The sequence below is a fragment of the Medicago sativa genome, chromosome 8 (assembly GCF_051527215.1).
Source record: "Medicago sativa cultivar Bolivia chromosome 8, Bolivia_mono, whole genome shotgun sequence".
Classification (NCBI taxonomy): domain Eukaryota; kingdom Viridiplantae; phylum Streptophyta; class Magnoliopsida; order Fabales; family Fabaceae; genus Medicago; species Medicago sativa.
The window spans coordinates 79,460,737-79,583,239 of NC_140756.1; the positions used below are offsets into that span (position 1 = coordinate 79,460,737).

Consider the following 122,503-nt stretch of genomic DNA (forward strand, 5'->3'; position numbering starts at 1 on the left):
TTTAAATTTAATATGATAGTTTTCCATTAAATTTTTGGCCCCTGCATAAAATTTCCGCTAGCTGAACCTAAGATATGTGCGTGTTCTTTAAAAAAAAAATTAGATACTATATTGTTAATCCCTTTAAATATACAAACTTTAATTTTTAATACATCTAATATTTATTTTCTTCAAAATTTGTCCTTAAATTTTTTGTTAGCCATTTTAAGTTCACCTAACATAAAATCATCCAAAAGTTTACGAATTACGCTATGGATAAGATAATTAATTTCAAAACCATTTTATTCAATTTCTTTAAAGAAAATAAAAACAAACGGTCATTCGAAAAGAAAAGACTCGAATAGAAGAGAGAATTCTAGTAGCTTCTTCTTCTCTTCACCCCAGAATCATCCGGACTCATCTTCTCCATTAACAAATACTCCTTCTTCTTCCTCACCGCTTCAATCACCGAAGAATCGAATCATTCAATCAACAATCTTATCTTACAACGCAAAACAAAACTCAAACCACAAATATTCCCAATTCGACATTCTCTTTTAACAACATTCTCATTCCATCAACAAATCATCGTTCACAATGAATCCAGAGAAATTTACTCACAAAACAAACGAAGCACTTGCTGGTGCACACGAGCTAGCAATGACTTCAGGTCATGCACAAATCACTCCCTTACACCTTGCATCAATTCTAGTTTCTGATCCTAACGGTATTTTCTTCCAAGCAATTTCAAACGTTGCTGGTGAAGAATCAGCACGTGCTGTTGAACGTGTTTTGAAACAAGCATTAAAGAAACTTCCATCTCAATCACCTCCACCAGATGAAGTGCCTGGTAGCACCGCGCTTATCAAAGCGATTCGTAGAGCACAAGCTGCACAGAAATCACGTGGTGATACTCATTTAGCTGTTGATCAGTTAATCTTGGGAATTCTTGAGGATTCTCAGATTGGTGATTTGTTTAAAGAAGCCGGTGTTGCTGTTTCTAGGGTTAAAACTGAGGTTGAAAAGCTGAGGGGTAAAGATGGGAAAAAGGTTGAAAGTGCTTCTGGTGATACGAATTTTCAAGCATTGAAGACTTATGGAAGAGACTTGGTTGAACAAGCAGGGAAGCTTGATCCTGTTATTGGACGCGACGAAGAGATTCGAAGAGTTGTGAGGATTTTGTCAAGAAGGACTAAGAACAATCCTGTTCTTATTGGTGAGCCTGGTGTTGGAAAAACCGCGGTTGTTGAAGGGTTGGCTCAGAGGATTGTTAGAGGTGATGTACCTAGCAATCTTGCTGATGTTAGGTTAATTGCTTTGGATATGGGAGCACTGGTTGCTGGTGCGAAGTATAGGGGTGAATTTGAGGAGAGGTTGAAGGCTGTTTTGAAAGAAGTTGAAGAAGCTGAAGGGAAGGTTATTCTTTTCATTGATGAGATTCATCTTGTTCTTGGGGCTGGTAGAACAGAAGGATCGATGGATGCTGCTAATCTTTTTAAACCAATGCTTGCTCGTGGACAGCTTCGATGTATTGGTGCTACAACGCTTGAGGAGTATAGGAAGTATGTTGAAAAAGATGCAGCATTTGAAAGAAGGTTTCAACAGGTTTATGTGGCTGAACCTAGTGTTCCGGATACAATTAGCATTCTTCGTGGATTAAAAGAGAGATATGAGGGTCATCATGGTGTTCGAATTCAAGATCGTGCGATTGTAGTTGCAGCTCAATTGTCTAGTCGGTACATAACCGGTATGTTCTTTATATTCTCTCTTCATGTTTGTGTGTTTTTGTTATTGATTTTTTATGCATTGAATGTGATGATTTCACTTGTGTTTATGCTAACATGGTATGTGTTTTGGATGTGTTAAGGGCGTCATCTACCTGACAAGGCGATTGATTTAGTTGATGAGGCATGTGCTAATGTGCGAGTTCAACTTGATAGTCAGCCTGAGGAAATTGACAATCTTGAAAGGAAGAGAATGCAACTAGAAGTTGAACTTCATGCTCTAGAGAAAGAGAAGGACAAAGCTAGCAAAGCCCGTCTTGTAGATGTTAGTATGGATGTTAACTTTTTCTTTTAATCAATGATCTCTGAATTCAAATATGCCATGATAGCATTAATTTTGATGATATATTTGACAATGAAGATATATTTATTCATTGACTGATAAATACTTATTTAGTCAAATTTTATTCATTCAAGTAGATTTAAGCAGATGTACATTAGTTTAGTTTAATTTCGTTTGTTCTAAATTAACTTCATTTTTGTAATACTAAGTACATAACTATATTGTGGTGGTGCTGCAAGTGTGGGATAATGGTTTAAATTGTGTATGTGGGATAATGGTTTAAATTGTGTATCAGTTTTCATTTTATATTGTGTATTTGTAGTACTTCAATGATTCTGATAGTTGATGTTATTCGCAGGTACGGAAAGAACTCGATGACTTGAGAGACAAGCTTCAACCTCTGAAGATGAAGTATAGTAAAGAGAAAGAGAGGATTGATGAGATTCGAAGGCTGAAGCAGAAACGTGAAGAGCTCCTCTTTGCACTACAGGAGGCAGAGAGGCGGTATGATCTAGCCAGAGCTGCGGACCTGCGATATGGTGCAATTGAAGAGGTGGAAACTGCAATTAAAAATCTTGAAGGTAGCACTGATGGGAACACTGATGACAACTTAATGTTGACTGAAACAGTTGGACCGGACCAAATAGCCGAGGTTGTTAGCCGATGGACTGGTATACCGGTGACTAGGCTTGGCCAAAATGAGAAAGAAAGGTTGGTTGGACTTGGTGACAGACTGCACACTAGAGTTGTGGGACAAGACCAGGCGGTTAATGCTGTTGCTGAGGCTGTATTGAGATCAAGAGCTGGTTTAGGAAGACCTCAACAACCAACTGGTTCCTTCTTATTCCTTGGTCCAACTGGTGTTGGTAAAACTGAGCTTGCAAAGGCTCTTGCAGAGCAGCTATTTGATGATGAAAATCAGTTGGTGAGAATTGACATGTCGGAGTACATGGAACAACACTCTGTATCAAGATTGATTGGTGCACCACCAGGGTAAGTTATTAGATTCGTACCTGAATATTATTTAGACTAATAGCCTAAACTAGTAGCTAGAGTTAAATATGAATTAATAAACATTCTAGTATGTGGTCTATGAGAACAAGTATCTCATTTTGCATTGAATTTTCAGGTATGTTGGACATGAAGAAGGGGGTCAATTAACAGAAGCTGTAAGGAGAAGGCCATACAGTGTTGTACTTTTTGATGAAGTTGAGAAAGCACACACATCTGTATTCAACACTCTTCTCCAAGTCTTGGATGATGGGAGGTTGACTGACGGACAAGGCAGAACTGTGGACTTTAGGAACACTGTGATCATCATGACCTCTAACCTTGGTGCTGAGCATCTCTTGAGTGGACTTTCAGGAAAATGTACCATGCAAGCTGCTCGCGATCGAGTGATGCAGGAAGTAAGAAGGCATTTCAGGCCAGAATTGTTGAACCGACTGGACGAAGTTGTTGTATTTGATCCTCTATCACATGAGCAATTGAGAAAGGTTGCAAGGTTGCAAATGAAGGATGTGGCTAGCCGTCTTGCTGAGAGAGGAATTGCATTGGCAGTAACAGATGCTGCTCTAGATTATATTCTTGCTGAGAGCTATGATCCAGTAAGTGTTATTATATTATAATATCATCTTAATCTTTAGGATATAGAATATTTCAGACAAAATGGTAGTGGCTAATAATACTAACTGGTTTTTGTTATTGTTGTTTCTTGTGTAGGTGTATGGTGCTAGACCAATTAGAAGGTGGCTAGAGAGGAAGGTTGTGACAGAGCTGTCTAGGATGCTCATAAGAGAAGAAATTGATGAAAATACAACGGTTTACATTGATGCTGGTCCTAAGGGAAGTGATTTAGCATACCGTGTAGAAAAGAATGGAGGGATTGTTAATGCTGAAACTGGGGTGAAGTCTGATATTCTGATTCAGATTCCAAATGGACCGAAAAGTGATGCTGTTCAGGCTGTCAAGAAAATGAGAATTGAGGAAGTTGATGATGATGAAATGGAAGAGTGAATTTCAGTGTACCTGTAATGGTGTTTTTGTGTGGATGTAGTTACCCATGTTTAAGTTTGTGCTCTTCTTGAACTACATAGTCAATTTGGATTGGTGTGTCTGAAGGATGAAACTCAAATCCTTGTAAGTTGTAAATCCGCTCTTTTTTTCATCAATAAATAATTCTGTTTGTAAGTTCAATCGGAACAATATTGTTATTTAGTATGTATGTGGTTTTCTTTCTTCATTAATTAGCTCTCTTTTTTTTTCCCAATATGTTTTTTGTCGTAAATGAATTTTGAAAGTAGGACGACTTGGTTGTTGAAGAAAGTTTCATTGTCCTCTGATGCCATGTTTTGTTCATAAGCCAACAATTGTGCAAGGGATTTGTGGGAAATGGGATGATCATAATTTGGCTCTAGCCTTGACTAAGCTTTAGTAAAGTTGATGAAACATGTAGTTTGGTTCTCGTGTTGCACAGAACAAAGTAATTCACCTATTTTTTTAATGCAAAGTAAATTCACCCTCTAGGTTATTCATGCTTCCTATTCAATTAAATTTTAAAATTCGATTAAGAATAAATAAAAACTTATTTATCGGTGAAAACAAAAGGCTTCATTCATGATCTTTTTTCCTTTGAGAGGGGGTTTCATTCATGACCTTTGACTCACAATTTGTATATCCATAACCCTGTTTCCAATTTTTCCCTTTTAAAACAGATTTAATTTTCACCCTTATTTTTTAACATTTTCCTAATTAACCATGGGTTCACCCTTACATCCTTACATGTTATTATGTAATTTCCAGAGACCTTCAACTTACATTTACGTTCCAAAAGACCTTCAAAATTATGGATTGATTTTTCAATAAAAAAGAAAAGAAAAAAAGAAAGGAAACGCACCATTCCTTCCCATTTTCTACAAACGTAACATGCTGCTGCTTCCTTTCAAGTTTCAACTACTTGAATCTTATACGATTCTGACCTTTTTTTGTTGAATTGCATATGATTCATGTTAACCACAATCCATGAGAATGAAAACGTTCTGGTTTGTTTGATTTCTAGAAAAATTATAAGCTTCCCATGCATACTACAAACCCAAAATCATCCCAAATTGATTCTGATGTGTACTACTGCCAGAACACCAAAATCATTTCTAGATTCATTTTCAACCCGTGCCAAAATCATGCTAATGGTTTCCAGGATCATGGTATAATCTTCTAAAGAAACTACTAGTTTTTCGACAACATGTCTGAATTTAGAACCACGACAGAAAACTCGTAACTTTCCAAAATCGTTTTAGAAAAAGCATCATGTTAATAAATCTGAATCGACAATAGATCGGTTTACTCATGATTTCATCAGAGAAAGCACACTGGAACATAAATGTAGAGGTTAAAATTTTCTCTGTTTGTTTCGTAAAAGTTTCAAATAAATCTGTGTTGGCTAGGCCAGTAAAACATGAGTCCGAAGTTTTTTCTTTCTTTTTCTTGAGTCCGAAGTTATTTTGTGTAACACACATACTAGACGTATCTAGAAAGTCTAGCATGTGAGTTTATTTAGTACTGGATACATTAAAAATTTACAACTACAAAACTTTGAATGAATATCTTATACAACAATGTGCGTTCGTACAATAATAAAGTAACTCAACTTTATAAAATATGATGAATGCGTCCTTGCACATCCATATCATCCTGCAGCGGGTACGAACGAACACTTGTTGATATATCCATTCGGCTACTAGCTTGCCATCCAACCTGTTTATCTGAAACAAATAAGGATTGGGATGAGACATAATGTCTCAGTGAGTTCCCCTAAATCCTAGGCTATAGGTAACCTCGGGGAAAACCTACGGTCACCACGTGTCTAAAAATACAACCTGGCGGTTGATTATACGTGTGTGGTCATGTTTCCCAGACGGTAGTGCCTGCTAGACTCGTCATAGGCTTATCTCACTTGTTACAGGCTTCACTTCCTATACGTGTCATGGAGGTTAAGGGGAATCTAAGACCGCTTTGCCAAGATTACGCTCTACGCATCGAGGCCTAAACATAACATAATCATGACACAATTCTAAACCGGACGATCAGGGGAAACTAAGATCGTCATCGGCATAACTTTCTCTATTACTCTATGCATACTTACGTTGTGTCTAACAACATACCTTATCTTTCTATCATACTAGTTCTTGACGATCTACGCCAAGGCTCTACTAATTCTTGACGATCTACGTCAAGGCTCTATGACATAACATAAACATGTCTAATAATTATGCATAGTCAGATTCATTGATAAAGTTAGCGTGTAACAAACAAATACTATCTGAGTTCATATTACGGAGAGCCCCGGGGTGGAGTAAACCCGAGCACAATCCCTATCTAACCCATGGAAACCTATCTAAGGTATAGCCAACGACACTCCTGCAGTGACGTGCGGGTTCCTTACGGCTAACCCCGTTTCACCTAATGGAAACCCCTTGAGCCAACCTAGTGTGGACACAAGAGACACGACCACTACATCTTGCTTACTAAGTGACATGCGGGTCCCTTACGGCTTAACCGTTCCCATCATGGGAACCTCTTGTATCCAACCTAGTGTGGATGACAAGAGACATGACACGTACTTCTATATTAAGTCTTGGTCTTATGCATACATGAATGTTATATCTATACATGCTATCTCTTTTACCTCGGATTCCTATACGATCCATCTAGAGGTAAACTATATGCTTGCTTATCTTGCTATGTGAAGAGATATCTAATCAATTCACGTCTTGCCATAGTTGTATGGCATTCAAGGTTCTATACGAAGAGAATACTCTATATCACTTCTTCACTAACTATTCTAGTTCTTGACAAGCTATGTCAAGGCTCTACTTTTATTCCCTTCCTTAGATCTTTGCTACCCGAGTAATTCGGCTAAACTCTTTTGAATCACTCTTGCCATTCATGTTAAGATTGCCATGATTTTCATTTCAAGAATCGTTTGATGTTACGTGCATTGCCTAGATGTTGTTTTGGGGTTATAAAGTTGTAAAACGTTGAAAGAAAAGCTTCGGAATGCACCACAGACCCCGAACTGGGCCAACAGGCCAAAGCAAGTTGGCCAAGTCCAGAGAGCTGTGCTAATAGCTCAGCTGGGGCGTGGCTCATCCTGAAGAATTTCGCTATTAGCGTAGATTTCGCTAATAGCGTGGTTCTTCGGGTCTGAGGTACAAAATTTCCAGTTTTGACCCAAAACTTGTCCAGTTTGATCCTGCAATGCACCATAATCATCCAGCAATATATATTGACTTTAAATAACATATTTCATGGCAAACTAACATGGAATCAACAAGAATTGCTCAAAAGAACATTAGGGTTCTAAATCCCTCATAAACATAAATCAATCCTTTCTAACATGAATTTACACAACCAAAGGTAGGTAAACTATCTATGGAACTCACCTAATCATGTTTTCTTGCTTTCCTTCAAGATCCAAGCTCAAACCCTAGCTTTTGCTTCAATCTTGATCCTTAGCTTTCATCCAAAAACCATGCTTTAATCTTTCCTCCACTAGTTCCTTGCTTGCTAAGCCACCCAAAACCATGCTCGATCACACTAGGAAGAAGTTTGGATGATTTAGAGTGGAGAGAGAGGGCGTGGGTTAGAGAGAAGGAGGAGAGAATTCTCTTCTCAAAACCTAGAGAGAGAAAGAAGAAGAAATTATGAGGTTTCCACCCCAAAATCACTTATATACTCCCTTGTGCGAGATTACTTAAATGCCCTTCATCTTGGTCGCGCTTAACCTGACACTGATACATAAACCCCTGCTTGACTGATATTTCATAAAAACATCTTCCGTCGTACTTGACGTTATGTAACACTTAATCTCTGATATCTAGCTCATACCTGATTTATGACATTTATAGACATTTCCATTACCCTTACTTTCCATGAACATTTGTCCTCTGACGCGTCTGATGGGTAATAGTCCGTTACTGATAAGCGGGATATTACATTTTGTTTCTTCTTAACTCAGTTCATGTGAAAGAAAAATTTATTTTATATTCTTATATTTGCACCTTCATCCCTATAACCAAAAACACTAGTTTTGCCCCTTTCATAAGTGAACTTTCTAGACGAGGATTCTATTATCTGCGTTGTGGTTGTAGGGGTTTTGGCAACATGTTAGGGGCAACAATTTCATTGTAGCAATAATAAATGGCCTCCTGAAGATAATATCAGTAAAATGGCTTAAAAAAATAAAAATGAAAACGTTGAGAAAAACAGGAGGTTCTCCACAAAAAAAAAAAAATCGAATATAAACATAAAAATAGTGAGAAGAAAGCAGTAGATTTTCAAAAAATACAAACAAATACAAGATCGGAAGAAGGAAATGGGAATGGAGAAACTCAAGATGAAAATAATCTAGACAAAAAAAATACAGAAGAATGAATCCAAAAAATAAAGTGGATCAAGAAGGTGAGGCAGAGGAGGACGTAGGAAGACCTAGGATAATGAAGGAATTGAGGGGTCATATTGGTTGTGTTTATTATTATCACTGCCAATGTGAATGAGTCACATAAGAGTATCCACAATGGGATAGTCTTAAACATTTAAGACCTGATACTTAATAGGTACCCCCATTGTGGGAAAAAAAGTGAGGGTCTTAAAAGATGCAAGGTCTAAATTAAGACCTCATCCTTAAATGAGTCAACATCACCTTTTTATTAAAATAATAATTAAAAAGTGTATTAAAATAGATAGTGTATTAAATAAATAATATTGGTAGGACCCAATTAGACTTTTTATTAGAGGATCTCCATTGGAGTGGTTGAGTACCTATTAAGTACTATTATTAAAAAATTATTAAAAAATGATGTGTTAATGTGAGACTCATTTAAGACCTCAAAGATGAGAGTCTCCATTGTGGATGCTCTAAGCATCTCAAATAGCAAATTACAACGAATTTGACAGGTTTTTTCTTTGAAGTTTTGGACCAGAGTGACTAGCAAAGTTAACATTTAAAGTGTCTTAAAAAAATTAATTAATCTAGTGCCATAAGTGACGATGCATGACACTTTTAGGGTGTGTTTGGTTCGGAAGAGAAGTTGGAAAGAGAGAAATAGGTAAGAGAGAGTTTGTGAAGAGAGAAAAGAATGAGAAATAGAGAAGATTTGATGTATTGTTTGGTATAAGAGAAAGAAGAAAGAAATAGAAGAGAAAGAAATGTTATTATTTTTAAAAAGACAAAAATATCCTTGATAAGACAACATTATAATTTATGATTAATTAAAAAACCAATGGCATAATAGACTTTTTTCTCTTCTTCCCTCTTTCTTCTCACTTTTGAAGAGAAACAAAAAAGGTATGGGGCCCACCATTTATTCTTCTCTCTTCTCAATTTCTCTTCTTGCCAAACAAGAGAAATCTCCAACTTCTCTTCTCTTTCTCTCTTCTCTATCTCTCTCTCCTCTATTTCTCTCATACCAAACAAAGGCTTAAAGATCGAAATGTGAGTTTACTCTTTAATATTTTAATGTATTAACAATTGTTTAAGTTTTAAATATTTTAAACGCTGTCAAATAGGTCATTTCGTCAATCAATAAACTAAAAAAAAAATTGTAAAAAAAAAAAACTAAAAGTGTTTCTCACATATGATAGTTATGTTACATCGCTTCTCTAGCAAGCAACTCATGCTGACATGTAGACTTTCTTAAATATCTTTTTTTAAAGGATTTCTTAAATATCTTTGGTTCCTTATATTTTAGGTTTTATTTTGGTTTTTTTTTTTTTTTTGAAGTAAGGTTTTATTTTGGCTTTGTATGGATGAAAATTCTTATTTTGGTCCCAGACGTTTTAAATATTAAGCCAATTTTAATCTGTTTCACAAATTTTATAATTTATGGCCGCCTTCAAATTCAAGAGAAGCGGATGAAAGCAACTCCGAATTTAAAAGCAACTAAGCAAATGCTAATTCATTTCTTGTTCAAAAAATAAAAATAAAAAATTTCGTGTATTTTTGTTTCAATTTTGGAATGACCAAAATGGTGTTAGGGTAGAATTGACTTTTATATGTTTAGATGTTTTAAAGTAGAGTAAATTACACTCCCCTCTCCTCAAAGATGCTTGAATTACACTCCCCTCCCCTTTTATGTTAAAATATACACTCCCCTCCCTTGAAAAGTAAAATTTATACTCCCCTCCCCTATAAAATGCTTGAATTACAACCTCATCCTTTAATAATTAAATATGGACTACGCTTTAATCCATTTTAACATACATAAATATTTTTATAATATATATTAATTTTGACTCACCATTTAAAAAGTATAAATTCGTTTCTTTATAATCTAAATGTCAATGACAAATAAATTTAAATATTCTGTTATTAATTTTATAATTTAGAGTATAAAATTCACTTTTAAATAACCATACTTAATCGACTTTAGTAATTTTTCACATATTTTAATTTTATTTTGGATTGATTCATATTTTATAATAGGGTTTAAAACTATATGTTAATGAAATTGTGAATAAAAAATAGAGAAATATATGTATTCAAAATTTGATTCTATTAAAATGAACCCGCATTATTATTTTTCTTTGAAGTGTGTTAGATTATTTTTTTGATAGATTATTAGAAATAAAAAAAAATTATTGAGGGACTAAAGCGTAGATTTTAACATAAGAGGGGAGGGGAATGTAATTCAAGCCTCTCTCAAGGGAGGGGAGTGAAATATTTTCTAATATGTTTTGAATAAGAGGGGAGGGGAGTGTATATTTTCACATAAGAAGGGAGAGGAGTGTATTTCAAGCATCTTTGAGGGGAGGGGAGTGTAATTTACTCTTTAAAGTATAAATGATTTTGCAGGGCAATTTTTGAGAATTTGGTAGCCTTGACGAACCTGGATCCTAAATAATGAGTATAAAAAAATTTAAATTTTTAAATTGTGAAAATAATTTGCTTAAAGTGTATAAGGGGTGTGAGATTGTTTGTTTTGAATTTTGATGGAAGAGTTTGGAATGATGAAAGGCTAGTGATTTGAACTCCTTTTATAACATAGCAATAAATTAAAAATGAGTCAACAAAGAACTAAGCTCATTACTTACAACCGCACCTCCAATTAGAACTTAAATAATTTTTTTAGGCCTAATCAACCCCTATTTATTTTCCGTTGAGGCTCAAATTTCATACATATTTTTTGGGGTTTAGGACGGTCGCTCTGCCTCATATACGGCTCCTGTGATTTTGCTAGTATAATTGATTTTATTTGAAACTAAATTTTGTAGTTTTTGACTTCTATAATTAATTTTACCCTTAAATTTATTTTCAACTATTTTATCTAAATATAAACCATTTTACATTCAACTCACCTTTAGACGTAATTAATTATACAAATCGATTAATTCAAAATTAATTAGCACCAACGCAAAACTAACACACTTCATTTTTTTTTTGAAGGAAAAATACACACTTCATCTCATGGGCCAAACTTTATTGATTCGATTTTAGTTTATGGGATTTCCTAGTTATCCCATTAAAGTATATTTTGTTTTAAGGAAATTTTAACGGATGTCTAAGGGCACTTTTTAAGAGCCTAAAATAGTAAGTTAATAATCTTGAAACTTAAAAATCTGCGTATTCAATTCACAATAAATTGAAATTTTCAACTTTTTTAGTGAATAATTTCTTAATTATAAACCCTTAAAGGAATAATTTTAGAATACTCTTTAACAAGATCCTTTGTTTTATTTTGCCTTTTGACCGATACATTAAGCGTGTGTTTGGTTATGCGGTGACGAGAATTGATTTTGATTAAAGTGATTTTTATAGAATTGATTTTAAAGTGAGTTGAAGGTAAAGTGATTTATGTTTGGTTACCTGCATAATAAAAGTGATTTGTATGAAAAGTGTTGTTTGGATTTTTTGTGTTAAAATTGCTTTTGGATGTGTAAATGACCAAAATGGGTTTTCTTGTATGTATTTAAACTAGATTTCATTTATTTTTTTCTACAAATTTCATTTCCATTTTTAGTTATTTAATTTTATGTACCATACTAAATTTAATACAATTGTGTAAAAATTATTAAAAAAAAAATTGGTAACAAAAAATTCATATAACTATTTTATTTTTTGAAGGAATATATAATGATTTTATAAAACAATATAATTGTGCAAACCTTATTAAAAAAACATTTAGTAACTAAAATTCATAAAAATTATCATTTTTTTCTTCAAAACAATAGAATAATGGGCTCTATGAGGATCGTACAGGCCTGTATAGAGAAAGCAAACAAGAAAACAGACTTTCTACAAAACAGTGTCGTCTTCTTCAACCTTCCGATTTCTGCAACAACAAAAAAATCACAGTAACAAACAACAAAAAGAATCACGGAGACTTCAATCAATGGAAATATAGAGCAATGAATTTCTCATAAAGGTGAAGGGGTTTTTCAAATATAAAAAGGTATGTGAAAGAAAGTGATCAGATCCAAGGGCAAAAGAGACAAATTAATGTTCTAAATTTCTGCGGTAGGGAGACTCGCTTTCCAAAAGCTAGGAAGAGCAGCTTCATGAAAAATCAATTTTAAAGATGAAAAGCACGATGGCGGTGGAGTTTTGGTGGAGAGCCAAACAAGTCAAAATCACTTTTGATGATGTTGAACGTGCGTTGGAGGACTCTCGCCGGGTAACCAAACATGGACTAAATAGTGAAGTAGACAATTTGATTGAAACATGAAAAGTAAATTTTTTTTTAAGGGAAATGAAAAGTAGATATAGGTCGTGTTCACACGTGAGAGTGATTTGTCACTCGTTTAATTTTTGTTTTGTTTTGTTTTTTAACAAAGAGTGTCACTCTTGTTTATTTTGTTCCGCTTCTTCTTATTTGTTAATACATAAAATCGATTGTTTTTATTACTCCAAACTAAAACATGGCTTTACACATAAGTAAATATCAGTTGTCTATAATTAATCTCGATTTAACGTAATGTACCTTAATTTTCTTACATTATATATTTGATTCATATTTTATCATTAATGTGATGTGAGACTAACTTTTTGTTGATACAAACGAAGGCCACCAAAAGCTCATGTGCGAATAAATTTGAATTCATCCTAGGAATAGGAGTTTATTTAAGAGGGGTTGTTAGGGTGAACCGGTAGGTGATGGTATGAATTGTGAGCTCATAGAGAAATGGTAGGTATGAATTGTGGAGTACAACAACCTAATAAAAACCAGTGGGGCTTGCAATACTCGCATGTAGCCGTGGCCTCACAGAATTCTTTCATTCTAGGATGAGTACTACGTGACGTGCAGTGGTGCCACAACAAATAAAGAACAAATTAAGGAGTACGAAATCACTATGGTTCTTTCTTTTTTCAGGTATATAAGCTAACATGTGCCAGTGTCACAAATAACAAATATTTAGATAAATTTTTTTTTTTTTTTAACATTTTGAAAAAAAAACTGATACAATTTTCAATATATAATTTTTATTTTTGAATTTTTTAAGCGTTGTCATGTTATAAACTTGTAATCCATCTGTTGCCGACGCAACAATTTTGGGTTTGGTCAACTTTAATATGGATCGTGGATGGAGGCGGCATAGATGCCATTGTAGTATAAATTAGGTATAAAATACTTTTAAAATAATAATCAATATGTAAATATACACACTCTTGTAAAAAAAAATATATAAATATACGTATCAATCAAATATAAGTAAAAGAGAGATTAAGCTTTCCGGTCATTAAGGTTGTCGTAATCAAGAATGATTGATAAGCTGGAAAAAAATAAATGGAACATGAGATGAAAAATATCTTTTAGAGGAGTATGTGTGTATTACTGAGTGCGTATGAATTTTTACGTGTTAATCAAGAGCTTCATGTATAAACTTAATGAAGGGATACATTATAAATAGGCAAAGAGTGGTCAGATAGAGTAGTGGTTGCTAATATTAAGCAAGCAAGGCATGTGATGTACTGGTACAAACCTGAAGTAATAGGACATGGTCAAAATAAACATTAAGGAGAGTCGAGTATGAATATCCTCTCAATAACGATGAGTCATGGGGAAAATTTGGTGGCATATTCACTAGGACGTGATCGAAATAAACATTAATTAAGGACGGGTATCTTGCTAATATCTTTTTAAATTGTTTGCTGGCGCGCGCGCGCACACACAAATATATATATATATATATATATATATATATATATATATATATATATATATATATATATATATATATGGGGGGCTGCTAACTTGCACCCACCTAAAAACACTAAGGTGCAAGTTAGCAAGCTACACCCACTTGTTATTTACCAAAAACCCCATTTGCCATTATTCAAACCAATTATAAATAGAAGGATAATTTAGTAAGTTTCAAAAACATCACCTAACCATTTTTAGCTATAAACCATTGTCCCAGGTATAACAAGTTCTATCGACCGTTGTTGTCGTCGAATTAAGGTTACTTTTTCTTGTCTTTTACTTCTCTTGATAAAGCCACTGAAAGCCTATTTTTTAAATGCTAACAAAGCCACTAGGAATACTGTATACAGACAAAGCTAATAGGCAATGTATCTTTTTTGTTACTAGGCAATGTATCTTTACAGGCTAATGTATCTTTTTTGTGTCTTTGGAGTACCTTTGAGTATGTATGTAGGCTTCACAAATCAAAAGCGTGACACAACCAAAAAAAATGATACACCATTACCAAAAAAATCAATTTTGTTACTACTCCCTCCCTCCGTCCCGGAATATCGGACCCATTTTCTAAAAAAAAGTGTACCAAAATAACTGAGCCATTTCAATTTTCAATACAACTTTCATCATTCCCAATACAATATAACTCTAATTAATACTACTTTCATCATTCCCAATACAATATATTCCACTTTCCCCTTTATTTATACATTTTTCTTAATCAGTGTGAAAAACCAAACTGGCTCAGATAAAACGAGACGGAGGGAGTAGTAATTAATGCTGTGAAGGTTTACCCTCAAAAAAAAAAATCCTGAGATGCTTGACAAAATAAAATAAAAAATCCTGTGATGTATTATGCTTGTTACTCTTTTTATTCCCAACATGCATTGAAATTAATTGGAAGAAATCAAACCCTCACGGAAATTCCGCCGGAAAACTAGGAAAAGCAATTATGTCCTTAAGGCTGTGTTTGGTTAGATATAGAAAGTGTAAGGAAAGAAGCAAAAAGGAAAGATAGTAAAAGGAAAGAGAGAGTAGAAAGAGAGATGATTGTTTTAGTTGTTTGGAATGAGAGAAAGTGAAAGGAAAGAAAGGGTAAAACTTTCTCTTCCCTTGCATGGTTCAATAGAAAGTTGAAAGGAAAGAAAAGTATATATTTATGAAATGACAAAAATATCCTCAAGTAAAAATTTAATTGTTATAAAGAATAAAATTAGAAAAGAAAATAGAGTAAGCTGGAACTTTGAACATAGAAGAATACTTATTAAAAAATAGTAAATTTATTAATGATTCATTTAACAAAAAAATATCCACTTAAGCATTATTTTATCTTAATGTTTAGTTTTTATTAAAGTTACGTAAGCTTATTATTACCTCAAAAAAAGTTACCTGAAATTTTTGAAGTTCTAATGTAACATTAGTTACTTTTATATTGAAATCTACTCATATAATGATCCTCTCTCAAAGAGAACCAAATGCTGATGCAAAAAAAAAAAAAAAAAAAACTGCAAATGATGGATGGATTAATATTGAAGCAACTTCATTCTACTATAAATAGAGTTTGAGTGGCTGTCCAATGACATTACACTTCCTAGTGCAAATTCAACATAAGTTCAAAACCAAAGTTCTTTGACTAAACTACCACAAAGCTGCATATTTGTAGACAATGAACTTCTCTACATTTGTGTTGATAACACCAATCCTCAATATCCTTTAGTACTTTGTCATGGATCTACAATCATAGCCACTACCCAAGATTCAAAGCCCCTGCATGACACAATACATATGTATGAGCAAGTTATTTGTAATAATCTTCAGCACCAACTACTAAAAAGAACAAAAATAATAATGATCAATGTGAATGTATTTTTTTTTTGAAATGGCGAATTTATTAATACACTGCACCTGAACAAGACGAAACTGGTAGAGGATTGGACTGATACCAATTGAAAAATACATTAAGAGGTCAAAAACAAGTCTGGCATAACACAGCCAAACCGAAAGGCACACCACATAAAACACTTGTAGTTGTTGTTATCACCTAATACAATAAAAACTCCAAAAACAAAGCCTATAGACAGAAAAAAAAAAAACACATAGCAGCCAGGTCCTAAAAGAACCCAAAACGCAGGAAACAAAACACCTGCTGCAGACAAGCTGCAAACAGCACCTAGCAGCTGTAGCCGCAACAACACCAAACCATCCCACATAGCTACTGTCAACTCCCCATTTTCAAGACTTTTTATCTCATAACACACTCCCTCTGATTCCAGCACTATTCGTAATAAAGACACGAAGGCATCGGGAGGAAGAGCTAACAGACATAGTAGCCACAAAAGCCAAAAAGTCAGCCCTCCTAATACACCACATAACAAACTATTAAGACAAAAACCTCCACTTCCTCCACGCAAGCAGCTACACTAGTAACAGAAGCATAAAATGCCTCTTCACACACAATTAAGACCATATGAAAGATCAATTATTAGCAATTCAAATAGTAAGTTTATGAAATAAGTATTAGTTGCCAATTTTTTTTAGATCAATACTAGTTGTCAATTGATCATACATTCCACCATAATAGTAGCTCAATTAGCAAGCAAATGACTTTCTTCAATTAGCAGAGATAGCATACCATATTTATCATAGAGATGTACCCTTTGGAGTGCATACAACATTGAACCAAAGTGTGTAGAAACACATTGATATAATCACTGCAATTACAGAGCATATGATTGCATATATGAGGATAGTGTAATACCATAATTAGATAAATAAATAAATAAAAACAACTTAGGCTATTTATACATACCTTCAGCACCTCTGAGACACCAACATCTACCAATTTATCAGCATATAACATCATTAGTGCAGAACCAAAATGGGTAGCAGACTTCCAAGCATACTCAAAAGAAGCATAGTAGCAGGGCCACTAGTTACCATACATATTTAGCCATATATAACTAATAATTACTTTTTAGCTACTAGTCATATATTCTGATTTCCCAAAAAATTAGTGGTGATAGAGCATCGTAAACTACTAGGCCAGATGATGCCATAAATATATACAACACCAAAAAAAGAGAGCACATCCACAACCAATGCTCAATCACATTCCTTTAAAGCAACAGTCATGCACACATACATCCCAAAAAAGTCATTCATGATAGATAGATAAATATATATAATAGTACCCAAAAAAAAGATCAGTACCACTGCTCTTAATCAATCAAACCAGCATCATTCATCATTTTATAGAGAGCTTCGGCTCTCATATGAAGAGGTACCCCAAAAATCTTACGTTTTTTGTGCTCATTATCACACAAATGATCATAAAACTTCATGCGATATTGATCAAACACTCTCAATTCATCTAAAAGTTCCCAGACATCAGATTCAGAATAATGACGAGGTCGAGTTTGTTGCATGACAGTAAGTTGTTTTTCAGCAATTTCAACTTGTTTCTCAATGACCGCAACTTGTCTTTCAGCAATTTCAACCTGACGCTCTGCAACTTGATGTATCTCTTTAGAAACTGCATTGCCCTCTTTCAAAGCTTCAGCTATGGTCATGATACCTTCATTCATGTGCTCATATTGATCTTCAACTATCTCAGCCATAGTTCTCTTTCGTTTCTTACCCTTTGAAGTATGTGTGCCAGCTGATGAATTTGTAGTACCATTTTGTGGACTAACATTCTCAAAGTTGGGGTTTGAAAATTGATGCTCATCAAACATACAAACATTTGACCCGTAGATTTCATCATCATCATAATCATTATTAAGGTCAATATTCTCCTTTTCCAATTGTTTTCGCCGTTCTTTGGCTGTCTTCGTTTGTTTTCCTGCTGCCCTATCAATTGCAAATAACTCTTCCAGGATGTCATAATTCTTAATTGGATGTTTTTTCCATTTTGCTGCATGTGGTTTTACCTACACAAAAATAATTGCACACATTAATTCATTTTAGTATTTAAATCAACATAAACAAATATTCAAGGAAAAGGTAAAAGTGATAATTACTCTAATCAAATCAGCCCAGACTTCATCCTCTGCCTGAAATTTCCGAGTGTTTGAGTTCCATGAAAATCCACTTAAGCCATGAAACATATCATGAGCTTCACCAAAATGTGCTTTCAAAGTTTTCAGTCTATTCTTTATATGATTCTTCGTGATATTCGGATCAATCACAGATTTTAAGACTTCAACCACATTATTGTATCCTTCTGCTGTCCAACCACCATCAAGCCTATTACCCTTATGATCCTCTTCACGCAAAGCATTCAACAACACTTGATCCATTTCATCATTCCATTGCAGAATATCTCTACCGGGGTTATCAGACTGTGATGCGGTATCTTTTCCCTTAGACATTGCAGTAGCCTACATACAAATTTTAAAAATAGTGACACAATATATATATATATTTATATATATATATATTTGAAATTGATGTATGCACTGTCATCTAAAAGTTAGCATATGATAAATTAATTCACAACAATAATAACGTGAACAAACTATTAGAAATTACTAGCACACAACACTTAACTGTACATATGTTTACTGAAACATAATGGTGTTAACATGATTGTACAAAATGTAGAACCAAATATAACATAAGCTACACATACGCACTACAAATGCAGTCATACTATACAAAATCACGATATACTAGGAATGCGTTGTATTAATGATGTTATCATATTTCATAGACATTCCACATTCCGATAGCAACATTGTCTCTTATTAAAGTTCCTTGTCTATAGTCCTCATCACGTTGATGTGGGTGAGGTCTTTCGTTCTCATGTTGTGGTAGCTCACGATCTACTTCGGCAATTAAGGCTTCGTCAACATCAACACCCATTAGGAAGTTATGCAGTATACAACAAGCAAGTACAATGTCAGACATCACTTCAAACGAGTAAAACGGTTCTGCGCCACCAGATAAAATTGGAAATCTTTTCTTTAATACCCCAAAACATCTCTCTATAACATTTCTAAGTGAAGAATGACGGTGGTTGAACAACTCTTTCATATTTTGTGGGCCACGAGTAGAGTATTCCTTCAAGTGATAACGAACACCTCTATATGGTGTAATCACTCCCTTTTTTAGCATAAATCCCGCATCCCCAAGATAATATTTTCCTACAAAGGTTGTAATATACATTATAACTCTACTTGTTTACGAAGCTAACTAAAAATTGAAAGTTTTATTAGTCAAGGAAAAATAATATACTACTAACCTTCGGGAATTCTTAGTGAATCTTCCCTGCTTAAAGCATCTTTCAAAATTCTAGAGTCAGATGCCGTGCCTTCCCACCCCGTTAAAACATATGTAAATTTCATGTCGAAATTACATGCAGCCAAAACATTTTGTGTAGTATAGTCTTTTCTTCCACGAAATCGAGGGGCATCTGCTCTTGGGACTTTAACTCGAATATGTGTCCCATCTATAGCTCCAATACAATCCTTTTAATTATATAAGTTATTGTATTAGTGATTATTTAAATTAATCATAAATTTTAATACATTGAAAATGATATAATGGGATCAGTACCTTAAAAAAAGGATAGTATCTGCTATTGTGTAGTATTTGCGAAGGTACATCCCTACCAGAAGGTTGGACAAGAAATTCATCTTCTAATGAGATGATGGCTCGTAAAACATTGTGAAAGTGACGGCTGACAGTTTCACCGGAACGGTGGAAAAAGAATGACACAGTACGATTTTTCACATTATGACCAATGATGTGTAGAAATTTAGCAACTTGCTCTTCAACTGTAGATCGTATTGTATCCTTCACAATACCAGTTCCTCTCAATTTATGACACAACAACATAAATGCCTCAGGTCCCATTCGTATGATGTCTCGACATTTTTCAGTTTGTGCTAATTGTCTCATTAAATCAATACGCCTACGCTCCCTCTCATGACTTGCATCAGTAATAGGATTACGAGTCCAACGTGACATTATGTTAAGCATGTGTAATGCATGGACAATATAACACAATAGGACTACAGAATAAAGACGCTGCTGCCTTTCTAATCGATGTCGAAAATGACTTAAATTTAGCATGCCAAGATTAGTCGAAGGTTTTATTTTAGAATGTACTTCTTTTATACCATTAGATTCATCACCAGACTTGTCTTCCTCAATAATAGAAAAATCCATGTCACAGAGTGGAATGTTAACCTTCAATCAATGTAGCTTTGTTCAGACCCATATCAGAATATAAAATCACTTGATGAAACAAATAATTTGACATTAGAAACTCCCTATAAATAATTGCCTCACAAATCAAAAGATTTGGTGAGCTTAGAATTTAATTTGTAATATTTTGTAACAAACAATCATAAGTAGTGCAATTAATATTCCCAATAAAGAGGGAAAAAAAAAAGAATAAGGACACTGTTAATAGAATACTATAATTTCAAGTATGTTAATGGATAAATATTCCAAAAAATACTAAACGCTAACCCGTTTATGCTAATACAAAACAAAAATCCTCATTAAAAAACAAACAAACCATAATAATAACATAAATATGGAAACAAATCTTAAGAGATAGTCCAAGATAGTCTAAGATAAGAACTAATCCTATGAGATAGTTTACGGTTCTTTAAGATATAACAAGATATTTTAATATCTTATAACGCATTAATTATCTTAAACTAAAGCTCACTAAGCTCTCAGCAGGATCCCTTTGAAAGAGAAAAGTAACCAAATAATATAGTTTGATGCTGAAGATTGTCAGGGCCAGGTACATTTGGAACAACAATTAAGACCAAATTGAAACTACAAAAAAAGCCAAGGCCAGACAAGAAATGTGAAAAAGAAAAGTGCCAAGCTGCAATTGAAACAAAACCAGTGAAAAAACTGACAAAAAACTGCAACAGAGAATGGTGCCAAACAGCTACCAAGATAAAACCGCAGCCAAGCCACAACTAAGATAAAACCGGTGTCAAACCCCAAATGAGACGATACCAGTATCAAACATCAACTGAATAATTTGTGTTATACTTTGATATTAAAATTAGAAATAAATTTTATCAAAACATTTGAGGTAAATGGGTGATAAGGACAGTAAATGGAAGAAATACAGATAACTCAGTGAAATATGTGAGCTCTTCACAAGCAGAATTGGCTCCAATAATTTGAATGTACTCACATAAAAAGTCAAACAAATAGATACCTAAATCATATTTCTTTTGAAACCCAAAACAAACAAATTATTTTTTCTCACTTCATCCAAAAAGCATTTCAAAGTATAATAAAATGAGGGGAGAAAACATAGAAGAAATAAGATTTCATCAAAACAAAATCAATTTCATGCATAGAAGATAATGAAAACAAACACACATAATTCAAAATCAGCTTTTTCAATGAATAAAGGAATACCCAAATGGAAGGGGAAAACACAAATGAAAGAGTTAGAAGAGTACCTTACAGAGCAAAGAGTTTACTGATTGATAGCAAAAGAAAATGGATCCGATTTGGTTTCAAGTAGATGGCAGAGAAACGAAAACAGTGAACCCTTGTATTGTCTCATGAGAGAAGGAGAAGCTGAAGTGCGGGTCTTTGTATTAAGGGCACTTTTGTGTTAAGGGCACTTTTGTCTTTTCAACGAAAATTTGGGTCTTTCTTTCCCGCTTCCGTTCAGTTGAGCGCGGAAAGTTTTTTTGGGTGGGCCCCATCCAAATCTTTCTTTCCTTAACCTTTCTATAGTTGTTCCAAACCATGGAAACTCAATCCTTCCATCATCTTTCCCTCCCTTCACTATCTTTCCTTCTTCTCTCCCTGGAACCAAACACACCCTCACCTTCTGTTTGGCACCATTCTCTGTTGCAGTTTTTTGTCAGTTTTTTCACTGGTTTTGTTTCAATTGCAGCTTGGCACTTTTCTTTTTCACATTTCTTGTCTGGCCTTGGCTTTTTTTGTAGTTTCAATTTGGTCTTAATTGTTGTTCCAAATGTACCTGGCCCTGACAATCTTCAGCATCAAACTATATTATTTGGTTACTTTTCTCTTTCAAAGGGATCCTGCTGAGAGTTTAGTGAGCTTTAGTTTAAGATAATGCGTTATAAGATATTAAAATATCTTGTTATATCTTAGAGAACCGTAAACTATCTCATAGGATTAGTTCTTATCTTAGACTATCTTGGACTATCTCTTAAGATTTGTTTCCATATTTATGTTATTATTATGGTTTGTTTGTTTTTTAATGAGGATTTTTGTTTTGTATTAGCATAAACAGGTTAGCGTTTAGTATTTTTTGGAATATTTATCCATTAACATACTTGAAATTATAGTATTCTATTAACAGTGTCCTTATTCTTTTTTTTTTCCCTCTTTATTGGGAATATTAATTGCACTACTTATGATTGTTTGTTACAAAATATTACAAATTAAATTCTAAGCTCACCAAATCTTTTGATTTGTGAGGCAATTATTTATAGGGAGTTTCTAATGTCAAATTATTTGTTTCATCAAGTGATTTTATATTCTGATATGGGTCTGAACAAAGCTACATTGATTGAAGGTTAACATTCCACTCTGTGACATGGATTTTTCTATTATTGAGGAAGACAAGTCTGGTGATGAATCTAATGGTATAAAAGAAGTACATTTTAAAATAAAACCTTCGACTAATCTTGGCATGCTAAATTTAAGTCATTTTCGACATCGATTAGAAAGGCAACAACGTCTTTATTCTGTAGTCCTATTGTGTTATATTGTCCATGCATTACACATGCTTAACATAATGTCACGTTGGACTCGTAATCCTATTACTGATGCAAGTCATGAGAGGGAGCGTAGGCGTATTGATTTAATGAGACAATTAGCACAAACTGAAAAATGTCGAGACATCATACGAATGGGACCTGAGGCATTTATGTTGTTGTGTCATAAATTGAGAGGAACTGGTATTGTGAAGGATACAATACGATCTACAGTTGAAGAGCAAGTTGCTAAATTTCTACACATCATTGGTCATAATGTGAAAAATCGTACTGTGTCATTCTTTTTCCACCGTTCCGGTGAAACTGTCAGCCGTCACTTTCACAATGTTTTACGAGCCATCATCTCATTAGAAGATGAATTTCTTGTCCAACCTTCTGGTAGGGATGTACCTTCGCAAATACTACACAATAGCAGATACTATCCTTTTTTTAAGGTACTGATCCCATTATATCATTTTCAATGTATTAAAATTTATGATTAATTTAAATAATCACTAATACAATAACTTATATAATTAAAAGGATTGTATTGGAGCTATAGATGGGACACATATTCGAGTTAAAGTCCCAAGAGCAGATGCCCCTCGATTTCGTGGAAGAAAAGACTATACTACACAAAATGTTTTGGCTGCATGTAATTTCGACATGAAATTTACATATGTTTTAACGGGGTGGGAAGGCACGGCATCTGACTCTAGAATTTTGAAAGATGCTTTAAGCAGGGAAGATTCACTAAGAATTCCCGAAGGTTAGTAGTATATTATTTTTCCTTGACTAATAAAACTTTCAATTTTTAGTTAGCTTCGTAAACAAGTAGAGTTATAATGTATATTACAACCTTTGTAGGAAAATATTATCTTGGGGATGCGGGATTTATGCTAAAAAAGGGAGTGATTACACCATATAGAGGTGTTCGTTATCACTTGAAGGAATACTCTACTCGTGGCCCACAAAATATGAAAGAGTTGTTCAACCACCGTCATTCTTCACTTAGAAATGTTATAGAGAGATGTTTTGGGGTATTAAAGAAAAGATTTCCAATTTTATCTGGTGGCGCAGAACCGTTTTACTCGTTTGAAGTGATGTCTGACATTGTACTTGCTTGTTGTATACTGCATAACTTCCTAATGGGTGTTGATGTTGACGAAGCCTTAATTGCCGAAGTAGATCGTGAGCTACCACAACATGAGAACGAAAGACCTCACCCACATCAACGTGATGAGGACTATAGACAAGGAACTTTAATAAGAGACAATGTTGCTATCGGAATGTGGAATGTCTATGAAATATGATAACATCATTAATACAACGCATTCCTAGTATATCGTGATTTTGTATAGTATGACTGCATTTGTAGTGCGTATGTGTAGCTTATGTTATATTTGGTTCTACATTTTGTACAATCATGTTAACACCATTATGTTTCAGTAAACATATGTACAGTTAAGTGTTGTGTGCTAGTAATTTCTAATAGTTTGTTCACGTTATTATTGTTGTGAATTAATTTATCATATGCTAACTTTTAGATGACAGTGCATACATCAATTTCAAATATATATATATATAAATATATATATATATTGTGTCACTATTTTTAAAATTTGTATGTAGGCTACTGCAATGTCTAAGGGAAAAGATACCGCATCACAGTCTGATAACCCCGGTAGAGATATTCTGCAATGGAATGATGAAATGGATCAAGTGTTGTTGAATGCTTTGCGTGAAGAGGATCATAAGGGTAATAGGCTTGATGGTGGTTGGACAGCAGAAGGATACAATAATGTGGTTGAAGTCTTAAAATCTGTGATTGATCCGAATATCACGAAGAATCATATAAAGAATAGACTGAAAACTTTGAAAGCACATTTTGGTGAAGCTCATGATATGTTTCATGGCTTAAGTGGATTTTCATGGAACTCAAACACTCGGAAATTTCAGGCAGAGGATGAAGTCTGGGCTGATTTGATTAGAGTAATTATCACTTTTACCTTTTCCTTGAATATTTGTTTATGTTGATTTAAATACTAAAATGAATTAATGTGTGCAATTATTTTTGTGTAGGTAAAACCACATGCAGCAAAATGGAAAAAACATCCAATTAAGAATTATGACATCCTGGAAGAGTTATTTGCAATTGATAGGGCAGCAGGAAAACAAACGAAGACAACCAAAGAACGGCGAAAACAATTGGAAAAGGAGAATATTGACCTTAATAATGATTATGATGATGATGAAATCTACGGGTCAAATGTTTGTATGTTTGATGAGCATCAATTTTCAAACCCCAACTTTGAGAATGTTAGTCCACAAAATGGTACTACAAATTCATCAGCTGGCACACATACTTCAAAGGGTAAGAAACGAAAGAGAACTATGGCTGAGTTAGTTGAAGATCAATATGAGCACATGAATGAAGGTATCATGACCATAGCTGAAGCTTTGAAAGAGGGCAATGCAGTTTCTAAAGAGATACATCAAGTTGCAGAGCGTCAGGTTGAAATTGCTGAAAGACAAGTTGCGGTCATTGAGAAACAAGTTGAAATTGCTGAAAAACAACTTACTGTCATGCAACAAACTCGACCTCGTCATTATTCTGAATCTGATGTCTGGGAACTTTTAGATGAATTGAGAGTGTTTGATCAATATCGCATGAAGTTTTATGATCATTTGTGTGATAATGAGCACAAAAAACGTAAGATTTTTGGGGTACCTCTTCATATGAGAGCCGAAGCTCTCTATAAAATGATGAATGATGCTGGTTTGATTGATTAAGAGCAGTGGTACTGATCTTTTTTTTGGGTACTATTATATATATTTATCTATCTATCATGAATGACTTTTTTGGGATGTATGTGTGCATGACTGTTGCTTTAAAGGAATGTGATTGAGCATTGGTTGTGGATGTGCTCTCTTTTTTTGGTGTTGTATATATTTATGGCATCATCTGGCCTAGTAGTTTACGATGCTCTATCACCACTAATTTTTTGGGAAATCAGAATATATGACTAGTAGCTAAAAAGTAATTATTAGTTATATATGGCTAAATATGTATGGTAACTAGTGGCCCTGCTACTATGCTTCTTTTGAGTATGCTTGGAAGTCTGCTACCCATTTTGGTTCTGCACTAATGATGTTATATGCTGATAAATTGGTAGATGTTGGTGTCTCAGAGGTGCTGAAGGTATGTATAAATAGCCTAAGTTGTTTTTATTTATTTATTTATCTAATTATGGTATTACACTATCCTCATATATGCAATCATATGCTCTGTAATTGCAGTGATTATATCAATGTGTTTCTACACACTTTGGTTCAATGTTGTATGCACTCCAAAGGGTACATCTCTATGATAAATATGGTATGCTATCTCTGCTAATTGAAGAAAGTCATTTGCTTGCTAATTGAGCTACTATTATGGTGGAATGTATGATCAATTGACAACTAGTATTGATCTAAAAAAAATTGGCAACTAATACTTATTTCATAAACTTACTATTTGAATTGCTAATAATTGATCTTTCATATGGTCTTAATTGTGTGTGAAGAGGCATTTTATGCTTCTGTTACTAGTGTAGCTGCTTGCGTGGAGGAAGTGGAGGTTTTTGTCTTAATAGTTTGTTATGTGGTGTATTAGGAGGGCTGACTTTTTGGCTTTTGTGGCTACTATGTCTGTTAGCTCTTCCTCCCGATGCCTTCGTGTCTTTATTACGAATAGTGCTGGAATCAGAGGGAGTGTGTTATGAGATAAAAAGTCTTGAAAATGGGGAGTTGACAGTAGCTATGTGGGATGGTTTGGTGTTGTTGCGGCTACAGCTGCTAGGTGCTGTTTGCAGCAGGTGTTTTGTTTCCTGCGTTTTGGGTTCTTTTAGGACCTGGCTGCTATGTGTTTTTTTTTTCTGTCTATAGGCTTTGTTTTTGGAGTTTTTATTGTATTAGGTGATAACAACAACTACAAGTGTTTTATGTGGTGTGCCTTTCGGTTTGGCTGTGTTATGCCAGACTTGTTTTTGACCTCTTAATGTATTTTTCAATTGGTATCAGTCCAATCCTCTACCAGTTTCGTCTTGTTCAGGTGCAGTGTATTAATAAATTCGCCATTTCAAAAAAAAAATACATTCACATTGATCATTATTATTTTTGTTCTTTTTAGTAGTTGGTGCTGAAGATTATTACAAATAACTTGCTCATACATATGTATTGTGTCATGCAGGGGCTTTGAATCTTGGGTAGTGGCTATGATTGTAGATCCATGACAAAGTACTAAAGGATATTGAGGATTGGTGTTATCAACACAAATGTAGAGAAGTTCATTGTCTACAAATATGCAGCTTTGTGGTAGTTTAGTCAAAGAACTTTGGTTTTGAACTTATGTTGAATTTGCACTAGGAAGTGTAATGTCATTGGACAGCCACTCAAACTCTATTTATAGTAGAATGAAGTTGCTTCAATATTAATCCATCCATCATTTGCAGTTTTTTTTTTTTTTTTTTTGCATCAGCATTTGGTTCTCTTTGAGAGAGGATCATTATATGAGTAGATTTCAATATAAAAGTAACTAATGTTACATTAGAACTTCAAAAATTTCAGGTAACTTTTTTTGAGGTAATAATAAGCTTACGTAACTTTAATAAAAACTAAACATTAAGATAAAATAATGCTTAAGTGGATATTTATTTGTTAAATGAATCATTAATAAATTTACTATTTTTTAATAAGTATTCTTCTATGTTCAAAGTTCCAGCTTACTCTATTTTCTTTTCTAATTTTATTCTTTATAACAATTAAATTTTTACTTGAGGATATTTTTGTCATTTCATAAATATATACTTTTCTTTCCTTTCAACTTTCTATTGAACCATGCAAGGGAAGAGAAAGTTTTACCCTTTCTTTCCTTTCACTTTCTCTCATTCCAAACAACTAAAACAATCATCTCTCTTTCTACTCTCTCTCTTTCCCTTTACTATCTTTCCTTTTTGCTTCTTTCCTTACACTTTCTATGTCTAACCAAACACAGAAGCTAATTACAAAACTGTCCTTTTATTTAAAATAAGTATTAATAGAAACTAAAGGGTGTTTTGGTAAAATACAAGTGGGTGTAGCTTGCTAACTTGCACCTTAGTGTTTTTAGGTGGGTGCAAGTTAGCAGCCCCCTATATATTAGGTTAAATATGTTTTTTTTTTCCATTTAAATATATCAATTTTTCATTTTAGTTCGTTTAAAAAAATTTCTTCAACTTTTAGTCCTCAAAAAAATTTCATCTTCGCTTTTGGTCCATACTTTTAAGTAAACACGTATGTAGAATTTATATTTTGAAGAAAAGTTTATAATATTATAAGAATCTTTCTAAAAAAAATTAGAATTTCGTAACAAAATATGAATTAAATATGTTTTTTTATATTTTTGGCGGCTAAAAATTTATATTTAATTCATGCTTTGTTAAAAAAATTCTAATTTTTTTGGGAGGAATTTTTATAATATTCTACACATTTCTGCTCAATTTCATTAAAAAATACAAAGGCTACACATGAGTTGACTTAAAAATAGAGACCATAAGCGGTGATTGAAAATTTTATAAGGACTAAAAATCGTAGGGAAATTTTAGAGGGGCTAAAATTGAGTAGTACTAATATTATTAAAACATTTTAACGTAAAAAATCATTTTGACTAACATAGTAGTACACAATAAAGGACTATTTTTGAATTTCATACATTAAAGGACTATTATAACAACTCGTTACACATTCGACGATCAAAATAACTATTACCTTTTATTGTGTTTTTTTTAAGGATTACCCTTTTATTGTGTTGTTACTTATTAATAAGTCATAGTTTATGTTGTTTTTAGCATTCAAATTCAATAAAGTTTCGCTAATTTTGATCCCAGTTTAAAGCTGTTTTACAACAAAAACTTTGGTTTTATTTTTAGGACAAGTAACGAAGAAATGAGAGCATTTAGTTGAGGTAGGAGCAAAGAAATTGAAGAAAAGCAAGAAAAATGAATAGCTGAAAGAAGAAAAAAAAAACACACGGTCCGTGTTGTTCCATGTGTAGTATTTTGATCATAACTTAAATTGTAGATGTCTAAATGGCGTCAAACCAAAGGCAAATGGAAGATAACCTATATCTACAACTTTCATGAAGACACTTAAGCTCGATTCAGAACAGAAAGGGGTGGAAAAATTGGTGGGAAAAATGCATAGTCTAGCTTTGAAAACGCAAGGACCATGCGTTTTTCCCTGGAAGCAGACCGTGCGTTTTCCTACCAAGGCGTGCGTTCTTAACACTTGGAAGCTGAAAAGTTTACGGTCTGCTGTGTAGACCATGCGTTTTTGTTGTCAGCTATAACTGTTACAAAACTATTTGGTCTTCCAATTTTAAAGCTTGTAAATCCGAGTTTAATGCCTTGTCTTGAGGTTCTATGCTATAAATAGGCCCTCTATCAGACTTGTAATCATCATGGAATGCTTTTAAACTCCATATAGCAAAATCAAAGTTCCTAAGTTCATTTGCTTTAGTTTTTATGCATTTTTACTTTTCTATTCTTTACAATTCTAGCAATTTACATTTAGTCATTTACAATTATGCAATTTATTTTCATGCCTTTTTACTTCAATCTTTTGTCTACTATGATCACAAGTGAGTAGACCTTTTAGTCTTGGGATTGTTGGAATAGTATAATGACTTAATCCTATTCAAAACAAGTCTAGATATCTATTTTGTTTAAACTATATTTCTAATCTAATCTCATTGTTTTTAAACTCAATATCAAGTATTAAACGAAGGTCTGATTGGTGAAGCTTAATAGTTGTTATTTCATCATCTCAAAATATCAAACGAATGACCGTAATGTGAAGTTTGATATTGGAACAAATGAGATTAGACAAGACAATACAAAACTTGATGGGAACACCCAAGATGAATAGTTTTGTGAAGCCTTGATACAATAAGATTCACACTTAAAGGCTCTCAATAAAACAATTAACCATGGGATATAAACTTGGTTGTTATTGAGATACATTCATGTATTCTGAAAAGAAACATGAAATACCTAAGAGAATTTTGTGTTTAGAAAAAAAATTAATTCAAAGGTAGAGAAATAGATTTGAAATGTTTATGATTATACATTAAGATGAAACCAACAATCTCATTACGCCTTTTTATCTGAATTTTAACAAAACAATTATAAAACCAACCAACTTAATCTTTTTGGCTAATCAAAACTAAAAACAAGATTGATAATTACATATAATTCTTTGTGGATCGATAATCTTTTAGTACTCAATAGAGCGGTATGTTTGCGGAGTGGTATCAAGTTTTTGGCTTATTTTGTAATTGTTAAGAAATATGACCGACTATCTATTGACCACGTAAATTCGTTTGATCCGTGCAATTTTTGCAACTGAATTTCTTACATCTACTAGTACACATGTTTACCACCTGACTGACTGATTCATCAACTTAACACAGCGCAATCATCCAATCTTTCATTTGACTCTTAACGGCCAGTCGGCCACGTTTTAAGTTTCAACAACCCCTAAAAATGTAAAATTATTACAATACAATATTATTCCTCAGGAATTTTCTGGTCTGTACTTTCCATTTGACTCCACCATGCCACTTTTCATTTTGGCACTATATGAAATAATTATATGAAAATATGAAATGACACCATGGCGAATTAAAAAATATCTGGTGTAATGTTTTTACACTACCAGTATTTAGTTTTGTTTTGTTTTTTTTCAAAGGATCAATACATAGCTCCCTCAAAAAAAAAAAAAACATAGTTCTTAAATTCGGTAAAAAAAAAAAAAATATAGTTTATATTCGATGTTAGTGTAAGTAAAAGAAATATTAATATTATTATCTGATAAGTGCATTATGAAAATGCAAACAACAGAATACGTTAAACCCCTCAATAATTTGAATATTAAAAATAAAATCCTTTTGTCAAAACATAAACTAAAATGATCCTTTTCCTCAAAAAATTAAACTAAAATGATCCTATTCTGTCTGATTGATTGCTTTCATATTCCCTTCTTTTCTTACTGAGGTTATTCACCCTTCTAATGAAGTATAGCATAGGTAATAAAATTGGGTGAAAGAGAGACCTATGTGCTTTTTAATTAAAATTAAGTAAGATTTGGACTCAAGTGTAATATTTTCCACTTTTTTTAATGATATATTTTTCCAATTCTTTATATATTTAATTATCATTGTAAAAATAAATACTACATCACACTTAAAAAAACAGACACTAAACACATCCTCTATCACTGCCTATATATATAACAATGAGGTTGCGCTATATGACACACCACCAATTCATTCATAAAATATAGAACCAGCACATTAGGGTTCATGGCATAGCATATCAATATCGTATCATATCATCGTCTTGAGATTTTGAATCTAAGTGCCATTGCTTCACTAAAATAAATTTGCACTTGCATTTCACAGTTTACACACACAACACAAACAGAGAAACAGCAGACATGTCTCCATTGATTATTGTCTTTGCTACAATTGCAGCAGCGATTCTCATTTACCGTCTCTTAAACCTAATAACCAAACCTTCCTTACCTCTTCCACCTGGGCCAACCCCATGGCCCATCGTCGGAAACCTACCTCACATGGGCCCAGTACCACACCATGCCCTAGCAGCTTTGGCCCTTAAACACGGTCCTCTCATGCATCTTCGTCTGGGCTACGTCAACGTGATTGTCGCTGCTTCCGCCTCCGTTGCTGAACAATTCTTAAAGGTTCATGATACCAATTTCTCTAGCCGGCCAACTAACTCCGGCGCCAAATACTTAGCATATAATTATCAAGATCTTGTGTTTGCTCCTTATGGACCACGGTGGCGTTTGTTAAGGAAAATATCGTACGTTCACATGTTCTCTTCTAAGGCTTTGGATGAATTTAGACACATACGCCAGGTAAGGATCATTTTTCGTTTCCTTTCGTTTTCATGTAGTTATGTTCATATTTTGTCTTTAAATCAACAATGTATTTTCATGCCATGGTACCCTACCACTTTACCCCTGCCTACTATTTTTTGACAGGTCCTCCTACTCTCCTTAAACAGCAAAAATAGCGGACAATTTATTATTCTCCCCTCCACTTTTGTACGTGAAGGGCTAGAATGGGGTCCATTTTTTACAAATGTTTTACAAAATTAAGTAGAAGTTGGTTTACTATAAATTATTTTAAAAAAATAGTATCAAATTGTTTTATAGGAAAGTTACCCAAAACAATTTTTAGATTTTTCTCCCTTCAAATTCTTGTTTGTTAATAAAACTTTAACAAATAGATGAAATATTCTAACAATGATTATATTATTTAAAAAAGTCATTTTTCTCGAAAAAACTTCAACAACCGGGATCTTAGATTGTAAAAATACATTTTTTTATACGTAGGAAATATCAATTGTATTTGTAAAAAAATTGGTAACGTATATTCATGAGTAGAATTTATAAGCTATTGCAAACTGTGTAGTCAATATAGAGATAATAAAATAAGGGTGCCGCTAACTAGTGTTTCTGAGGCACTGGTTAAGAAAACAAAAAAAAAAACAATAATTTTGTATTGAAAACAATATTTTCTACACTTTTCAATACTTACTACATTTGTTTTCTTATTTAGTGTCCCGGCGACACTAGTTAACATTTTCCTTAAAATAATTCGGTTTATGAAGTCTTCCATTTGAAAGGTAGCTCAACATCATGTGTAAAAATGAAATTGCTTATTACCAATTCTAGGATTATTGTCACAGTGAGTTTAAAAAGGACATAAAGAGAGGAAAGCCCGACCAAACATATATATAGAGGCCTAAATTAAAAATTAAAGGGGTTTTAAATATAATTAGCTTTTACTCCCTTCGTCCCTAATTATAGGACAATTTGCAAAAAATTGTTTATCCGTATATAAATATAAGTCTATAAATTTCTAAATGCGTTTATTATATTTTTCTCAAATATTTGTCTTTTTTCGAAGAACTATCAACTTGTCTTAAAATATAAAAAAAAATATTGAATGCATTTATATACAAATGGTAATTTAGTAGTTAAAACACACAATTAAAACAAATTTTTACTTCAACAACTTTACTTAATACTTATGATGACTTTTGTTACGTGTTCTTGTAAAAAGAAACTAATGGAGTAATATAATCTTAAAAAACACAGAAATATTTAGTGCATTTGCATTTGATCAATTAGTAGCAAAATTAATGAGTAAACTTCATACCATTTTTTTTAGAGAAATTGAGCTATCTTTTAGCTTATGTGTGAACTTGTGCGTGTGTGTTTTTTATGTGAACTAGTGTATTTTAAGTGATGTTTAATGCAACTCTTTTTTTTAAGGATGTTTAATACAATTCTTTTTTTTGAGAAAATGTTTAATACAATTCTTAAGTTTTGAATTCGACATTTCAAAAATACGGTATAATTAATTCCCATTTTACAACTGTTTATGATAAGTAATGAATCATGTTGTCAAGGTTACAAAGTTGTACTCTTAAGTTAACAACTCTTGAACAAATTCAATTTGGAAAATCCAGTAAAAACAGTTGTTTGAAAATTATGTGTAGAATATGATTGACTATTTTGAAAGTTGAGTAATACTTCAGGGTGTTTCCAACATGGACCTCTGAAAACAACAGTATGAAGGCGTGTCTTTGCCATTTATAGTAAAAATGAATATTTCCCTAAAAAAAAAAGTAAAAATGAATATTATAACAACAAAAAATGGAAAACTGAAATAATAATATTTTTTAAAACTTACCAAAAGTAATATGATCCCCCATTGGAACAAGTGCATCTTCCGGCGGAATACTTACTTCATTCAGTCTTTAACATGAGTAGAATTTAACAATATTAATAACTACCGTTAGAATTTTAGTTGGAACAAGTGCAGCTTTGGACCGAATTTTAAATTATCGACCCTTTTCTCATAGAATTAGATGTGTTTAATTGAGGCGTCATTTCCTCACACTCACCCTAAATTTTCCGTTACAAAATACACCCTCCGATCACCATTATAAGCAAAAAAATTACATTTTAGATTCATTCATTAAATGATGTATGTGATTCATAATAAAGATCACATACATCATTTAATGAATGAATCTAAAATGTAGTTTTTTGCTTATAATAGTGACCGGAGGGTGTATAAAATAAAATTGTTTTTTTTTTGTTTGGTTTAGGTGATAAATAAAATTGTTAAGCGATAAAATATAGACTTTTTGGAGTACAAATTTGTGCTTGATAAATAATTATATTAGTTTTTATTTTATTTTATTTTAAGAAAAGCTATATGTAAATGAATTAATGTATAGTCGTTTGCAAACTTAAACATTTTATATATTTGTAAAGCAATTTAGATTAAAAAAAAACAATTTGAATTAACAAAAATGCACATATAATGCAGGAAGAGGTAGCAAGATTGATCCGCAATTTGGCAAGTTCAGGGTCCAAAGCAGTAAACTTAGGACAAATGTTGAATGTATGCACGACAAACGCATTGGCTAGGGTAATGATAGGACGGCGAGTATTTAATGAGGGGAATGGTGGGTGTGAATGTGATCCTAGGGCTGATGAGTTTAAGTCTATGGTGGTTGAACTTATGGTATTGGCTGGTGTTTTCAATATTGGTGATTTTATTCCTGCTTTGGAGTGGTTGGATCTTCAAGGTGTGCAAGGTAAGATGAAAAAATTACACAAAAGGTTTGATGCATTTTTAACAAGCATTATTGAGGACCATAGGATTTCTAAGAGTGAGAAGCACAATGATTTGTTGAGTACGTTGTTGTCACTCAAAGAAAAACTTCCTGAGGATGAAGACAAACTCAATGATACTGAGATCAAAGCATTACTCTTGGTACGTGTACATTCTACTGTCCAATTAAATCTTGTTTGTTTGTTTTTTTCTTTTCTTTTTTTGATAAAAAGAATACTTTTAATTTGTTAAAAAAAAATTCATCTATTTATTCAAGCTTAAAAGGACTGACGATAAACAATTTGTAATAATTCTGGAAATTTACGTAGTAATTGCGGAAAAGTCGTAATAATATCGATCATCTTAAAAGAATATCATTATTTAATTATAATAAAAAGAAAATAATGTTTTTTTAAGGAAAAATGAAAATAATGTTTTTTTTAAAGAAGATAAATGAAAATAATGTTTTTTTTTTGAATAAATAAATGAAAATAATGTTGTTCCCCGAAAAAATGAAAATAATGTTTACTTTACATGATTTTTTTTAACAAGATTATATTTTCTTTTGAAAGAAACAAAATTATATGTTCATACATGGTTTGAAATCTCTTTATTTAATGCGAAAAAATGAAACCAAACTCTTAATATTTATCCACTAATGACCATATAACATATAAAAATCCATATTAAATAATTTTTATTTTATTGTTTAACAAAGGTCGTCTGTTACTTTTTATGTGACAATCTATATATAAAAAAAAAATGTGAATTTATTAATCTTCGATATAAAACTTTATAAAGTCAAATTATTTTCAATATAAATTAAAACATTAATGAACTTGTAATATTCATGAGAGTTCAACTTTTGTGTACTTGTAGAACTTGTTCACAGCAGGAACAGATACAACAGCAAGCACAACAGAGTGGGCAATTTCTGAACTAATAAAAAATCCAAAACTTATGGCTTGTATCCAAAATGAGTTGGACACTGTTGTGGGACGAGACAGATTGGTAACTGAACAAGACTTGACCAACCTTCCTTACTTAGAGGCTGTTGTGAAGGAAACATTTCGTCTCCATCCATCAACCCCTCTATCCCTCCCACGGGTTGCAACACAAAGTTGTGAGATCTCTAACTACCATATCCCTAAAGGTGCTACTCTATTGGTTAATGTTTGGGCCATATCACGTGACCCTAAAGAATGGTCTAACCCATTAGAGTTCAAACCAGAAAGGTTTCTTCCTGGTGGTGAGAAGTTTGATGTTGATGTTAGGGGAAATGACTTTGAGGTGATACCTTTTGGTGCTGGACGTAGAATATGTGCTGGTATGAGTCTTGGTCTTAGGATGGTTCAACTTCTCACAGCAACGTTGGCTCATGCATATGATTGGGAGTTGGAGAATGGTCAAAGTCCTGAAAAGCTCAATATGGATGAAGCATATGGACTCACCTTACAAAGAGCAGTGCCTATTTTGGCCCACCCTCGTCCAAGGCTTTCACCACATTTGTACTTGTAATCATCATCCTTTGGAGTTTTGGCTTAATGCCCATTGCCTTCATCAACACCCTCATTCTATTATTGTGGATACTCTCAACTTCTAATAAAGCAAGAAAAAATTGAGTTTCTCTGGTTATTTAAATAAGGGTTTACTTAGTTATTTGCATTATATTCAAGTTTGTTTGTAAACTATTAATGGGCCATAGAGGACATTTTGCCTTTGGACTTGGTTGCTTGTATTTTATGTTTACAAAAAAGAAGAATGAACTAAGAAATTATATCGTAATTGATTAATGATGAGACCACCATTAATATTGTTGCTGTTCTCTCTTTCTTTCCATTAAAACTTTTGAAGTTTTCTTTCAGAATATGATTACGATGATTGGTTTGTTCTTCAGTTTTGTTTTGGGAGAGAAAAGTTTGCAAATAAAATCCAGTGAACACTCTGATTCGTGGGAGATTAATGTTACATTTAAAGACTTCACGTATTGGAACCACGATTATGTGTCCTATGGGAGATAGAGAGATAATTTGGTGTTCAACAATTTTGTAATGAGATATTCTTGCATGAACTCTCACCCAAGACATCATTCTTACACCTAACCAATAAAAGAATGACACATGTTATTAACTTTAAAAAAAGTGCGATTTTAATTAAGAAAATGGAAACATGAATGGTGGTGGGTGGTTTTTGTCGGTTAAAGAAAGTGGAAAAAGGAGAGAGAAATATTAAAAATAATGAAAAAAAATTCTGATATTAATTTTTTTTATTATTTTAATGAGGTGTTAGATTTTAATTGGTTGGGTGTAAGAATGATGTGTTGGGTAAGAGTTCACATAAAAAATTTTCTATTGTAATTTTTTTAGGTTGCTTATGATTGTGCGATACATTTATGAGCAGTGGGTTTGAGAATAGGATTTTGGGGTTGCAAAGGATAAAGACTGTTGTAAATGTTTTTTGGTCTTTTCGTTTTGTAGTTTGAGGAATAAGAGTATTTTTGTCCATCCATATCAATATCAAATGAGTCATCATCATTAAAACCCAATAAGTTTTGACAAGAGAAAAAATGGATTGAGGGACCAAACTAATAAATATTTGCAAGGTCTAATAGAAAGAATTGTTAATTATAGGGACCAAAATTCAAGTTAGTTATATTTCAAGAGACTATTTGCATATTTAAATCTTGATTAATTCTTCTCCATGTTTGAGCACAATTCATATTTTAGAAATTGATGTGTTGAAAAACAAAAATCAGTTTCTAAAAGTTGAAAAACACCAGAAATCCAGAAGAAAAAAAGAACTTAAATCAAACACACAAAATTTGAGCAAATACGTACTAATCTCTAATCTAGTAGTTGAAAATGTCTCAATCCGATGGATTCAACCAAGTTTTGTTGAAAAATGACACAATAAGGAGAGATTGAAATTTGAGGTTTTTTTTGTTGTTGTTTGAGTTTGTAGGTTAAAAGAGAAAAATGGGAAAAATGAGGGAAATTGATCCATCCCTATTGCTATATTGGCATATTCAAATTCCAGAAACTAACGCATGTTTTTTGGTTCGGTTTATATAGTCCAAACTGGAATAAACTAAAAAATTCGAAGGACGCGTGAAAAAAGTATGGCAAAGAATTTCACATTATTATTTGTTACCCCTTGCATATTTTCCCACAACAATATGATTGCACCAAGGGACAACCCTAAACCCTTACTTTTTTTACTTTAGTTTTGAATGTGCTTATGGAACATATCCAAGAGTTAGCACCGAGATGTATGCTTTTTGCAGAATGTAGTCCTGCTTGGAGATTCGAGGGAGGAATTGATTGGGAGACTAGAGACTTGGAGACAAGCCTTAGAGGCGTATGACTTCTGCCTGAGTAGAAGCAAGATAGAGTATATGGAAAGTAACTTTAGCAAAAGGAAAAATGGTTCTACCTTTAAGGTGAAAGCTAGAGATCATATCATACCCCAAGTTACACGGTTTAAATATATATCTTGAGTCCATAGTACAAAATGACAAATGAGTAAAAGCAAATGTAAATCATTGTATTCAAGTTTGATGGTTGAAATGGAGAAGAACATCAGGTGTTTTATGTGATAAGAAAATACCACTTAAGTTGAAAGAAAAATTCTGTCAAACAACAATCAGACCGACAATATTGAATGATACATATTGTTGGGCGGTTAAGAGTTAACACAAGAATCAAGTAAGCGTAGCGGAGATGAGGATGTTGCGGTGGATGAGTGATAAGACTAGACAAAATTGGATTAGAAAGGACCCCATCAGAGAGGGAGTTGGTGTAGCACCTACAATAGAAAAGATTATAAAAATAGACTTAGGTGATTTGAGCATGTACAGAGAATACTCGTAGATGATGTACTACGTAGAGCAAATTAGATGGAGAAAAGTCTGATCAAAAGAGGTAGAGGAAGACCAAAAAAACTATAAGAGAAATTATTATGAAAGATTTAGAAGTTAACGAGTTTAATCACAATATGATTTATGGTAGAATACTATGACATAATTTGATCATTGTAACCGACCGATCTTCGTGAATGATATAAAGTTTGGTTGTTGTTGTATTTGCTGCCTTGTATCAATTAAATTCTAGAGAAAAAAAAGACCAAATAAACATTTTCTAAGAAAAACTCAAACAAACATGCTTATAGTTCCTTTAAATAAAGGTATCCCCTTACAACAATTTCGTCTAAGGGCCTGTTTGGTTTGGCTTTTCAGAAGCAATTCTAGCCAAAAAACAATTATAAGCAGTTCTAGCCAAAAAACAACATGTTTGGTTTGGCTTTTCAGAATTGCTTTTCAGAAGCAATTCTAGCCAAAAAGCAATTATAAGCAATTCTCCATGAAGCTACAAATCCTAGCTTCTAGCTTTTCTAGAATCAATTATAAACAGTAAATTGTATATTTTATTATTACAACCTATTATTTTCCTTTATTGCCCTTTATCAATTCTCCTTCTTTATCAATTCTCCTTTATTGCCCTTTATCAATTCTCCTTCTTTATCAATTCTCCTTTAACTATGTCTATTTTAGTAATTATACATTCAAAAGCAATTTTGATCAAAATCATCCAAACAACATTCAGTTTGTTTAATCAATTCTACATAATTGTATCCAAACATAAATCAATTCTCTCAGAATCAATTCTGTCAGAATCAATTCTATCAGAATCAATTCTCTCAGAATCAATTATATTCAAAGCTGAACCAAACACACAGGTAGTATCGGGATAGTGGTGACCTTTACCAATTTTCTCTATTCAAAAGTATTAGAGGTTGAATGTTGACATCTTCACTAAAAAATCCAAACCGCTTCCCTCCGAAACAACTCTTGGTTGATAAATTATTCACTTTCAATAAATTGGGGGTGTGAGAAGTTTAAACATCGATTTTTGTATATATTATACATTTTTTTTTTGACAAATATATATATTATACATATAAGTAATATAAGTAATGTTCATACCAATTAAGTTTTTTGAAAACTCTTGTTCAAAAAAAGTTTTTTGAAAACTATTCACTTTCAAATTTACTATATAGGATCTTTTACTTGTTTTTTTATACAGAACCGTATAAGTTTTGAATGTGAAATTGTCAACTTAATATTTTGTGTAAATATATTGTTGCAGACTTGTTTACATTTGTAGTCTCTAATATTTTTTGACGATCAGTTCCTCAATATTTTTAAAGAAATTCCCTCCAACTTTAGCTATGTACAATAATTGAATTATTTAACTTTTATCTCCTATCAAATTTTATACACATTCAATAATATTTATCTCATCATTTGATTAAGAGAAATTATATTTGTAGAACCACTTTATTATAATTTTTTGATAACTTTCTCTCTCATACCCAAATTATATTTTTATTCTCTCTCTTCATATTTCTCTCCCCGTTGTTTGAGAAGAGAGAAAATAAAAATTATCATCAAAGTTGTCATAAGTAGTTGTACATATATCACTACTCTTTAATCAATATGACAAATTATATGTTAAACACATTAAACTATGTGAGAATGTATAAAAATTAAACCGATGTCCCTTATGGGGCTACATATACATTTTGATATGTCAACAAAGTTTGAATATGCAACTCTCTACTTCTCAACATCACATAGGTTAGTTTTGTCGCTAGATTTAAAATAAATATATATTTAATTTATAATTAAATTGTATTGAATAATAATAGGCTAAACTGCACTTTTCATCTCTAAGTTTCAAAATGTTGCGATTTTGGTCCCTATTAAAAAAATGAAAATTTTACCCCTTAATTTACAAAACGTTGCAAAGTTACTGAGAAGACGCCACATGTCCTAAAATAGGGGGCCAAAATTGAATCTTTTTGTAAAGATAAAAGATCAAAATAGCTTATTCCCCTAAAGATAGAGGGTTAAAATAACATATTTCCATAAAGTTAGAGGATCAAAAGAACATTTTCTTAAAGATAAAGACAAAATTTTCATTTTTAAATAGAGGATCAAAATCGCAATATTTTAAAATTTAAGGAGCGAAAAGTGCAATTTAGTCACAATAATATAAGAAACCTTGATAAAATTAGAAATGGAATGAAAATTATTTTGTAAACATATACACATTGGACAACAAATTATTAATGGAAACTTTGATCAAGAGACAAAAGTTGGGTGTGTTGGTCGTGATTGTGATTCCATTAAAGCACTATTTCGTCTTGATGACGGAACTTCCATCATGATGTATGTATCCACGATCTTGTAAAATATCTAACTCCACTTTCCCATTATAATCAAACAATGTTATTATTATTACTACCCATTTTCTTCTGAATTCGATCGAAGCTGAAGCGAAGGGATCTATCATCTATGTCAAGAAATGCGGAAGGTCCTGAAGCTCAAATCGATGTTGAGGATCTGAATTTGAACTGCAATGTCCACGACACGTTCCTTGTTATTACATCGGTTTTGTTTGTTTTGTATCTCGCTCTCAAAGCCAAGAAGAATATCAATAGCCTCTGTAATGGTGGTTCTTATATTATTGCTTCCTATTATGCCCTTCTTTGGATTGTTACCCTTTTAAACCTTGCCTGGTCTTTTCTTCAGGTACATCACTATTACCTTCATCTTTTTATATAATACTCTCTCTGTTTCAAAAATGAGTGTGGTTTTAGCCAAAAACATTTGTTTCAAAATGAGTGTCGCTTTCAGTTTCCAATGCAATAATAACTTTTTTTTTTCAATTGTACCCTCCAATTGATAGTCAGCACACTATTTCCAAAGTATTACTTTTAAAACTAACCAATAGTTAATAAGGATAATTTGGTAAAATAACCATTCTCTTTCTTTTAATCATTGCATTTCTTAATATGTGTGCAAACACCTAAAACGACACTCATTTTGAAACAAAGGGAGTATTATTTTTAGACAAAATATTTGATTTTGGAAAAATAATGGAGCAAATTTCATAGGGAAGTTTTAATTGCTTGGGAGATAAGGTAGATGCAATGTATTCAAACAAAAAATATGATGTAGACATACTTACAAGTATGGCTTTAGTTTAAAGCTGTTATGTTGAACTGTTAATCTATGAGGGGAAAATTGAAATGTTGAAGGTTGGGGTCTTGATGTTATTGAAAATTAGGTGGGGCTAGGATGTTTATTTCTATCCCTAGATTTCTTAATTAAACGCAGTTAGTTAGTTAGTTGGACCGTGGAATCGAGCAATTTTTAAGCTCGGTAAATCGGATTTTTCTCCTTGAGTGAGTAGTTATTAAAGTGGGAAAATGAAGTGTTGATATTTTAACCACCCATAATTAGTTATGCACATGTATTTAATATCAACTATTGATTTGTTTATTAACCGTCGATATTACTCACTTTACAACCTAAAGGGGATTGTTCACTTTAGAAGAGTTCTGTTCTCGAAAGTTAGATATAAAATGAAACTAGAAATGTCAGTCGTCTGATCTTGAAACTCTAGAAGAGTCTTGTTCTACAACTTGATCTACCGACTGCTGTGACTGTATGTCGTGGCAAGTGCGAGGTGAGTTAGAAGTCCAACATTGGATGGAAAAGTGACAGAACCCACAAACCCAATGCTTTAAGGTTTTGGGATGAGATTTGAGATGTGGTGTGTCCAAATTCACTTGTGTGGTTGCTCTAGATTCGAACGAGCTCTCCTCACGACCCAACAGCTGGAAATCCATTTCCTTGTACCCGAAGATTGATGTAGAGTATTGACCATTCTTGGAAAATGCTTCATCACAAATTTTGATAATCGTTCATTCATTTATTTATTTATTTTTTCATTCAGTTGACAGTATGATTTGGACATTTGCTTCTTTTTGTTTTTTAGACCCTTCAACTTAGGCTTATTTTTTGCTTGAGCAGGCTTGGCAGTGCTCTCCTGGAAAGGAGTTTGCATGGAATGCGTTGTCATTGTTTACGACATCAGGTATGCTGTATCTAGAGATAAGCTTGATGGCTTTCTTACTAAATGTTAACTACATGAATGCCATGGAAGCTCAAGCTCTAGCACATACTTCCATTTTATCAGGAAGTATTGTCTTGGTGGATACCCTTCTTAAGGTGAGAGTGGCTTTCATTCATACACACACAATATGTGCATGTTCTGTGAATATTTAGTTGTTTTGTAAAACATGTGGATTTTTATGATTGATACCAGTTTAAGTGTTTAATGTCTAGATTTGTTTATTATTTTGTCCGTTTCGTATAATTTCCTTGTATGTTGCACTTGATTTTCTCTCCATCAACCACCACCACTTCCAACTTCCAAGTCTTATCTCACTATATGAGGTCGGTGGTTTTAAGCTACATCACTACATCAGAGTTGTGAATATAGCAATTGAGAAAACCGTGACCTTTGTAGTGGCATTTTGCGGAGAAGGAAATATGTCAGTTGACTAATCATGATCAGTTCATTTCAGCATGTGGATTATTATGATTGCAAACCATATTTGGATCAATAACAAAGAGTGCTATGAACACAATTTTAAGGAAGTTTTGCCACATCAAACACAATGTTAAACAAAGTATGCCTTTAAGATGACAAACCCTGATAAGTTCATGGGAACTACTATCTTTCCTTAGTCGATGTTCATAATCTAAATTATAAATGTCATGTTGAATTATTGCAACATCATTTTCCTAAACTTGCTTGAAAGTGTCTCTAAACTTTTTGGATTCTACCAATTCCATGGAAAATTCCATTTTTCATTTTCTGTAACCCAAAGCCATTAAGAAGGTCTAAAATTTTTGTTTTGGTTTTTTTGATCAACAAATTGCCATGTTTCCCCATTTTAACTGTATTCATGCTGCCATGCATCTCTCAACTTCTCAGAATTTAAAACCCTTAGGCTAGATGTCTTTATTGAGTATTCCCCAAATAAGTTTCTCTACTGGACGCATGCGTGATCTTCATTTTTGCACTATCATTATTGACTTCTAATTTTTTATGGTGCTCATCATTCAATTCCCAAATTAAATGTTGTCCTGGCATAGCTGCTGTTTAGATATATTCATATGCTGCCAAGTTCAATAAATAAAAGGATTTAGATCTGTCTTATCTGATGTGGCATGTCTAGCTTATGTTATCTGATGAAAAGCTTGAATGCAATACATTCATATTTGCAAATTGTGATGCATTCCTGTCTCTTTAGTCACATGCAACTAGTGTTAACTGCAATTAAAATGGTCTTTCTCTGATTTTTTTTATTATTGTTTTATCTTTATCTTCTTACTTTTCACGTCTCTTCGATATGAATTTTTTCCTTTTTCTTTCATTATCAAAAGAATAAGAATAAAAATAATGATGGTTACATCTTGTAACTATTTTCAATCGTGGTTATTTGAGCTTTGATACAAATAAATCATACATTTATGTTGGAAATTTAAATCAAGTAATAGCTAGAAGATTGAAGAAGTTTGAATTGCTGCTATACTTCATCATTAAGCAAGTTTATTATTGGACCAAAGAAAAGTAGAAGACACTGTTTGAATTACCTTGCACCACTGTTTTTTTGCTTTAAGAGATAAAAATGCATTGGCTTAATAGTTAAGAATTAGTATACTTAATAGCTAAGTTTGTAAGCCCATAAAAGGCTTTGCCTGTGACCTCTCATTTATAAATTGAGTGAATCAAATATAGTGTTGAAAAATATCTCTTCCTCTGTTCTTTATATGCTACAGCTTGTGTTTAGATTTGTGTTGTTATTATGTCCTACTGATATCAATTTATCTCCTTTTGAGGTCTGGTTGTTCTTTACCCATTGATTACTTCTTAAACTGCTTATGTCATGTGTGGTTTCTTGACTCATCTTCTGCTAATTAAGGGCTTTCAAATCAGGCAATATATGTTTTTGGATTTGGGGTCCCATTGTTCAATTGCAATGTTGGAAGCACTCATACAATCAAGTGGGGTTTGTGGACAGTACATAAGTTATTGCTTGCTGCAGCATACGGCTTCATTTTATTTGAACATTTTTCTAAATGGAGAGAAAAGCTGCCTCGTGAGTATACTTCAACACTGTTATTTTTTTTTAGTAAAAACCGAAAGAATAGTTCACTTTTTATTCCATCACACCGCTGCGTTATTTGACACTTGTTATATTCTAAAGGGATTCCCATTTTAATTTAGAAATTTCTCTCACCCTTGCAGCGAGGCCAACTTTCTACAACTATGTCGTCGTAATGTTTATATTCAGTGCAATTACTATGTTTGCTTGTGGGCTGGCGGGAATTGGTGCTGGCCTCGGCAATTGGTAATCCTTTATCTTTGCAATTAGAATAGGCACTCAGTTATTATCTCTATAGCTTTTGCAATAAATAACGGATATTCTTGTCATCTGTAGGCTGTATGATTTTACTGTACTATGTTATCACTCTTTATATCTTCCATTTCTTTATGTAACTTTTCTGGCAGATTTTTTCCAAGTAAGCAATCGTCGCTGTTTACTGTTTGATTTTGATTTTCTATAATATGTTCATTAACAAACATCATGTTGTGAATTTGCACTACGCACTTGCTGCAGGAGGAAGACTTTCTTTTGGACAACGCATATTATTCTGAAATGAAAGATGCTGGATTCTTTGATGCTGAGTGGGAATAATTCCCATACTATTTTTATATGGAATGGACGGACACCTTTAGCTCTGTGCACTGTAAATATGTATACTTCATTATTCATTATTCCTAACCAAGTCAAATGAAAGTATAATCCAATGATCCATCAACATCTTAATGAAATGTTGCGTCTGTATAACACTGACCCTACTGTGAAATACTGCTAATGAAACAATGCTTTTAAAATCCACCTCATTATAAATCAATAAACAAGCTGGTTCTTAAATCAGCTCCCAAAACTATCATTCATTGAGATTTAAAAGCATCTATAGTGCCTTAAGTTGGCATCAATTTACAATTCTGAACTACATACAACTACTATGTTTGAGGTTGTTGAAAATCTGCTCCATTATTATCATATTCAAGACAGGCATGATATGATCACAAATATTGAAGGCTTATAATGGCCACTGCTTTTTGTACTAGTATGCACTGCACCTCCCAATGGATTACTTGCAACTTGCAAGAAAAGTGTTAAGCAATAACTATACTATTTCTATACTTTGTGATTGAGCGAAATTAATGACTCCTAGTAGATTAGTGGACCTAATAGTGGGACCCAGATTTAAATAGTGGAATACATGTGAATTTCACTCAATTATATCTGTCCTTCACTAAGACCATCTGCAATGGCCTGTTGAATGGCCCATTCAACCTATTGAAACCATTGGAGGGAGGGTGTTGAAGATGAGCTGGAGGAAAGAGTAGATGAATGAGTTCAACATGTTTAAATCTGACCCGCCTTGCCACGCGTCGCGATTTAATTGCTGAAAAACGAGCGCGTGCAATACACGCGCCGACAGGGCGCGTGAGGCGTCAGTGGACGCGGAGAGAGAAAAAGCTGTGGGGAAAGGAGGGACACGTGGTGCAACAGGATTGGCTGTTTCGATTTTTATCTTCTTAATTCTTTGGACTCAATTATTTCGTTGCAAATAATTTTTTTATTTTTTATTTTTTTTTACTAAAATTCATGATTTTTTTTTCTCTACAAATAGAGACTTGGATCATTTGATTTGGATACAGAAACAAAAACCAAGTTTTTCACTCTCTTAATCTCATTATTAGTCTTTCTTTTAAAGTTTTAGTCTTTGATTAGTGAAATGGATCCCAATAACAATCAATTCAACACCCAAAATTCTTCTGATTACCCATTTAGCTACCAAAATCCCAACAATTATCAACACCCAAATCAATTTCTCAACCAACATCCTCAAAACCCAAATCAATTTCCCAACCAATATCCTCAAAACCCAATTTCCTCAATAGTTTTCATCACAAATAAATCGTGGTGGAATGACAAGAGACAATGAAGTCACTCCAGATTGTCGCGTGCTTAGTTTGTTGTATTGCATTTTAAGTTAAGAAAAAAATTATTTAAATAAATATTGTTTTTAAAAAAAATTTAATTGTATTATTTTAATTTAATTTAAATCGATAATTATAATTATATGTAATTATAAAAACAAAAATTAAATAAGAATAAGAAATAAAAAGTGGTGGGGTAGGGTGTTGAATGTTTACCATTGGAGTGGTAAAAATTGAATGGGTGTTGAATTAAGAGAGAGAAAATGATGTGGAGTGTTGGGAATTGAAAAAGTGGGTGTTGAAGGTTATTGAATAAATTTTCCCATTGTACATGGTCTAACAAAACCTGGCTCAGATCTCTGCTAGTTGATGTGGCTCCGGCCCATTCCCAGATTTACAATGCTTTAGATAGTTAGATGAATGAAAACAAGAACAATTCAGCAAAATTTGATTTCTTCATATAGTTCAGCAAAACCTTACCTTGTTAATGAACCACTAATCACATTTTCTGCATTGTGTAGCTACTTTCTCCCACTCACTAGTTCTATTTTTATGTCACTTACCTTGTTAATATAGTCAGTCATACGTCTGTTGTGTCCGTATTTCTGTTTTAGAATATAAAGTTATTATAAATGGTTTGCCCCTGCCCGTGCATCTCACAGAACGGAGTATTGGCACTCGCGCAGCATCTTTGCAACGGTAACACAAATGCACACTACTTCCTCCACTTTTTTTATTCTTATTATATGCCTTAATCCATTCCATTCCACCGTTGGTATTGCTGAGATAGTAGTATTAATTAAAGTGGGTCCCTGACCCACACACACATAAGAGGGATGGTAAGCAGGCTATAGTTTGGAGCTCAAATTATAATTTCTGGCGATTCATAAGTACAACAACTAGAAACAACATTGAATTAGATGGGACCATGGTGAGTGAAACATATCCATGTGAGATTTCATAAAAGTCCAAAATAACTGTGTAAGAGTGTGCTGTGGACAGTGTAACTAAAATCTACATATAAATATTTCTTGATTAATTTTCTTAATTTATTTATTTCTAGTCTCCTTTGGTGCAAAGACCAAAGAATTAGGAAAAGCATTCAAAAACTCCTTTGTTTACTCCCTTCAAAGTGTACCGTACCAGACCATGGATGACAACAGAAACCGCAAAAAGATAACACGACCATCAAAGGCCTCCCTTCTCGACCCTCCCATTGCTTTCACGAGTCCCTATGAAACTATTTCCTCCCTTGATATAAGGTAAAGAAAAGAAGAGCGTGACTGGCACTAGTAGGCTACCAGCACATTTACATTTACCACTAGTAAAAGCAAGATAAATCCAGTAAAGTTGAAGTAGTATTTAGTTCAGGTCTAGGTCAAATATATCAAATTTGCTTATATTTTTTTTTATGGGACATTAGTTAACATTTTTCTTTTTTTTATTTATATTTGAGTTTGAAAGAAATAACAATTTTAAATTCACAGTTTGACCAACCAAATCAAATCATAGTAGATCACATAAGACACATTTCCATGTCAAAAGTGTAGCTTTTAAAAAAAATTGTGATTCTTTTATATTCATCGTGAAATCAAACATAAGCTAAAATAATAATGTTGGTTGTCATTAAATTTTTTAGTAATTTTCAAACATTGCTACATAACATATTGGCTTAAATATGCAAACCGTCCCTGTAAAAAAAAAATTTGAAAACATCTCTGTAAAAAAATTTTTGTTTTAAAAAGGTCCCCTGGCCCCACCCAAACGTTGAAGTGGCATGGTTTTGGCCACGTGGCGCTGACGTGGCTTGCCACATAATATTAAATTTTAAATAAATATTTTAAAAATTCTGAAAATTGTTTTTTTAAATTAAAAAATCTGAAAATAATTTTAAAAAATAAAAAAATCCTTAAAATATTTTAAAAAAATTTCCGATTATATAATTTTAAAAAATATGAAAAAAAATGGAAAATTATATAATTTTTTAAAATCAGAATATATAATTTCGAAAATTATTAAAAAACTGATTTTTTTTTAAATCATAATATTAATTTCGAAAAAATCTGATTATATATTTTTTAAAATTATGTGAAAATAATCTGATTATATATTTTCATAACAAATCATAATGCGTTTAAAAAATCTGAATGTATAAATTAAAAAAATTATTTTTTCCAAAATTTCGAAAATTCTTTTTTAAATTAAAAAAATCTGAAAATAAATTTAAAAATCATATAAATTTAAAAAATTCTTTTTCTCAAAATCATATAAAAATTAAATTTTCAAAAATTAATTTTATTAATTTGAAAATTATATATTACATTTTTTCAAAAAAGTATTTTCCAATTTTTTTCTTCATTTTAAAAAAAAATTGGAATTTTTTATGATTTTTTATTTTTTTAAAATTTTTAAAAATAATTTTCAGAAATTTTTAAAAAAAAATTAAATTTTTAATGACGTGGACTGCCACGTCAGTGCCACGTGGCAAAAGTTGCACAGTCAGCAACTGCCACGTGGCCAAAACCATCCCATGTCAGCAAAAAAGTGGGGCCAGAGACCTTTTTAAAACAAATTTTTTTTTACAGGGATGTTTTTAAATTTTTTTTTTTACAGGGACGAAAATCAAAACTCGCCCAAATTACAGGGACGGTTTGCATATTTAAGCCTAACATATTAACATAAGGAAAAGGCAAACAAATGCTTTTGAAGCATTGTTTAAGCAACTAAAAATAGTAATTTTTTAACGTAAATATCCATAACATGTGTTTGATCTATATGTGATTTTTGGTTGAAATCGCTTGCAAAGATGTAGGGGGTTGTGAGTGGTGGTGTGATGAGTGCCTCCTCGCCTCCGCACCACCTCTTAACGCCAGATCTGCCGGCGGCTTTCCGGTAATCTTGCGCGTGGTTTCTGAAACATGTTGGTGGGTTCAACCACCATCTTTAACGTCACTTTGTTACGGCCACTACAACATTTTTGAGTTTACACCACACTTAACATGACCACGCCGAAAAAAGCATGGCTTAAAACATGTATAAGCCACTATTTTGAAACTGTGGCTTAAAAATTGAATACACAGTGCATTTTATGACTTCAAACAAAAATCTGTGGCCTATGCTATTTTAGGCCACCGTTTATCCACGGATAATAACCATGCCCACTTCAATTCCAAAAAACCGTGCCTTAAAAGACCCTTACCAATATATGCAGCGGGAATGAAAAAAAATGAGCGGTACTTTTTCATTTTTGAGATCTGAACTTAGAATAAAAAACATTATTTTTTAGTAAAACCAACTTTAGATAAAAAAAAAAAACAAATTCACTCTATCTCTGTGAACTCACGCTCTAAACCCATTCTTTCTCTGAACTCACTCTCTAAAGTCTAAACCCCTCTCTCTCTCTCTCTCTCTCTCTCTCTCTCTCTCTCTCTCTCTCTCTCTCTCTCTCCTCTCTCTCTCTCTCTCTCTCAAATCCAATCGTTACCTAACCCTTCTTCCTTCGATCAAGCTATTCCTCAAAATTTCTGGCAGCAGCTTTCTCAGATCAATCTATTCCTCTTCCTTCAATCAAGCGCTCTCTCTCACCCAATCGAACCCTTCTTCAACCTTCCAACCCATCTCTTACCTTCGAATCCAATCGAGCTCCTCTCTTGATTCCGTTGGTGATAGTCAATCAAGTATTAACCCTTTGTTGCAGCTTGCTTCTCCACTGCTTGCTTCTCCACCACCATGGATCTCTCTTTGTTTTGATTCACTTTTTGGTACTTCTCTCTCTACCTTCGTTACCCCTTTTTGGGTTGCTTCTCCTATTTTTAATTTATTTTTCATTATTTACAATTTATAGATAACATTATCAATAATTCTGATTTTGGCTTATTTCTAATAAGGGTACTAACCTGTGAAGCACAAAAGTGGCGGTTTTGTGGTATGTCTCTGTGTTCGCGGTTCCGACAAGATTCGCCGACTTGATTTGCGTCCGAGTCCGTGTTAGCTTGTGATTCATAGGTACTAAGGATTTTCCAAACTGATTTTTGGCTTATTTTTTACAAGGGTACTGAGTTTATATATGTTTTCATTTCTATGGATTCTTTAAAATTTCTACGGCATTGGCCACCGTGACTTATTTATAAGAAAGATAATTGCACATGAGAACATTTTATTCATTGCATAATATGCCAATCACACATCATAAATGATCTTTCTAGTATGATCTTGTTACTTGAGTTTAATTGTCACTGTATTGATTGATTATCATGCTTAAGAATTCTCTTTTGCTAAGATGCATCTATTAAACCAACAACCTTGTTATTGGAATTTAACTTTACATCAGAACCATGATCATTATCCTCTAGGCTTTTGTCATGGCAGATAGGTTTATCCCATTAGCCAATTCAATTGTTACAGTGAGTTCCTTTGATGAGTGTATAATTTATCTCAATCCAATTTAAATTGAGGACTGGAAATGAGTCCTTTTGATAGACTAGTTTGGTACTTGCCACTTTATGCTTTAATGGTATCTCAATTCCTTATACCTTATACATACTATCTTATATGACTAACAACCTATGTGGTGTTCTTGTCAAATATTAATTCTTAACTTCTTTTATTAAGACATTTGCAACATGTATTTAAAATTAGGATTAGCTAGTTTTCAGCTCCTTAAAATATTCCCTATTAATATCACCATGTTTTGTTAACTGTCTTAGAGGCTTTGTGCACTTTACTATTTTAAAGAATGTGTATTTGTTTGTTTTGTGATTTTGGAAAATGGTGTGTGGCTAATTTTTCTTCCCATGGCTATTGGTGATATCTTAGGCTAATTTTTATTAGTACTGAAACTCACAATCTTATAGTATCATTTTTTGATCGAAATTGGTTTATTTACTTAATTTCTTTTATTCAAGTGCCAACTAGCTTTGTTTCATACATGTAAGTTTTGTGTGTCCATAACATGTCCCACACTAAGTTCAAAGAAGCCCTAAGCCTTAGCTTATATGTACTTTAGAATCCACTTTAATTGACCCCTAAACATATACGATAGAAATTTCTCAAGGATAGATTTAGGGCCCGTTTATATATACAAAGAACTTATGTGTAAGAGATTCAAATTTTTAAGTAAGAGCTTCAAATTTTAAAAAAATTATATATTGTACACCGTAAGGCTATTTATAATGATATATTGTACACCGTAATGCACATAATTGATTTTAGAGTTATACTTTTTTTTTTTATTTCTAATAACATTAGATGCATGGTTTAATCATACCAATTTTGCTTCCGAGACTCGAAATGTAAGGATTGGTTTATCAAGTGATGGATTCAATCCATTTAGAACTATGAGCATATCTCATAGTACATGGCCTGTCATGATGAATGTATACAACTATCTACCTTGGTTGTGTATGAAATCTGAATCTACAATGTTATCTTTATTGATTCCTGGACCACAGTCACCAGGAAATGATATTGATGTGTACCTTCAACCATTGATTGAGGAGCTAAAAGAATTATGGGAAGTTGGAGTAGAAACATATGATGCCTCAAAAGATCAAACATTTCAATTACGGGCTGCATTGCTATGGACTATTAGTGACTACCCTGGGTATGCTATGTTGTCAGGTTGGAGCACCAAAGGATATTTGGCATGTGCATGTTGCAATCATAAGACTAATTCAATCTACCTGAGACATAGTCACAAAATATGTTATATGGATCATCGTGTTTTCTTACCCGTTAATCATGCTTGGAGGGCCAACAGCAGGTCCTTTAATGGGAAAAAAGAACACAGGTCTGCACCACCTATGCTAGAAGGTACACAAATCAAGGAAGACTTGAAAGATTTTGAGAATGACTTTGGAAAGTCGAAGAAAAAGAAGAAAAAGGATAGTCCTTGGAAGAAGAAGTCAATTTTTTTTGAGTTGCCGTATTGGGCTCAAAATACTATACGACATAACCTTGATGTAATGCACATTGAGAAAAACATATGTGATAATATTATTGGGACTCTTTTGGACATCCCTGGAAAGACAAAAGATCATGTTAATGCTCGTTATGATTTGCAAGAAATGGGAATTAGAAAGGAGCTTCATCCAGTAGAGGTCGGTGGAGGTCGGGCAAAGATTGCAAAGGCATCATTCTCAATGAATGCCCAAGAGAAGTCTACTTTTTGCGGTGTTTTAAAGTCTGCCAAATTACCAGATGGGAGTGCTTCTAACATTTCAAAATGTGTGCATGTGGGAGATAAAAAGATATCTGGTTACAAGAGTCATGATGCTCATTTCATGTTACACTACTTATTACAAGTTGCAATAAAAAACACATTGCCTGATGCAGTGGCTGAACCTCTAATTCGTCTTGGGTCCTTTTTCCGCTCTTTGTGTCAGAAGGTTATCCAAGAGCATGATTTGGATTACTTGGAAGAAGAGATTACAAAAATTCTTTGTCAATTAGAGATGATTTTTCCTCCAAGTTTTTTTGATATAATGGTTCATTTGCCCATTCATCTTGTCCATGAAGTTAGAATGGGTGGTCCTGTTCAGTTCCGATGGATGTATCCCATAGAGAGAAACTTGTGTAAGCTTAAGAGTTATGTCCGTAATAGAGCTCATCCAGAAGGTTCTATTGCTGAGGGATATGTGGCTCAAGAAACTTTGAATTATTGCTCAAGATATTTGCCTAAAAATGTAGAGACAGGGCTGAATAGAACATGTAGGAATTATGATAATAGTGACTCTTGCGAAGTTGTCTCAAATGATTTCTTTTCAAGTATTGGTCGTCCTTTTGGTGGGAAGCAAAATGGTATATCATTTTCAATTGACTCGACATCAAAAGCCCAAGCTCATCAATACATTTTGTTCAATTCTGATGGAATTGATGCATACATAAGGTACCATAATAGTTTATTGTTTGTTCCTTTAGTTGTCTACAAAACATTTTAGAGTTATTTTAACAAAGACTATTGTTACCTTTGTAGAGAGCACGATCATTGTGTTAGTAGCCGCAATAAACAAGGAAAGTATATCAAGGCCAAAAGACAAAGTCGAGATTTTAGTGAGTGGTTCAAAATCCAAGCCTTGAAAGATGATGTGTCGTTTCACCTCAAAGCATTATCTAGAGGTCCAAATACTGCTGCAAAGAGGTTTTCAGGTTATGTTATCAATGGTTATAGATTTCACACTATGAAACGTGATGCAAGACGAAAAACTCAAAATTCGGGTGTAACTTTGGTTTCTTTAACTGAAAGTTTTGCAAGCTCTAAGGATGAAAATCCTAAGACAGGTCTTGTCACCTACTATGGAAGAATTAATGACATAATTGAGTTAGACTATTATAGCCAGCTAAAGTTTGTTTTGTTTAAGTGTGATTGGTTTGAGGCTAAAGATGAGAAATATGCACTTACTAGTGTAAATTTCAATAAAAAGTGTTGCCAAAATGAGCCATTTGTTCTAGCTTCTCAAGTCCACCAATGTTTTTATGTCCAAGATCCATACAATGAAAATAAACATTATGTTATGAAGACTGTGCCGAGAGATTTGTTTAACATGGGTGACCAATCAAATGACACTCAAGAAGGATATCATAGTGATCCATTTGATGATAATCAATATCTAAATGCATCAGTTAATGACAATGAACTGAATTGGGTTAGGGAAGATATTCCTGCAACAATAGTTGAAAAACCTCCACTTGTTATGAAGGAAACTGAAGAAGACAATGATGATTATGATTTTGATGATACTTTGTTTGACTACATGGATTGACTACCCTTGTAATACATGTATTTGTAAGATTTAAAAACATTTGTGCCTTTATTACGTCTTTATTTTTTATTTTCTTTTATTTTTACTAACATAAGTTTTTTTTTTGTTACAGTTTGGACCTAATGATTATCACCAAGATGAATGAGGCTAGTGAAATGCAAGACTCGGTTGTATTTTATTTTTTGGAATGCAAAACTTAGTTGTTTTTTAGACTTGGTTGTTTGGTTATTATGTTTGATCAATGAACCATGAATTGGTTTTTTTGTGTGGATGTTATAGGATTTTGATAAGACGAATTTGTCATTCCTTCATTAAGGACATATTTTAGGATATTATTTTGTTGATTTATCCCTTATTTTAATTACTTTTTATTTAATTTATGCAATATTAGCAAATGCTTGCAAATATATAGCCTTACATTGAACTGTATTGGCTATTATTTCCAAGAGAAAATCGAAATAGGTCGTTCCAACAAAAATAAATATTGTATAATCGTGGCATGAGCTACATGCAGCAGGTACAAATTAATAGCCTATACATTCACAGAAAACCGTGCCATAAAGTGTGTTTTAAATCCATGGTCTAAGGTTTAGGCCACAGTTTAGAAACCGCGGCCTATACCAAATACTAACAACCGCGGCCTACTGTTGTGTCTTAAGCTACGGATTTTCAACTTTCGTGGCCTAAGGTAAAAAACCGTGGTCAGAGAGAATAGGCCACGGACGCATATACCACACTTCAAAAAATGTACCCAAACCGTGGCCTAAGCCTTAGACCACGGTTTTATTGGTTCTAGCTACGAATTGCAAGGTGTGGCCTAAATTCGAAAATGTTGTAGTGGGCGGGCGTTCGGACTGTCGCGGCGGCGACATGGCTTCACCGGTCTTAAGGAGGTGGTCGTTGGTTGTTATGAAAACTGGGTTTGCTGTTTCACGTTTTGTTGAGACACAACTTGGATGGGTTATGGTTTTTGATCAGATCTTGTTTAGGATCTGGTATAGTACTGTCTCCTTAATGGCGGGAGCAGATGTTTGGTGACTCATTTGGTGTTTGTTACACACACGCACCTACACCAAAGATGTTCAATATTGCTGTGCGGTAAACAAATATGAATCAACATCTCAGCACAAAAAGGTTGTGGAAGAGACTTCAAAGGATACCCATTCCACTCAAGGTATGTCAGTTTGTCTAAATATGGCATTATTTGAGGAAGATGCACAATCTCGCCCCAAGGGATGTGGAATAATCTTATTTTAGTCATCATTCTCAATGGTGGGTTAGCTTGTTTTGAACAGGTTGATTCAACCGTGACTTGAATTTGGATTGTATAGCCCGAAATGGCTTTTTAAACTTTCTGTACTTTGTCACAGTTAGTAGTTGGTTTAGGGGATTGTTATCGTGTTGACGGTAGCGCTCACTACCATCCTTAAAGGTTCATGTTGGTGCTTGTTCGTGCTTGCCTAGATTGTGTTTGTATGATCGCTTGTTGTGGGCCAGAAATGGTTAATCATCGCAGTAAACGGTTGGTGCGCGTGGATTCGCTAATTTCCGTGTTGGCGGACGAATCCACTCCACTCTCACTATCAGAGGCTTTGTTCGTTTCATTCGCCAAACTTTAGACCCGCTTGCTATTAATGGTTTGTTAGATTTGTTTAGGGTTGAATCCACTTTGTGGATTTTTTAATTTTTATTTTATGTTTTGCCCGTTGGGTTGTCGACTGGGTCAGGTTTCATGTCCCCCAAGTTTTTATGTAATTTTTTCCTTTTTTTAATAATATATATGAGCAATTGACAATAGATTAGTGTAGGGCACCAACTTAGTTGGACGCTACTCTTTTTTATGTCATTTGTTCTTGGCTTATCAAAAAAAATGTGTTTGATCTGTATATTTAAGATATCTATAAACAATGTTATTAAAACACCTGTTAGCGTAACTCATAACCTAACATAATACTAACATGTTAACATATGACACTTTTCCATAGCCTAAGATTAATAATGGGAAAATTGAAAAAAGTACAAAAAGTAGACACAAGTGACAAACCAAGCCGACACTGAACGGGGCCAACAAATCAATCATCCCACCGTTTACAAAAAACTTTACTACTTACTAGACACTATACTTACACACACCAATCCCTTCTCCTCTGCTCACCCTCTAATCTATGTTTATATTTTTGTCCTGTTATTCTCACACCTCAGTCTCTCTGTCACCCACCACTCCTCTCTCTCAACTCAACCTCACCTTTTAGCTCTTCCACGTTTTTCATTGCTATCTAAAACAGACACCATTACCTCATCTTTCCCTTCTAACCCTAACAACATGGCTTTTGCTACTCTTGCTCTTGTACTTCTTCTTTTGCCCTTCACCGCCATTCCTTCAAGTAACTACTCTACCTTCAGATCTTCCTTCTTTTCATTTTTCAAATGCTGGATCTATTTTTGTCTCACAAAATCTTTAAACTAGAGACACTTATCTAACTTGTTTGAGTAATGTCACAAAAAAACATGGAACATTTTCAACATAGTACTGTTATTAACATATTTTGTCTCAAACTTTGACATATGTAGGTGCTAATTGGTGCGTGTGCAAGGATGGAGCTGATGCAATCTTACAAAAGACCTTGGACTATGCTTGTGGAGCTGGAGCTGACTGTAACCCTCTTCGTCAAAACGCTCCTTGTTACAACCCAAACACCGTTAGAGCTCATTGCAGCTATGCTGTGAATAGCTATTACCAGAAGAAGGGTCAACAAGCACTGGCTTGTGACTTTGCAGGAACAGCTACTGTTGTTACATCTGATCCAAGTAAATACTCATTTTCACCTTTTCTTTCTTGTTTTTCCTTTTAAAATAACTCTTTTTATTGGTTTTTTCTTTCTGTTTGTTCTTAATGAGCAGGTGTTAGTGGCTGTGCCTACCCTTCAAGTGCCAGGTTTAAATTTTTTTCTCTAAGAACACATGTTTTTGTTTAGTTTCATGATTATTTTCTTTTTTAGTTTTGTTTGAATGTTTAACATTGTTATGTGTTTTTGAAGAATCTTATGGACAATAGTGGTGTCTTTTTATTTATTTTTGTTTATCATAATAGGGACTGAAGAGCACTTACATTGCATAGATTAGATATATTCACACAAAAAAGGGTTTTCCTTGGGTTAGGTGGGGACATGCTTTGCAATAGGCATATTCGCAGCTTGATAATTTAAATGTGCAATAGACAATAGTAGTGGAGTGAGATTTTTTTTAAGATTTCACATGACATTGTTGTTTTGCATAGAGGTTATTGGGAGGTGTCTTGTGCTTTGCAATTAGGTTATAAACAATTTTTTAAGACATTCGAAATGAACTACTAATTAAATAGATTAATTTTTCTATTATTTTTATAGATATCTTTTTCATGGTGGTTTTTACTTTTTACTATCTGCACTTAATTGTGTCATCTCTTTGTCTGTTTGGCATGGCATTTTATCAAGTAAAATTTCAGCATTGATTGCAATGTTCTTTTTATACTACTTTTTTGACTTGCCGTACGTATACATCAAAAGAATTAATGGGGGCCAAATTTATTTTACATAATGATGATGCGGTCTGAATTTTTTTTTTTTTTTGGGTACAAGATGATGTAGTCTTTTTCTTCCCTACGGTCCCTCCTCTATGTATGTAAAATGAAAAAAGCCAGGATAATCAATTATGTGACCTACCGGCTTTTGTTATAAAGAAAATAAAATTTATACGTCCCTATCTTGTGTGCAAATATGTACAAAATTATTTGTAAGTTGTAGCCAATTCATTATATTTTTTTTTACTACAATATCTATCAAAAGAAATCTTATTGAGTCAATTAAAAAGATAAATAAAATTTAATGATTCATTGGCCTGTCTGACCTAAACTATACAAAAAAAAAAAACTTGAAAGGTTAATCTAACGCTCTTAAATCATCAGACTGTATTTCTCAGTTTGATTTATTTTGCTTTGATATGTGTGGTCCAATTCAACGTGTATGTATTGTTTTTTCATTGAATTTTCAACCTATCGTGATGACGTTTCCAATTTTTAGTGCCCATTCATTGGTGATTATAGCCGTTGCAGTGAGTCTGTGTTCTTTTAACTTATTGATGCAAGCAATAATTGAGATCCGATGCTTTCTAAAGTTTGAATTTCTTTTCTTTTGAATTGATATGGTAGTCGTACTCGTACCACTACTACTAAAACAAGGCTCACATCCATCATCGTCAAAAGACAAGTTTGTCCAAGTGAACTTTATTATTTTCTACTTATAAATAAATATAAATACTTGTGTTTGAAGTGTGATCTTGCTTTGCCTTTTTTCTGGAATAAGAATATTTGAGCAAAAATAACAGCCAAGAATGATCTTTTTCTTTATTCCTAGAAGAATGAAAGGTGGAATTTGATCGTTATCAAAATAATTTCTTAAATGTATTTTAAAATTTGATAAAGTTATTTACTTCTTTATTTAATTAATATATCTATCTTATGAGCTTTTCTACATTTATTTTTTATGAATTACTGTGTTATAAGTTACTTGCTTTTTTATTTGCTAACAATTAAAAAAAGCCTGATGGAGGGAGTATTGGAGTACTGGGCCAATATACCGTCACCGGTCATATGGGTAATTCTGAGTTTAAAATTTGTTGATGATAAGGGTGAAACAAAAAGCCTGATCAACAGACACTTGACTCGATATCTGGTCCATCAACTTTCGTAAAGTCAATATTTCCTTGATGTTCGTGCATGACCAATTGTGCTACCACACATCACTTTCTATAATTTCACTCTCTTTTTCCAACCGTGCATTCATTATTTTTTCACATTTTTCTTCTGTAAATATCACAAAAAGATAAATTCATATATTCTCTTGTAACCAAAAAAAAAAATCATATATTCTCTTCACAACAAACAATTCCTATTACTCCTATTTTGGGACTTAAGCCTCATTAACAAAAACAAAATAGTCTCATCAAAACTACCTTGGCTGGTTCTTGATTTCTTTTAACATCCTGAATTAAAGTTTAATTGGGTTTTGGTTTTGGTTTGTGTGAATAGGCCTTTACTGTATGTCATGTAAGCAAGATTTTGTCAGTGCCTTCAGCTGAGTAGAGAGTATGTACTAGGCTTACACAAACAGACATCACTGTCCATCTAAACCTAATGGGCAAATCTTATTGTTGATGTGTATGTTCTTTGGTTTGGGACGTTGCTGAATGCACAAAGACTCGTAGCATGAAATCTAAAAATTAGGTGACATGTTTTATGATGGAGTCATTATCAACCTTAAAAAGCAGTTAAAGTTTGAAAATGGAAGTGTGTAGATTGGTAGTAGCTCTAAAAACCTTATCATAGGCATTAAAATTTGCGAAATTTAGGTGACACGTTTTAAAAATAGGAATTGTTTAAAACATGACGGTGTCAATGAGTTTATGCTATGCTTTAAAACTTGTTTTGAAGCAATGCTGGTAAATAACATTACATTCATATAAAATTGCAACTGAGGGTGAGCTATGTCTGTCTTCGATATTAGACCGACAAACCAACTCATAATTATACATTTAATCACTTCTATTTCCTTAAATTATTATTGTGCGTCTAACAATTGTTTCTTTTTTACTAATCAGTGGTTCAGGCACTAGCACAACAAGCCCATCGACAGGTACTGGCACAGGTACCGGAACAGGCACCGGCATGGGAACCACCCCGTCAACAAGTACTGGCACAGGCACAGGCACAGGCACCAGCACGGGCACTGGCACCGGCATGGGAACTGGCACCAGCACCGGCGCCACTGGTAATACTCCATACAGTACAACAGCTCCTGGTGGTGTGTTAGGAGGTATAGGCAGTGGTATGGGGCCTTCTGGAGCTGGAGGAATGAATGATGATAGTCATGGTGGTCTTAGACTTGTGGACACTAGTTTCTTATCAATCCCTCTCTTTTCTGTCTTTATTATGTTTTGGTGGGGTTAAAAAGATAAAGCAGCCTTAGTAGTATATTATGATGATGGAAAAAGCATAATGTCACTGTATGAATGCGTCTAGTATTGAACATTGAGATGTTAGTTTTTTGTTATTTTATTTTTCTCCACCTAATTATGCCAGTTCTTGTGGGTTTAAAAAGATGGGATGTTGATTAATTAATTAATTATTTTGTTAGGCTAGTAATCAGTATGGAAAAGGACTTGGGAAATGGCAAACCCGCCTATTTGATGAGGCATTGTGATTGTGGTGTTTAAGGAATTCAGCATCTAAGTTTTTGCATTAGACTATTAATGAACATTTGCAAAGAAGCACATGTTTTTCTTCTCAAAAGTTCTCTCCATTGAATTCATTCGAGAAGCATCTTTGGTACTAAATACAGACATTGTGTGTTTAGATTTATCTTGATTATAATCAATTTTTTATCAAAAAATGTCTTGTCCATAAAATAGAATCATTAATCTGTAATCATTTTTTAATATTACGGAAATGGAAAAACAAGACACGTGTGCATGAAGTCTAGTTGCTCTTTTGTTGAAAGTTATTAATCATGCAACATAAATGGAGATCACATGCTACAATATTTAAAATTATGTATGTTTCTTGTCTTGAATTCCCTAGATGGATTGCTTGCTTGATTCTGTTATCATCTTTATAATATAGAGTACGGGCCATTTGTTAATCAACAATTAGTTAAATAATTAGATATTCATCTTCCCTATGCCCTCCATTTTGTGCAATGTTATGTTATCTTTCATGCTTGTTTTGTTCTGTTGTATGGCTATGTGATGTGTGTACATTACAGCCTTTCTGTTTGTTTTGTTGGCTTGTTCTGTTTTCTTCCCCACATGTTCTGTTTATCTCCACATGGGTTGCTAATCCATGAGTTGTACCTTAGTATTGCTGCTATTTTGATACTTCAATCACACCGTTGATTCTTCCCCGACCCTTGTCTTGCAGCCAATCACAGCCCCCTTTTACCTTTTTTAACCACTGTAAACTTTAGTCCACATTTTTTCGTTTTTGTTTCAACTATGAAGATAATGGGGTGACTAATGGATAAACATCCCACAGAGTCTCTATCCGTCTTCATATTGTTGCAAAACCCCCTCACATATCATAAGCTACTTTCCGATTGCACAATTTTTATTCTAAAATTCTATCGAATTCTACTTTTTGATTGCCTTTTTCCCTTGCTAAATGGCAATTGAACGTCGAAGTGTATAGTTCTCTCATGGAATACATACTGAAAGAAATGTGTAATGCACTTTGATTATTGTACTTTGTTCTATGTTTCCTATAAGTCCCTAAGCAAGTATGTGAGCCATTGTAGTTCACAAGTGGTTGCTGCAAGTTCTCAATATACTGCCTTTGATGAATACACGGACACGCTTTGTTGTTACTTTGATTTCTAGCAAACTAGTGTAGTACCAAGAAAGAAACAATAGCTAATTATTGACCTTCTTGTGTCTAGAATCCCCCAACAGATGAAGTAGGAATATGAGGGAAGAATAAGCGATTTTTAGGACACCCCTTCAAATTTGTCCATACCTTCTGTGTAGCCTTGTAATGTGCTAAGGTAGGACAGTCGAAAAATTGATTTAATTATTGAAATAGATAAGAAATATATGACACTGTTGCCAAGTACAACAAATTTTCAACCAAGGTTCTTTACTTATTAGAGACACATGGAGAAGGGGAATTGTTGGATCCATTGTCATACTAGATGGTTTGCATCCCAATTCACACGTCCCAGATAACAAATCCAAGCAATGTTGTTTCCACCTTCCACTTTTTTGTATTCTTAGGCCACTAGCCGTGTCTTGAATCTTCCAATAGTTCCATTTGCTTTCCTTTTAATTTTGTAAACCCATTTACTTCCAATTGACTTTACACCAAACAATAGGTAAACAATTTGAAATCTGCTCTTCTCCCAACACAAAACACTCACGCCTAACTAAATTTTCAGATAGCCCCTACGTGAGTTAAGTCACGCTGCGTGACTTAACTAACGCACCTAATATCTCAGCGTGACTTAATTCACGCACCACTTGCCTGTGCGCGAGTTAACTCACGCATGTTGGTCGGTGATCTGATCTCAAGAACACACGTTTTTCGGACGGTGGTCAGCTTTTCAACCTTCATTCTACATGTTTTTTTTACATGTTTTACACGTTTTTTTGACTACATTTATTGTAGTTATATACTATGTTGCATTTCCAACCTATAAATACTCCTACAAACTTCCTCATTTCCTCACACCATCTCTCATTCTCACTCTCTCCCCTTATTCTTTTCCTTTTTTCCCTTCTTTTTTTTTGTCTTTATTTTGGTGTAAAAAGAGGATAATCGAGGGGTAAAAATAGGTCAATTGAGGGGTAAGAATAGGTCGATCGACCTAGGCTAAAAAGAGGTCAACCGTTGGGGTAAAACTAAATCTGCTTCTTTTTACCCCTAAAACTTTTTACCGTGGGTAAAAAGAATCTTCTTGGTGTATAAAAAGAACCTGATTTAGACTTACCCTAATGGTTGATGTCTTTTTACCCCAATCAGAACAGTCCTTTTTACCCCAATGTTGGTCTCTTTTTACCCCAAAGAAGTAGATTTAGTAAATTCGAATAAAATGTATCAATTATTGTAATTGTATCAATCATATTAATAAAATGAGATGTTTTATGTATTATTTTTGTTCCATTATTTTTATTTATATTCGCATTTATTTTATGATTATTTTTGTTCAATTTTTTTCTTGTTATTTATGTATTATTTTTGTTCCATTCTTTTTATTTATATAAATAATTTTTTTTGAATAAAGACTAATTAATTTCAGCGTGAATTCGAATAAAAATTGCGTATTAAATAAATTCGAATAAAGACTAATTAAACTCAACGTGAATTCGAAAAAAAAATTGCATATTAAATAAATTCGAATAAAGACTAATTAAACTCAGCGTGAATTCGAATAAAAATTGCGTATTAAAAAAATTCGAATAAAAGTAACATGTTACATAAAGCTCCTAAATATGTCCTATCATTACATTACATTCAGGTAGAGCCTTCCAACTACAACAATTGTCTTACCTCTGAAATGGGGTAAATTCAAACTTGCTAAATGGCAGCTCTCAAGCATTCACCCGGAAGTTTTATTGTTCCATTCAAAAGATTAAATTCTTGTTAGTTTGGTTTAGATGATGGTATTCAAGTGTCAAAAGAATGAGGTACATTCCTTGACACTTCAATACCTTCATCTAAACCAAACTAACAAGAATTTAATCTTTTGAAACAATGGCCGATACGTTCGACGTTCATGCACAATTCAACGGTGGAGAACCTCAGAGGTTGAAGGTTCATCACCTTGGTGTCACGTTAAGAGGTATCAATGATCAATTGAATGAATCCAACCAAGGAGTCAACCCCAGAGACACAAGGAGGTTATAGTACGTTCAGTATAAAAGTCCAACGCTCGATGATGGGAGAATATCATTCATTTAGGTGGAATTAACGAATGACGATAACGTGAGGAGCATGTTTTGGGAGCACAACATGTTTCAGTGGATCGATATGCGTGTAACGTTGCTGAGATCAAATGAAGATATTATCAACAGTTTGATTCCGCCAGAATATCGTGATTAGGTAGGGAATGCACATTCCAACTACAACAATTGTCTTACCTCTGAAATGGGGTAATTCAAACTTGTTAAACGACAGTTTCCAAGCATTCACCCGACAGTTTTATTGTTCCTTTCAAAAGATTCCATCACCATATCCCATCACTCTACTAGTATCGAATAACTTACCTCACCCAAACACTCTACTAGTATCGAATAACAACTTATCCGCCTTATGGACTATAATTGTAATTATGTGTTCCAGACACCATATCCCATCACAAACTATATTGATCATTTTGACCTTTCTCCATATCGACTCAAATATTCCATCTCCCTACTAATGGACTACATATGTTGAATCCCATAAACATGATTGGTGGGTCAAAGTCATATAGTTTTAAGTGAGAGCTTTAAATCTAAATTACGTTTGGAAAATTGTTTGGATTCCGCTCTTCTCCCAACACAAAACACTCGCGCTCAACTGAACTTCCCAAAAACACCGCAACGTGAGTTAATTCACGCAAGTGTAAATTTCAGTGTGATTTAACTAACGCATGAGTATTTTGGTCAGTTTAGGTTGGGTGGAAGCAATAGAAGAGCAAAATTCTTCCAAACCTGGGCCTATAAATATATAGTTTCTTCACTTGAATTCCATTCAACTGATTGTGATCCTTCCTTTCTTCTAACCCCTAATGTAACCGCAATGTCACAGCGGCTGCGTAAGGATGATGATTACACAACAATCAATGATCTACCAGACACATATCTTCATCAGATTCTCTCATTTGTCTCGATAAAAGACGCCGCCATCACAACCATCCTCTCAAAGAGGTGGTATTCAGTTTTCCTCTCACAACCCATCCTCAATTTGGATGACAGCCACTTTCGAGATCCTTCCACCGTTTGCAAATTCTTCGAATCCATGATCGCCGCTCGTGATAAGAATCTACCCGCCGATAAGAATCCCATCGTCTCATTCAACCTCAAATGTCACCACAAAAAGGATATCCCCAAATTCGTTTCTGCTGCACTTAATAGAGGACTTGAAAACCTAACCATCGATTTCTGCAATTTAAATTTCCCTTCTTTGGTTCTAAATACCAAAACCTTGACATTCCTCAAATTGAAGAGCGTAACAATCTTACGAGATCCAGATGTTGATCTCCCGTCACTCAAAGTCCTTCACTTGGAATCTGTTACTTTCGGACGTTATCGTTACCTCAGCAAAATTCTATGTGCCTGTCCCATTATATACGATTTGGTAACAAAGGATTTAGCAGTAAAGAAACTTTATCGTGTATACGAACGCGATACAAGCTTATCCAAATTGGTTAGAGCTAACATTTCTGGTGTGCATATTTATTTTGATCAGCTTCAAAGCGCGGAGCATATGCGCCTACATGTGGTATGTTATGTATCATATTCATATCAAAGACTAAACTAAAATGTTTATTATCTTATTATCTTATTTCTAACTCATGCAGACTTGGCCATATAATATATTTACCATCTTTCACAATTTAACCTACCTCGAACTTACATTTCACCTCTGTCCTTCATTGCGGGAGACCAAGTGGATCTGGCTGTTAAACCTGCTTTATAAGTTTCCCAAGCTTCAAACTCTTATCATTGATGAGGTCTTTTATTTTAATTTTTGTCCTGTTTATTTATTTATTTATTTTCAGTACCACATTTCAAAAAAATAAGTTCAATTGTGTATCATTGTCAGGTTGATACTGACAACAATTATGGTGCTGGAAAATGGAAGGAGGACCCAGAAAAACAAATTGCACCAGATTGTCTTTTATATCATCTTACAACATGCTCACTTAGAAGCATAAGAAGCATAAACTGTGAGCTCCAGTTTGCAAAATATATCATGCAGAACTCGAGAGTATTGACAACTATGAAGATTCAGTTTGCCAAATCTGTAGAGACCACTTCAAAGCACCGAATGTTCGATGAACTATCTTCGTGCCCAATTAACTCAGCCCGCAAATGTCAACTTTTATTTATTAATTTGAATGATAATTGATATTGCATGTGTGCGTGCAATTACAACAACTTTTAAGCTTTTCACCAACATTGTAATAATTCTAATAATTTTGAGACTTTGTGTACAATAGTTTATCCTTATAACTTTTATGATATATGCTTTAGAAATGTTGATCTCTCTTTGGATTCTATATCTGTAACTATACCTCTCCGTCTTTACCGGACAATTAGTCATAATAAGGTAATTTTAGTCATAATATGCAACTGTTGTATGTATAAGCTTGCCTCCTATGAAACATCACATTCTGTCTCAGAATCTATACCAAACTCGAAGGTAAGATCAGGTGAGCAGTCTAAGTAACTTGCAGAAAGAGGTTCGAATAGGTTCCAAGAGATGTTTACAAGAAAAGAAATTTTTTTGGACTTTATCCCTCTGATAGAGTTACTTGGGAAATAATCATTGCACTCTGGTTTTCTGGTTTAGTAGTGTTAAATGTAGTGAGTTTAAGGGATGCTAAATGTCGTGTATCTAGTATAGGTTGATTGGTTTGGGAAGGTTTTACAAGGGATTGTTGTGTTGGTTCATTTAAGTAAGTTCACCAAGTTTTCTCCTTGTACTTGTATATGAGAAAATATTTTCTTCAAACTTCACATGCCTTGAAATGAAAATTCATGACTATGCAAGTCCAAGGCTATATATCCTTTCATTAATGATTTGTATCCGAGAAAATCACATTTTTCAACTCTTTGCTTAAGTTTAGCTCTACATGCTTACTGAGTGGAAACAAATCAGAGACTTCCAAATACTTTCAAGGTAGACCGGTCATGAAGTTTATTATGTAGACTATGATAAGCAAATTGTACTTGAACCAGATTGGGAGACACTCTATTCATTTTGTAAAATGCTTGACTTATAGCATAACCCCAAATTTTAGGAGGTAGTCGTGACTTCATTAATAGTGCTCTTTTTTTTTTTTAAGGATCATTAACAGTGCTCTTGATATCCCCAAAATGCACCGATGTTTTCTCTCCATCCTCCAATGTTGTATGGGTGTGGCAACACGATTGGTTTGATGTTTGAATACCTTTTGCAACATAAATGGAAGCAGGGAAAGGAAATATTCTCTTATGATTTTGATTGATTTTAACTAAGTGATGAAATTTTGAATCTACATTGCATATTCATTAGTTTTTTTTTTTTTGAAACGGCAAAATTTATTAACCGACAAGCCCGTGCAAGTAGCACTAATAAGCTTGGGTGGAAAAAAAAAACATACAAGGGGAAATCGGTTGCCATAAAAGCGTGGCTCGAACAAAAACCCCTAAAAACCACCCATGAATACAAAAACCAACCCAAAAGTATTGACGCGGAAATATACAAATGACACGCCACATGCATACCCCAGCGTCAACACCCATACATGCACCTACACCACCAAAAGCCTCCGAAAAACCACCAAAAACTGATCCTGCAGATGACCACCAACCGCAGCACTATGCACCAGAGAAGGAAACAGTCCTGCTACGCCACCACAAGACTCACAGGGGCCGCACAGCTGGACCTCCAGCAAAGTCTAAAACCACCAAAACTGGCCAGAAACAAGAGAAGGCCAGCAAGTGCTCCACGGACTCCGTCAAACACCTAAAACCGAAAGCAACCTTCTGGACAGCAAGTACTGCACATCTAAGCCAGACCTGAGACTACAACCTCCTAGCTTTCCTGCGTAGGCACAAGATCGGATCCCAACACCATTCATAATAAAGGCACACGGGTGTCGTAGTCCTACTCAAAAGCCACCTCCAAGACAACACCTTCACCTCTTCGACAACCACATCAACCTCATAGTTTAACCCGTTAAAAATCTTATCATTTCGAGCTTTCCACAACACCCATAAAGTTGCTAACCAAATCAGTCGGTTGCCCCTTTTGACTGCCTTGTTACCAAAAAAATTCCCCCAACATTCCCAATGAACAAAAGTTGATGGTGGGGTAATGAAACCACAACCCACCCACGTCTTTAATCTCCTCCACACCGAATTGGCAAAATCACAATGAATAAAAAGGTGAACACAAGTCTCTTCCCGCCTATTACATAACACACACAACTCGGATCCATCCAAAGGTAAGATGTTACGCACCCTAAGGTTAACCTTAGTGGGAATGCGGTTAAGGAGCACCTTCCAAGCGAAAGCCACCACCTTAGACGGAGCCGGGACCTTCCATAACTCACCAAAAACCCGTTTTTCCTCATCATGCCAAATCACCTCGCCTAACACCACTCCTTCTAACTTAACATAAGCCGACTTGACCGTAAAGTTCCCATTCTCCTCTAAACACCACCTCCACACATCCTCCCCACTAGACAAAACCACCCTCTCCAAATCCTCCAAGAGACTAGTAAGCAACTCCTCCTCCCACATAAAAAGATGCCTTCTCCAACTAAAATTCCAAACCACCCCTTCCCCCGTGACCTCCCCCACATCCGCCACGGACGCCTCCTTATGATTTGAGATTGAAAATAGCCGAGGGTATTTTAGGCGGAAACAATTCACACCGTTCCACCTATCGTTCCAAAAACTAGACGTCACACCATTCCCAATTTTTCTCATCACCTCCGAAGTAAACCAACTAGTAGCACCAAAATCACCAAGTTTGACAATAGCTTTCCACCAAAGGGACGCATTCCTAGGCCAATCCGTATTCCACCCCTCCATAAGCGAACCTTCCCGGACCCCATATTTGACATGCAACACTTTCTTCCATAAAGCATATTCCCCATCTAACCACCGCCATCTCCATTTAGCCAATAAGCTAATATTCATCAATCTAAGATCTTTCACTCCCAACCCCCCATTACACTTTTGTTGACACACCGTTTCCCATTTCACCCAACTTATCTTCTTCCCACCTCCCACTCCTCCCCAAAGAAATTCTCTTTGGATTTTCACAATCCTCTTCCAAACTTGCACCGGCAACTTCAAAAAAGAAAGGTAAAAAATAGGCAAGGAGTTAAGAACCGAGTTAAGAAGGACAATCCTTCCTCCGAAACTAATATAGCGATTGCCCCAAGAATTCAACCTTCGACCTAAACAATCAACCAACGGTTCCCACGTAGAAGCACACCTCGGATTGGCACCCACCGGAAGACCCAAGTACTTAAAAGGAATACAACCTCCTCTACAATTCAAAAAAGAGCACGCCATCTCCATAAAATCATCACCCACATTCACCCCTATCAAGGAACTCTTAGCAAAATTAATCTTTAGACCGGAAGCCATCTCAAAGCCCCGAAGGATTGATTTAATAGTCCAAAGATTTTGAACCGTCGGCAATCCGATACAAAGTGTATCATCGGCATATTGCAAATGTGAAACCATCAAATCATTATCACCAAAACGAAAACCCTCAAACAAGTTTGCCTCCACCGCATTTCTCATCAAGCCACTAAGACCTTCCGCCACCAAAAGAAACAAAAACGGAGCTAGTGGATCCCCTTGCTTAAGGCCTCGATGAATACTAATCTCCTCCGTTGGACTACCATTAACTAAGATAGACATACTACCTCCAAAAATACAAGCCTTCATCCACGCCACCCATTTCTCACATAACCCCACCCTAAGCATCATATATTCCAAAAAACCCCAATCCACCGAGTCATAGGCTTTCTCAAAATCAACTTTGAAAATTAAGCACTCTCTCTTTGATTTCTTCGCATAATCCACCAATTCATTCACCACCAACACCCCATCCACCAAGTGTCTACCCTTAAGAAAAGCCGATTGAGTTGGAGAAATAATAGAATTCATTACCACCGCCAACCTTCTAGCCAACACCTTCGCTAACAATTTGTAAAGGCATCCAAGCAACGAAATAGGCCTAAAATCCTTCAAGTCCAATGGGGAAGAGACTTTTGGAATTAAGGTTACAAAGTAAGCTAACATACCTTTTGGCACCACCTCATTAGCATGGAATTGGTCAAACATTATTCTCACCTCATATTTAATCAAATACCAAAATTCCTTAATAAAGGCAAAATTGAAACCGTCGGGTCCGGGACTTTTTCCCCCATCACTATCTCGCACCACCTCCTCTATTTCCAACCAAGAAAAAGGCGCGACCAAAAGTGCATTCTCCTCATCGGAGAGAGACTCAAAGTGCACCCCATCCAACTTAGGGCGATCCCACCACTCATTTTTGACCACATTTTTAAAATACTCCACAACTTTCTTCCTAACATCAAAAGGTGATACAACCCAACCACCATTATCTCTCAATGCTTTAATGGAGTTCCTACTCTTCCTTGCCTTGACACAATTATGGAAGTACTTAGAGTTTGTATCTCCCTCCTTAAACCATTTCGATTTGGATCTTTGAACTATTAGATTATCCTTAGCCTTAAGGAGCTTCCATAATTCAACAAATTTGGACTTTCGACTTTCCACAAGATCGTCATGCAAGTGACCATCCTCTCCCAATTCATCAATTTCGCTAATCTCCTCCACCAATCTCTCCACCCTCTCTTCCATTCCTCCATACTCTTCCTTATTCCACTCCTTTATGGTGAATTTAAGACTCTTCATTTTTTCTTTAAGAACAAAGCTCATCCACCCACTAAAATTATTATTCCTCCAAGCCTCCTCCACAACCCTCTTGAACTTACTATTTTGAAGCCAAAAATTATTGAAGCGGAACGGCTTTGGCCCCCAATCCCAACCCCCATGTTTAAGAACCAACGGGCAATGATCGGACACATCTCTCGGCAACACCCAAAGAGAATTATCTCCCCAAGCCGTGGACCACTCCTCGGAGATAAAAATTCTATCAATACGGCTCATAGACCTACCATTTGGATTGTACCACGTGAAGCGTCGACCCAAGACATTAAGGTCTTCCAAATTCATATCACCAATAAATTTATTAAACAAGTACATCTCCAAAACTTGAGTCGACGACGCCTCTTCATTAACACCTCTTCTCTCATCCCTTCTACACACCGCATTAAAATCACCAACAACACACCACGCCCCATTTCCTCTACTACCCCTCTCCTCCACAAGACATTCCCATAACCTTCTTTTGGCCGCCAAGTCGCATTTGGAGTAAACGTTTACCACTACGCACCTTTGCTTCTCCACTCCCCATTCCAAACACACCCCAACATAACCTTCACCTTGGAAAGAAGAAATTAAATTTGCACAAGATTTACTCCAAATTGAAAGAATCCCACCGCTACTACCTTCGGAAGGACGAAACACCCAATCACAATCATCGCTCCCCCAAAGAGAATGACACAATGAGGGGGTGATATCCACCAATTTGGTCTCTTGTAAAGCCAAGAAGTCAATTTTATTTTGCCTTACTAAATCACGAATTTTGTTCCTCTTCACTCTCCCCCTAGACCCCTTACATTAAATGTCGTCACAATCATTGACGCAACCTAGTATCCTCCCTTTCGGCCTTAAGTTGCATCGCCTCATCTTCTAGTTGAACAAGTTTTTCAATAAAACCACCCTCTTTCACTGGGAAGGAGACCCCTATATTCTTTTGAGTATCCAGCACCCTTTTTGCCGCCAAAATCTTCAGCTGCCTCCCACTAAAACGGTCCTCCTGAGATTGCGTTTCTGGTACGGATTCCGCCTCTTGTCCCCTAAAAAAGCGAATTCCAGAATGTTGTGAAGCACCAACATCTATCGTATGGGCCTGCCTATCCCCACTCCCATCACTCCATCCTTCCTCTCTATCTAGAGAATGAGATGCTGCCCTTCTATGAGTGGAGCACGCATGGTAAGAGCGTTTTGCAGCTTTACTGGACTTCGGGGTTCCTTGGGCAATACCATCCGATGACTTCCCCAGTTGTTTCTTAGAAAATGCACCAGACTTCTTCTTCTTCCTAGATTTTTGTCGGAGCTTCAGAATTCTTTGATCCTCGCCCTCTGAAACCTCAATTGAGTCACTAAATTCCGAAGCCTCGGAATCCTCATACACAAATCTAATATGGTTATTCTTCATGGCTCTTCCATCCCCATTACAGGCCTGACCTTCCTCCTCAAGCACCTTTGAACGCTCAGAAATTCCCCCAGACACCACCGGCCAAATTTCTGGGTTCAGCTGCATTGTGTTGTTGGAAAAATGCTTATCACACCCTACATTAACACTCTCATCACCTGAAGCCACTACATGGGCTTGAACTGTAGCCGGCCCAACCTCATTAACCAACAAATCTGGATTGACCTGCCTGGCCCCACCATCTCCCAAAGCCACTTCCTGGTCCAGCGCGTCATCCCCACGCTCCAAAATCTTTTGAACAGCCACGCCACCCAATCCCTCATTTTCTCCCTCCATCCTGACACATTGGTCCACAGCCTCACATCTCAAATCAACTCCCTTCCCTAAAGGTGCCACCTGTCTGCCCTTGATTAGCCCATTCAGAACATTATCCTCCTTTAAGGAAAGATTCACCTGGGTCCCAGAAAAAGAGTCTTTCTGCATCAACCTATCATCCCCTGCCCTTGTAGTTGACTCTAGTCTAGGATTTTCTGCATGATTCTCCAACTGGACATAGTCTACTGACCTTGGGCTGAACACCTCTTCCTCAGAAAAAAGCCTCAAACCATCACCTGCCACATCAGCTTCTCTAGACCCCATAGAGGTGACGTCATCATCTTCTCTCTTCCTTGACACTGCCTCCCGCCTTTTTCCTCCTCTCTCCTCCACCACCCAAAGTCCAAACACCGCCCCAACAACTGAAATCCTCACCTGCTCATCGATCAAACCCATCCTCTTCGTCGAGACCCTTATCCTGGCGAAATCTAAATGCTTCCTAGTAATGGTGTCTTCGTCAAAATCGACAAATACACCAAACAGATTTCCCAACTCCTTCAATAAGGGCTCATCCCACACATGCAACGGGATGCCAAACACCTGCAACCACACCACTCTGCTGGAGACCACCAAGGAATTGGACGGAGACCACACCACCACTTTTGAGAAAATCGCCTCCCACCATTCAATATGACTATGTATGACCTCCTCCAACTCACGGTTGCCTTCAATCTGCAGCAACATTCTTTTCTCCCCCATGCCTGTAACCTTCACCACCGATAGACCTTCCATGATCAGCCTATTCTGCACCTCCTCTGCTTCAAGGTCTTGAAAAAGATCAGCCACATATGATCTTTTGAGGATCTGAAGTAGCTCCTCTGAAGGTTGAATCTCTAGACAAGGACCTTCATCCCTCCTCTCTGTTTCTTTCCCCACCTCCTTCACGAGTGCCAGTTTAAATGACTGACCAGGCACCATTGAAGGACCTTCACCGGTGGCTGAATCCTTAACCCGCCTGCCTACCTGAGCCTGCTCCACAACCTGTTGCCTCACCCTCCCAAACCTGGCCCTATTGACTTTTAGCTTCTTGTTCCACAACCACACATCCTCTAGCTTTGCTGCCAACACTTCTTCATTCACCACCTCTTTAAACTTCACAAACCCAAACCTCCTTCCCCACTTGTCCAGCTTCTTAGGAATAAAAACTTCCACCACCTGCCCAAACCTTGCAAAAACACCCCATAGATCTGTATTTTTAGCTTCCTCAGGGAATTTGGTGAAGAAAAACGGAACCGTTGTAGTGTCCAGGTAATGAAAGTTGATTTTCCTCCCTGTCACCACCTCTGTGTTGTTTGCTGGACCACCTCCTTGCTGATGTGAAACACTCTTTTTTGTCCCAGTGGGCCCTACCCCCCCCCCCAGAGCATCTCTCTCTAGTTTCTCACTCATCTCACTCGTCACTTACAACTGCATATTCATTAGTAATACCTTATAAAAAAGTTTTTATGCATAGCAAGATGACATATGTCACAAACACAATCTTTATAGGCACAGATGTATGGATACAGTTATTTTAAATGTTTGTACTTGAAAATGAGGCATGACGAAGCCTAAAATATCATAGGCTGATTTAGGAATGGTAATTGAATTTCAAGCAGTATCTTTAAAAAGTAGAAGTTAATACAACTTGTTTAAAAGAAGTTTGAGTAGGCAACTAACTAAACTTAAACATGCATAATCATAACATGATCATGTCTTATGTCTTAACGACTAAGTAGTTTAGCTTATGATGAGTTTAATCACGAAAATGAAAATAAGATAAGTAATGAATGAAAACATAATTGCAATGATTAATAGAATATTTTAGAGTTTACAAGGGAAGATTGTAATCCAAAGATGGAAAGGAATGAGCTTTTGCCTTTTGCATCACTCAGTCACTACGACTACTAAAACTCCAACTAACTAAGAACTAGCTATCATGCTCTCCAATGGAATGGATGATGGGTAGAAAATGGGTTGTGAGCTCTCAAGTGGCTACTAAGTGCTAACCCTATCTGAAAACTGTTGCTGAAATTGGATGACGAATTTCAGACCCATGCACAACATTGTCATCGTCCTTTTTTATTATAAGTCTCGCCTTTGTCCAAGTTATGTCCTTTTGTAATATCCCATGTGCAGTTGTACTTGACTTACTCATTGGGAATCATCATATTCCCTATTCTTCGTTGTACTGGCAATCATTGGTGACGTTACAAACTTTGGCTCCAAGCTTCATCATTGATGGACACATGTTCGTGCATACTATCCGTATCGTCAATCCTACAACGCTGCAACTTTCATCTCTAGCGCTACATGTTTACTTATCTTCGCAGCAAACACACAACTTGCCCATGACAATCATAACGAGCATAAATTGTTCTAAATAACTAAATATCAACAAAATCTACATAAATTTATAAAATCCTAAATAGATACATATTAGAAAATTTAGGTCATGTAATCACTTAAGAGATCATTAAATTATGGGGATAAATCAAGGGTAATAACCAACATTTTTGTGGTTACTAGTTTTTGAAAAACCTTAACATGAAAGGGGTTGGAGCAAATACACCTAGATAAAAGACTGCTTTCAACTTTCATGACAATGTGTTGGTATTTGTGGATGTGGAGAAATAGTTTTATTATTGGAGTTGATTTTCAATGATTGCACAACCCATCGTTAATGATCCAAAGATTAATCAAAGGCATCGAATATTGCATTCTAGCTTAGGTATGAGTTTATATTGTTCCTTATGATTTTATACTAATTTATTTTCTTTTGATTATAAGGATTAGTTTTTCAAGATCCTTGACATGAAAAGGGTTGGAGCAAATACACCTAGATGGGAGACTACTTTCATGACAATGTGTTGGCATTATTGAAAGTGGGGAAATAAGTTTTTTTTGGAGTTGATATTCAATGATTGCACAACCCATTGTTAATGATCTAGAGATTGGTCGTAGGGAGCCTCAACTGAAAGATACTACCTACAATGGTTAGAACCGGGCACAAGATGGGTGAATCAAGCTAAAAAACGATGATGTAAGCAAAAATTACGAGAGAATTTCAGGTGCGACAAATTTTTGTGTGATACGGGCATAAGATGGATCAAAGATTACACTAGGACGATTGGAGAATGCATGAATAATGATTTACATGTTGAGATTGTATCTGGGCTCGAACATGGTTTGGACGGAACATTTTCCCCACCATATAGTAGAAAGCGACTTGAAGATTTTAACTGACATGATTTCCGACAATTTTAAGTACCATGGAAATATCCCTATTTTAGCTCACTGTATCCGAGAGTTGTTGAAGATAAGGTAGTAGGTCAAGTTCAACTCTACTTGTGATGAAGGAAATATGAATGTCTATTGTCTGGCTAACTTTAGCATTTTTATGAATTTTTCTACTTTAGAGACTCCTCCGAGAAGCTTCAAAAAAAAATTCTATCATGTTATTTATGAAGAATGCGTGTCTAGAAACATTTGCTTCGTTTCGTTTCTTTCTTCTTTTCTTGACACTGCCTTTATTGTAACAAAAAAATATTTAATTTTATTAGAGTATGATGAGAAATACTTAATCAACATTACATTTTTTTTTGAGAGACTTAATCAACATTACATGGAAATTTTGTTGGAACAAAATGTGTTTAACAATGAACCTTAAAGAGTTTTGATGATAACAAGGTATTAAAAATTGTAAATTGGACTAGCTAATATTTGTTCAAGTGTACAGGACCATAATTAAAAGTTACATCATTTATTGGTTCTGAATGAGCAAATAAAGAGCAAAAGGAATCAACAAAATTGAAGCTTAGACGCTCCTGAAGGCAACTTGCTTCTGAAGAGAATAAGCGCTCCTGAAGTAAAGCCGCTCCTGAAGTTAGTAAAGTGCTCCTGAAGAATAGTGCTCCTGAAGACAAGAGGTCCAGAAGCTGCATCATCAGAAGCTGCATTATCAGAAGCTGCGTTATCAGAAGCTGCCTCATCAGAAGCCATTTCACCAGAAGCTGAAGATCAACTGAATTTGAGAAATTCACGGATTCAAGAGTTGTGTCATGGATCGAAATGCATCAAAGGACAACAAAAGATCAGTGGAAATTTGCAACGGTCATTTCAAAGGTGTTTGAAGACATGTGGTTTCAATTTTGGACGAAAGCGTTGACATTGTACGAACTGTACAACCACCTTCTCCACTACTCTGTTTTGTGTCCACGCTACAAGACAAGAAAACAGCTCCAGAATACGGCTTCGCCTGCATAGATGTTCCTTTGGATAAGGAATGGATTTCAAATTGGTTCTTCATAGGACAACAACCAAATCAGGCAAAAGATCATTGGTGAAAGATCAAGCTTCTACAACGACTCTTTGATGTGCTGGCAATTTCACAACGTCTCTTTCACACCTCTATATAAAGGAGTGAAGACTTAGAGATTTGGCAATGCTGAACGAAAGACTCACAATATCTTTACAAGTGCCAAACCTCTGCTGAAATTGTTCTGCATTCACTTAGAATTTATGTGTCTCAAAGTTTCATCTTAGAAATTCCTAAGTTATTGAGTCTGTATCTGATTTGTATTGTGAGCACCTCTGATTGTATATCAAGTGTTCAACCTTAAACAATTTTCTGTGTAATTTTGTTTAGTTAGAAGTCTCTTGCAGTTGTGCTTGAGCAGGGAAGTCTCTTGATTGTGTTCTTGAGCAAAGGAAGACTCTTGCAAAGTGTGCTTGAGCAAAGGAAGTCTCTTGCAGGTGTGCTTGAGCAATTGTAATCAGATATTACTCTTAGTGAAATCTCCTTGGAAGTGCAAGGGGGACTGGACTACTTCCGGATTGTGGAAGGAACCAGTATAATTGCTTTGTGTCGTTCTTCTTCTCTCTCTCTGTTTTTTTCCGTTGCATTTAGATTCTGATTACCACTTCAGAAGCTGTTTCACTTAGCTTCTGACAAGTGTGTTCAGTTTTTAGGAGAAACAAAGAATTTTCCAAAAACACAATTCAACCCCCCTTCTTGTGTTTTTCTCACCTTCAAATTTGACAATGACAATTATTTTAAAATATAATTATTTTTTGGTAAGTGCAAGATTTTTTTTTTGGTGTCAATCTCTCGGTTCTCATGAGAAATGGATCTTGATAATCAAAACATCAAATCCGATCCTAACACTAACTCCTGTCAATTTTAGATCTGAAGTTTAGGGTTCAATAAGGTTGACACAAAACCAAGATAAGCCTATGTTGGTCTCAAGACAAATCACCACTATGTAAACTTAAAAAGATTCTTTCAAAAAAAAACTTAAAAAGATAATATTAATCAACAATTTTTTAATGAGCTATATTAAAAGAATATATATATATATATATATATATATATATATATATATATATATGTGGGGTTGTTAACTTGCACCCACCTAAAAACACTAAGGTGCAAGTTAACAAGCTACACCTACTAGTTCTTTACCAAATTACCCACTACTATCCTTTTAAAATATGTTTTAAGTAAAGGACAAACTTGTAAAAAAAAATTTGGAGCCTCACTGTACATGTTTTTTTTTAAGGATGTTTTGTACTTGTTCTAAAGCCATGACTATTAACAAAAACAAAAAGCAATCATGTAATTAACTAAATTGCAATACTATCCTTTCATTTAAAGTCATTTAGAATGTGATATACTATCCTTTCATTTAAAGTCATTTAGAATGTGATATTTAGGTTATTTGGTAAAAAAACTAGTAGGTGTAGTTTGTTAACTTGCACCTTAGTGTTTTTAGGTGGGTGCAAGTTAACAGCCCCATACACACACACACACACACACACACACACACACACACATATCTATATATATATATATATATACATATATATATACATATATATATATATATATATATATATATATATATATATATATATATATAGGGGGATGTTAACTTGCACCCACCTAAAAACACTAAGATGCAAGTTAACAAGCTGCACCTACTTGTACTTTACTAAAACACCCTTTTGTCTCTATTAAACTTTATTTTAATTAAAAGGACATTTTTGTAAATAGCATAAATAATATTTGTTTATAATAGAAAAACATGGGTGTTTTGGTAAATAACTAGTAGGTGCAGCTTGTTAACTTGCACCTACTTGTACTTTACTAAAACACCCTTTTGTCTCTATTAAACTTTATTTTAATTAAAAGGACATTTTTGTAAATAGCATAAATAATATTTGTTTATAATAGAAAAACATGGGTGTTTTGGTAAATAACTAGTAGGTGCAGCTTGTTAACTTGCACCTTAGTGTTTTTAGGTGGGTGCAAGTTAACAGCCCCCATATATATATATATATATATATATATATATATATATATATATATATATATTAAAAATAGTTTTTATCCTTAAATCAAACCGGGACATGACGAGTAATCGAGGAGTAATTTAAACCTAATCCATTCAATTGTGTCTCTTGTTTGTCTCTATTTTTTTTTGGAAATGATATTTGAATGATCATTTTATGGCAACTTTTATGACAATTTTTTCTCTCATACTAACATCATGTTCTTTTCTCGGCCAAATAACACTTTTGATCCTTTTAATTTGACATAAGTCTCAAGTTGGTCCTTTTAGTTTGACAGAATTTACAAGTTAGTCCTTTAAAATTTTAAAGTTTCTAATATGTCCTTTTTGTTTATAAACTATTTCCAAAATCTTTAATTGTTGAAATAACATTTACTATAAAAAAAATTTACGCTCTGAGTTTTGTACACCTATATTGTTTTTTTTAAAATGCCAAGTTGAAAGGCGAACGCCGAAACCCCAATCATTAGGGGTGGGCAAAAAGAACCATGAACCGAACCAAACCGCGCGAACCGAACTAAAAATAACTGAACCATGATAATGGTCACGAACCGAACCGTTAATTTATTAACAGTTCTTGAACCATAACCGAACCATCTTAAACTGAACCGAACCGTTTGAACCGAACCAAACCACTTGAACTGTTTTTTTTTTTAAGGAAACCACTTGAGCTGTTTATGCAAAAACCTTATTTTAAAAAAACAACTTATTCAAAACAACTTATTTTATGAAAACAACTTATTTTTAAAAATAAGCGGTTAGTGTTGGTTAAGTTTGAAATTGTTTGAAATATTTTCATTATATGTAGCTTTAGTACCTTGAGTAACTTACAGACATTTCATTCACTTTGTGAATATAAAATTTGGGTTGTCATGCTTAGTTATTTCCTGCACGATTATATTGCTGTAACTTTATGGCAACTTCATCTTATGATGAAGAATTATTCTCCGCCAATAAGCACTTTCGTATCCATGGGTTGATAGCTGTTTGTTGGGTATTTTCAAGTTATTTCAAAAGATTTAAGGTGACAAGATTGAGCTCATGCTCACGCGATCAGTGGCGGATCTTGAAATTTTTTTCCGGGGGTGCCAAATATTTGAAGAATATATATTAAACAGTTTCAAAAAATATGCATCATTGTAAACTTGTGTGGTGGTAGTATTGCCATGTTTGATGCAAGGGGATGCTGGTTCGAATCCTACCAGGACCTTTTTTTTATTAAAATAAGAAAAGCAAGGTGCTAGGGGATCGAACAATTCGCTTAGAATTGTAAAAAGCAAGGTGCTAGGGGATCAAACACACGACCTTTAAGTCACTGGGGGGACCGCATAACCGCTGCGACGACAATGATTTAGTGTAATGTTATGCATAATATGAAATTTATATAAAAGCTGGGGGGTGCAGTGGCACCTGGGGGTTTCTGAAGAGATCCGCCCCTGCACGTGATTGGGCCAATTTAAGTGCTTCTAGTGCAAATCCTAGATTTTTATCTTCTTTTTAGACTTTCGTTTTTCAAAGGATTTTTATTTTTTAGACATTTGTTTTCGACCTGAATTAGCCTGTTAGGTCCAAGACTAACCAACACTAACCGCTTATTTTTAAAAATAAGTTGTTTTCATAAAATAAGCTGTTTTGAATAAGTTGTTTTTTAAAATAAGGTGTTTTGCATAAAATAAGCGGTTTTGAATAAGCTATTTTTAAAAAGAGATCGTAATAAATTGTTTGTCATAAAATAAGTTTTTTTGAATAAGCTGTTTTTTAAAATAAACTGTTTTGCATAAGATAAGCTGTTTTTGAAGAAACAAACTATTCTAACTTTTAATTTTAATTTGTTATTTTTTTATAATAAAAGTGGTTTTATTCATTGGATAAAAAATATTTGTTTTGGTTCGGTTCGGTATGGTTAATAGTTAAGCAAATGGTTAACCAAACCATAACTTTGGTTCAGTTCGGTTAGCTCCAAACTTGAAACGGTTCGGTTCGGTTTTCCCGAACCATTTCAAAATTTCAGATCGGTTCGGTTCGGTTTTTTGGATTAACCGAACCGTGCCCACCCAATCATCGTATATAAACGAGACAGAGACTAGACTAGAGAGAGAGTATACGAAACAAACACTCCTCTAAATTCGGAGCGGAAGGGAGGGAAACGAAAATCACTTTTGGAATCGCTTCTGCTTTTCATCTCTTTTTCTATAGCTAGAAGAGAAAAGAGTGTGCAGATTCGAGCGAGAACCAAACGAAACAATGGAGTCAGAAATCGACGAGACTAGAACCAAAACCAGTAATCAACAACGTCGCGTTGGTTTACTCTACGACGAGAGGATGTGTAAGCACTACGATCCAGATGACGATCGCCATCCCGAAACTCCCAATCGCATTAGGGCTATTTGGGACAAGCTCCAAACCACTGGCATTACTGATCGGTAATCATCACATTAGGGCTTTTTTTTTATTTTTTTTTATTTCTTGTTTTCTGTTTGTTATCAGCTATATTCTGAAATTATTTCATTGTTTTATCGCATTTCAGATGTGTGCTTTTGGACGCTAAAGAAGCTGAAGACAAACATTTACTAGCGGTCCATACCAAAAATCATGTTAATCTGATTAAGAATATAAGTTATAAGAGTTATAATACAAGGTCTAATGCTGCTGCCAAACTTAATTCTATATATTTCAACGAAGGTTCAACAAAATCTGCCTATCTTGCTGCTGGCAGTGCTTTAGAGGTCTTATTTTCTGTACATAACATTGCAAATACGTTATTTATTGCTTGTTTTTACATGTTTGAATGACCTAGTAGGAATTTGGTAGATTAATTTCCCTATAAGCATTGATCCCATCATTGGAGTGAGAAACTTCCATTTCTAGAAAATTGCTTTCACAATTCTCTAGCATTAAATGCCATCCAGCAATTCACATATCAGGTTCCTACCAAATGTAAAATGGGTTGTGTTTCTGTATTATGTTCATGACTAATTTAGGATTATAAAATAAGAGAGAAAGTCTCCTCATTAATGGTAATGGGAAATAAAGATATGAATTTGATCACCAATAGGAGTTTACTAATAGAAACTGGTATGCGATTTTGAGCTTTGTAATGTTCTTCTCTGTGGTTAATATTTTTACAATTCCTCCCGTGGATTGTTACAATTCAACAAAGGAAGCAAAATCTTTTGTTTCCTTCCTGACTACGTAGTAAGGTGAGTTTCAGTGTAACATTAAAATTGCTGACTTGTGATGTGGAAAGGTTAATGCAACAAATGTGTCCTCTTCCTCTTATTTTATGCTGGCAACACTGCATACATTCAACCCTCCCTAAATCTCACACTTAATATGGTTAAAATGAGTTTGTATTTATTCATGGTTAAATTAAATTTCATGAGCCTAACTGAAGATGATTTTACAAACAGGCAGTTAAAAGAGTGGCTAGCAAGGAATTACAATCTGCTGTTGCTATTGTTAGGCCTCCAGGTCATCATTGCGAGCAACATAAAGCTATGGGATTTTGTCTATTCAACAACGTGGCAGTTGCTGCATCGTATCTCTTAAATGATAGTGTAAGTAACGTAGCATCTACTATCAGTTCTATAGTTACTATGAGTTTTGAGCCTTTGATCAGTTAGCTACTTTATTGCTCCTCTATTTTCTTATATGGTTTTGACGTGTGAATGACAGCCAGAACTTGGTGTAAAGAAAATTTTAATTGTTGACTGGGACGTTCATCATGGAAACGGTACTCAAAAAGTGTTTTGGAATGATTCTCGAGTGTTATTCTTCTCTGTTCACAGGTGTGTCAATTATTGTTGTGTATTTTCTGGTTATCTTCACTGGTGATAGTTTTTGAAACTCTACTAGTTAATCCAATCGAGTTGGCCGCTAGACTGTTTCTTCCTTTTGAACTGGAAAATTAGGGATTTAAGATGAAATTCGTTTGATTTTCTATCACTTTTATTGTTGAACCTCAATCCTATCAACTTTCCTATTCATACAGGCATGAATTTGGGAGGTTTTATCCATGTGGTGATGATGGCTTTTATAACATGATTGGAGAAGGAGATGGTGCTGGATACAATATAAATGTGCCATGGGAGAATGGGAGATGTGGTGATGCAGACTATTTAGCAGCGTGGGACCACATCTTGCTCCCTGTAGCCAAAGAATTTAATCCAGACATAATTATAGTTTCTGCTGGATTTGATGCTGGTAATGGTTGCATAATTTTTAGTCTTTTTTTTGGGTTACCTTGTGTTTGGGTTTGTTGGTTTTTTAAGTATAACTAAGTAATTTTTTTCCGTGTAACAGCTGTTGGAGACCCTTTGGGTGGATGTTGCATCACACCATCTGGTTATTCCCTTCTGTTGAAAAAGGTTGCTTTTTAAAACCGGCTTTTCTTGCTTACAACTTTCACGTGTTTATTGTAATCGTAGTATGCTATTTTCTTGTTAAAACTAAAATTCCGAAGTGTATTTAATATAAAAGTTAAATTTGATATTAAGTGTGTCCTTTTTGGTTTATTTATATTTTATAATTTGTTATGCTTGACATATTATTTGTTTTCAATTGCGTTACAATGATGTACTGTATTGATATAATCTTTTTATTTTTCAGTTGATGAATTTTGCTGAAGGTAGGATTGTACTGGTTTTAGAAGGTGGCTATAATCTTGACTCAATTGCAAAATCAATGCATGCTTGTGTGGAAGTTTTGCTTGAAGACAAGCCTCTTATGGGGTCTTCAGAGGCCCGTCCATTTGAGTCTACATGGCGTGTGATCCAAGCGGTAACAAGATGTGGCACTAATATATGTTTTTACCTTCTCTTACGGGCAACTATTTTCTTTTTCCTTGGGGATTGTGGGCGGGGTAGTGTCCATTTCTTCTTTGCCATTTACGTGGAGCTTATGTAGCCTTAGATGTACATGAGAATCCTATTTTTGCTTTTGATCTACAGCTGATTGCTTTAGTACTAAGGTGGGATGCATATTTTGCAGGTCCGCGAGGAGTTAAGTCCCTTTTGGCCTACACTTGCTTGTGAATTACCACAAAATATAATTTGTCCAGTGGCACCTCCTCCGGTAATGGACTTCCATGATTCTTTTTCCACAGTTAATTCTTTTAATGTGATATCATATTATTGTTGTGTAAATCACTTTAAAGGTTGTGTGGAAGATTATAGATTGTTAATTGCAAATTATAAATACTAATCAAATTGTATTGAAGTATTTTATTACTTTTCTTTTTGCAATTTTGTAACTTCATCAAATTTATAAATAATTATAATTTGTAAACAAAATTGATTATTATAAGTAATATATTTATGTTATTTATACCGAGCAAAGTTTTATTGATATGATGTTCGGTGGCCTTCATTGACTTACACAAGTTGAAGTAGAACCCGGGAGTTAGTTAATATACTATGCTTAACTCATTTCTTTTTCTTTCTTTTTGGCCAAAATGATATAACGTTGTTGTCTTCTTTTTTTGTTGATAAAATAACGTTATTGTATTTTCTCATGTATATATTCCAGATATAGACAAATTTGGTTTTTCTGTAGATTATGTTAGAGTATGGTGATAGGATAGTGAGTCATGCATGTGTGATTTGAGTATGATGCTAGAGGAACATAAATTTCATACCTATTTAGCTTAATTTGTTTATCTTTTTCATGCCTGTATCCCTTTTTCTTGCTGTATTTGTTTTCTATATCACTTTAACCTTTTGCCTTTACAGCATACTCTATTGTCAAGCTCTGAGTCTGAGACTGAGGATGACAAGGCTCCATCAAAATTAGAAAATGTTGCAGAGCTTCTTGAGGATGTCATCAAACCACTTTCCAACCTCAAAGTTGATGCAGGTTAACACCCAATAATATATAAAATTTAAAATTTGAGGCACACTTTGGAGTTTTAAATATATATTTTAATAAAATACACTATTTGACTCCTTATACTGGTGGCCATCAGTGGGGTGTGAGACTAGGTTGGTCCTCTACCAGATTAGATTTGGTATTTCTGCAGTGATAATGGGGGACTAAGCCCAAGACAACTCTCCAGATTAAAAGAATTCTCTATGTTTATTAGTTAATTTTTATTTTAGGATAGACTATGTTTGATAGTTTATTTGAAGTGCCTAGGAACTTCTAAAAGTCTCCTATTTATAGTCGTTGTTCACTTCCTCTTTTCGAATTGCATGGGTTGTTTCTCCTTTCACGTAGCTGTCATGTGGTTGGGAGTGACCATCGCTGGTCTCTCTTCCAAGTTGGCTAGAACCTCCGGTCTTACTCGTGGGCAAGGAAAGAGGTATGGATAACTCCTCAATCGCCCTGGGTAATTTTTTTATTGGTATTATGGTTGCGTTGTTTAATTCCTTTGTCAGAGTAAAACCTTCCAAATTGCTTCTTCCCTCTAGAGTAAACCTTCCAAATGGTGTCCAGCACTTGGTCACAGTTTGGACCCATCTCAGAATTAGGCCCTAGGTTCCTATCCCCTTTCAACAATGCACTTCACTCATTGAGAAAATTCAATTATTTTTTTGAGAATTTGTTCATTATCCTCATTATCCACCACCAGAGGCTGGTCGTAGAGTAATGTGTAACTTTCTGTGTGTCTATGGTATTTAAAGACTTTCCTCGGGTGCCATTTGGCACAATAGTCCATTTAAGAGTTTCAACGGAATCCTTTGATTTGCAGAGGCAACTGTTGCCTTCAACGAGGTTGATTCACATGGTTTGTTAATGCTTACACTGGAATCAAGGTTACTGAGCGAGCCTATAAATTAGCTTGATGGACCGTTTGTGGGGTATAGGTTATGTCCACTAGGGTTCAAGTGATTGTATGGTTCAATAGCTATAAGATATGGTAGGCAAAAACTTATACATAATTTGAGAAGCTCCATCCTTGATGCAGATGAAGATCCTGATGCTTCCCGTTCCTGGCGATCCAAATTGTCAAATGTTCACGTATGGTATGCTTCTTATGGCTCAAATATGTGGAGACCAAGATTTGATTGCTACATAGCTGGTGGACAGGTAATGTATTGCTCAAATCAAGTTGTTTTTCCTACCTTGTATTACATATTTTAACGACAATACAGTTATGAAACCAATAGTTATATTTCATTCATTCCGGCAGCATTTAATTTATTTATTATTATACTGCAGTTAAATTTTAAAAATCTTTTTACATTTGTTAGTCTTTATCACTTTTTCATAAAAATGTCAATTGCTGCCTGTAAAAGAAAGGGTAGGCGTGCCCTGAAATTTCTTTTGTTTTCTTTAATTTGCAAAAATCATTTTGTAATTTGCTGTAGGTGATCGGTAATATAAAGAGTGATCCTGTTGTATCCGATGGGATTAAATCTTGTGCTTTCAAACTGTAGGGTGATCATTATTTATTAATTAATCAAATTGCAAAGACTTTACAACATGCCATATTTCACTTCTTGCTTCCATGTTCGATGTTTCCTTTTTCTTTGTTTCTTCTGTTGTCTGTTATATTTTTATCAAGATCCAATAAATGATTCGCAGGTGGAAGGTATGCAGAAGTCGTGCTCTGGTTCAATGAATAAAACTCTTCCAGATGAGGTCTTTTGGAAGACTTTCCCTTGTCATATATTGTTCGGTCGTGAATCCTCACATTCATGGGGTCCTGGAGGTGTTGCGTTTCTTAATCCTGAGAAAAATTCTCAGCACAAGACCTACATGTGCATGTACAAAATTTCGTAAGTAAATCTGTCTGGTGGTTAAAATCTGCTTTTATTTGTTTATAATTTTTCTCCTTCAAAAAACATGACATTGTCGGGATCCTTGTTTGTTGCAGGCTAGAGCAGTTCAACGATGTTTTATTTCAGGAAAATGGTCTAAGCCTTGATGTAGACTCTGCTTTATTTGATATGGCTACTTTGAATGCCATCTCCAACAAGGAGTTTGGTTCTCAGGAGGTTCTCAAAGTATATATGACTTGTCCCTACTCATTTTCTGAGTGATTATTGCACATTTTTTGCTTCCTCATTTAATTAAGTGCAACTATCTTCCTCCTTGGTAATGACTTCTCTCTGATAATGTTGTGCAGAATGGTTGGTATGGTAATGCTGTCTACTTAGGAAAGGAGCAAAACATTCCCATAATTACTATGACGTGAGTAACAAATTATTGGTTCTAATTGCCGTATTTGGTTGACTTATTCTTGGTCCATATATGTAATGATATTCATATTAACTTAACCAGGTGTCCGCTTCTTGATATTGAGCTCTTCAAATCTGGGAAGCTACCATTGTGTGCGCCTAATAAATCGTACGCCAATACCTTGATAAGAGGGTTGGTAGAGGGAGAACAGCTCTCAGAGGCTGAAGCCGTTGCTTACATAGATGCTGCTGCTAAATCATTATGATTTGCATAGGCTTTCCTCTTAAACAGTTCACTGGTTTATATTTTGTGTAGATAACCAGACCTTATTCTAGTGCTTCGATGCTCTACATATTTTGTGTAGTTTCGTAAATACATCATGTGTGGGTGCTTTTATTTGCTACAAAGTTGATGCCAGCATTGCTTCTACATTTTGATGCTGGCTTTTAAATGGATTGCATGCATGCTTATTTTGTAAATATTGACATTTGGTCGGTGACTGGAATATTGAATTTGAAGACAGGATAGTTGTCTAAATTATTGAATTGCTGCTACATTTATCACCAATGTCATCTAATTTTTCTTTTCGTCCTCCATTATTTTGTTTTGGCTATAGAAAATTTGAATCGCCTCAATAGTCTTGGTATTTATCCCCGCAAAATTGGTACAGACCTTTTTATCAACCCCTCCATGTATTGACCCTTAAATCATTAATAAAAAGGGTTGACCCTTTAATCATTAATAAAAAGGGTTGACTTTCTCCTATTAAAAAAAGCTAAAAAGATTTTCAAAACACGCCAAATGAGTAAATACCGAAATAGTAAATTTATACTTTTTTTGAAAAGAATGAATTCATAAGCATGTAAGTAAATACCGATATAGTAAATTTATACTTTAATTGAAAAGAATGAATTCATAAGCATGCAAGTGAGTGTTACAATCTGTGCCAGTACCAATACTCTTATTACAGATTTTCACCCTATTAATAGCAACTATTTTTTGGGTTTTTTGTGTGAACCCGATAGATCTCGATTCCATTGCCATCCGTAAACTATTTTCATAGACATTCAATCTTGTGCTTGCTAAGATTCCATTTCACCATTGTTTCCGGAAAATAGAATGAACTCCATCTCGTCACTCTAGAAAAACTACATCACTAAACCATAACATTAGATATCTAAACACATGTTTTGTTTGGGAGATATGATTGATCAAAATGTTATCTGACATAGAGAGGGTGAGATCTATTGAAATTTGGATATACCCTGCATCCATACCCTTATGAACTGTGGCATAAATAACATGCTTTCTGCCGGAAGGCTGAGCTACAATTTATCTAAACACTGTAGTAAAAATTAAAGAATGGACCAAAATTGAAGTAGTCGCATATCTGGACCTGGAAAACCACTCGATGATATATTTGAAATGATTGATCCTTAGTATATTTTCCTTATCGACTTTTCATTGCTGCATGTCCAGAGTCGCTCAGATGTTTATGTAACTTATTCCTGAGAATAAAATAAAACAAAGTTATATAACAGTTTATCCTCACAACATAAACAATGATGAGAACAACTTGAAATTTGATGAGTAAGAGGGAGGAAATCTACCTTGACTCAAACTCCTGCTCACATGTCTCGCAAAAATGACCAAGATTTCTCTAATTCAAGAAAGAAAGAAAAAATAAGAAATCAGAATAGAGCAGAAAGGCTTCTGTTTAATGGAAGACATGGAACACAACATAGCAACGTTATCCTGGCTACATGCCTCACATGTGTGAATTTAAAAAAACCACAGAATAATAAACAAGAAAATGGAAATCTGAACATGTCAAGATAGCAGACCTCTTAATTTCATCAAAATTAACCACACTTAGTAAAGCAAAAAAATTGGAAGTAAAACAAGGATTTTCAAGTTAACGAAACTGCTAAACCAACAACAGTATATTAGAACAGGTACAGCTACATACATATCTCAGTAGTCATGGCACAATACAGGAACAGAACAGGTTATTATATTCATAAAAACATACATTTGGTTTTCTTCCTCTGGTTGAAAGTTTTGATCTGGGTTTTGTGTTCTTTGAAGTTCCTTTTTTATCAACCGGTTGATTTGAAATCTTCTTCTTATCTCTACCCACCTGCTCATTCTCTTTACCGCCATTATCCTCATTTTCCTCGAAATATTGGGAACTAGACTCTTGTGCATAAGAATCGCCATCTCCAATATTGATTACATTCTTCTCATATTTGCCATTAGTAGGCACATTAGTTTCATCCCCATTTTTCCCACCCTTCTCTTTCTTTGCTCTACGTTTCTTTTTTGCAGGTTTTCGGTTGTTATATTCCATAGCACCAACCCCATCATTCTCATTCTCACTCTCAATTTGAGTTGGAGTTTCAGAAGCCTCGGGCTTGTTTGTTGAAGCACTGGGTTTTCTGCTCTTACGTCCAGCCAGCATTGCTTCAAGAACCCCAATTTCATCATCATCAACATCATCATCGTTGCCATCATTCTCATCAAAATCAAACCGGCCCTTGTGCCCAGATACCATTGTTTCAAGAACATCATCGTCGTCGTCATCGTCATTAACAACAAAATCAACTGACGCATCAAACTCCTCATCTTCTGCATGCTCAGCATCAAAAAATTCATCATTGTCACCATCATCATTCGGCTCAACCCCATTTGCACTCTCGTCTTCTGCAACATTAAGACTGTCTCGAATTCTCTCTTCCAAATCATCAACCCCAACGCCATCCTCCTCACTTTCTAATCTTTCCTCTCCAACCCCTTCACTTTCACCTTCCTCGTCCACTTCAGCTTCTAACTCCTCTTCATCATCAAGTGAATCCTTGAACTCAGCAACTTTCTCCTTATGCTTCTTACTCTGCTCATGATTCTTCCATTGCTTCTCACTCTTAAACTTCTTCCCACACAACACACAATAAAACTCCTTCTCATCTTTCTTCTCAAACTCATCATCCTCATACAAATCCTCAACTTCTTCTTCATCAACCTTAGCCCAATCAGGCTCCTCATAAGCCATAGCCCTCTCCTTCCTCTCCATCTCCAACTTCCTCTTCCTCTCCTTCTCCTCTTCTTTCTTCTTCTCCATCTCCAAATTCTTCTTCACCTTCATATCAATCACTCTCTTATCCCTCTTCTTCACAAAATCAGCCAACTTTCTCACAGTATCATTATACTCCCTCTTCGCCTTCCTCCTCACCTTATTATTCTCTTCCTCCATCAACCTCCGCGACTTCCTATTCGGACCTGCCATCGCATCATACTCATCCGCCCAACAAAAATCCATAACAGTCGAAAATCCCAACCAATAACTATAAAAAGCCGTAACCTGCGCATAAGGACTATCCAAATTCCCCATAAGAGGAGCCTGTCTAACAGAATCAATCCCTAAACCTAATTTCTTAGCAAAATTAATCTCATTCGCCTGAATTTTATCAAACACATCAGAATAAACCTTATAGAAACCCTTACCGGAATCCGAAAACCCCGAAAATACGGTATTCGAGAAAAACGAAAACAGGTCAGGGACAACGGAATTAGACTTTGAATTTGGATCGGAGAAGAGGATTTGAGAACGATGGGAATCGTACCAAGCTCGTTCCTTTGGATCGGAGAGTACCTCATAGGCGTGTTGTAGCTCCTGAAACTGAGCGGTGGCTTCGGATTGAGAGAGGCCTGATTTGACGAGCTTGTCAGGGTGGCGTTGGAGAGCGAGTTTCCGGTAAGCTGATCGGAGTTCTTCCGGTGAGCATTCGCGAGGTAGACCGAGAACTTCGTAGTGGCATCGCTTCGCCGTCGATGCCATTGTTGCTTCGATAAACAATTAGGGTTTCGTATTTTGTGTGCTTTTCGTTTTTCTCAAAGTTACCCTGAGGTTGACGACGACAGAAGTCGAAAACAAAACCGTTTTCGGTTTTTACCCCTACTATATATAAATTTTTCTTTATTTATGATTTTTTTTTTTCCAATAGAATATATAAATGGATACATCCATTTGTACCGATTTTTAATTTTATTTACCTTTGATTTAAGGGTTAATTATGTTTCTAGTCCCTATAAAATAGCGATCTTGTAAGTTTAGTCCTTACTTAATTTTAATAGCATTTTTAGTCCCTAATTTTGTTTTTTTGCCCTGAGTATTAGTCCCTACTCAATTCAAATTTGTTTAATTTATGCCTAAACTCTTAAATTTTTGAACAATTTTTTGCAGACATGTTTAGAACATTACTAAAAGTTCCTCCGCAAAAAATTATCGCAAAATTTGATTTCTACATCCAGATTTTATTACTTTTTATCTTTAACTTTTGTCGTTTTAAAAAATTCATATTTAATTCATTTCATGTCTGAAAATTCTAAATTTTAGTAAACGAACCTTTCATAGTGTTCTAATCTTGTCTCAAAAAAATCGTTCAAAAATTTAAGAGTTTAAGGATAATTAATCAAACTTTGTTTTAGCAGGGACTAAAATTATAAGTAATTTTTTTTTATAGGGACTAAAAATGCTATTAAAATTAAGTAAGGACTAAACTTACAAGGTCGCTATTTTATAGGGACTAGAAAAATAATTAACCCTTGATTTAAATTATTGGGTTAATTAAGTAAATGGTCCCTATAAATATGCATAATTTTGTTTTTAGTCCCTACAAAATAAAATCACACTTTTTAGTCCCTATAAAATTTTCCAACAACATTTTTAGTCCCTATAAAATTTTTCCATCAGCATTTTTAGTCCCTAAAATGCTTAAGAAAAATGTCACAGGGACTAAAAAGTGTGATTTTATTTTGTAGGGACTAAAAACAAAACTGTGAATATTTATAGGGACTAAAAACTTAATTAACCCTAAATTATTTAATCATTTTTATAAATACTATCTTTTTTAAAGGATCATTTTTATAATCTTAAAAATGAGCATATTTTTCCTTGTCGCACGCTTTTGATTTTCAATTGATATGTCCGGTCTAATAATTACGGTGAGACCTACATTATCTCTTGATGAATTTGAAGTAATTTATCACTAATGACGAATATGATTCGATTACGGAACAAAGAAGATGGAGATTATATGTTAAACAAAGGAGATGGAGAAGTTTGATTTTTTTTAAATGAAAATAGTAATTGATTGTAAGAAAAAACCAAAATGGTGAGGTCTACAATTTCCATGGATAAATTGGAGATAATTTACCCCTAATGACATGTATGATTCAATTATAGAACGAATGAGATGTAAATCACATTTTGAATAAAGTAGAAGAAGAAATTTTATGTTCTAATGATGAAAATTATATTTGATCATAAGAAAAAAGATTAAAAAAAAATGAATCTTTCTTTGATAGAGGGAAATTACTCTAATTCATTAATATTCGTTTAACTTCCTTATATTTGCAAGGTCTTGCACTCTATTTACTTGAAATTATGGGTAATTTATAACAACACATACACTCAATCTAACATGATGTCTTATACAAGAGACAAAACTGTGATGACTTAAAAAAATTCATACTTTATAATATCAAACTAGTAAAGATCTTACAACTTATCTCAATAAACCTACTTTACTATTTATTTATTGTTTGTAAATGGCAACTATTGTTATTCCACTGGCTTCCTCCACCATGAAGCTAAGCCAGAACCTTAATTTACAAACCAACCCACCAATCCAAACCAGACTTCATCATCTCCCTCTTTCACCAAATATTCCAACCTCCCATCTCTCCCTACCTCCCCTTCAAAAGAACAGATTCAAATGCATTACTGTAAAAGCTACCAACGAATCAATTTCATTGCCAACCATGTCCGAAATACTAGAATCATCAAGAGGACAAAAACTCGACCTTCAGCTCCAAACTCTAGGACCCTTTTTCAGAATCACAGCAAGGAGCTTGGTAACAGATAACGAGCTTGGAAAAGCCGAGGGATTGGTAAGAATAAGGTCTGGAAGAGGTAATATTCTTCACTTGGATTCTATCAAACTACAAAGAGAAACACTTGGAATGGAGAAATCAATATTTGGAATTGGTTTGTATATTGGAGCTGTTGCTATTAGACATGGATATGATTGTGGTTGTAAATCAGCTCAGTTACTTGCTATCAATGATTCTGATCTTTACCATTCTAAGGTCCTCTTCTTTCCAACCTTATCCTTAACTTTTATATTGTCTGCAAATATAGACTATTTTTATTTATTTTGCTAAATAATTTAATAATTATGCACTTAATAAACATGTTTTATTTTTAGCATACACATTAGTTCAAGAGCAATCCACTTACTGTGTATAAAAGATGTAAAATGATTTTGGTTCAATAAAATGACTCTGTATGTCCATTGGGAATGTTGGGTGGGAGGTCATTTTAATAAGAAAGTCCGGAAGGGATTGCGGATGATTTGGCAAGCTGCGATTTGGGTTATTTGGAAAGCTAGAAATGGAATGATCTTTAACAACGCGGTTGTAAGGTGGGAGGAATTAGTGGAAGAGGTTAAGGTGATGCCGTGGAGGTGGTTGTTAAGCCGCTTCAATACTCCGGCTTGCATGTTCTACGAATGGAGTTGGTGTCCCGTGGAGTGTTTGATGAGATAAGTGCTGCTGCTGTCTGTTTGTTTGGGGTAGGATTGCAGCTGGTGCGGTTTCCCTACTGGTTTTCTTCTTCTGTTCCTGCTGCGGTTCAGGTTTAAGTTCTTTTTGTACATTCTGGCTTTTTGTTCTTCGGTTGACAGTAGGGTGCTTCAGCTGCTCTTTCCATTCTGTTTTTTGTGTTTTTGCGGCTTTGTTTACTTCTGGTTAGGCTACTGTTGCTGGCTGCTCTTTTTCCCTTTCCTTTTTTTCCTGCCGTGGCTGTACTGGAGGGTTTTGTTTTGTAGGCAGTTGGGGGTTTAGGCACTTTTCATTTTGGCTTGCTGATTTGTTTTCCTGTTCTGTTATAGAATTAGGATTGTTAGGAGGTTTTTTAATGAGACAATTTGGTGATTATGTGCCTTTGTTCGTGGGCACTCTTGTACACTTTTTCCTCCTTAGCGGGTTTAGTGCGTCTTGTGCTAACCTAGCTTAATAATATTTGCTGATTCAAAAAAAAAAAAAAGACAACTTTTATTATAATTTTAAAATGGTTAACACAATTTAAATAAATGGCTAATTGCGCTCAGTAGATGGTTAATTTACGTAACATTAATTTCATTAACCATGAATTTGGACATGGTTAACCATAATTTGCAGGTGTTCAAACACTTGTAGATTTGAACACTTACTATGAGACGGAGGGAGTAGTAAGATGGTACATGGGACTAGTCGTAGAAGAGTTATTTGATGTTTTTTTTTTTTAATAACAGTTGATTAGGTTCTACACAAGACTTGGGTTTAAACCTGTGTATGAAGTGACTGGTTCATCTGTTGGGGATCTAACTCACATGCTTGTCTGGGGAGGTGTTGGTACTCGCATGGATGCCAGTGTTGAAGAACTTATGATAAAATGGTGTAAAAGATTTAAAAAAACAAGTAAGTGATACTGATATCATTTCTTATATATGTTGCATAAGATGGATAATTCACCTGTCTGTAAAACTTGTCTATTTCAATGAATATATAGCTGTAGCATACAAAAGAATACATTATATATGTCAAGATATCTTCTAGCTAGCAAAGGATACTCATATTCCTGTCCTAAATGTATATCATGATAATTATATATGTAACATTTATTCATTGTTCATTTTTACATTTGAAAGTGTGATCTGCTGCCTCAGGTGTACGTGAAATACCGAAGTAGCATGCATTACACACCCAAAATTACAAGTTACAATGATCAATGTGAAGGACTACTATTGATGTATAGTTGTATATTCTTTCATTTTTCAATTGCCAAACCGCGCATATAGATTTACAGATTCTCTGGCAAAACAGAAAGTAACTTCTCAAGATTCTGAAGGTACGCTTTCCTATTTGAGGAATTGATGCAATCCTTCAAAAAAGTTTAGTAATTTTCCTTGTGGAAAACAAATCTAGTTGTGGTTTTGGTTGAAAATTTGGTACACAAATTCTTCAACTCTGTTGCTAAGTTAGATGGTCCACAATAAAAAACTCCTGTAAAAGGAAATCTACAGTTAGAACTTAGAAGAAGCAGTTTATATATATATATATATATATATAGGGCTTGGATGAACTTGAACTTGTAAATTATATATGTCTATTTCAATCATTAACTTAAATAATACAGAATGATGACAAAGTATGCTAATTTAATGAAATATATAAGTTAGCATACTTTTTTAAATAATACATAATGATATTTTTCTCACCAATCTTAGCTTCCACATGCTTGCGAGCCAATCTGGAAAATATGTTGGACCAGTTTGGTCGAGCAAAATGTGTGTGAATCTGAAAATTCAGAGACAAAATCACTATATTTTTTAATAATTTGTCTGTACATATAATGGCCAAAGTTAAAGATAAGATGCACTTACAGGAGTCCTAGAAACCATGTCAGTGCCATTCTTAGCATGATGTAAAGCTTGAATGACACTTAGCAAAGCCGAACGAACGTCTCCCTCAGGATATACACTAGTCAGGAAATTATGCATCTCCACAACCGACTAAAACATTACAAGAAAATAATAATGGTCAGAAAATGCTTGAAGATTTTAATTATGCATCTTTATGATAAATTGCGTCAGGCATACCTGCTGTTTTGTTGAATTTGCTATTTCCTTCATTACATCTCTAAACCAATCAAAGGAGTTTTGTTCTCTTGTAACCCAATATAAATATGCTTTTGATGGTGAACCCTTTGTTAAGCTGCATTCTCTGAGACCACTCTATTTTCAAATGCCCAAATGTGTCATTTATTTCATGGAACAGAAGTGGAGCAGTTGATTTTTAGTGAATGCAATAAATATCACACACAACAAGAAAAAAATATTAATAGCAAAACAAAAGAAGCTTACATGATCACTTTGTTGTGATGTCTGGACACCGTTAGCAACATCTTTGAGGATGCTAATGAAAGGTGTAGCTCCTATGCCAAGGCCAATAAGTACTAGAATGTCATACTTTACATGGTCTTGAGAAGCAGAACCATAAGGGCCATCTATGTACAGTTTTGGACACCCTTGCAACCCAGACAACACTGCCTGCAGAATATTGCAGTAACAATTGAGTGTGGAAAATTTTGAGAAACCTATAATTCTCCATTTTTTTTTAAATGTAAATTTCTTACCTCTTGGAATAGAGTATATATTTGGTAGCTCCAGTCACCAAGAGTTCTAATGTGCACACTCAAATACTCATCTTGTGGTCCTGATGTCAAGGAAAATGGATGCCTGTAAATTTAGGCAAAAGAGATTCAAAAATAGAACATCAATCTTGATTAACCAATTTCAAACTGCAAGAAGGAAATGATTAATATAAAATGAAAAGGGTACAATGTTGAATATTGAATTGAATTAATACCATTGGAAGGGCGAAATTTGGGGGCACTGAATGAATATATACATGCCACTTCTGTACTTAAAACCGTCTGGTTTTTGCATTTTGAGGTACAGAACTTTTCCTGGATAGAGGCTTGCCTGCATGGAAAATCAAAGGAAAAAAACATACTAATTAATTATACTTCGCAACAATAATAAAAGAAATCGGTAAATATTTTATCATAAGAAACAGAACCTGTAGCTTTTATGAATATTTTGAACATAATTTTTTTTGATAAAATACCTTCATAACATCAACCTCATAATATCCTGATCTAATGGCTCGAAAGATCCTCTCTCCAGCATACAATAAAACTGGAAAAGCAATGTACATCCATGTCTGCATGTAGTAAGATAAATATATAGAAAATGAAAATCTACACAAAAATTAGTGTTACTTTCGAGAGTTTTAGTAACATTTACTGCTGTCTTAGGCATGTTAAGTAGTAGACAGTAACAATCATGCAGTAGACTAGTGATGAGAAATTGAGAACTTTAATTAATTTAGTAAACGTGATTCAACAAAGGAAAAATGTTGCATATACTTCAATATTCATTTGCTAAATTGGATGTCTTATAAAAATGTTGCATATACTTCAATATTCATTTGCTAAATTGGATGTCTTATAAAACACTAAGCTTGAATAATTCAGTTCTTTTAACCATGTTATAGGTGTAAATTATCACCTACTTCGTGGATGACTAATTTCTATAATAGATCCTAACCGTATTTCGTAGTAAGATTATAGTGGCAAGGATGGAAAATGGAAAAAAGACAGAAGCTTACCGTTTTCTCTATCCACTTGTCGGCTAGGAACAAGAACATGGAGTGAACAATGAGCAATACGTAGACAATGACAAACAAATGGTGAGAATACCAAAAGGTGTTGTATCCAGTGACCCTTCTGAGGGACAAGGGCAACACAGGTGAACGACGCCTTGGCCACTTTGTTGCAAGTGAAAATGCAATGGCCATTATCAGCACCATGCCAATCCCACTTGCAACCTCTGTTGTGGCCAAAATTTCCATGTAGGTAGGTTGGTGGTAGCCAAATCCTGCGGCTATTGTTTGTCGAAAAATTGATTTGTCTGAATCACTGATTCTTGGGAAATCACATGTAAGGTGTGTCCCTCCATGCAATATCACACCCACCACTATTCCTCCAGCAATAAGCTGCATATATATCCCAGAAGCAAAATATCATGTACTAATGTTATTTTCAAATGGATTTCAATTTCAATGTCACAATATATGGGTTTTGAGTTTCGACATATCTCACCAAAAATATTTGTTGTTTGTATATATAACAGGAGGTTTTCACAACTCTTTTGTTGTACTTAAAAACGAAAATAGACTCGAAAGTTAATATGTTGTACTACTAAATCTTGATCTTACCAATATTTTATGTAGACGTTAACATATTTTTTTAATAATAAAAATTAAGTGATATTTAATATATAGATCTTGTTTTGGTAAACATCTTAATTTGCAGCTTATAGCATAAATGTTTATCATGATAAGTGTTTATGTATGAGTTATTCCTATAACAAAAGCTAAAATAAAGCTAAATTGTTTACGTAGAAACTATAAGTTGTTTTCATAAACTATTTCCAAATAAGTTTTTCCAAACAATTTCACAAAATTTATGTGAGTCAATAAATTCAAACAAGTCAACTCAGACATATACATAAACATAGTACATAAGTTGTTCATTATCAGTTATAGTGTAAATATTTAAGGTTGTCTCATAGTGGTATATGGCCTAACCGATTCAGGTTAGACCAATTTTTCTTAATAACTAGTACGTACTAAATATTTTTTTTAAAGTATATTTAGCTAAAAAAATTAGATATTAAAATAGAACTTAATCGTATTGGCCAATTAACTGCTTGCTTAGTCTATTAAAAAATACTATGTTACTATATTGTTCACTGTATTTAAATGTGTTTACATGAATGCTAACATGGTAAATAGTTAGTCCACCCATACACAACAATTAATTTTGTTGACGATTATTATTATTTTACATGAGATGGAGGATAAATTAGATGAAGCATGTACCTTATGAAAGTTAATGTTGTCATTAAAAGGAATGACATAGTTAAGACGAGGATCATTGCGAAGCCAAGTGATTGTATTTCTACAAACAGGAAGAAGAATAAGAGCCATGTTTAGTTTCAATGTCTCAGCTGCACCTTTAGCTGTTGGAAGACAATAACCCATTACTTCAAACCCCGATCTTTTACGGTATTGATCAAATTTCCAACCGAACAAACCAAAGCAAGCTATCAACCATAACATAACAACCCAACTACGTCTCCAATATGTTCTAAACAACACTTCCACTTTTGACATTGGTTCTTGTTCTTCTTCACAATCCTGTTTCTTCTGCTGATTTGTGCTTCCTTGTAATTTCATTGGAGAATGTACTTTTAATAAACTTTCTTTGAATAGAGTCTCCATTTCAGATATCTACACATATATGTCACGGACATAATAATTGAATGTATACATTATTAATAGCATTTGGTAAATTCTAATGTTGAGGCGGCTAAATTCATAGTACTATATTTACTTAATATTATATACAGTGGTACCTTAATGTAGCCTTTGTTTTTGTTGTCGACAGATTCCATTATCAAGGCTGCATAGTCTTCTGCTTCATCACGTGTCATCGATAGCTTATTTATGGAAGCGGTTAATAATATTGTCTGCATAATATCATCAATTCAATTCAATTACTCTTAAAAACATTCAGAACTGTATGTGTACACCCCACTTGAAATGATTTTAAAGTTTGTCTCCGGAAGTGCCAAATTATCAACATGATCAACATGCTGAATTATATGACAATGAATATATGATCATTGAAAAGGTGTCACGCCTAGAATAGTTAATTGCTACTATATGTTAGTAATGTTTATTAAATTAATAATGACCTGCTTTATATCTGTCTCGGTAATTCTTCCGTCCATGTTTCTGTTACACCTACGGTAATTAAACAAAAAACAAAGGAAAAAATTACAAATAGACTTTAGGAATTGTTAAAATTAATTGAAGCTTAGTGGAGGATATATATTTTTGTACATGTCAAAGAACAATCGCATTCTTGAGTTAAAAGAATCATCATTCATCCGTAACCAAAAATTGTGCAAATCAGTTTTTGTGATATCTGATTTCCATTCCTTGCATCCCCGTAGTGCCCTTAACAATTCTCTGGCCAATTCTTGTGATGATTGCATCCCTATCCCTATAATTAAAATAATGATATAGCCAAACTAAGATTAAGTTAAACAAGTAGGTGTATAGATATGATTTATTTAAGAAAAGAAAAATGGTAAAGGAGAATTAAAAATGAAGAAGTGTTAATTAACAACATTACTCATGATTGATATAAAATAAAGTATAGGAAAATGAATAATAAAAATGATACAAGTTGTCTTATATAATGGAATTTTAGTGTATGCTGAGAACATGGCTAAGGTGGCTAATTAAATTCCTCTATTCATTAATTATTATGATTCTTGTTACTTGAACGGTGCCACAAGGCAAACACAAAAGAACAGACCAAGGACACACATCGAAATAGACTTATCAACGTCGACACCGTTTTTGTCAATCAGCAACGTTACATCAATATCATGCATTATAATTGTGGTAGTATCATAATAATGTTGGCATATAAATTAAATGTTGACTTAATTAATTTCATATTTTCTCACCAATGCAAAAGCCAAATTGTGACCATGACACGACAGGTTCACGACCATTCCCGGTCCAAGCTACTTGGTCGAACCGGTTTTCTACATCCTTCCACTCCATTATTCCACCTTGATCACCAACAATATCATTGATGAATCTCAACCCCATCACTTCAAGTGCTTCATTTTCTGCTACGTGTCGGCATTGTTCAACTTCATGCAAAGCCTTGGACCCGGTTTGAACCGGATAGAATGAACCAATGTCATTTTCAACGGTGCAAGAAGAAGAAGAAGAATGAGAATAAGAATAGGAAGAGGAATATGATAATGATGAAGAAGATGGTGATGATTTAAAGAGAGCTAAGAGAGAAGTTTTGGACTTGACCATGTGTCCCTCCATTGATGGGTTTTGAAGAATGAAGTTTTTATGATCAAAGTTAACATGGAAAGTGAAGTTTTGTTTTCAACATTTTCTCAAGAAAATGTGAAGTGTAATGGTGTAATAAAGTTTCTTCCATGGAAAGATCAAGTTAATAGAATTTTTTTAAAGGAGCTAGCATAGAGTCAATTGAATAATTGCATTCAAGTTTGACCTTGAAGCAGTTAGATGTTAGCTGGAATTTGCAAAATGGATTTGTTTAAAATTGCCTACTAATTCAAGAACAAGAAAGTAGGCAATTTTCTTTCCATTTCTTTTATACTCTATCTTTTCATGAGTGTATGCTTTTATTTTATTTTGTTGGGATTGAGTGGTTGAGTATAAGGGAATAGAAAAAATACAAGTATGATATTGGTTTAATCAAAAGAATAATGTATTATGTGTATGGTTTGGTGAGAGGGTGTGGAATATGCCATATTGTTAATTCAAGCTAATTAAGTAGAAGTTTTGGTGGATATTAGTCAGATTATGAATATGGAGAATTAAGTAAGGGCAGGTGAAAGGTTAACAAATCCACAGCAATGGAAAGCCTGTGATATCATGTATGTGCTTTCTTGTGTGTTGGTTGATATGTTAGGGAAAAAGATAATTTACAAAGTTACCATATCATTTTCCTAACTGCCACTATCAAGAACAGCTCACGGTATTACATAAGACTAAGAATGAAAAAGATAATAATATGTCAAAGTATTTTTTCTATGGGTTTCTAAATGCAATTTGGAAGGATCAAATCGGCATAAATGCTATTATTTGGGTAAGAGAGAAACTGTCTTTATCGAACTAGTGTCACTATGTCTCATGACTTTTGTGCTTGAATGTTTGACTAAATACTCATCCATCACATAACATGCATGTATGATGTACACCCTCCGGTCACTATTATAAACAAGGGAAATGTTAACTTGTGTCCTTAGGGCATAAGTTAAAAAGGCTAAATGTAGAAAAAAAATCTTGGAAATTGTGCATTCAATGCATTAAAAGTTTCAAAAGTTGTATTTATAATATAAAAGTTGCTTTGACTTTCCATTTTAAGCTCCTTAACTTGTGCCCTTAGGGCACAAGTTAACATGACCCTATAAACAAAAATCACAATTTTAGATTCATTCATTAAATGATGTACATAGTCTTTATTATAGACCAAATACATCATTTAATGAATGAATCTAAAATGTTAATTTTTGCTTATAATAGTGACCGGAGGGTGTATATGCTAACAGGTGTCTAACTGTCTGGTGCACTGTTAACATCTTAAATAGTACTAAATTTTACTCCATCCGTTTCAAAATGAGTGTCGCTTTAGCCAAAAAAAATTGTTTCAAAATGAATGTCGCTTTCAATTTTCAATGCAATAATAACTTTTTCTTTTTAATTGTACCCTCCAATTAATACTCTGCACACTACTTCCAAAGTATTACTTTTAAAACTAACCAATAGTTAATAAGAATAATTTGGTAAAATAATCATTCTGTTTCTTTTAATCATTGCATTTCTTAATATGTGTGTAAACACCTAAAACGACACTCATTTTGAAACGGAGGGAGTATGAAAATTTATTATGATTAATGAATTGAAAATAGAATTATTTGAATTTTTTAAACAATAAATTTTAAATTTAGTATCTTTAAAAGATGTTTGGGGATATTCGTTAACAAAACCATTCTCATAATCTTTTTAATATGAAAAATACATCATTGGTACTTTTGAAAGAAGGTAAATATAAATATTTTTATCCGTGTCATTTTAAGTTAAGATATCTTTCTTATTTTGAACCGAGACATTTTCCCTTCACCTAAATTTTTTTCTATAATAATAAAATATGAAGCAAATATTTATTTTATAAATTGCACTTTGTAATGTGAGAGAGCCTCTTATGACAATAGCTACCATTTCAATGTACGACACTTGTGTCCAAACTCTCCACCACATGTGCCTCGACAGTATTTGTGAAGGATGCCGCATTGTAACGCTACCTTGTTGGCTTGTTTTATTTATGTTGAGGAATGTTGCTTAAAGAAAAAATAAATCAACGAAATTGCTTGTAAAGTGGATATACATAGAATAATGACAACATTCTTTGACTTATATCATAATATCTTCATGCACGTTCTTCACAACTTACTTTACATTTTTTTAAAGATGTTTATAAGAGATGAAATATTTGGATTAAAAGAGTAAAAAGATAGACACATTATTTTAGTGAAACGATAAATCACCTCAAATTAAGCAATAAAAATGAGACGATCCACTTTTACGGAGATAGGGAAAATTGATGCATAAGATTGATAACATTCTTTGCCATGTTTTGTTGGTCAAAATGTCATGCCTGAAATCGGTGTCCGGCTGATTCCTCAAAATTTATGAGGGGGTAGGATAGAGGCAGGGTACATGGATAATAGAAAACTACCAGCTAAGCTTCCATCAGGCCCTTTTAGCAAAATCATCATCGTCATTGATCGAGTCCTCAACATCATCACCATCGCTAAAATTTCCATGCCCGTCACCTCCCAAGTCCTCATTTACATTACCACTGTCTTTGCTATCAAATTGGCCACGGCCGCCATATTCCATCCCCCCACTTCCATCATATCCACCAGCAGAGCCAATGCCGCTACCTGCATCGTCAATAAAGTAATCAGGAAAACCACCATTAGCATCATAATAATTCTTAGGGATACGAAAAGAGAAATGCTAACAATACTTTCTTTCTAAAACACTCTAACACTTGCTCTCTCTTTGGATGAAATTAATGTGGATCCCACACTTTGAAAATGGATCCCACATAAAGTGGTGGGATTCATATTGATTTTACATTCGTTATTTCCTGCATTCGTTAGTCATCATATGAAAATACTTGGAGCTTTCCGTATTTCCTGCATTCGTTATTTTTCCATTTTCAAAGCCCTCACTTATATAGTCGTTAAACAAGAGTAAGGGTCCCTCACTTATATATCCCTTACCAGCATTGCTAGTTCCAAAACTGTTAGGAGCAGAATAGTTACTACCCCCATAATTGGCACCTGGCCCAGAGCTACCTCCACCATAGCCACCACCCCCATAACCTCCATCTACATTTCCACCATAGCCACCGCCACTTGAAGGACCGCCGTATGGAGAGCCACCATAAGCACCTGCATACCCAGCTCCACCACCGTAGGACGCATTACCATAAGAACCGCCGCCGCCGCCATATACACGAGGCCTTTCATTAGCGTAATTTACCCTAACCCGACGACCATGAAGATCCTGAAAGTTCAAAACAGATAAAGAAACACTAGATTAAGAGTGATAACATAGTGCCAGTCATTAAATTTGCAAAATGACAAAAAAGGGTTAACAGATGGATCAATTGATAAAACTACACAACGATAAACATCGCCAAGAAAAAATACATTTGCACACATCACCTACGATTAGTTAAAAATGTATCCACGTAAAACAGAAGTAGAATTATCCTACTTAAAACTTGCTATCACGTGAAGGAAAACTAAGAAAGCTCGGAGAAAGGTTGTCAGTTTCTGAGTTTTCTAGCAATCAACTAAAATATCTGTCTTTAGTTTGAAAAAATTAAGTAAAGCTACGATGGTATTACTTTCATCAAGACCCGTACTCTAACACGTAAAATAAAAAAATAAATTAAATGATTCCAGAATACACAGTGATAGCCAATGAGCCAGTCCAAACAGACATCGACCAACATCAAGATATGCCAAAATAAATTGCAGTGGCGGCAACTGCATCCCGATCGCAAGCACAATTTGAAACCATGCTATACATACTAGACAAAAAAAGTATGTATAGCATGGTTTCAAATTGTGCTTGCGATCGGGATGCAGTTGCCGCCACTGCAATTGCAGGAATTGCGGTTGTTGTGGTGTGACTTATCTTTAAAATCTCAAATCTCCTATTTTCCCTCAGATATCTCACCTCTCCCTCTTCACCAACATAAAGTAATATGAAGATTGGAAAATCATTTTCATGAGCACTATAAAGCCCCTCGCAGTCAGATGCAGGCAACAATGTGATGGGGACTTTATAGCAATTAGCAAAACTACTACAATTGTGGTGTTATTATGCAATTCAGACTCATTGCATGATGAAGTCAGCAATTTGAAACCATGATCTATACATAATAAATAACCGATGGAATTTTAAAAGGATTCTATAAATTGGTCCACATTGCTTGTTAAGGACGAAGTACTAAAGAGCAACGTTAATTCAAACTATCAACAGGTTAAAAGAAAAACTGCATATACAGCCCTCATATTCCCACAAATCAAACGGCTTAAATATTTAGCTTCAGCAAACGGACGTGATCATTTCAAATGGCCGGCACATTATTGCTATGAAAGCATAATTCTTATAATAACAACTCTATATTACCTGACCATCCAAGGCCTGAATAGCACTAGATGCCTCCTCAACTGAATTGAATGTGATAAAGCCAAATCCTCTGGATCTACCAGTTTCACGATCCATAATTATCCTTGCTACAAAGAGCATGATATTAAAGAGATTATTACTAGATAAAAAACAATTGCAATAATTAGACAAAAAAACTCATTATACATGACAAAAAGAAAGCATTGATTCAAACTATATTTACCGTCAAGAACTTCACCGTATCTTGAAAAAGCTTCCCTCAAACTATTTTCATCAGTTGAATATGAAACACCTGCAACAGACAAATGTAAAATACCTATATATATAAACCATTTTGATGTTTTAGTTATGTTTGTGGGTAAGCTTTTTTATAAAACCATTTTGATAGGAATAATTTAGAGAGTATATTTCTAGAGATTTCTAACCAAAGTATGCTATATTGTGTTTGTTAATTTGTTTAAAATTATATGTAGAGATTTTGTATTTCTCCCTCCTGTTGAAGATGATTCTCTTCAAAAGCTAATCCAATTAGCTTTTCATTTTCAGCATAAAAATCACTTTTTTTTAAAAATAGTTTTTAAAAAGAGCTTACACACAAACATAACTAAGACATAAAAAATGATATTTTAAAAATCTGAAACAAGGAATGAAACATAATAAGGTCTTTCAAACGCACCCCCTATAAACAGCTTTGTGGTTGGAGCAGAACACATGCATCTTATAGCCTGGAGAGCAGATGGGGCCGGACGCAATTCCGAAACAATATTCCGGTTTACCCCTTGTCGTAGAATATTCCCAAGTTTACCAAAGAAAGCCATTGTTGTAACTTATAACCTGAAGAAAACCATAAACATCAGTGGCTATATTCTGTACATATCCAAAACATCACAAAAAACCCTATTTTTACTACAACATCGAAAAAACAGAGTGAAGAGAAGATCAAAAACCTAGAAACAGTTATTCGCTTTAGTTCATAACACTAATTTCAAAACGAATTAAAATCTTCTACTCACGATCTCTTAATTACGCTAAAACAATAGAAAAATTAAATCATTGAACTTAAACGGAAAAACAAAAATTGAACAGGTAAAAATCAGTTAATAGCTCGATTAACAGCAGAACGAAGCATGGTGGGAAAAAAATGATCGAATAGAGAGAAGCGTGATGAAAATTGAGCATTCGAGAATTACCTGCGTTTTCTTCTAAGCTTGTCTGTGTCTAAAACCCTAAGCAAGACAAGATATTTGTGTTTTTTTTTCTGGTTAAGGAAATAGGTTTATGTAGATGCAGAGAAGCATTTCAAAATGCACCCGTATCTTTTTCTTCTCTTTTAAGAAAGGTAGGCCTAGGCCCATCATCACTGCAGAGTTGCTATTTGTACCCACCCGACATGTCTCTGATTTACTTTTTCACTTCCAAAATATCAATTATCTATCTTCTTATGCAACGAAGGGTCTATGCACCAAAAACAACAAAGACAAAACATAGTACGAAAGAGTTTTAGGGATAACCAAGAACACTTTGATGAGATAACAAGAAAATTTTTAATTGGGAGTCATTTATTTAACAAAGACTTCAACCTATTAACAAATTAGAGGAAGAAAAAATTGGGTACATATTAGTTATGGGCAACTATATAAGGATTTTTTTTCATGTGATTCTCTTTTCAATTTCTTTTTTTTTTTTTTTTTAAAATACACATGTTATGGTACATATTAGTAGACATATTTAAGGACTTTTGATTTAGTACCATTTGAGTAGTTGAGTCATATTTAAAAGTATAAATAAATGACATGTACACATGAGATTCATTTAAAGACCCTTGTTAGTTTACTACCAATGTGGATGCTCTAAATTCATCCATATCAATGTAGCAGTGTAAAATCTTTTGAGGAAAGGATTTATCCAAATTTGTATTTATATAAACTAAAGGGTTGATTTGGATCAATTTTGATCAAACTCCTCATCTGACCCAATAAAACTTAATTGCTTTTTGGTTGACTGAAAAAATATAATATATTTTTATGTCTAACCCGAACAAATTAAAATCGATCACAAGTGTGATAGTTTGGATTGGGTCAACAAGTCATTAAACTTAACTTTAAAAATAAAATAATTAAAATTAATTAAATTGCAATGGTGCAAATACTAACTATCCATATACGTGTTGTTTTTCGGCCCGACCCAGTATTGGAGGAAGAAGCATCCATAACAGTAACACAACACTTTCTGCTTTCGATCTGAAACTCTTCGTTTCGCAACAATGGCAGAAACCCGAAGAACTTCATCATCTTCGTCTTCAACAACCGTTCTCGATAGTTTAGGCGAAGAAATCGTTAGAATTATCACTCCCGTTTCAATCTGCATGTTCCTCGTTGTAATCTTAGTCTCAATTCTCAACACAAACGATTCTCCAACAATCTCCACCATAGCCAACATAGCATACGACGAAACAACCTCAGATTCTTCCTGGGACAAATTCCTTGGCGCACTTTTAAACTCTCTCTCCTTCGTTGTTGTCGTAACTTTCGCCACTTTCTTCTTAGTCCTTCTTTTCTATTTCCGATGTATCACGTTCTTAAAACTCTACATGGCTTTTTCTTCTTTTGTTGTATTAGCTTTTCTTGGAGGTGAAATTTCGATTTTTTTGATTCAACATTTTAGTGTTCCAGTTGATTGTATAACGTTTTTGGTTGTTTTGTGTAATTTTGCTGTTGTTGGTGTTTGTGCTGTTTTTATGTCGAAAATGGCTATTTTTGTTACGCAAGGGTATTTGGTGGTTATTGGAATATTGGTTGCTTATTGGTTTACTATGTTGCCTGAATGGACAACATGGGCTATGCTTGTTGCTATGGCTTTGTATGATCTTGCTGCGGTTTTGTTGCCTGTTGGGCCTTTGAGGCTTTTGGTTGAACTTGCTATGTCGAGAGATGAAGAAATTCCGGCTTTGGTTTATGAGGCTAGGCCGGTGAGTAATGATTGTATGGATCCTAGGGTTATTGAGGCTCGGAGGAGGTTATGGAGAGAGAGAAGGATTGACAGTGCAGTTCTGATAACTGAGAGTGGAAATTCAGTGTTGGGTAGTGGTGGACTTAATGTTGAACAATCATCACATTCCAATTCAGACGCGAATACTGTTCTAAGTACAAATTCAAATGAGAATTTGACTCTGGAAAATGGTTCAAATTTGAATTCTAGTAGCACTTATGGCACACGTAATCTGGCAAGAGCCGAAGAGGGGCGAGTGAGGGTTCGAGAAATTGATTCAGATCTCGCCACACCCTTGATTGATCATGGTATGAACATACGGGTTCCTAGAGGAGAAGATGCCACGTCAAATGAGAATTTGATGTTGGAGGGAATTGGGTTGGCTTCGTCCGGTGCAATCAAGTTGGGGCTGGGCGATTTTATCTTCTATAGTGTTTTGGTTGGCAGGGCTGCAATGTATGATTTTATGACCGTGTGTGCATGTTATCTTGCAATTATTGCTGGTCTCGGCGTAACTTTGATGCTTTTGGCTTTATATCAGAAAGCGTTGCCTGCTCTACCTGTGTCAGTAGCACTCGGTGTGTTGTTTTATTTCTTGACCAGATTGTTACTTGAAGTATTTGTGGTACAATGTTCCTTGAATCTCTTGATGTTCTAAGGTTATAAATTAGATTGCTTTGGCTCAGTTTTTTGGCTATAAAGCATATTACATTATTATAGCCAAAGGTTTGGGCTTAAAGTTTCGCCTTTTGTTGTAAGTCTCTCTAAACCTGTAATCTTTTCTTAAACTACTAGTTGTTTTGTACTCTTTTTTGTTTGTTAACTAGAAAACCCATATTTAGGATCTGTGACCACAAATATTTCATTCCTTCCAATAATCCCCGTTTGTAAAGTACCAGTGTTGAATAACCCGGAATATATTGTCTTTAGCTATTGTGTTATTGTGTACTCTATCTCCAAATATATAGCATTGGTTGACCAACTGATCTTGTAACATAACATTTATATCGCTCTATTGAAACTCCTTACTCTTAAAACATGTTTTTTCTTGTTGAAATAACTATAGTTTGGTATATAATTTGGATGCTCGGTAAATCTTTTACTTACAAATAGGGATGTAATTGCACCTAGTCTGAGCTAGTTTGTTATTGATTTAAAAGACATGAGATATTTGCTATTCACATAGCAGAAGCAAAATAGAGAGGAGGTAGGAATGCCTATCAGTTATAAATGTAAAGCGTGTGATATATTTTTTATATTTGGTTTCATCGACTTGAATCATTAGGTTCCGAAAGCAGATTTATAGTTTAATTGCCTAGTTTGTGGATTAACATGTTGGAATTTTTATGTGAGCTGGTCATGGGAAACACGTTAACATTGTCTGTTACAATTAGCTGGTATTTTAGCTTGTTTTAACTAATAGTTAGCTTTTTCTTTCATTCTACTTCAGGGAAGTATTTGTGACAACTACTGATTTGGTACTGTAATGGTATCTATGTGTATTAGATGCAATTTTGAATTCACCTTAACTGTCCTACTATTATATTGCGTTTTTCTTTCTTCCTCGCCACCAACCCCCATCCTTTTACATAAGTTGGTACCATAACATTGTATATTTGCTCAAAACATTGTTGCAGACTGTTGAAATTTTAAACAAAGTGGTTAGGCTCAAGTAGTTATTGAGCTTCAGTTAAGGTTGAATTGATGAAGAGTACTTGAATTCAATCCCTTATTTGAACTATTATTGGTCAAACTTGCCTCAAGACCAAACTCCAAATCACCAATGCAATCTCCTTTTTTCTGAGAAACCTTCTGAGCTATGATCAGTAATTTGCTTTTGATGGCATTTATTAAACTAGTTGTTATGCATCCTTTTCTTCTCGATAATTGTTGACTAGAAAACATCTAGCTTACTACAGATTTAGGATCTGTGACCACACGCATTCCATTCATTTCTCCAATACTATTTTTTTAGTAGAAGAAGTGCCAAATAACCCAAAATATATAATCGCTGCTAGTCTGAACTAGTTCTTTGTTGATTCAAAAGCCTTGGGATATTACTTGGCAGATAGCAGAAGCAAGTCGAATGAAGTTTGGACTCTGTTTTTATTTTCCTTTCTGAAAGCATATTTTTTATTTAGTTCATTAGTTGTGTACTTAAAGGACTAACATATAAGAATTTCGCTGTGAGCCAACAAAAAGAGGACTTATAGGGGAAAAACGTAAACACTGACAATTACAGTTACTACGAAGTTTTGAGGGTGGTGGATTCAGGTACCACCAGAGTTTAAATTTGTTTCCTTTAATGGTGATACTTTGCTTTCCTTCTAGCGCATGGAAGTATTTGTGATTACTACCGCTATTGTATAGTTGTATCCATAAATTAGAAGCACTTCTGCGTTCGCATTATATTTGGTTGTACACTTGACTCATACAGTTTAGTATATTATATTCCATTGCAGCTTATGGCTTTTCTTTAACTAGAGTAGTTAGATAACTCTTCTCTTTAGTTAATTCAGTTTAGGAATCTGTTAGAGCAGTTAGCATGTGTAGTTGGTTAGTTATCCTTCATGATAACTTTGCTTGTATAAATAGAGATTAGTTGCATCATTATAATACTTTCTGAGAATATTAAACACATTGGTCTCATTGCTCAATATACAAGATGAGTTCTCGATTCCCTTCGATCTACCTGTCTTCTACGTTGACACTTGACACTTAAAAACATTCTTACTAACGTACTGTTTCTTTCTCTCTTCCCCCAACCCATTTCCATTTCCTTCCATAATGTTGTATACATTTCCTTCCATAATGTTGTATATTTGCTCAAAACATTGTGTCAAATTACGCAAACTCACTACTGTGATGGAATGAAAATGTGTCTCGTTTTGCATGTGGTTGACATGAGACACAATCTGAACTCTTGAAGATTTATCTGGCTAATTATATATGCAGCTAGCTTATTGAAAACAACAGTTATTCATTACAAAATTATGTATTTGATATAAACTGCACAAGTTCTAAAAATAAATTTACTTTTGTTGGGGTTTAATTTGAGTGCGGTGGAAGCAACTTTCTCGCGTCCTAAGGTAAAAAGTGCCGTGATTTGGAAAAGCTACTATATGTAGCTTCACTGCAAACGTGGTTCCTACCGTGATTTTGGCTTGATGTGGAAGTGGTACCACACAACCAAACACAGAATATGAGTTTTGGTTATTTTGTCTCTATCTCTCGTCTAACCAATCATTTTCTTTTATCAAAATACATTAATTTGTCAAAGTCGCGAAAACTTAAAATTATCTAAGTATTTTTGCTCTTTTTGACTTCTTATACTATGTAAGTTTACTCATGATAAAAAAAACGCTTATCTGTCCACCAATTCACCTATTAAAAAATGGCAAAATTGAGGTGGTTCACCCTTCACACAAAACCCGAAACAGATGGTATCATGGAAAGAAACAAATTGCTTGCATATAGAGATAAAATTTGATTGGATTATCATTTATTTGTATAATGCTTTCCATAATTGAAGCATTTAACCTTATTTAACCTTCCTAGTGAACAATTGTCAATGACCAAACCCCTTTTGAATGTTGACCTGCACACAGCACTAGCTTTTGGATCACAAATCCAAAACTGGATAATTCTTCTATCATCACAAATCCAAACTGTTTATACACACGTAAACATACACATCATTTAATAGTTTAAGTGATGATAAAAAAAAAACTGATTATTTTCTATATCTACTTTTTTACAACTAAAAAAAGCTGCTTATTTTAGGCATGATTAAATATTAAATAATGAATCGGTATACTTGGAAGAAAACATTTCATTGTCATGTATAGGAGAGATAGAAGACAAATTTCAACATAAAAAATGTCCCAAAAAAAATCATAATGAATAAGTCATTTGTGATCACATAACTTCTAGTTTTTGATTTATTGTCAGACTTTCGTTAATGAAATTGTTTTTCAACGTCAAAAAAAAAAAAAACTTCTAGTTTTTTATACCGTTTCATTTTAACTCGTTTTCATTTTCATCTAATCTTTTCTTTTAATGGCCAATGAAAATATTTTGTTAACACAAGGTAAAATAAAGTACAAGTGGTATTCTACCCGTTAAAAATTAAACCAGACACCTCAATAACCCTAATAGTAACAACTATCTAAGAGCCACCGAATTTTTTCACCGCATCCAAGACCTACGCCGTTTTAGAGGAAACAAATTAGATCCCTTGCCTTTTTTTATTTTGTCGAATAGCGTAGTAGTTAGAAATTCATGGTTAGTGACATATCTGGGGTTCGAGCTTCGACCTTACATATATTATACAATGTCTCTCACATAACCGGATACCAAACTAGAAGCGGTCATTTGGACCGGTAATCATGGTTAGTTCCTGTATTTGTGACATAGTTTTCGTGTTGTATAGCATCTCTAATCAAAATGTATGAAATATTAACATGCTGCATCAAGCATTCTTTCTTTTTTTACTCCTTCAATTCTACCAGATAATAAACACGAATACTTCCAGAATTCACAAATTGCAAAATATAATTAAATACGATAATGTATAAAGTAAGAAACAAATCCGTTGTAGTCTAGTTGGTTAGGATACTCGGCTCTCACCCGAGAGACCCGGGTTCAAGTCCCGGCAACGGAAATTTTTTGTCATTTTTGACGCAGTAATGATTTCTTTATATAAGTACACAACAGAATCGTATAGAAATAGATACACAACAGAATCGTATAGAAATAGATAAATGGATGGAATTTCTTTTTTGGGAAAGTGTTTGTTTATAATAAATATAGTATTATTTGATTTTTGTGTAATTTAAAATGTAGCAGGTTGTAAAAAAAATAAAGATAAATTATATTTATAGTTATTTTATGATAATTTTTGAACAACTTTTCGTACTTATATTGTGTTTTTACTCTTTGTTTTTCTATTTCAATTGTTTTTTACCAATAGAAAAAGGAAAAAAATATTATCTCAAAAGTTGTCACAAATTGTTGTACATATATCATAGCTCACAATAAAAATTTGAGAGATAAAGATAAATATGTGTGATGTCATACAATATTTGTATTTTAATATTCAAATAACAGAGTTCTAAACCACCTCTAAAAAAACATACATATCTAAACTACGTGGGTATGTATTACAAAGGTGTGCAATGGCGGACCAATTTGTTAGATTTCTTCAAAATTAAAATAAAAAGTATAGTACAATCATTTGTAAAAGTGAATACATGGTATTCATTTAAGCTTTGAATCTCAGTGCACAAAATGATTCAATAAAATGAAATGACCACGCTAAAAAGTAAACAAACTTCTTAGCGTCTATTTTGTTGGGTGTTTACCCTCTCCAAACACAAGTTTTCTTTTATAAACGCGGGACTGACTTTGCAAGCGATGTTTGGACTTTGCAAGTTTTTCTGTTTGGATCCATTTTTGCACTTGTGTTGTCTCTACAATAGTGTTTGTTGCGAGATTTCAACCACTAGATTAGAAATCTTATTAGGGTAAAAAATAAAGATAAACAACATAGCTATTCTTGAATTAACTCAATTGATAAGGAGTTTGTTTCGTCTGCAGGTTAGTAGGTTTAACTTTTGCTACTAAGATTGGAATCTCTTTGGTGTTTTAAATGTGTGCCCAATTGGTTTGGCTCCCTACCTATTTATTCACCTCTACCTCGACATATTACTCAATTAAGTTTCTGCAGATCAAAATACACATATAGTTCTAATTCTCACGTAAACGGTCTTTCATTTTATCATTTAACAAATGGCATATTTTAGTTCATACCTTCTTTGCATTTTGTTGTTGACCAAGAAACAATATAGGTAAAAATGAAATCAAAGAAAGTTAAAAGAAAATACAAAAGAAAAGAAAAAGCGGTAAATATTAAGTAGTTTGGTACGAGGAAAATTGAAAGTAAAAGATTAGAGAAAAGAAATTTGTGTATTTATAAAATGACATAAATATCCTTCAACCCTATTAAGGGCACTTTTGTCTTAACAAACATGCTTTAACTGAGTCGGCATCCTTCAACCCTATTCATTGTAGACACGTCAGCAAGAAAATGAGCTCAGGGTCCAAACTAAAAATGACTAGTAATTACTGGATTTGTTTGAAAGGATTAGCAAATAAAGGGAACAAAACTCAAGTTCACCCTATTTGTAGAGTTGAATTGCATGATTATGACTTATTTTCCTACAAATATCATGGGTAACACTCAAGACTCAAGAGTAGAAAATGAGTAACTACACATATTAATATGCACAAGTCCTGATAAATATGTCGAACACTCACGGTAAAAAAAAAAACAAATGTTGAAATAGGTGATGTGTAAGAGGCTGAAGTGAATAATTACACATAAAGAAATGTGCAATAACTATTTATTGTTAAAATAGTTGGTCTTATTTTTTATAGGGTTAATTAAGTATTTAGTCCCTATAAATATTCACAGTTTTGTTTTTAGTTCCTACAAAATAAAATCACACTTTTTAGTCCCTGTGACATTTTCCTTAAGTATTTTAGGGACCAAAACTGTCGATGAAAATTTTTGACAGGGACTAAAAGTGCTGATGGAAAAATTTATAAGGACTAAAAATGATGATGGAAAATTTTATAGGGACCAAAATGTGTGATTTTATTTTGTAGGGACTAAAAACAAAACTATGAATATTTATAGGGGCTAAAAACTTAATTAACCTTTTTTATAAGTGTGTGTCCGTGTTTATTTTTTATCTTGCTAATTTTTTTAAGGGTTAAATATGTTTTTGGTCCCTATAAATATACCAAATTTTCGTTTTAGTCCCTCTAAAATTTTCCTTCAACTTTTAGTCCCTATAAAATTTTCCATTTTCACTTTTGGTCCCTCTTTTAAAGTAAACTCATATGTAGAATACATATTTTTGAATAAAATTTTGCAGAAAAATTCATAATATTATAAGAATCACTCCCAAAAAAAATTAGAATTTTTTAACAAAACATGAATTTAATATGAATTTTTATATGTTTGATGGTTAAAAATTCATAATTAATTTATGTTTTGTTAAAAAAAATTAATTTTTTGGGGGAATTTTTTTTACAATATTCTACACATTTCTGCACAATTTCATTAAAAAATACAAAAATTAACTTAAAAATATGGACCAAAAGTAGTGATTGAAAATTTTATCGAGACTAAAAGTTGAAGGAAAATTTTAGAGGGACTAAAACAAAAAGTTGTTATATTTATAGGGACCAAAACCATATTTAACCCTTTTTTTAATTCGATTGTCAAAATCTTGTAATAAACATATATCGATGTAAGCCGCCTTTGAGAACCCGAATAAGACTTTTTTTTATTGTGGGACTAAGCCTCTTATTTATTTATTTTTTTCTTGAGTTATTTGAAGACCTTTGACTTCATTTTTCCATGGTCGTGGGTAAATATTAACATGTCCATGTGTAACTTTACAAAAAAATAATATAAATTTTGTCAAAAATAATAATAATAGAAATACTAACAGAAGAAATCTATCTTCTAATAAATTTGATTATTTTTCTCTCAAAATAAATTAAAATCTTTTGAGAATGTTGTGTAGTATTGATTTGACATTCATTGAAACTTTTTAATCACTTGGGCTAAACTATTTGATTCTTACCGGAAGGAAGAAAAAAAAACTTTTTGATTTATTGCAAACATAAGAAAAATATTTGATATGCATTTCATTGAAATTATAAATTAAAGGACCAACAATTTGCTATATAAATACTCCATCCAAACTTGATTATAAGTATTCAACATATTATTTTTGATTGGTTAAAATTCACATAGATGTGTTGTTGGCATTCCCCTGAGTAAAAATAAACAACTTCCTAATTATTAAGAAATTTAGTAAATTATCGTTATATTATTTTTAACCCTCTGGTTCTCAGTGAAAATGAGTCCTGATAATCAGAAGTTCGGCCAAGAGATAAGTAGAGCCTTACCAAAAACTGTTCTACCCAAGAATCAAACTCATGTTTTGTTAAACTACTTATCTTTTGGTGGAGTTCGTTAACCATTTCAGTCAAATTGTCTGGTTATGTCATTAATTTTAGGGTTAATTATGTTTTTGATCCCTACAAAATTGCGACCTTGTAAGTTTAGTCCTTACTTAATTTTAATTGCATTTTTAATCCCTACATAAAATTTCTGCACTCAATATTAGTCCTTACTCAATCCAAATTTGTTTAATTTATGCTTAAACTCTTAAGTTTTTCAACAATTTTTTTACAGGCGTGTTAAGAACGTTATTAAAAGGTCCTCAAAAAAAAATATCGCAAAAATTTGATTTCTACGTCCATATTTTTGTTACTTATATCTTAAACTTTTGTCATTTTAAAAAATTCATATTTAATTTATTTCATATTAAAAAATTATAGATTTTAGTAAATGAACCTTTCATAGTGTTTTAAACTTGTATAAAAAGAATCGTTAAAAAATTTAAGAGTTTAAGGATAATTAAACAAAATTTATTTTAGCAGGGACTAAAATTATAAGTAAATTTTTTTTGTAGGGACTAAAAATGCTATTAAAATTAAGTAAGGACTAAACTTACAAGGTCGCAATTTTGTAGGGACCAAAAACATAATTAACCCTTAATTTTATTGATCTCATAGCAAAAATACATTTGTATCATTATATTCTTTTTTCGTGAAGCTTGTTTAGTGAAAATGAGTTGTGAAAAACATGAAATATATATAACTATTCAACTCTTTGGATTTATGTGATAAATATGCATACGTCATGACATTGTTTATTTATAGAAGAAAAAAAAAGTGGTAACTATATGTTCAAGGTTGCACAAAGTAAAAATATATTATAAATTGGGTTAATTATGTTTTTGGTCCCTACAAAATTGTGACCTTGTAAGTTTAGTCCTTACTTAATTTTAATAGCATTTTTAGTCCCTACAAAAAATTTCTGCACTCAATATTAATCCTTACTCAATCCAAATTTGTTTAATTTATGCTTAAACTCTTACGTTTTGCAACAATTTTTTACAGGCGTGTTAAGAACGTTATTAAAAGGTCCTCCAAAAAAATATCGCAAAAATTTGATTTCTACGTCCATATTTTTGTTACTTATATCCTAAACTTTTGTTGTTTTAAAAAATTCATATTTAATTTATTTCATGTTAAAAAATTATAGATTTTAGTAAATGAACATTTCTTAGTGTTCTAAACTTGTATAAAAAGAATCGTTAAAAAATTTAATAGTTTAAGGATAATTAAACAAAATTTATTTTAGCAGGGACTAAAATTATAAGTAAATTTTTTTTTGTAGGGATTAAAAAAGCTATTAAAATTAAGTAAGGACTAAACTTAGAAGGTCACAATTTTATAGGGACCAAAAACATATTTAACCCTTGTAAATTTGAATATTTTCACATCCAATGTAATGTCTTACCGGCTGAGTCTGGTCTCATCGAGATAAAAAATTAAGTTTTATTATATGATAGAAGGAAGACATTGAGTAGTAAAATTTCCAAGTTAGATAACCACCTATAAACTAAGTTTATCCTTATACTTGAATGATCAAATAAGAGGAGGCCACATCATGCCGGTACAACACATGATGAGATCAACAATTGATATAACTTTGTTATTTAGAAGATAATAGTTGAAGTTTGTTAATTATCTAATACATGGTGAATATGAGAAAATTTAACCCCTAAATTTATGTTCCACCATGTATTTTATTTCACCTTTTTATAGATTTCCAATTCATCACTTTCTTTTTTCTCTATCTTTCCATCTGTCATGTTGTTCAATACAACATTTGCCCTAATATCTTGAAAACATTTCTATTTGTTAGTTCTTACGAGAAATGGGACTGCTGATTTCTTGGTCATATATGGCTTAATTGATTTCAGCAGCGGCCTCGTCAGCAGTCTCTTTCAATCTTTCAGATGCATTGATTTTGTATGTAACATTATTATTTCCTCCACATGTTTAAAATAAATTGTTTGATAGACTTGTATGGTGTTTTCCAATTTCATTGTATGCATGAATGGATTTTGTTATTGAATTGTTTGAGAGACATGATCTTTAAATAATTATGTGTCGTGATTAGATAAATAATTACATTTTTTTTTATGTTTCTTTCTTTTTGAAACATTTTGTTGAAAATATATTTGTTGAATTTGAATATTTCATACATTTAATGTTGTAATATTTAGCGGAGATGCACATATTGAAAATATAAAACTGCAGTTTGTGTCTTCTATATTACGATTGTATATGATACCAACAATGTTATAGAGGGCATGAAAAATTTGGAAGCTTGTGTGAATTTGTTTACAATTATTGACACATATATTTGAGTGTGTTTGCATGCAAGTTTAGTATTTTTGTTGTTTTGTTGGAGTTTTACAACTCATCTCCTTGATAACCTTTTTTATTGTTTATTCTTATTTAGTTATGTAAAGTTAGTGTGTGCTCTCTAAATATCAAGTTATTTTAAACTTGTATTTTTGAACTTTAACTGAATCATAGTAGCATACATGCATTTCAAATTCAAATGAGTTTGAAAGTTTGTTAGTTAGAAACAAAATGTGTTTTTCTTTAAACTTTGACAAATTTTTTGTTTTTGTTTTTGTGGTGTTGTGTTTTAATGAGTTCTTATTGTAAATTTTGATTTTACAGCTTACCATAATTTCCATCAGAAACTTCAAACCTTGTTTACTTGACGTTGTTGGCTGATGGAAGTTAAAGGTGACAACAAATTCAATACTGATTTACGAACCAATCATGCCACAAATGTTTATCAACCACCACCTTCGTTAACAGAACAAGAACCTGGGAGCGCATGTAATAGTCATTTGGAAGATCATTCTCATATACCAGACATCAATCAAGCCCATATGACATCATTGTCATCATCGCCCCAAAATCCATTTATAGGACCAAGTGAGGCGACCAACGATACTGTTAAGGATGACACAAACAATGGTAGCTCAAACACACATATTTCTAATTCTCCAAATGAATTACATTCTTCAACTAATGTTATTTCAAATCTCAATTCACCAACATCCACGTGTGAATCATCGCAAGAGAGTTCATTCAATGGGAAAACAAATACAAATAACAGCGACTCTGATGATGCAAGTAAATCATGGCAAACTCAACCATCTCCGTGCGATATTGTATCAACAAGTGTTGAATCACATAATCCCTTTAAAGAAATTGAGAAAGTACAACAAGGGGTGGATGATACTATCCATACGGGGACATCATCTTTTCCAACTTTAGAACCATTAAACCAAGAACAAACACGTGCTTCTATAAATGTCGCAACTAATGCAAATCAAGATTTGGGACTGGCTTCCCGTATAGTTGGGGAGTTTAGTAGCAATGACGATGCAACTAACTCTGAGCCCAGGCATCAGCATTCAAATGTAGCAGAACACTCCACGTCAGCTTCGTCTAATCAAAATATAGAACATCACAAAATTAAAGGACCAGAGATACAAAACCCGCCGATACAAGTGATGGAGCGTCCAAATGAAAATGGCACTAATGCACAATATGTCTTTCCATCCCATGTATTTGCTAGAAACAATACAAATGCCCCGGTAGAATGGAGCACTGCCTCTAATGAATCACTCTTCAGCATTTATATGGGAAATACAAGTTTCTCAAGTGAACTAGCTTGCTTCAAATCTTCTGATTTAGACAAGTCAGGTGATGTATGTATGTCTGATCAGCATAATGCTTCGCCAAATCACCAACCTCCAATACCTGTGAATAAATTCAACGCTATAAGCCAAAGAACTGCCGAGCTTCACGGAGAAGGTTTCAAGGTAACTGAAGCAAAAGCCGCTGAGACGATGAGAGAGGTCATAATGGAGAGTAGTCAAACCACAAAGAATGTTGTTAAAAAGGAAGGTAAAAAATCTAATTCTCGACATCAATCACATGGCAGCACAGGATCATACGCTTTTAAAACGTAAGCTTCAATCACTTACCACCTTTTTGTATGTACTATAATTGCATGATACGCTTAGTTGAGTTACCATTATATAATTAGGAAAAGGAAAATGCTATAGGAAAATGGGCAATAATGAATGCTTTAATTGGTGGAAGAACATATTAAATTAGATTTGTGAAAACATCAAATTTGTCCCCAATTTTATACGTAGGCGTCAACAACGTCAAAACCGAAGACTATTATGCTTCTAAATCTTTCTAGTTATTTAATTCTTTATTGAGTTGGGTAAATTATTTAATTTTTTTTTTTTGTGTTCATTATTTTGAAGATCGAAAGATGGAGATAAAAGTGTCTCATCCAAGGGTGTTGGAGAGAATAACACGCCAAATATGAAATCAGAGCAAAATGAAAAAACAAAAGAAGCTGATCAAACACAAAAGTCAAACACAGACGCACCTCCAAACAGATGGCTAAGCTGCTTTTCGTGTTGTACATTTTGTCACTAGCACTCACAAGGTGATCATCAAGTAGGGTCTTTTGCCAGGCCAACATCCATCTCTATTGTATCATAAAACTTGTATTATACATGTGCATTACAAAATAGATTTAGTTGGTTAGTCTTAAATTTTTATTTTTTTGGGATCTTGCTCACTTTGTACACCCTAACGGGGAAATAAGAGACAAGATTTCAAATTAACATCCTATAATAGATTATTAGAGTAATTGTACTTTCAACATTTTAGCAAATGAATGACAGAAACAATCGTCAATATATTCCGGAAAATGCTACTTCTCAAGAAAAATAGCTTCAAGAATTTTTCAAGAAATAGTTGGCAAATTTTAATTGGATGATTTATTTGTCCACTTCCTATTTTTCAGCCACACCTCCTTGAATTGTGGCAAATAGTGCATTGTGATTGGCTATTCTTTATTCTTGAAGAATTCTTGATGTTATTTTTCTAGAGATATAGCATTGCTCATATATTCCATATAGCGCACTTGACTATTCGACACACTTACTAGTTAAATAATACACTTCAAAAATTGGAACGTATCTTATTTACTTGCACACAAATAACAATGCACAAGTTTTGAAAAGAAAAATTTATATATAATATCTTTTTATCATAAAAAAGGTCACAAGATGAAATAAAATTATTTTTTCAAACATAAATATTACTAGATTTTTCAAAGTTTGTTATCAATTGTGTGTTTGTTTTTACCGTTGAACAGAAAAAGTCAGTAGGAGGTAATGTGAAACAACCATTGTGATGGTTCGCGGTGGTTGGAGCATATCCTTTATCGGTGCGAGGGGAGTGCATGTAAAGACACTCCAATGCTTGAGCCAGTAAGGTTTGGATGAGCTTTGAGGATATTTATGAGAATGTGTACCTTGTTTTTTATGGCACAATCTATTCATAGACCCTCATTGCGTGGATATGTCGGATTTACCCTTGAGGCGTAATGGTCGGGTGATCGTTAGTTCTAATGAAGGGTTATAAGTGTTATGGACGTATGATTTTATGCAACATCGCTTTCTACCATTGCAAGTAAACCATAATAGCATGTTGACACCTTGGTGAGCGTTAACTATAATAGTGAACTGAAGATCTAAAAGATTGGACATACATACCATTATTTTATATAATATGTTACGACGCGTTCGTCATCTGTATGAATTATTATTATTTAGCCATTAGATTAATGAAATGCAAAAAATAGTGGGTAGAACGATTTAAATGGTAAAAGTCCAAAGAAACATATGATTTGAGTTGTAAAATTTGTTTTTAACAACGAAAAAGGTAAAGGAAGAGAAAAACAAACAAAATCACCTATTGCCTACCCGAGGTCCGGCAAGTAGGGTAATATGTAACTAAGACGGATGAGATTTCCAGAAATCAATATTAGTAGCATAAAACTCAGCCAACCACTCAACACATTCATTATTTTCTCTCAAAATAAAAATACGTTTAAAGGAGACAACCTAAGGAAGAGAATACACCTTTTTGATTAGAGAAAACAAGGTTGCACGAGGATGAAAGTCATTATTACCGGTATCTATAATATGATCAAAAGTTGTATGAAAGTTAGATTCCATGATGATAATCCGCTAAATTAATATCCCAATTCACTTAAAGCCCTTTACAATTACCTGGAAATTTAACTCATAAATTACAAGCTCAACCACTAGATTAAAAAAATCCTGAATCAAATTCGTCTATCATTTCTCAAGAGGTCTTCAAAACCCGCATTACAGGGCCGTCCCCGACAATTCTGAGGCCCGAATATAGACCTGACAATTTTCATTTCAAAAAAACTGAAGAAAAAAATCCAACACTTATGATAAATGGTTCAAACATGACCTTTACCTACATATAATAGACATTTAATTTTGGAAAATACATAATTGACAATAAAATTATAGTCTTTCAAACATTTACATACGGAAATATGTCATTTAGTGACAAATTTTGTCTGTAGGTATATTTTTTTTCTTCCGTTTTCCATATTTCGAGGCCCCTCTAAGTGTGAGGCCTCGTGCCAAGGGCCTTGATGCACTTGGCCAGGACCCGCCCTGCCGCATTATCATGATTCTTATAAGAAGAACCGTATGCATTAACTTTAATATAACCTCCAAGGGGTTTCATTGAACTCACAAATAACACGATGTTTACCGATGATGGGAAATTCTACTATGGACACAAACATAAA

At 34.0% G+C, this 122,503-nt stretch overlaps 15 protein-coding genes, 1 long non-coding RNA gene, 1 other non-coding gene and 1 pseudogene across 19 annotated transcripts; 13 read left to right on the forward strand and 5 right to left on the reverse strand.

Moving 5' to 3' along the window:
* Positions 1-311: 311 nt before the first annotated feature.
* On the forward strand, positions 312-4,242 carry LOC146901971 (chaperone protein ClpB1). Its single transcript, XM_085731418.1, has 5 exons — positions 312-1,726; positions 1,847-2,028; positions 2,405-3,039; positions 3,176-3,653; positions 3,769-4,242. Exons 1-5 carry the CDS (start codon positions 577-579, stop codon positions 4,060-4,062), a joined length of 2,739 nt encoding a protein of 912 aa, XP_085587544.1. The 5' UTR covers positions 312-576; the 3' UTR covers positions 4,063-4,242.
* Positions 4,243-15,756: 11,514 nt separating this feature from the next.
* Positions 15,757-18,610, reverse strand: LOC146901972 (uncharacterized). Its single transcript, XM_085731419.1, has 3 exons — positions 18,257-18,610; positions 16,870-18,166; positions 15,757-16,004 (listed from the first exon to the last, which is right to left on the reverse strand). The coding sequence occupies exons 1-2, from the start codon at positions 18,605-18,607 to the stop codon at positions 17,456-17,458; spliced, it is 1,062 nt and encodes a 353-aa protein (XP_085587545.1). The 5' UTR covers positions 18,608-18,610; the 3' UTR covers positions 15,757-16,004; positions 16,870-17,455.
* A 5,985-nt stretch (positions 18,611-24,595) lies between these two features.
* LOC146901973 (uncharacterized) lies at positions 24,596-26,159 on the forward strand. The gene is made up of 2 exons (XM_085733505.1): positions 24,596-24,949; positions 25,040-26,159. The coding sequence occupies exons 1-2, from the start codon at positions 24,599-24,601 to the stop codon at positions 25,748-25,750; spliced, it is 1,062 nt and encodes a 353-aa protein (XP_085589631.1). The 5' UTR covers positions 24,596-24,598; the 3' UTR covers positions 25,751-26,159.
* A 96-nt stretch (positions 26,160-26,255) lies between these two features.
* LOC146901974 (uncharacterized) lies at positions 26,256-27,436 on the forward strand. The gene is made up of 2 exons (XR_015021790.1): positions 26,256-26,336; positions 27,189-27,436. It is a non-coding gene; the product is annotated as an uncharacterized LOC146901974 (long non-coding RNA).
* A 3,777-nt stretch (positions 27,437-31,213) lies between these two features.
* LOC146901975 (flavonoid 3'-monooxygenase-like) lies at positions 31,214-36,508 on the forward strand. The gene is made up of 3 exons (XM_085735837.1): positions 31,214-31,915; positions 34,407-34,856; positions 35,574-36,508. Exons 1-3 carry the CDS (start codon positions 31,472-31,474, stop codon positions 36,210-36,212), a joined length of 1,533 nt encoding a protein of 510 aa, XP_085591963.1. The 5' UTR covers positions 31,214-31,471; the 3' UTR covers positions 36,213-36,508.
* Positions 36,509-40,997: 4,489 nt separating this feature from the next.
* On the forward strand, positions 40,998-45,511 carry LOC146901976 (protein CANDIDATE G PROTEIN-COUPLED RECEPTOR 2-like). 2 transcript variants are annotated; one of them, XM_085735838.1, is made up of 6 exons: positions 40,998-41,286; positions 42,574-42,771; positions 44,549-44,711; positions 44,861-44,963; positions 45,054-45,135; positions 45,234-45,511. In XM_085735838.1, the coding sequence occupies exons 1-6, from the start codon at positions 41,050-41,052 to the stop codon at positions 45,309-45,311; spliced, it is 861 nt and encodes a 286-aa protein (XP_085591964.1). In that variant the 5' UTR covers positions 40,998-41,049; the 3' UTR covers positions 45,312-45,511. The 2 variants fall into 2 exon arrangements, with proteins under 2 accessions (XP_085591964.1, XP_085591965.1); XM_085735839.1 differs by lacking the exon at positions 45,054-45,135 and having other exon boundaries at positions 45,234-45,448.
* Positions 45,512-51,897: 6,386 nt separating this feature from the next.
* LOC146901977 (uncharacterized) lies at positions 51,898-54,725 on the forward strand. Its single transcript, XM_085735841.1, has 3 exons — positions 51,898-53,516; positions 53,604-54,413; positions 54,503-54,725. The coding sequence occupies exons 1-2, from the start codon at positions 51,967-51,969 to the stop codon at positions 54,388-54,390; spliced, it is 2,337 nt and encodes a 778-aa protein (XP_085591967.1). The 5' UTR covers positions 51,898-51,966; the 3' UTR covers positions 54,391-54,413; positions 54,503-54,725.
* Positions 54,726-56,543: 1,818 nt separating this feature from the next.
* On the forward strand, positions 56,544-60,523 carry LOC146901978 (uncharacterized). The gene is made up of 4 exons (XM_085735842.1): positions 56,544-56,774; positions 56,962-57,198; positions 57,292-57,325; positions 60,025-60,523. Exons 1-4 carry the CDS (start codon positions 56,714-56,716, stop codon positions 60,371-60,373), a joined length of 681 nt encoding a protein of 226 aa, XP_085591968.1. The 5' UTR covers positions 56,544-56,713; the 3' UTR covers positions 60,374-60,523.
* A 3,014-nt stretch (positions 60,524-63,537) lies between these two features.
* Positions 63,538-73,759, reverse strand: LOC146901979 (uncharacterized; annotated as a pseudogene).
* LOC146901980 (F-box/FBD/LRR-repeat protein At5g56420-like) lies at positions 64,636-66,156 on the forward strand. The gene is made up of 3 exons (XM_085735843.1): positions 64,636-65,398; positions 65,478-65,630; positions 65,723-66,156. The coding sequence occupies exons 1-3, from the start codon at positions 64,697-64,699 to the stop codon at positions 66,026-66,028; spliced, it is 1,161 nt and encodes a 386-aa protein (XP_085591969.1). The 5' UTR covers positions 64,636-64,696; the 3' UTR covers positions 66,029-66,156.
* A 7,038-nt stretch (positions 73,760-80,797) lies between the features above and the next one.
* HDA05 (histone deacetylase 5) lies at positions 80,798-87,390 on the forward strand. Its single transcript, XM_085738505.1, has 14 exons — positions 80,798-81,125; positions 81,230-81,428; positions 82,113-82,259; positions 82,378-82,490; positions 82,694-82,905; positions 83,005-83,069; positions 83,311-83,481; positions 83,692-83,775; positions 84,432-84,555; positions 85,607-85,728; positions 86,227-86,420; positions 86,519-86,648; positions 86,771-86,835; positions 86,926-87,390. The coding sequence occupies exons 1-14, from the start codon at positions 80,947-80,949 to the stop codon at positions 87,086-87,088; spliced, it is 1,968 nt and encodes a 655-aa protein (XP_085594631.1). The 5' UTR covers positions 80,798-80,946; the 3' UTR covers positions 87,089-87,390.
* A 312-nt stretch (positions 87,391-87,702) lies between these two features.
* Positions 87,703-90,752, reverse strand: LOC146901982 (DNAJ heat shock N-terminal domain-containing protein). Its single transcript, XM_085738506.1, has 3 exons — positions 88,856-90,752; positions 88,434-88,483; positions 87,703-88,331 (listed from the first exon to the last, which is right to left on the reverse strand). Exons 1-3 carry the CDS (start codon positions 90,656-90,658, stop codon positions 88,274-88,276), a joined length of 1,911 nt encoding a protein of 636 aa, XP_085594632.1. The 5' UTR covers positions 90,659-90,752; the 3' UTR covers positions 87,703-88,273.
* A 1,642-nt stretch (positions 90,753-92,394) lies between these two features.
* On the forward strand, positions 92,395-95,054 carry LOC146901983 (uncharacterized). Its single transcript, XM_085735846.1, has 3 exons — positions 92,395-92,970; positions 94,176-94,341; positions 94,590-95,054. The coding sequence occupies exons 1-3, from the start codon at positions 92,431-92,433 to the stop codon at positions 94,610-94,612; spliced, it is 729 nt and encodes a 242-aa protein (XP_085591972.1). The 5' UTR covers positions 92,395-92,430; the 3' UTR covers positions 94,613-95,054.
* On the reverse strand, positions 94,391-100,528 carry LOC146901984 (respiratory burst oxidase homolog protein A-like). Of its 2 annotated transcripts, none has more exons than XR_015022927.1 (14): positions 100,032-100,528; positions 99,397-99,559; positions 99,249-99,297; positions 98,907-99,020; positions 98,371-98,781; positions 97,096-97,482; positions 96,553-96,648; positions 96,292-96,407; positions 96,059-96,161; positions 95,787-95,972; positions 95,523-95,657; positions 95,307-95,435; positions 95,142-95,243; positions 94,391-94,926 (listed from the first exon to the last, which is right to left on the reverse strand). XR_015022927.1 is itself a non-coding variant. In XM_085735844.1 (14 exons), the coding sequence occupies exons 1-14, from the start codon at positions 100,408-100,410 to the stop codon at positions 94,817-94,819; spliced, it is 2,457 nt and encodes an 818-aa protein (XP_085591970.1). In that variant the 5' UTR covers positions 100,411-100,528; the 3' UTR covers positions 94,391-94,816. The 2 variants fall into 2 exon arrangements, 1 of the variants encoding a protein (XP_085591970.1); XM_085735844.1 differs by having other exon boundaries at positions 95,142-95,220.
* A 1,980-nt stretch (positions 100,529-102,508) lies between these two features.
* Positions 102,509-106,077, reverse strand: LOC146901985 (uncharacterized). Its single transcript, XM_085735847.1, has 6 exons — positions 106,020-106,077; positions 105,506-105,663; positions 105,053-105,121; positions 104,830-104,936; positions 103,407-103,692; positions 102,509-103,061 (listed from the first exon to the last, which is right to left on the reverse strand). The coding sequence occupies exons 2-6, from the start codon at positions 105,645-105,647 to the stop codon at positions 102,868-102,870; spliced, it is 798 nt and encodes a 265-aa protein (XP_085591973.1). The 5' UTR covers positions 105,648-105,663; positions 106,020-106,077; the 3' UTR covers positions 102,509-102,867.
* Positions 106,078-107,018: 941 nt separating this feature from the next.
* On the forward strand, positions 107,019-108,799 carry PS2 (Presenilin-2). Its single transcript, XM_085735848.1, has one exon. The coding sequence runs from the start codon at positions 107,093-107,095 to the stop codon at positions 108,473-108,475; it is 1,383 nt and encodes a 460-aa protein (XP_085591974.1). The 5' UTR covers positions 107,019-107,092; the 3' UTR covers positions 108,476-108,799.
* Positions 108,800-112,407: 3,608 nt separating this feature from the next.
* On the forward strand, positions 112,408-112,480 carry TRNAE-CUC (transfer RNA glutamic acid (anticodon CUC)). Its single transcript has one exon. It is a non-coding gene; the product is annotated as a tRNA-Glu (tRNA).
* Positions 112,481-117,639: 5,159 nt separating this feature from the next.
* On the forward strand, positions 117,640-120,563 carry LOC146901988 (uncharacterized). Its single transcript, XM_085734704.1, has 3 exons — positions 117,640-117,780; positions 118,504-119,809; positions 120,120-120,563. Exons 2-3 carry the CDS (start codon positions 118,560-118,562, stop codon positions 120,295-120,297), a joined length of 1,428 nt encoding a protein of 475 aa, XP_085590830.1. The 5' UTR covers positions 117,640-117,780; positions 118,504-118,559; the 3' UTR covers positions 120,298-120,563.
* Positions 120,564-122,503: the final 1,940 nt, after the last annotated feature.

Bases quoted from the DNA above. Each gene is read 5' to 3' on its own strand.
- LOC146901980 (XM_085735843.1), top strand. From the start codon at position 64,697: ATGTCACAGCGGCTGCGTAAGGATGATGATTACACAACAATCAATGAT. The intron at 65,399-65,477 runs GTATGTTATGTA...TAACTCATGCAG, and splicing joins AGCATATGCGCCTACATGTG to ACTTGGCCATATAATATATT. The intron at 65,631-65,722 runs GTCTTTTATTTT...TATCATTGTCAG, and splicing joins AAACTCTTATCATTGATGAG to GTTGATACTGACAACAATTA.
- PS2 (XM_085735848.1), top strand. From the start codon at position 107,093: ATGGCAGAAACCCGAAGAACTTCATCATCTTCGTCTTCAACAACCGTT.
- LOC146901976 (XM_085735838.1), top strand. From the start codon at position 41,050: ATGTCAAGAAATGCGGAAGGTCCTGAAGCTCAAATCGATGTTGAGGAT. The intron at 44,712-44,860 runs GTGAGTATACTT...TCACCCTTGCAG, and splicing joins ATGGAGAGAAAAGCTGCCTC to CGAGGCCAACTTTCTACAAC. The intron at 45,136-45,233 runs GTAAGCAATCGT...CACTTGCTGCAG, and splicing joins TTCTGGCAGATTTTTTCCAA to GAGGAAGACTTTCTTTTGGA.
- LOC146901973 (XM_085733505.1), top strand. From the start codon at position 24,599: ATGTCTAAGGGAAAAGATACCGCATCACAGTCTGATAACCCCGGTAGA. The intron at 24,950-25,039 runs GTAATTATCACT...ATTTTTGTGTAG, and splicing joins TCTGGGCTGATTTGATTAGA to GTAAAACCACATGCAGCAAA.
- LOC146901977 (XM_085735841.1), top strand. From the start codon at position 51,967: ATGAGCATATCTCATAGTACATGGCCTGTCATGATGAATGTATACAAC. The intron at 53,517-53,603 runs GTACCATAATAG...TTACCTTTGTAG, and splicing joins GGAATTGATGCATACATAAG to AGAGCACGATCATTGTGTTA.
- LOC146901983 (XM_085735846.1), top strand. From the start codon at position 92,431: ATGGCAACTATTGTTATTCCACTGGCTTCCTCCACCATGAAGCTAAGC. The intron at 92,971-94,175 runs GTCCTCTTCTTT...TTTTAATAACAG, and splicing joins CTGATCTTTACCATTCTAAG to TTGATTAGGTTCTACACAAG. The intron at 94,342-94,589 runs GTAAGTGATACT...CTGCTGCCTCAG, and splicing joins TAAAAGATTTAAAAAAACAA to GTGTACGTGAAATACCGAAG.
- HDA05 (XM_085738505.1), top strand. From the start codon at position 80,947: ATGGAGTCAGAAATCGACGAGACTAGAACCAAAACCAGTAATCAACAA. The intron at 82,906-83,004 runs GTAATGGTTGCA...TCCGTGTAACAG, and splicing joins TTCTGCTGGATTTGATGCTG to CTGTTGGAGACCCTTTGGGT. The intron at 84,556-85,606 runs GTTAACACCCAA...TCCTTGATGCAG, and splicing joins CAACCTCAAAGTTGATGCAG to ATGAAGATCCTGATGCTTCC.
- LOC146901988 (XM_085734704.1), top strand. From the start codon at position 118,560: ATGGAAGTTAAAGGTGACAACAAATTCAATACTGATTTACGAACCAAT. The intron at 119,810-120,119 runs GTAAGCTTCAAT...ATTATTTTGAAG, and splicing joins GGATCATACGCTTTTAAAAC to ATCGAAAGATGGAGATAAAA.
- LOC146901978 (XM_085735842.1), top strand. From the start codon at position 56,714: ATGGCTTTTGCTACTCTTGCTCTTGTACTTCTTCTTTTGCCCTTCACC. The intron at 56,775-56,961 runs GTAACTACTCTA...TGACATATGTAG, and splicing joins CTTCACCGCCATTCCTTCAA to GTGCTAATTGGTGCGTGTGC. The intron at 57,199-57,291 runs GTAAATACTCAT...CTTAATGAGCAG, and splicing joins TGTTGTTACATCTGATCCAA to GTGTTAGTGGCTGTGCCTAC.
- LOC146901984 (XM_085735844.1), bottom strand. From the start codon at position 100,410: ATGGAGGGACACATGGTCAAGTCCAAAACTTCTCTCTTAGCTCTCTTT. The intron at 97,483-98,370 runs GTACATGCTTCA...ATATATATGCAG, and splicing joins ACAACATTAACTTTCATAAG to CTTATTGCTGGAGGAATAGT. The intron at 96,162-96,291 runs GTATTAATTCAA...CTAAATTTACAG, and splicing joins CAAATTTCGCCCTTCCAATG to GCATCCATTTTCCTTGACAT.
- LOC146901975 (XM_085735837.1), top strand. From the start codon at position 31,472: ATGTCTCCATTGATTATTGTCTTTGCTACAATTGCAGCAGCGATTCTC. The intron at 31,916-34,406 runs GTAAGGATCATT...CATATAATGCAG, and splicing joins AATTTAGACACATACGCCAG to GAAGAGGTAGCAAGATTGAT. The intron at 34,857-35,573 runs GTACGTGTACAT...GTGTACTTGTAG, and splicing joins AGATCAAAGCATTACTCTTG to AACTTGTTCACAGCAGGAAC.
- LOC146901971 (XM_085731418.1), top strand. From the start codon at position 577: ATGAATCCAGAGAAATTTACTCACAAAACAAACGAAGCACTTGCTGGT. The intron at 1,727-1,846 runs GTATGTTCTTTA...GGATGTGTTAAG, and splicing joins GTCTAGTCGGTACATAACCG to GGCGTCATCTACCTGACAAG. The intron at 3,654-3,768 runs GTAAGTGTTATT...TTTCTTGTGTAG, and splicing joins TTGCTGAGAGCTATGATCCA to GTGTATGGTGCTAGACCAAT.
- LOC146901985 (XM_085735847.1), bottom strand. From the start codon at position 105,647: ATGGCTTTCTTTGGTAAACTTGGGAATATTCTACGACAAGGGGTAAAC. The intron at 103,693-104,829 runs GTAATATAGAGT...TTGAACTTTCAG, and splicing joins TTCAGGCCTTGGATGGTCAG to GATCTTCATGGTCGTCGGGT. The intron at 103,062-103,406 runs GTAAGGGATATA...TTGACGATGCAG, and splicing joins TTTTGGAACTAGCAATGCTG to GTAGCGGCATTGGCTCTGCT.
- LOC146901982 (XM_085738506.1), bottom strand. From the start codon at position 90,658: ATGGCATCGACGGCGAAGCGATGCCACTACGAAGTTCTCGGTCTACCT. The intron at 88,484-88,855 runs GTATGTTTTTAT...TTCTTGAATTAG, and splicing joins CCAGAGGAAGAAAACCAAAT to AGAAATCTTGGTCATTTTTG. The intron at 88,332-88,433 runs GTAGATTTCCTC...TTTTATTCTCAG, and splicing joins GAGCAGGAGTTTGAGTCAAG to GAATAAGTTACATAAACATC.
- LOC146901972 (XM_085731419.1), bottom strand. From the start codon at position 18,607: ATGTCTAAGGGAAAAGATACCGCATCACAGTCTGATAACCCCGGTAGA. The intron at 18,167-18,256 runs GTAATTATCACT...ATTTTTGTGTAG, and splicing joins TCTGGGCTGATTTGATTAGA to GTAAAACCACATGCAGCAAA.